The following is a 144,179-nucleotide window of genomic DNA, read 5'->3' as shown; positions in this document are numbered from 1 at the left end:
ATGAATGAAAATAACAAACATTATTACTGTTGTGACTCTCAATGAGCAGCATGGCTTCTGATTTGTCTTTATCCTTGCCAATCATAGCAGGTTTTGTGTGTGGTATATATACCAGCGGCGAATCACACAGTTGGTGATTGTTATTTAATGCTGTCAATGTGTTGATGTACATGGTGGGTGCTAGTTGCTGACCAATCGACATAAGGAGCGGTGATATATGCAACTAGACAGCAGAATGTGGATAGGAACCTTCACTTCATAGGATCAGACTTTTTGAAGGGATAGCTGACTGATCAGTATGAAATTCGTTTACAAACATAGATAATTATAACTGTATGAAATCAGAGCTTTATGTATACACTAAGACAGACTTTTTGCAGAAATGTGTAGGGCGCAAGCCAGATATGAAAACAATATTTGCTAGAAACACAAAGTTTAGAGCAAAAAACAACTAGATTTTTGCTAGTATGGTACCCGAGAAGGAAGCAAAGTATCTACGTAAGTAAGGGTACATACCAGTAATCAAGAAGCCTTTACAGAGTCTGTAACCAAGTGTCAACAATGTCCCATATACGCCTTTGAATATGAGTCATAACCTGCAACATATATGCCACATTTAAAGAGACAAGATAGTGAAGAAAATTGACATATTATGATCATTAACAGACAGTTAGCCATGGTGAACTGATACTGGAACACGAATGGTGTTGATATCGAGTACATGCATTACAACCCAGGGGAAAAATTATTAGGGTTTGACATTGACATTACATTATTGTTGAATATTACATCACATAAATCAATAAGTAACGTAATAATAGCAACACAGTAATTGTTATTGTCTTACTCCATACTTGATAAGATTATAATTGTAATGTATGAACAATAAATACGTTATGTCAGCAATTTTTAATAATGTACAATTATGGTAAACAAATTAAATGTGGCAATAGAGAACAAAATGAAATGAAGAAGCAGGACCAAAGTCAAAAACCAAATAGACCGAAGACAGAATAGAAAAAAATAAGGATCAATGTGTGAAAAAATCAAAACATACCTTATGACAAGAATGTATTAAGAAGTTCTATGATTAATCGATATAACATACTGGGAAATGATTGTATAGTTTGATTGTCCATGTGTTAGTTATTTCAACATTTATTAATTATTTTAATCTCGAAGCCCAAACGTTGAATTGATATTTGCCACGCCGAATCATGGAGTGTATGTATCTAGTTGGTGAAAAAGCAAATGAAAATATTTAATTCGCACCAAGATGATCTTCTACATGTCTTTGAAACCTCTTCAAGTGGTGTACGACTTTGGGGGAACCTTGGTTAAGATATATTTATATTCAAATATATAAATATATATTTAAATATATTTAAACGTCGTCAGAAAAAATGGCTGCGACCTCACAATTTTACAAAATGTAACAAATTATTAGAAATGATAATAATCTAAAAATAATAATCTAATCTATAATTTTTCACAATGCTGTGTTTTTGTGTAAGCAGACTAACAGTATAAAATGCTTCTGCCGTTTCATGTGACCCTGAAATAAACACATTCTACGCACAAAATATTCATAAATCATGTCTTCCTTTTATTGTTCAATCTCGATGGAAAAATCATTAGCAATAAACAAGTGATACCAGTAGTTGTTTATTGAAATACAATAATAGTGAATGAGAGATGGACTAAACAAGTTGTAAAAGGGAATGGCGTGTCCAAAAACCAAAATAGAACACTTTATTAAAACTACAATGGGACCCAAGCTATTATACATCTTTTCTATAATAAATTAATTTAGTTTAAATCATCAGTACCATGGGATCAAAATGCAGTCGGTTCTTCTTTAGAAATGCAACTTATCAAATGTGTTCATAATAGCTGAGATTACATATAACAGTTCTTGACATAATACAGTCATACATATTGATGAGGTCAGATGACCCTAATCCCATGGGTTTTGAACCACCTGACCTACCGATACTGTATTCCAAAGAAAAATATATAAATAGAGTGAATTACACTTCCAGATAAATCGCATTAAAACATATAATTACAAACTCAAAAAAGGCGAACACACCACGTTAGTGATCAAAACTAATTAATTTGTTTAAGTATTTTCCCATAAGGTGCTATGGCCATACATGTTATATGCACAATATCAAGTTGATTGATTTAAGGGTCCATGAGAAACAAATGCGCAAAGAAACATTTTTATTTGTTTTATAAAAAGCTATGACTACATATTTTATATGCAAATTGGCAAGTTGATTGATTGGAGCATTCAAACAACAAATGATCATACTTTTAGGAATCTTTGTCAATAATCACAAATGACGAACAAACCACATGATCGTTCAATTTAATATATTTTTCCCTTTAAAAATTGTGACCAAACATGCTATATACAAAATATAAAGTTGAAAAATGAATTGTCATGATCTTTTTGCGTTTGGGAGGACTTCATAGCGGCCGCTAAAGATAATAATGAGAATTGTTTTAGAACTTGATATGTTACTTATGTCAAACAGTAGTGGTTCAAAATTGACACTACCGGCTTTGGGTAAATTCAAAATGGCGGCTAAAATTGTTGATTATTCCGAATGCTGGGGTAGATTTCTGAAGGTTGCATTACTGTTCCAGAGCTCACCTATTTTCAGACTTCTAACAATAATACCCACAATGCAGCACAATTGGATTCTATAATCGACTTCTTCACAATGTCTGCTGAAGAAAATGAGTTAAAATTTGCATATTACATCACATGTGTAACTAGTACTTTGAATCAAAACTGTCCGAGTGAGAATAAATACACATTTTCAAAACAAGATAACTGCCAAATCATTTGACCGAACGCCATTTTGAAGTCAATTGCACCAGTTCCCGTTGGGGTTCCACATCATCACATTAAGTTCAGGCTATTAGCTTCAGCCATATTATCAAACGCCTCGATAAAAACAAATTATGGAGGAAGAAAGAAGGATAAATGAAAAAACAAACAATAATAAGGTGTAGCTCTACAGGTTTGGGTCCCTAGTAAGAAACTGTGGAATCAATGCGTGAAATAATGAGAACATATTTAGATTAAGTCTGTAAACATTATTCCAATGTGGCTAATTTACAAGCAAAGCTTGTACTCTTATGTTGTCTTTTTACTTCTTTTTAAGTACAGGTCTTTTGGATCCGACTGTTTTGTATATTTCTTCTTCTTCCAATGTGAAGACGTGTGTAAAAACTGTTCTTTAAACTTTGACTATTTCCCCATATTCTCTCAACTTAGTGGTCTTGTTTTTGTTATACAGTTTATTGGTAAGTACCTTCGCTTCGTTTTCATTTGTTGCATTTGGTTTATTGTACGATTTTTTTTTCGGTCGTCTTTGTTTTTGTTTTTTTGAGGTTTGGTTCTGTGACGGACACTGCCAAGATGGCGACCAGAACTGCCCAACCTTCAGCCACACTCACGCAGAAGCATGCAGTGAGATGTGATAGTTATGAAGGTATTTCAGTTGAGGACTATGTAATTGTCGTTTGGAAACTTGCTGGTGATGAGCAAATGCTTGCTGCCTCTAGAATGATTCATTATATTCCTTGCAAATGTAGAATGTGTTGATATTGTTGTCAATGTCGGCATTATAATCAATGATGTAATGATACAGGCAGAACCTATGGTATATATATATCTTTATTTAGTACTATAGGCCATGGGCCTTATATGTACAATATTAAATATTCTTGAAGTTAAATAAACCCTTCTACAGTTTTCGGCGTTTCTATAATGAAAAAAAAGCTTGCCTAGATTTACTAATGTATTTGAATTACTTGAATAAATTAACAAAATAAATTTCCATTCCAGTGTGGAATAAATCTTAGCCTAAGATTAGCACATTGTGGGCAAATTAGAAGCATGTGATGTTCATCTTCGATTTGGGTAGAGGGGGGGGGGGGGTTCATGGTGAAACCAGCAGCACGTGTAATTGTTTCTAATGTTCCATCCTTTATTTCAAATTCATTAATCCGCAGATGTATCGTTAGCAATTTCAGCACCATCCCTCTTGGATGCAAGTCGGAAAGTCTATAGCATGTTCAGTCTTTTATGAGACAAACCTATATGTTGTTGAATAATACGCAAATTAATGGTTTGATACATGTATTTTTTGAAGGCCGTATGCAGTATACGTGTCCATGGACGACCTTCGTTGTTTTAAATGTAAACAAACTGGTCACATACAGAAGAATTGTCCGAATCAAGCAAGTCAAAATGGAGGTATTTTGAATGGTACAAATACAAATGTTGATAGCCATACGAACTCTGAAAATGTTGGTAAAAGCACAGACAATGGTAAGCACACTGACAAACTACAGAAAAATCAGAATGATCAAACAATTAAAGACATGAACACAACAGGTGACATAGAAGCCGAAAGCTCTCCATTGCAACGACGAAACGGTCACTACTAGCAACGAACACACTGAAGAAGCTAAGTCGGTGACAGACAATGAAGCAGATAATGAAGTTTGTGACGAAAGTATTAAAAATGGACACACAACCAACAAATAAAGTGAACTCAACAAGGACAATGAAAACACACTTGTTATACCTGGTACGGAAAGCACGTTGCATAGTGATTAGGCATGCAATTAAACTGTCAGCGTTAATAATAATGTGTCTATTGATCACTTTGATCAAACTGTAAATATTGGTGAGGAAGTCGTATTATTATCCCCTACTTCAACCAGCAGCGGATGTACACGACGAAATAGATTATATCCTACGAAATATCCGATGATTATCCCGACATTCAAGACACAAAACTAATATCCTTTGAGAAACGACGTTATTCGACGGGATAAATGGTGCAAAGAAATTCTAGAATGCTGCTTAGACTTTTGGTCTAATGCAGCATTACTATGTAGGTCTCTTAAAAAACCTCCTCAGGCGAGGTCCTGTGACTTTGCAGGAAAAGGCCCGCATCAATAATATTGAAATACAATTGGTACAATACAGAGTTAGCAGGACCAGTGCAATATAAACCTGACCTTGATAATGGGGTTGTGTTTTCCAGAGTGTTCAAATAATAGAAGCTGACATTTTTTGACTGACGTTATGCAATTCAAACACAAGACAAAATTATTAGATGGATTATAGGAGGCTATAGTTAATATGGGCAAATGATTTGCTGGAGCCATTGGTAAATTTATGGAATTGATTTTGCTGTGACAATGTATACCTGTATGAACAATTATGTGAATATGGTGTTGTGTGTTACAGGAAGTAAGTGTTGTCTTAATCTGAAAGAATGATTATATTTGTTCTTTTACTGTAACCCACCCACCACTCGATTGTAATATGGCCAGTTGTTATTAGACATCACTAGCATGACTAGTTGGAAGACAACCATGTAAAGATGATGTGGATAGAATAAACGACTGTAATGAACAAGGAAATAATACAGTTTTTATTTTTATCTTAACCAACAATAAACAACAAATTTACAAAAAACAACAACATTCGAGTAAGAATAAAGTAACAATAATTGTCAAGTTTAATCAGTAAGAGATACATGTGATGGTTGAATTATCTTGCCTGTGAGAAAATAAAACAAACAAGTAGGTGGTAAGAATTATATAAATGTAATGAATGATTCGAGTAAGGTGTTGAGTAGAGGAATGTTCAATAGGAAGAACATTGTTGAAATAATGCTATGGAAATGATTGGACTTTCCATTATTATGTCTTGAGGCACATTGTATATAACTGGCGAGCGGATGCTGAAAGGTAAATCAGTGTTGCAAACAGAGTGTTATGTTTAAATCTGGTATGATGCGCGAGAAACGACTCGTGGTGCAAAAGCGCAAAAGTGTTGATGGTATAGGTATCACCACCGACAACCAATTTGGTAGTAGTCATATTGCCGAAAATACTATATCTTGTTGTTTTCAATAAGTATTTGTGCAGCAACAATAAACTGTACAAAACCACTAGTTACAACATTGTACAAGACAACATTGTATGGACCCATATCATGCAAAGTTACAGGGTGTCGTACAAATATACCTTCTTACTTTTAGGCTATTGTATGTTCATCCTACTGTCCATTCAGAATGAATAGGAAAGAAAGCAGGTGCAAAGAGTCTATATGAAATTTGTATTCATAGGAATATAACTACCTTATATTAATGATATCAATCCCATCAGTCTGATAGAACCCGTAAAAGTCATGAATTTGGTGGCGCTACTCAAATCTAATAATCGCGTCCAATAACGGTCAAAACGATTGGTTGCGTTCCGGCTGAGTTAGGCAGGGATTTATTTTTTTCCCAACATGTTCAGTCTACATCAAATACAATCATTTTAAACAATTGTTTTTTGACATGATGATTTTAATATCAACTTTTTTTCATTTTAGAAAAAGGTAACTCATTTCCTTAAAAATAAGATTTGGCCTCAATAACAAATGGCAACACATGTCATTGTTTCAGGTTGAGGAGAGTGACAAGAACCGGTAGGTTTGGTAATTGTTATTAGTCGCACCGTGCATGTGCACATTACACAAATCATACGAGTTCACAGGATATATGGTCTAGTAAATCGCTGTCATCATTTACGTATGCAATGTTTGGCGATGACATGCTGCTGTGGTCGCAATGAGACCACAAAGCACTGAATAATTATAGCATGGTGTGCATAGTTTAATTGTTAAGAATATATTTAAATTTATGGAAAAGGGCAAGGGCTCTTGCCTATAGTACAATGTATGTACGGCGTTCTCGGCTGGCTTGCAAAATAATCTACATCATCGAAAAGTGTGTGTACGTGTACTGTACTGACAATTTCCATGACGCTGCATTGCATGCGTGGAATCGACGTCACGATTTTTGCGTGTCAATTTATCTCCGCCTTTTTACAACAAATAATTCACTTTTTTCTCCCGGGAAAACGTCATCAATTTTATTTTATTAACCTGAACTTGCAAGCGCAAATCACACCTAAATAAGCGTCTTTAGTTGATTTCTGGTACCAAAAATTGATTCTCGATTCAGTCCTAATTACGCATGAACAAATACTGCCGTCTACGGCGGGTCCCTGGATCATTGCGTCCAGTATGTTGAATGTCACTTTAAAACAATCAAACTAATATGTATTACGCTTGTCTCTTTGTACTGCTTTTAATGGTGAATAGTTCTGTTACGTCATGAAATGTCAATGGTTGTCGGTATGCGTCATGGTGTTTTAACTATTTGAAATTTAATCACAATGCCGACTTGCACTTTTTACAAGAAACCCACTCCGTCAAATCCGACAAAGCCAGATGGCAAGTTGTATGGCGTGGGACGATTCTCTTTACTCATGGGACGCCCACATCTTGTGGTATTTTTATCCTTGTGTCGTCCAAAAAATGACATTTCAATAAAATCTACACGTAGTCATGTTGATTGTCGTTTACTTTATCTTACTGATAAAATCAACCAAGTCTCTTATCATTTTCTTAATGTGTACGCACCAACCAATGGCCTTGAGCGGGTCATTTTCTTTAATACACTGAAACAAACAATTCAAGATCTCGATGAAAATGACGTGCTGGTGATTTTAATCGCCCTTTGAACACCAGCTTAGACGGCAATAACGTATTTGAACCCCATATGCCATCAGTTCACGTGCTCAACTCCATTGTTTCTTTGTTTCAAACTTACTGACGAATAGCGGCGTTTCAATGTTGACAATAAACAATATACTTGGAAGAGGGGCACTGGTTTTTCCAGGCTAGACATATTTTATAAGTAAATCTAAAATTCCAAATGCTGTCATCGACTCATCATCTTCTTTTTCCGATCACAAGCCTATTAAAATTGTTATATCACAAAAAATAATCAACAATCGCTCCTCTTTGTGGGGCTTAAACACCAGTCTGTTGAAGGATAAACTATATCTTCTGTTCAACCCTCATCTCAGGTTGTATGAAAATAAAAAAGAGCACATTAAAGGAATTAACAAAAATGAAACTCGTGGGGCTATTATACGAGCTCGACATGAATTACTGATGAATGTAATAACCTTTCTTTTTTGAACTTGAAAAACGCAACGGTTCTAAACGAACCCCTACTCATCTGCGCAATAGTAACAATCAAGCGAAATGTGCCACCTTATAAGAAAATTTGATTCCAACCTATTCTCACCGGAACCTATTAACACAGATGCCCAAACATATTTTTTTTCAAACTTACCCAAGCTTGATGATAGCCCTGTGTTACTGTATGATAGCCCTTTGACCTTTAATGAACTCTCTGTTGCTGTGAAAAAACATAGACGGCGGGGGCCGCACTCCAGGAATTGATGGCATCCCCGGCGAGTCCTTCTGGCCAGTTATAGGTCATGACCCCCATGAGGTATTTTTAACTTCTAATTCTACTGGTATACCGCCCTTGTCTTGTCGGAGGGCTGTTGTGGCACTTCTGTCTAAACTGGAGGCCAGTTAGCCTTTCACGCGCTGACTACAAGATGTTTACGAAAAGTTTATCACTGGTTATTGGTTATTGGTAAAATCATACAATAGACCAAAGCTACACTATTCCAAACAGACAAATCTACAAAAATATACACCTTGTAGGAGAAAGGCATAATATCTCTGGATCAAACCAAGGCATTCGATCGTGTAAATCACGATTATCAATTTAATGCATTACAATCGTTTGGAATTGGTCCACAGTTTATCAGTTACATCAAATTAATTTACACAGAAAGCGTATTCATAGTCAAAAGTTCATTTACAGCATCCATATCATTCTAACGCGGTATTCGCCAGGGGTGCGCCATCTCTGGTCAGTTGTATACTGAACCACCACTACACAAAGTCATATCTGAGAAAGGTATTTACATCCCGACAAGCAACAAACGGAAGTGTAAATTAACTGAAACTCTTTTTATCAAATTCTTCTGGCAATGTCGCCATTGAAAGCTAGCTTAACTTGTGCACACCACATTAAAGTTTGGTGGCCATGGGCTTGCTTACATAACCAGTCGTATTAAAGCATATAGGATGCAATACATACAAAGATATCCATACTCTAATACTGGCCATTCTTGCTTCACCTTCACAGACCGCTTGTTTCATCAGATATATAAACTTGGGTATACGAAACCGCTATTTGTAATAAATATGCCATCCATCCCGTCTACTGGAAGCATTTATTTATTACATACTTCCTTCAGTTTTCAGAAGTAGCCACTGAGAATAAATGGTATTCTGAACAAGCTTTGTTGATTATTGCTGGCAATATTCCAATATGAATTGGAAGCAAACTGTGACACCAAATCTACTCGTTCTATTGTCATGCTTCTAAAATAAATTTTCAAATGTCTTGAAACAGATTCAAACATAAGGATATGGATTGTAAAATATTAAGTTTATATAGTGTTCAACACAGTAATTTGTAAATAGTAAATTTATTTTAAAGAATTCAGTGATAATATTATGAAATAAAAAAATTAAATAGAAATATTATGTGTATTTTTTTATGTGGAAACTTGGCTGGCCTACTCAGAAATATAAAAAAGTGGATATGCAGTTCTTTATTTTTTATTTTTTACAGACTGCAAACAATAAAACACTCACAGTGCAAGGCTAGTACACCAACATGTCTATTATTTTGCTTGAGTGTCAAACTACATGGTTTTAGTGACTACCTCTTATGTTTTTAAATTTTAGAATTTCTTTTATTTGGGGAGGTTCTTCTATAAAAATAGAACAGATATATCTATCTATCTACGCATGTGCGGACGTCTCTCCACATCGCTCCGTGTGATACGGTAAAAAAACTGCCTTTTTGTGCACGGCTTTCTCAAGTACTGTTCATAAACGTTTTGGTAAATACTTAGTGCTGCATTTTGAAGGTTTTTTGGATCGTTTTGGCATAAATCTGCCCTGTAATTTAGTTAATTACTTTCTGTACTCGGTGCTGTGGTCTGCCACGCCGGCATCCAAGATGGCTGCCTGCATGCCGGCCACGCCTTCTCTGAGTTAAACAAGGAAACACGGTTTGAAATGTGAATCAGTTTATGGTGTATTACAAAACAACAAAGTTCACTGATTGCGAAAAGGTTAAAAGTCGCGTGACATCCATGTCGTCGCATGTTTGACATACTGATAGTTCATCAGCACGTTTCTCAGACTAGTGAATTAAACACTGGACAGTATGGTGAAAAATAAATACGTCACAGACGGCTGCGTATTATCGGCGATACATGTGTAGGAATCGGAACTTTGAACACATATTTGTATTCAGAGTGTGAATCACGACTGTTGAACAGACTGATAGAGAGGAGTCATGTTTTCTTCGAACAAAAAATGAAGGATTGAAACAGATATTACCTAAACTCAATTAACTAAGCATCGACATCGAATTAGTTTCCTGGTACATCTCATTAATTTCTCAGTCACTCCAACACACAATTTGTTAAAATAAAATAAAATAAAGGGCGGCAGTTGTCGCGCTGCGCATGTGCGACATTGTGTGACATAAACATTGATTTCCCCACAATCCAACGCGCTCTTCTCATGGAAATCAGAAATATGAGGTTTGACCTGGGCGCGACTTGCACTGATTACCGCCGGTGTATCCTTCGATACCTTCCAATCATCTAAAAATACCTAATTAAAACTTGTGCGGTATGTGCGGAATTTAAGCTCAGTAAATTCATATGATATGGAACAACAAAATGAACTCTTCACTCATAGTGGCATACCATGAGTCGGCTCTATATGCCGTCGCACCTGTTCCCGTTTTGTGCGCGTGCGCAGTAACTGGTTGGCAAAATAAAACGACGTTGTTCATGTAGTTGCCGCTGCTAATAAAACAACTTATGGAATTGTTATTACAGTAGATCGCAAGCCAATGTTGTTCAGTGAATGCTATTTTTTTTTCACACATTCGCATATTGGTTGGCAAAAAATATAAACATATGACATCACTGTTAGACGCTCTAGATGCAAAGGTGCAGGAAAACATTACCAAAATAAATGGTACACAAGCATGCACAGAAGAAATAATAATATGTTTATTGCACCACAGATCGGTTATCAATTGGTCAAATTACTTAGGTTTACATTATCTTTTTTTTATTTTTAAAAACAAACATGGACTCATTTGGCAGTACGAAAATATACAATATACTAACTTGAATTTATGAATTTATGAATTTCTGTTTTGGTATTATTTGAGTCAAATTATTAAATATTCGGTGACATCTGTTTTCTAGAATGTGAATATGAAGTAGTTTTTAGAAGCTTGATTATTGACGAGTAATTCGAAAAGCTTGTTGAACATTTTCAATATTTGTTTAGCAGGCGGTCGGTAAGACCTCCTTGCTATATCATACTAGATAAACAGAGCGAGCTACTGGTAAATGTGTCTATTTCACCAGCACTATCACAAAATCTGCAGACACGCATAATATGGAGTCTACGAATTTGACACATTTTTTCTCGGATTATCACATTATACTGCTCTTGAAAAAAACACCATTTATTGCAGAGAAATTGTTTTTTTTTTATTTTTTTATTTCATTTTTACGTTAATATATACATACATACAATTATCAAATCAAAAGAGTACAATTTCTGCACAACAACCATAAAGAGCTACTGTGAAATATTATTGTTCACTTGCTGAATGCGCGTCAAAGATTAATTATAATATGCAAATGACAACATATTTATCTATTCCCTTTGAAGATGCCCGTGATACAATTTCCCTGTTGCGCCATATGCTCAATTTGAAGTAAGAATAATTTCCATCTATATATATATATATATATCATTCAAACGTGCCGCCCAGATTGCCAACTTTCATTGCTCTCACAAATGTTGTGATGAATTCCAATATTTTAGTCTATTGCGATTTTTTAAAAATGTTTTTTGTTTTCAGTGAAATACTAGTATTGTCTTTTTGAATTACTACACGAATATGACACATTAAAGCGGAAACTAAGAATAACTAGATTTAACGTACCGCGCGCGATTCAAACTCTGCATTATGTCCCGCCTTTGCAGGCATACGTGTTTACACTAGAATTTAGAAAAGCATACACGTTCTAGCGACGACGTGCTTTGTGACGTCAATCGGTCTAAACCGCTCCGTCCACATTGCTCGTATTGTTTTAATCTACGGCCAATATAAATACTATATTTGTTTTACTCTAAATAACTAATAAAATAAACGTCTTCACAATATAGCAGACATTGCGTCAACCATCTACGTCATTCTGACGTCACAGAAGATTTTCGTCGCTAGATGGCGTTCTATTTGGTGTCTCGTTTCATAATTCTGTGTGACAATTCATCGGAATGCGAAACATATGTATTCAAAGAAAAAATCACATACATAAGTACGTGATCGATACAAGCCAGGCCGCCTAACAGTATTGCTGTCTTAGTTTGACTCTATTCCACACACAATTAATTTTTCAGTTTATGCATGCCATGAAAAGATTTTCCATAAAAAATACATGAACAAAACCGTTTCAATATGCCCCTTTTAGTACTTTGTCTGCGTGCGCTGAGAGAGTATAGTGGCGCGTAACTAACACAGACATTGCACGTAAATTATATCGCTTGTGCGTTGTAAATACATAATAGGAAACATATATACCTTTTATCCCAAATTTGAGTTTTAACAGAACATTTTTTTGTATTTCTCACTGATCAGCTGACATTAAGTCAAAGGTCATTTAGAATTATCGAAAATATACCGCCTATAAATCTTCTTTGGGGGCTTATAAAACAGGTGGTGTTTCGGATTCAAAACTGTAATATCACAATATTATATTTATTCACACTCGCCGTGTAAAATAAGGGAAATATACACGTCTCCTACATATTGAGTATACCATTTGAGGGAGTCTGAAGAAATGCGCGCGCGCGGATGATCACTGTTTTGTCGTTTTTTCGTACGTGATAGAAGCAGCACAATTGTCTAGTTTCTCTTTCTTATATGAAGAATAAAAAAAAACATTTCATAAAATATTCCAATGACTGTTAATTTTATTTTATAATTTGTGTTGAGACATAGAATCATATAAACCAACCAGTGTGTAGAACAATGTCTGGGATACCCTTTGATAAAACGTATATCTCGAAAACAATTATGGACCTGTTTTACTTCAGACTAATTAGCCGACAAGGTAAATTGACAGTGTGATTGTAGATGATTATGCCGAAGGATATATTTATGATTATAAAAACTAATGTGACAATAAATAAAACGTTGAAGGTGGTTTCTCAGATTAGGAACTGTGAAATCATGATACGATTCACCGTATGAATGAAGTAGAATATTCACGTCACTACATAATGAGTAAACCATTTATCCCAGAGAAATGCGCAATGTTGATAACAATAAAATACGTTTCATCTAGCCCGTCTGTCCGATACTGTGCCTCTATCGGATTGCGTGTGATTATTTAATTCTGAGTAGTACTCGATGGCTCAGGACATTCATATAAGTATTCCCTGAACGTATTGAAAACACACGGTTCCCGGGAATCGGCATAAATCCGTATTTATATATTCAAAGTGTTGAATCACGATAGTCAGTGGAACTGCTAAAATTGTCATTGATTTGTTTTTCGGGAATTGTAAAACTTATCGAAATATGTGGAAATCACATTTTAAGCATACAATTAAATGTAGAGATTTGTGTACACATGTATTAAATTAATGTTTTCGAAATTTACACGTTACCGGACTTGTCCCAGTTATGTTCGTACACACTGGCTCTCTAATAATTATCAAGTCCTAATTTAACCTCTCATCGTTGGTCTTTGGGTTGGCTCCTACTATGGCTGAGTGTAGCGCAGATTCAATGCCTACATCACTATACCTTTGGGGAATGTGCCACATGATTACAGGGAGGCCATAGCCACTGTTCCACAGACTCATTGGAGAGGCTGGTTTAACGTTTTCATAATTCAAATTTCTTCCTCGTCCGAAACTGCTACAAAAGTGAAAATTTCAAATAGTATTAATTACACTCTCTTTTATTTTAAGATTTTACATTTTAATTGTGCGTTGATTAAAGTAATGAGTTAAATTTCCGAAAGCTTTAAACACAATAAGGCACAATCCACAAATATAATCTCTAATCTTATCGGCACTTTCAAATATTACTAACTGCATAGGATTTAGCATAGTATACTAGAGATCAAAAGATGTAATTCACCAACCCACTTTAGAATAAAAAATAGCAAGAAGATTTTGTATTATGAAAAGTAGATATATTTTTTAAATTCTTTGTTTTATGTCTAGGAACTCGGCATTTACCATTAGATCATTGAAAAAATTACGAGGGGCGTTCAATAAGTAATGCCACTGACCCACTTCCAGTTGTCTGATCTAGATGAAATTTTGCATGTGTAATGATTTACATCTCTAAGGGTTATGTTGCAAAAACAGCTCTGAACTAATTGTGGTTTCTGATTTACAGGTGTTTGAACTGAGTCAGGTGTGGAATGAAGCCAGTTGAGTGTCGCGTAGTGATCCGGTTTTTGTATTTGTCAGGACGCACACCAAAGGAGACTTTTGATGAAATGAAAGAAACAGCTCCCAGAAACAGTTCCCAGACCTGATTGTCTCTCTTATGCCATTGATGAGGCATCTGTCCATCAAGTTGAAGCAGCCATTTTGGAAGATCGACGCACTACTCTTTGCCAAATAGCCCAAGCGGTCAAGATTAGTACAGGGTCTGTAGAAACTATCATTCATGACCATTTGTATATGCATAAGGTGTCTGCCAGATGGATTCCCAGGTTGCTCACACCTTTCCAGAACGCAAGAACGCGTCAAGTGCTTGAGGATGTGCCAAGAAGATGGGTCAAAGTATTTCAAAAGACTGATTACACAGGATGAAACTTAGGTCCACCACTATGATCCGGAGACCAAATCCCAGTCAATGCAGGGGAAGCACTTGGTCGCACCACCTTCAAAGAAGGCAAGGGTGTAACCCTCCACTGGCAAGGTCATGCTCACATTCATCTGGGCCCAGGACGGAGTAGTGATGACAGATTTCCTGGCAAAGGGTACCACAATTACAGCCCGGCCCCCCACTCCCTATATTTAGGGGGGGCCTATGCTTGTTCCCTCATTTTTTTGACCCCCCCCCCTATCTAGGGAAAAGAAGAAAATTTAACCCCCCTTTCACGGGCTTTTCCGATGAATTTCACCCCCTATCTAGGGAACTTTTCAGTCTAGAACTCCTTTTAAACCCCCCTTTTTGGTATATCTCGGGAAGTGTTTTGAAATACACCCCCTATTTTGAGAATCTCGGGAAAACAAGCAAAAAATACCCCCTTTTCTACGATTTTCTCGGGAAAATGTTCCCGAGACAGATCGTCAAAAAGTACCCTCTTTCCCGAGAAAATGGGAACGCGCATGCGGCCCCCTATGGATCCTGAGTGGGGGGGGGGGGAATTACAGGAGCCTATTACGCTTCACTTTTGATGAAATTAAGAGAAGCTATCAAAATCAAGAGGTGGGGCAAGATCAGCAAAGGCATCCTCCGTCTGCAGGACAACGCTCTGGTCCACAACTTGCATGTCGCCAGACCAGAAGCACGGACGTGTAGCTACTGCTACTGCTTTTGCATTATTTAGGATATTAGTCTTATTTTTGTCATATATATATTTTTGTAAAAATAAAATCAAGAAGTTCGATCATTGTAACATTCGTTTGACACTATCGCATCTCTTTCGATCAAGACCCCCGACCAAAATACATACGTCTGTTGTCATACGATGATAACCCGATGCATTGTTCTGTATCTGATTTCAACATGGGACTGTACTTAACGTAGAGGGCGCTGCATTATGCACAGCTTCATTCCAAAGTATGGTACTCGGCGATTTTCATTGGTCCCACACACAATAGTATAATGGCTGATATCATCTTCTGTCAAGACAAAATTATGCATAATGTAAAGTTTTTTGTTTCCATTAGTTGTAAACATTAAATATCATATGAGTTATATAGCAAGCGTAAGTTCATACAGAATGCAATACTATAATTAAATAACCAATTGAAATATTTTATATACAAAGTTTTGTAATTTTGCATTTCTTCCCCGAAGTCAACATTATCTAGTTGGCATTTATAATACTCACATTAAAATAATTTTAAAATACAAAATTACAACTGAATATTAACATGTGATATACATAACATATTAAAAGACTTGATATGGGTAAACTAATCGAACTAAAATTCAGATAAATAATTTAATTGTATATCCTCAAATATAAATCGGGGGAAAAGAATATTTTATTCAGAATTATTCCGATCAAAAGTAGTGCCTGATAATACAAACCTTGTGAAATTGTTGTACCCTACGACGCCTCCCCAATTAAAAGAATCCGACAAAAATCTTTGTTAGGGCCCAGTAACTTTGAACAAAACTTACGAGGCTCTGCAAAAAATCCAAATAATAAAACACCGGTGAATGATGGTCTTAGTGCTGAATTTTACAACACATTTTGGGCTTTGGCGGGACCCTGTGTGGTGAAAGCATTGAATTATGCGTATGGGGTTGGTAAATTATCAATTACACAAAGACAGGCAGTGATATCATTACTCCCTGAAGAAGGAAAGGACCTGAGATATATTAAAAATTGGCGCCCCATTTCGCTCTTAAATTTGGCTTATAATATTGCGGCTAAATGTGTTGCTTTGAGAGTGAAGGCAGTATTGTCTTCCCTTATTTCTGAACTCCAGTCTGCCTTTGTTAAATATAGATATAAAGGTAACTGTGCACGTCTGATTTTGCATTGATTTTGAAAGGCATTTGACTCATTGCAATGACAATATATTTTTTGCTGTTGAATGTATATTTATTGCAAAGCAAAAGGCCATTGGCCCAAAGAGCAAATACAGTTTCACTTAACAATTGTAACAATACAGAAAACAAAAATCATTCAAGTTCTGCTTTTCTTGGCAAAATAAACATAACTGGTTTAAAATTACATCGTTTCTAGAACTCATGACCGAGATAAATGTGTTGTAAGTGGGGTTGTTGCAAAACCATACAGGCAAAAAATCTACTCTAATACGTTGATAATGATGACAAATAGCTATAAAATGATATTCGTTTTCAACAAAAGTTGATTTCGTTCAACACAGTATTCACACAATCTATTATCGAGGAGGACATTTTCATGTCTTCCCTTTTCAATACGTAAATTGTGAGAAGAACAACGTAACCTTGACAATGCAGCTCTGAATTTGAAAACATGGATGCAAGACAAATATTTTTCCTTGCTCAAGTGACGACTTAAAATCGAGATAGGAACGGAGTTTGGGGGAAGAAGCAGTGTCGTTGTGCCATACTTGTTGCGCACAGTCTTTAGTTCTCTAATGAACTGTGAAAGAAACACACTTTTCGAGCCCACACATTGGTTCAGTCATACATGACCGAACCCAAAGCGAAATAGCAAAATTTTTACATTAAAAGCCCAATTTACCGATGTTATAACACGTTGGTCGGATAATTGTTTTAACATTAAATAACATTTAACGTCCATTTGTAATAGTCTCAGCCAGTAGCTAATGCATCTTTTAAAGTAAATAACATAGAGAGGAAAACTACCACATTTGCCAACAGCTGATAAATCGCTTGAGTTATTACTTACACCAAGTAGAAATTTACAAAATTGATTCTGAACTTGTTCAATTTGAGGAGCGTTCTCATAACACCAAATTTCACTACCATAATATAAGATTGGCACAATGATGGAATCAACTAATTTGAATGAATCAGATGTGGTCATACCACCAAGTTTTCAAATCAATACTTTAAGTTGAAACATTGCTTTTTTTACCCTGTGCTGATTGGTTTAATTTGGTCGGATTCCAAATTAATCTGGAGGAAAATAATACATCAAGATACTTGTACTGAGGGACGATTTTAATTTTATGATCGCGATAGAACCATTTTCACCTTGTTTTAGATAACCACCCCTGCGAAAAACAATTATCTGTGTTTTGTTTAGGTTTATAGTTAGACCCCAGTGAGAACAAAATTGGTGTACTTTATTTATTTGTCGTTGAGTATGTATTGGCATATCAGAACCCACGGCTACGTCATCCGCGTACATCAAGATATTTAGGTTGTGGAGATCGTTGTCAATGCAAACACCCTCACATCCCACACTTGAAACCCTCACATGAAACGAGATCATTGATAAAAATAGTAAATAATATAGGGCTAAGCATACAACCTTGACGTGTCCCGATAGTGCATTTAAAATATTCAGTGAGACCACCAGATGAAATAACACAAGATTGCAACTTACTGTACATTGAGTGGACAACCGACAAGAATTATCCATGAATCCCATAATTGATTAGTTTTGACCACAGAAAATCATGTTGAATCGAGTCAAACAGTCAACAAAAATACAATAAAAGCGCCCTTTTTCTTCGTTAAATAGTTTGCTGCCATGGTTTGGAGTGTAAAAATATTGTCACTTGTACTGTGGCCTCGCCGAAAACCACATTGCGCGTCAGATAATATACAATTCTTACGACACCAGTGGTCCAGACGTGAATTTAGAATTTTTGTTAGAATCTTGCTTGTTACTGATATAAGGGAGATACCCCTGTAATTGTTGACATCAGAACGATCACCTTTTTTATGTAGTGGCGAGATAATGGCTTTACACCAGGTTAATGGAAAGTTGCAGCTCGAGAGTATGTTATTGAATAGAAGCAATAAGACAGGACCAATGTGTGTCCAGCTATGTTTGTGGTTCTATTACAAGGCCATTGTGACCCGGAGCCTTGTTATTTGCCAAACTTTTAATCGCTTTCTCAATTTCTAACATAGTTATATTTGCATTTAAGGTAGCGAGACTATTATTTGTGTTGAAAATTACGATTTTCACATTTATTTATTAATTGATGAAATGCACCATACACTTTCATATGATAAAGTCAATATAACATAGAATGTCATGTAAGTTGGTTAAAATATAGATTTTCTGAAGGGAAGCAAGGCAGCCTTAGTAGTGTTTTCCAAAATTAACAACACAGGTTTAATCTTTGTGCCTATAAGTTTCAAAGATAAACTCAAGACAAAGCAATGTTAGGATGTGTTATCAGTAGCTATCTGACACACAATTAGTGTTTCCAAACATTTGAGTGGTTTGTCTCCGCCCCTGTTTGTTTCACAGATTAGTCATTTGCATATGAATGTGTCAGACACAAGGTCACACAGCCACTGAAAAAAAAAATCATTGATTTTGGTGTTTTCATATGCCGAATTTATCCAATTATAGCTATCCCATTCCTTTATTTTTTTGGTTTCCAATAGCCTTACACATTTGGATGTCCCTACACATGGTAAAACAGACCTTGATGGGAAAACAAATTGATTGTGCCGATAAACAAGCTTGAAAATCTTTGCTGTTAATTCATGGACGTTTTCTAAGAGTTTATGTTTTTCAAAATACAAGGTCTTTAACAAAAAATAACGTATACTTATTGTCGTCGGATTAACACCAAATTTTCACAGCTTTAAGGTGACAATGAGAGGAACTTGAATGTGTCCAGACAAACTATTTCATCGATTATTTACCAACGAGTTGTGGTTTGAGTTGGGGGCAATGCGACTAAAACAGTAATTGAAATTCAGGACACTATTTTTTAAAACGCGTTGCTTGAATAAAACTAACCAGACACATTCAATTTACCAGACTATTGAACAACTAGGAAAAGTGAAAAAAAATACTTCTTATCGCCAGCATAAATGCGTAATTATTTTTTTTACAGAAAAAGTAATTTTTCACCTTTGACTGAGTAACGCGTCGTAGATTGCAGATACGGGCATGTAAAATACACTTGTGAAAAGCTTGAAGTCTGGCGATTCTAAAAATATATACTTTCCCGGGTCTATTTGTAGTCATTTAGTCACAATTTGAAGATGAAAACAAGTATGCAATTAATAGTCCCGCTACCTTAAATCAAGTGGCACATTATCATCACACTGGTCACAGTGCTCATCGTGTAGTTCTAGGTTCCTAATTACAGCTTTCTTGAATTCATTTGCAGGTGAGATTGGTTTGTTTAACAGGCCATGAAAATACTTGTACCAACAGTCCGCTTTAATTTCATTGGTTAGGGGCGCATTACATTTAATATTTCGCAAGATAGCCCAGAATTTCACAGAATATTGTTTTGCTTCTAAAAGTTTGTATTTTTGTTTGTTTATAGATAACCGTTTCTTATTTCTACATATTGCTTTGAAATTATTTTTAGCAACTCTATAAGTGGTCAAGTCACTATTGATATTTGAGAGTCTGAATTTGTTTAGGGCTTTATATTTTTCTATTTTAGCTGCGCTGCATTCTTTATCCCACCACACTGGTTGGGATTTATTCCGGATACGAGATTTATTAGTCGATTTCATTTCCGATGCAGCGTGATCAAATATTTCACCCAGTACATGTATTGCTTGGTCGTGATTATTCAGTGTGATATATTCAGAGGCTTGTGCAAACTGTTGAACTCATCATTCATACGACTAATGAATAATTCAAGTCCCGCAATTTTCCAGTTGAAACGGCACCTGGATGTAGTTTTCATTACACTTCCCGGTTTATTTTGGGGCGAGTTAGTATGAGTGAGTTTGAATTTAAGACAGATTGGAAGATGATCAGATGCATCCAAAGTAATAGTAAACATGTCGTCAACAATATGAAACAGCTTAGAAGATGCAATGCCATAGTCAACAACACTGACGCCATTGTTAGCGTAACACGTGAAATCACCGCTTTTATCCCCAGGAAAACGACCGTTCGCAATATGTAAATCTAATTTCTTACTTAAACAACATAAACAGTTGTTTTCCATATGAATTAACACATTTGTCTTTTGAATTTCTATGCCAATCAAAAACATCAGTTTGATAACCAGGCTGTAGAAAAGAATCACCATCCGGTACAATAAAATCAGGCAATAATTAAATTAAATTCATCAAGACTAGAATATGCATCAATTAAAATAATTCTAATTGTTAAATACTATTAAGAGAGTTAAACGCGTGCGTCTGGGAGTTTTCTGGCGGTATATACAAAGCTGCTAAAAGAATATCTATGTCTGAACCAAATACAATTTAGTCTAGAATAATTGAAACTACATTTTTGGATTTCTCGAAGACTTGCTTTACATGGGGAGCTATATAGTCGGCAACAAATATTTATACTCCGACAGAGTTTCGACCAAAACGACTGCGTTTAACATTAAATGTTGAAAAACATTTGTACATGGGAATAGCATATTAAAAACTCGCTCTCCGATTTTGCCCATGTTTCGTTTAAACATACCATCGGATAAGTGTTGATTAACGACATGATATCAATGTTGCCGAGCTGTTTCGTTAATCCTTGACAATTCCAAGAAAATATTGACAGTGGCTTGTCACTCTGTCGGGGCCGGCCGTTCCCCTAGGTTTGCGGTTGATTAATGCTTATTAACTCTTTGACGACGTTTAACTCGTCGTCATAGATATAAACGCGTTTACCCAACTCCAAATTTACAATAAGCTCATCAAACCTGAGTCTAACTTTGGCGGTGCTATCACAAGCTAGAATTTGACGTCTCCCTGCTGGTAATTTACTGCGAATTCATCTCATTCTTGGAGAGAAGTCTTCATCAATGGGAATTTCGGATCCCTTCAAATTAAAGGCATTACGTAGGACATGTTCTTTGTCTTTGAACAAAAAAATCTTGCAATGATTGGACGCCCAGCACGAGAGAACGTGGTTCCGGCTGTGCACACTTTCAAATATATCTTCCTTGACTATGCCAAGTTATTCCTAATCAAATCCTTGATTACATTCTCAGTCGTATCCCAATCTTCAGACGAATTCCTTTGTTCTATTTATTACACCTACGGTCCCTATTATCTTTGTCATCATTTTGTTTCCGCATAGTTATCACTTCGCCCCTCAATTTAGACAATTCTTTCTTACATAGTTTCAATTCATTTTTATATTCTTCTATCCCTGCTTGAAATTCGTCGATTCTCTTTGCGCTTGAGATAGTAGTTTCTTGAATTTCATGCAGGGTGTCTTCAATATTGACCATTCGGTTCTCAATAGCAGTAAATCGTGTTCTCAAATCTTTGGAGTCTTTTGCTATGTCGGCTAAAGAACTCAGTATCGCGTCGATATCTTTTCTTGTGATTGGCAATTCTTGGGAACGGGTGTTAGGACTAGGGCCTGGGTTGGATTCGACGTTTCCGCTCATAAATAACAACATTAGAATTATGTGAATACACTTGAATAGTATGCGCTGTTCGTTGGAAAGGACTCCATGATGTTTTTTGACTCACACCAGAGAAACAACCGATTCTGGATCTGTAAGCTTCTAACGTAATTCCCATTGTTTCATATAACCGACAGATAGCTAAAAAGATTACTTACAAATAACCATACAATGTTTTAGGTGATTGGAAAGTATCGAAGAAACACCGGCGATAATTAGTGCATATGCACCAGGTCAAAACTCGTACCCGTGATTTCATTAGAAAGCGCATTGGATTCTGAAGGAATATAATTTCTGGGAGTCATTCATTGTTTCTACTCAATATTTCAAGTTGTGTAATAAACAAAAGCTTTTCATTTGGATATTTTAACATGAATCGGGGTGTAAGACAAGGTGACCCTTTATCTCCTGCATTGTTTGTTTTTTGTAACCTTTGCTAAATGCTACATCTGAAAGTAATAAAATAAATGGTATTCAGATTGGTCCAAGTCTGGCGAAATACACTGCTTATGCAGATGATCTCACGACATTTGTTCGAGACTTGGCCTCTGCTACGGAACATTTAGCAACTTGGACTGTTTAGTACTGTATCTGGGCTGAACGTAAATGCGGATAAAACGGAGTGTTACAATTGTTGGCATTTGTCAGATAACAATGATTATGCGACTTCAATGAATAGACCATTTTCCGTACACTGCGAGAATCACGAATTATGCGTGAAATCGAACGTAAAAACAGGACAAACAAAGGTCATAGCGTCGTAGTGGCGTCAAACATCGCGTGGGATTCGACAAACGCGAAAGTATTTCGGGGACATTTCCATGCTTAATAATGTGCTGTTCACATTTGATGATAGGCAATTTTGATGAAGTAAGGGTGTTCGGAAGCAATATTCCTCTGTCGAAGATCGGCCGGTCAATGTAAGCTGCGAAATAAAGAAATTCTAGTTCAAAATCAAATCGTTCGATTTTTGCGGCAGACGTTCGACGCGCGTCTTTCATGCATCTCGCGAGATCTCGCAATTGTTCGGAAAATCACCTATTATGAAACAATATCTTTTGTCAGTTGGAAAGCTTTTAAATTCACTCGGTAAAATATAAGTTATTATATCCTTGGGTAATTCGAAACCCATGTATACTTTTAACCTTATCCCTTTGCTTAAATCAGTATTAGTTACACTTAACTCGATGTTTTATAATTTTCTCTGGAACGGTCCGAATACGATCACCAGAAACACTATAACTGGTAATACGTAAAGGGGGGGGGGTGTCTATGCCGGATTTACTGAGTATGTATGTTGGAGCAAAGACAAATTGGCTTAAACAGTTTTTGGATAAAAGTTACCATCCATGGAAACAAGTTTTTGATTGGTATCTTAAGTCGGTAGGTGGAGCAAATTTGTTGTTCCAGTGCAATTTTAATAGGGGAATGTTACCTATACACTTGCTACCCTTTCACGAGTCTGTTCTTAATGCATGTTCTTCAGTAAATCTACATAAACCCACCAAAAATCTTCAAGAAATTGCAAGTGAAATTATTTGGAACAATCAAAATAATATTATTCAAGGAAAATCTTTTTTTTTTGAGAATTATATGACATAGGTATAGTTTATATTACAGATTTATATGATAAAAATGGTAACATTTTGTCCTGGGATCTATTGGCTAATCGTTTGGAGGGTAATGTTTTAAAATGGTTTGGACTTGTGGAGGCAATTCCGAAAACTTGGCATATTAAATGTTCTTATGTTGTTAGACCCACTATCTCAGTAAGTGTTTCTAGTGATGGTAAAATTATAGTTATTAGCAAAATGTCTACTAGAATATTTACTTAGATACTAGATATAAGGACATTTTCCCCTAGAAAAGCGAAATATACTATCGATGTTTGTTTCCTACTATAATCTTGGACTGGAAAAAATGTTTGCTCTTCCTCACAAGGTTACCAAAGAAACCAAGTCACGTGCGTTTTATTGTACAGTTTTGAGAATTATTCTATATATTAATTTTATTTTATTTAAAATGTTCCCAACTTATGCATCATCTACCCTGTGTACGTTTTGCAAAAATAGATGAAACTTAATACATTTATTTGTAGACTGCAAATGTTCAAAAAGCTCCGGGGTAAAGTATTTCATAAGTAGGGCAAAAGTTTAAATCTAGACCGTCGTTCAGAAAAACATCAATTACTACATGGGGATGGTAATGTTAGTACTATTACAAATCAGGCTCTGTTAGATGTTACGATATCTTACCCAGTTTCATAGTAATAAAACACTCAGTGTTCAATATTTATTAAATTTATTTATTAAATTTTCAACTCGTAAAAATATTAGGGAGCATCATATAAATAAATGGGGTGATTAAGTAAAAATGTTATGATCTTTATAATATTCTGGGCGAAAATGACCTTACTCTGATAATTTGTTGTATTTGTGATTGTGTTGTAGTTATTTGTTCTGTTTCTTTTTCTTGATTTGTTAATTGAACAAAACAAAAATTAAAAATAAAATAATATAATAATAATAATAATAATAATAATAAAAATAATAATAATAATAAAAACAAGCTGAAAAATCAGATTGGAAAGACAGTATCCTTATCGAATGATATAAGTTCAGTAGAAAGTCACGAAAATTGTATGGAAAGAAAAAGCAAATTATGCTGTAAAGAAGAAGAAATGTAATTCGTAAATGGACTGTCGAAATATTTGATTGGATTGTAACAAACGTTATCCAAAATAATTGGAAAATCGTATATGTTTGATAGAGAATCGTGAAAGTTTGTCAGAGTGTTGAAAAACGAAAGTCGAAATAGTTAGTTGAAAAGTCGCAAACGACTGAAATGTCATGAAAGTTGCTTGAATTGTCAAAAAGTTGGCTGGGAAATGTTGGAAAATGCCAACATTTAGTTCTAATTTTAATATTATTTTAATGTAGAGAGTATTAGAAATGCAAAAAAAGATAATAGTGAATTAGAGGATAGAGATATATAAATTCTCAAAACTACTGAGAAAAACAAATTTGGTTCTTTTATTTTCGTTTAATTATTTCAAACAATCCAGCATATTTATAGATGCGCATATTTTCTATAATTCAAAATGACCTTTGATTTAATTATCTTCAACGATACTCTCCATTTGTGTTTGTCAGCTGATCAGTCAAAAGTAAAACCGTCTGTGTATTCAAATAATGTTTTAGAAATCTACACATTCACAAGGAATGTCTCGGATATTTTCCTGTACACTGGCTGATAATTTGTTTGCCATCAAGTCCTAATATAACCTCCTATTGGTATGGCTGTTGTTGTTGCACCTGTGGTTGGCCCGTACTCTGGTTGTATGTCGCAGAAGCTCAAATGGAGTGTCACTATACCCAGGGAGGAAGAGTGTGTTATAAGACCAATAAAGAGGCAAACCCACTACTCCTTGGTAAATATGCCACAAGCTTAATGTGAAAGCCAAAGGCACTGTACCCTGGGTTAATGTGCCCTAGGCTAATGGCGGGGTGTGGGTGGGTTCGTGTTGGGTGGGGGCTCAAAGCCACTGTAACTTGGGTGAATGTGCCAAAGACTATTGGAGATGCTAAAGCTCCTGCATACTATATATATATATATATATGGGGGGAGGGTGACTAACGCTCTCGTAACATAGCTGGGTGTCCAAAAGACATGGACAAAATATTATTCATTTTCTTGTACACTGGCTGGTTTAGCGTTTCCATAATTCATTCCTCCTTCTAACCTTTTCCTAAACTGATAATTTGAAATAGTATATTATTCGCAGTCAATATTTCAACTGTGCATTGATTATAGTTAAAAAATAATTAAATTATTGACAGTTTTAAGTGCAATAAGGCAGAATCCACAAATCTAGGCTTATCGGCACTTTGAAGTATTACTGTATAGTACCCAACATAGCTCTTCCCGTATGCTATTATACTAGATTCCAAATGATAACACATGGCATCGACGAGAAATTTCATCATCGGCAATTTCAAAGGGCAACCATAAGTCATCTGTATGCATCTCTTGTCAATAGTTTTTGCTGTGACAGTTGCACATTTCTGAATGAAATTCACCAAAACACTTATAAATAAAGAATTGAGAGAAATTATTGTTTCATGAAAAGTAGACGTTTATTTTGTAGTTTTTATAAGCCTTAACAACTTCTTCTAACAGCATTTTAGGAATTGCGCGTTTTCCAATAGATTTGAATTAAGAAATTAATTACTTTTACCTTGTTAATGACATAAAGCAACATTTTGTAATTTTGTTATAGAAGGGAACCATTTATTTTTTCTGCCAACTATTGGAACAACATTCCCACAATTCGATTAGATGAACATAAATCAGATTAAAAGTGACGTCATGGGGTGTCCGATTCAGTCAACGTAATTGTGCCAATAGCTTTATATCAAAAACATCGGTTGTCGTGAAAAAAAATAGGAGAGCGCCCCCTGTTATGTATTTTAGCATAAAAGTGATGCCAAACCAGCATTCACAGCAAATTGCAGCAGCAATATGAGTCTCGGTAAGTACTAACAGTTTTTCGCCACAAATTCTCACTCATTCTTTCATAACCAACCGATTGTTTATATGTTTTGTTCATTTAGCATAGTATTACTGGCGTATCGTGCTATTGTTCACATATTGAATGAAAACAGCGTGTCACATATTATATCATGACTTGTCAATGTCCTATTTCCAATGTTTGACTATTAATATCCTCATAGGTTTTGATCACTGAATTGAAATTAGTTTCTACAACGAATAGTTACTGCGATTTACCGTGTTTTCGAATTACAGATTCACGCTTCAAGATGATGCTGTCTATTGTATCTCTCGTTATTATTGGATTATCATGGGTAATCACACCTGTTGGTAAGTTTGGTATCTTCCTCTTCCATGTTTACTATTACATGCAATAGACGTAGGATACATTAACGGGGAAATCAAGATGTGTGTATGTTTCTCTTATATTTCGCTAGCATAGTAACATCAAAAAGTGAGAAAATCTGACTAAGTATTGTTAACAGTGTAACACATGAAACGGTATATTACCGTGATGTTCATCAATATATGTATTTCAGAAATGAATGAAGTTACACCAGACGGGACGTACACAAGCTGCAAATGTCTGAAGTACGACATATTCTGCCAGAATGACAAATCTACATGGGAATGGGCAAAAAACTATTGCGAGAATGCCGGTGGTTGGCTAGCAACTATTGATAAGCAGTCCACCCACCAAGCTATTCGGCAGATCATCTATGCTGATTTAGATAATAAAACTTGCCATAATTATGGGTTCTGGATCGGCTATTATGATCCACGCCCGTTACCAAAACCGACGCGTCACAAGGCAAACCCCGATCTCTTCACATGGGTAAAAGTTGATGAGCCGTGTACGCAGTTTGTAAAATGGGAAACAGACGAACCAAACGACAATATCACTGAGCATCCCGACGGACAGAACTGCGTTCAATTATGGTAAGAACTGTAATAATTTGATTTCTACATAACATGTCTTATTGTTAAATCAGGATTAGTTCAAAAAATGGCGAGCTAGTTTTTGCATTGGGTTAATTTCCGATAAAACCACAAATCAATTTATGAACTAGATAAACTGTTTTAAACAATTTGAATTACAGGTATAGACCGACAAAACGTGGTAATTTTGATGATGAGTATTGCTATGAGAAGAAAGGATATGTGTGTATGTTTGAAGTCGGTAAGTAAATTAACTCGATCACTAGATTTAGGTGAATTACTGACGTTTATAATTAGTAATTATTCTCGGAATTGGCATCAATGCGTTCAGTGTTACAAATACCATGGTTACAAATACCATGTGGTCAATGCAGTGATGACGGAAGATAATGGAACACTATTTCAGAAGTAACAACACGTTTGCACCTGAGGTCAATTATTAAACACGGAATGTTGAATAAAATTATTAGGGATCGATACGTCAATTTCCACAAATATTCTATTATTGATGACTGCGTTTGACACAATGATGGCCGTTATCATTAGGTACACATGCATCATAACAAAGAAAAATGTTTTCGCACACACATATGTGTACATTGTTATTTTGAGTAGTAGTGAATATGGTTTGAATAATACATTACTTTCATCTCTTGCAGATTGCCCATGTGCCAACCCATAAACCAAATATTCTGTAAGTGTAAGAAACGCATGATGCCGAATTCGTTAAATATTTGAACACGACTATGGACAGTACTCGGTTCTTTTTTTTCTGTATTAGCATTAATGCAGTGAGAAAGTTTAGATCAGCAATAAACCATATATCATGAATAACCTTGATTGTATTTTTATTTATACCTGTTGCCACTTCAGTGAATTGTTTTTTGTTAAAATAATATTGTTGTTGCCAATGTTTCGTTGAATTATTATTGTTGATGTTGTTACGATAATATACACCTTATACAAGACAGGCATAGTATCTCTGGATCAAACCAAGGTATTCGATAAATCACGATTATCCATTTAATGCATTAAAATCGTTTGGATTTTACACAAGCGCAGAAAGCATATTCAGAGTCAACAGTTCACTTACAGCACCCATATCATTCTTGCGCAGTATTCGCCAGAGGCACGCCCTCTCTGGGCAGTTGTATACTATAGCGATTGAACCACAACTACATAAAGTCAGATCTGAAAAAAAGCATTGAAGGTATTTACATCTCGACAAGCAACAAACGGAAGTGTAAATTAACTGCATATGCAGATGATATAACTTTCTTCGTAAATAAAAAATGTTGACTTCCTAAAACTATCATACTGGATAACAACATATGAAAGTGCAACAAATGAAAAGGTAAATAAAAGCAAGTCGAAAGGGTTATGGGTTGGGGCCTGGAGACAGAAAAGACTCCCCATGGGGATTACATGGAACAACGTTGGTATGAAATTCCTTGAGTTATATATTGGTAACACTGTGGTATTTATAAACAAAAACTGGGAAGAGGCAGTTCCAGAAATTATGTCAAAACTGGACTCGTGGGGGCGGTATGTTTCTTGTATCTCATATCGTGGTCGTGTCATTATTGTGAATCAACTAGCACAACAAAATTATTCCACTCTATTGACTGTTTCACACCCCTGCTCCAGTTATATTAAGGAAATAGAAACTCTGTTTATCAACGTCTTCTGGCAAGGTCGCCATTGAAAGCCAGCTTAACTTGTGTACACCACATTAAAGTTTGGTGGCCATGGGCTTGCTTACATAACCAGTCGTATTAAAGCATATAGGATGCAATACATACAAAGATATCCAAACTCTAATACTGGCCATTCTTGCTTCACCTTCACAGACCGCTTTTTTCATCAGATATATAAACCTGGGTATACGAAACCTCTATTTGTAATAAATATGCCATCCATCCCGTCTACTGGAAGCATTTATTTATTACATACTTCCTTGAGTTTTCAGAACTAGCCACTGAGAATAAATGGTATTCTGAACAAGCTTTGTTGATTATTGCTGGCAATATTCCAATATGAATTGGAAGCAAACTGTGACACCAAATCTACTCGTTCTATTGTCATGCTTCTAAAATAAATTTTCAAATGTCTTGAAACAGATTCAAACATAAGGATATGGATTGTAAAATATTAAGTTTATATAGTGTTCAACACATTAATTTGTAAATAGTAAATTTATTTTATAGAATTCAGTGATAATATTATGAAATAAAAAAATTAAATAGAAATATTATGTGTATTTTTTTATGTGGAAACTTGGCTGGCCTACTCAGAAATATAAAAAAAGTGGATATGCAGTTCTTTATTTTTTATTTTTTACAGACTGCAAACAATAAAACACTCACAGTGCAAGGCTAGTACACCAACATGTCTATTCTTTTGCTTGAGTGTCAAACTACATGGTTTTAGTGACTAACTCTTATGTTTTTAAATTTTAGAATTTCTTTTATTTGGGGAGGTTCTTCTATAAAAATAGAACAGATATATCTATCTATCTACGCATGTGCGGACGTCTCTCCACATCGCTCCGTGTGATACGGTAAAAAACTGCCTTTTTGTGCACGGCTTTCTCAAGTACTGTTCATACACGTTTTGGTAAATACTTAGTGCTGCATTTTGAAGGTTTTTTGGATCGTTTTGGCATAAATCTGCCCTGTCTTTTACTTAATTACTTTCTGTACTCGGTGCTGTGGTCTGCCACGCCGGCATCCAAGATGGCTGCCTGCATGCCGGCCACGCCTTCTCTGAGTTAAACAAGGAAACACGGTTTGAAATGTGAATCAGTTTATGGTGTATTACAAAACAACAAAGTTCACTGATTGCGAAAAGGTTAAAAGTCGCGTGACATCCATGTAACCGCACATGTCGTCGCATGTTTAACATACTGATAGTTCATCAGCACGTTTCTCAGACTAGTGAATTAAACACTGGACAGTATGGTGAAAAATAAATACGTCACAGACGGCTGCGTATTATCGGCGATACATGTGTAGGAATCGGAACTTTGAACACATATTTGTATTCAGAGTGTGAATCACGACTGTTGAACAGACTGATAGAGAGGAGTCATTTTTTCTTCGAACAAAAAATGAAGGATTGAAACAGATATTACCTAAACTCAATTAACTAAGCATCGACATCGAATTAGTTTCCTGGTACATCTCATTAATTTCTCAGTCACTCCAACACACAATTTGTTAAAATAAAATAAAATAAAGGGCGGCAGTCGTCGCGCTGCGCATGTGCGACATTGTGTGACATAAACATTGATTTCCCCACAATCCAACGCGCTCTTCTCATGGAAATCACAAATATGAGGTTTGACCTGGGCGCGACTTGCACTGATTACCGCCGGTGTATCCTTCGATACCTTCCAATCATCTAAAAATACCTAATTAAAACTTGTGCGGTATGTGCGGAATTTACGCTCAGTAAATTCATACGATATGGAACAACAAAATGAACTCTTCACTCATAGTGGCATACTATGAGTCGGCTCTATATGCCGTCGCACCTGTTCCCGTTTTGTGCGCGTGCGCAGTAACTGGTTGGCAAAATAAAACGACGTTGTTCATGTAGTTGCCGCTGCTAATAAAACAACTTATGGAATTGTTATTACAGTAGATCGCAAGCCAATGTTGTTCAGTGAATGTTATTTGTTTTCACACCTTCGCATATTGGTTGGCAAAAAATATAAACATATGACATCACTGTTAGACGCTCTAGATGCAAAGGTGCAGGAAAACATTACTAAAATAAATGGTACACAAGCATGCACAGAAGAAATAATAATATGTTTATTGCACCACAGATCGGTTATCAATTGGTCAAATTACTTAGGTTTACATTATCTTTTTTTTATTTTTAAAAACAAACATGGACTCATTTGGCAGTACGAAAATATACAATATACTAACTTGTCGATTTAACACTATACACTACAGAGCTGGTCGTCTTGCGTTACGCTCTACATTTAGACTTTTGATTGGTTACGAGTTGCATATTTATGAATTTCTGTTTTGGTATTATTTGAGTCAAAATTATTAAATATTCGGTGACATCTGTTTTCTAGAATGTGAATATGAAGTAGTTTTTAGAAGCTTGATTATTGACGAGTAATTCGAAAAGCTTGTTGAACATTTTCAATATTTGTTTAGCAGGCGGTCGGTAAGACCTCCTTGCTATATCATACTAGATAAACAGAGCGAGCTACTGGTAAGTGTGTCAATTTCACCAGCACTATCACCAAATCTGCAGACACGCATAATATGGAGTCTACGAATTTGACACATTTTTTCTCGGATTATCACATTATACTGCTCTTGAAAAAAAAAAAAACATTTATTGCAGAGAAATTGTTTTTTTTAATTTTTTTATTTCATTTTTACGTTAATATATACATACATACAATTATCAAATCAAAAGAGTACAATTTCTGCACAACAACCATAAAGAATAATAGCATTCAAACGTGCCGCCCAGATTGCCAACTTTCATTGCTCTCACAAATGTTGTGATGAATTTCAATATTTTAGTCTATTTCGATTTTTTAAAAATGTTTTTTGTTTTCAGTGAAATACTAGTATTGTCTTTTTGAATTACTACACGAATATGACACATTAAAGCGGAAACTAAGAATAACTAGATTTAACGTACCGCGCGCGATTCAAACTCTGCATTATGTCCCGCCTTTGCAGGCATACGTGTTTACACTAGATCGGAATTGCATTGCAAATACTATGTAGAAAAGCATACACGTTCTAGCGACGACGTGCTTTGTGACGTCAATCGGTCTAAACCACTCCGTCCACATTGCTCGTATTGTTTTAATCTACGACCAATATAAATACTATATTTGTTTTACTCTAAATAACTAATAAAATAAACGTCTTCACAATATAGCAGACATTGCGTCAACCATCTACGTCATTCTGACGTCACAGAAGATTTTCGTCGCTAGATGGCGTTCTATTTGGTGTCTCGTTTCATAATTCTGTGTGACAATTCATCGGAATGCGAAACATATGTATTCAAAGAAAAAATCACATACATAAGTACGTGATCGATACAAGCCAGGCCGCCTAACAGTATTGCTGTCTTAGTTTGACTCTATTCCACACACAATTAATTTTTCAGTTTATGCATGCCATGAAAAGATTTTCCATAAAAAATACATGAACAAAACCGTTTCAATATGCCCCTTTTAGTACTTTGTCTGCGTGCGCTGAGAGAGTATAGTGGCGCGTAACTAACACAGACATTGCACGTAAATTATATCGCTTGTGCGTTGTAAATACATAATAGGAAACATATATACCTTTTATCCCAAATTTGAGTTTTAACAGAACATTTGTTGTATTTCTCACTGATCAGCTGACATTAAGTCAAAGGTCATTTAGAATTATCGAAAATATACCGCCTATAAATCTTCTTCAGGTGGTGTTTCGGATTCAAAACTGTAAAATCACAATATTATATTTATTCACACTCGCCGTGTAAAATAAGGGAAATATACACGTCTCCTACATATTGAGTATACCATTTGAGGGAGTCTGAAGAAATGCGCGCGGATGATCACTGTTTTGTCGTTTTTTCGTACGTGATAGAAGCAGCACAATTGTCTAGTTTCTCTTTCTTATATGAAGAATAAAAAAAAAACATTTCATAAAATATTCCAATGACCGTTAATTTTATTTTATAATTTGTGTTGAGACATAGAATCATATAAACCAACAAGTGTGTAGAACAATGTCTGGGATACCCTTTGATAAAACGTATATCTCGAAAACAATTATGGACCTGTTTTACTTCAGACTAATTAGCCGACAAGGTAAATTGACAGTGTGATTGTAGATGATTATGCCGAAGGATATATTTATGATTATAAAAACTAATGTGACAATAAATAAAACGTTGAAGGTGGTTTCTCAGATTGGGAACTGTGAAATCATGATACGATTCACCGTATGAATGAAGTAGAATGTTCACGTCACAACATAATGAGTAAACCATTTATCCCAGAGAAATGCGCAATGTTGATAACAATAAAATACGTTTCATCTAGCCCGTCTGTCCGATACTGTGCCTCTATCGGATTGCGTGTGATTATTTAATTCTGAGTAGTACTCGATGGCTCAGGACATTCATATAAGTATTCCCTGAACGTATTGAAAACACACGGTTCCCGGGAATCGGCATAAATCCGTATTTATATATTCAAAGTGTTGAATCACGATAGTCAGTGGAACTGCTAAAATTGTCATTGATTTGTTTTTCGGGAATTGTAAAACTTATCGAAATATGTGGAAATCACATTTTATGCATACAATTAAATGTAGAGGTTTGTGTACACATGTATTAAATTAATGTTTTCGAAATTTACACGTTACCAGACTTGTCCCAGTTATGTTCGTACACACTGGCTCTCTAATAATTATCAAGTCCTAATTTAACCTTTCATCGTTGGTCTTTGGGTTGGCTCCTACTATGGCTGAGTGTAGCGCAGATTCAATGCCTACATCACTATACCTTTGGTAAATGTGCCACATGATTACAGGGAGGCCATAGCCACTGTTCCACAGACTCATTGGAGAGGCTGGTTTAACGTTTTCATAATTCAAATTTCTTCCTCGTCCGAAACTGCTACAAAAGTGAAAATTTCAAATAGTATTAATTACACTCTTTTTTATTTTAAGATTTTACATTTTAATTGTGCGTTGATTAAAGTAATGAGTTAAATTTCCGAAAGCTTTAAACACAATAAGGCACAATCCACAAATATAATCTCTAATCTTATCGGCACTTTCAAATATTACTAACTGCATAGGATTTAGCATAGTATACTAGAGATCAAAAGATGTAATTCACCAACCCACTTTAGAATAAAAAATAGCAAGAAGATTTTGTATTATGAAAAGTAGATATATTTTTTAAATTCTTTGTTTTATGTCTAGGAACTCGGCATTTACCATTAGATCATTGAAAAAATTACGAGGGGCGTTCAATAAGTAATGCCACTGACCCACTTCCAGTTGTCTGATCTAGATGAAATTTTGCATGTGTAATGATTTACATCTCTAAGGGTTATGTTGCAAAAACAGCTCTGAACTAATTGTGGTTTCTGATTTACAGGTGTTTGAGTCAGGCGTGAAATGGAACCAGTTGAGTGTCGCGCAGTGATCCGGTTTTTGTATTTGTCAGGACGCACACTAAAGGAGACTTTTGATGAAATGAAAGAAACAGCTCCCAGAAACAGCTCCCAGACCTGATTGTCTCTCTTATGCCATTGATGAGGCATCTGTCCATCAAGTTGAAGCAGCCATTTTGGAAGATCGACGCACTACTCTTTGCCAAATAGCCCAAGCGGTCAAGATTAGTACAGGGTCTGTAGAAACTATCATTCATGACCATTTGTATATGCATAAGGTGTCTGCCAGATGGATTCCCAGGTTGCTCACACCTTTCCAGAACGCAAGAACGCGTCAAGTGCTTGAGGATGTGCCAAGAAGATGGGTCAAAGTATTTCAAAAGACTGATTACACAGGATGAAACTTAGGTCCACCACTATGATCCAGAGACCAAATCCCAGTCAATGCAGGGGAAGCACTTGGTCGCACCACCTTCAAAGAAGGCAAGGGTGTAACCCTCCACTGGCAAGGTCATGCTGACATTCATCTGGGCCCAGGACGGAGTAGTGATGACAGATTTCCTGGCAAAGGGTACCACAATTACAGCCCGCCCCCCCACTCCCTATATTTAGGGGGGGAGGGGGGCTATGCTTGTTCCCTCATTTTTTTGACCCCCCCCTATCTAGGGAAAAGAAGAAAATTTAACCCCCCCCCCTTTCACGGGCTTTTCCGATGAATTTCACCCCCTATCTAGGGAACTTTTCAGTCTAGAACTCCTTTTAAACCCCCCTTTTTTGTATATCTCGGGAAGTGTTTTGAAATACACCCCCTATTTTGAGAATCTCGGGAAAACAAGCAAACAATACCCCCTTTTCTACGATTTTCTCGGGAAAATGTTCCCGAGACAGATCGTCAAAAAGTACCCTCTTTCCCGAGAAAATGGGAACGCGCATGCGGCCCCCTATGGATCCTGAGTGGGGGGGGGAATTACAGGAGCCTATTACGCTTCACTTTTGATGAAATTAAGAGAAGCTATCAAAATCAAGAGGTGGGGCAAGATCAGCAAAGGCATCCTCCGTCTGCAGGACAACGCTCTGGTCCACAACTTGCATGTCGCCAGATCAGAAGCACGGACTTGTAGCTACTGCTACTGCTTTTTCATTATTTAGGATATTAGTCTTATTTTTGTCATATATATATTTTTGTAGAAATAAAATCAAGAAGTTCGATCATTGTAACATTCGTTTGACACTATCGCATCTCTTTCGATCAAGACCCCCGACCAAAATACATACGTCTGTTGTCATACGATGATAACCCAATGCATTGTTCTGTATCTGATTTCAACATGGGACTGTACTTAACGTAGATGGCGCTGTATTATGCACAGCTTCATTCCAAAGTATGGTACTCGGCGATTCTCATTGGTCCCACACACAATAGTATAATGGCTGATATCATCTTCTGTCAAGACAAAATTATGCATAATGTAAAGTTTTTTGTTTCCATTAGTTGTAAAAATTAAATATCATATGAGTTATATAGCAAGAGTAAGTTCATACAGAATGCAACACTATAATTAAATAACCAATTGAAATATTTTATATACAAAGTTTTGTAATTTTGCATTTCTTCCCCGAAGTCAACATTATCTAGTTGGCATTTATAATACTCACATTAAAATAATTTTAAAATACAAAATTACAACTGAATATTAACATGTGATATACATAACATATTAAAAGACTTGATATGGGTAAACTAATCGAACTAAAATTCAGATAAATAATTTAATTGTATATCCTCAAATATAAATCGGGGGAAAAAAATATTTTATTCAGAATTATTCCGATCAAAAGTAGTGCCTGATAATACAAACCTTGTGAAATTGTTGTACCCGACGACGCCTCCCCAATTAAAAGAATCCGTCAACAATCTTTGTTAGGGCCCAGTAACTTTGAACAAAACTTACGAGGCTCTGCAAAAAATCCAAATAATAAAACACCGGTGAATGATGGTCTTAGTGCTGAATTTTACAACACATTTTGGGCTTTGGCGGGACCCTGTGTGGTGAAAGCATTGAATTATGCGTATGGGGTTGGTAAATTATCAATTACACAAAGACAGGCAGTGATATCATTACTCCCTGAAGAAGGAAAGGACCTGAGATATATTAAAAATTGGCGCCCCATTTCGCTCTTAAATTTGGCTTATAATATTGCGGCTAAATGTGTTGCTTTGAGAGTGAAGGCAGTATTGTCTTCACTTATTTCTGAACTCCAGTCTGCCTTTGTTAAATATAGATATAAAGGTAACTGTGCACGTCTGATTTTGCATTGATTTTGAAAGGCATTTGACTCATTGCAATGACAATATATTTTTTGCTGTTGAATGTATATTTATTGCAAAGCAAAAGGCCATTGGCCCAAAGAGCAAATACAGTTTCACTTAACAATTGTAACAATACAGAAAACAAAAATCATTCAAGTTCTGCTTTTCATGGCAAAATAAACATAACTGGTTTAAAATTACATCGTTTCTAGAACTCATGAGCGAGATAAATGTGTTGTAAGTGGGGTTGTTGCAAAACCATACAGGCAAAAAATCTACTCTAATACGTTGATAATGATGGCAAATAGCTATAAAATGATATTCGTTTTCAACAAAAGTTGATTTCGTTCAACACAGTATTCACACAATCTATTATCGAGGAGGACATTTTCATGTCTTCCCTTTTCAATACGTAAATTGTGAGAAGAATAACGTAACCTTGACAATGCAGCTCTGAATTTGAAAACATGGATGCAAGACAAATATTTTTCCTTGCTCAAGTGACGACTTAAAATCGAGATAGGAACGGAGTTTGGGGGAAGAAGCAGTGTCGTCGTGCCATACTTGTTGCGCACAGTCTTTAGTTCTCCAATGAACTGTGAAAGAAACACACTTTTCGAGCCCACACATTGGTTCAGTCATACATGACCGAACCCAAAGCGAAATAGCAAAATTTTTACATTAAAAGCCCAATTTACCGATGTTATAACACGTTGGTCGGATAATTGTTTTAACATTAAATAACATTTAACGTCCATTTGTAATAGTCTCAGCCAGTAGCTAATGCATCTTTTAAAGTAAATAACATAGAGAGGAAAACGACCACATTTGCCAACAGCTGATAAATCGCTTGAGTTATTACTTACACCAAGTAGAAATTTACAAAATTGATTCTGAACTTGTTCAATTTGAGGAGCGTTCTCATAACCCCAGATTTCACTACCATATAATAAGATTGGCACAATGATGGAATCAAATAATTTGAATGAATCAGATGTGGTCATACCACCAAGTTTTCGAATCAATACTTTAAGTTGAAACATTGCTTTTTTTACCCTGTGCTGATTGGTTTAATTTGGTCGGATTCCAAATTAATCTGGAGGAAAATAATACATCAAGATACTTGTACTGAGGGACGATTTTAATTTTATGATCGCGATAGAACCATTTTCACCTTGTTTTAGATAACCACCCCTGCGAAAAACAATTATCTGTGTTTTGTTTAGGTTTATAGTTAGACCCCAGTGAGAACAAAATTGGTGTACTTTATTTATTTGTCGTTGAGTATGTATTGGCATATCAGAACCCACGGCTACGTCATCCGCGTACATCAAGATATTTAGGTTGTGGAGATCGTTGTCGATGCAAACACCCTCACATCCCACACTTGAAACCCTCACATGAAACGAGATCATTGATAAAAATAGTAAATAATATAGGGCTAAGCATACAACCTTGACGTGTCCCGATAGTGCATTTAAAATATTCAGTGAGACCACCAGATGAAATAACACAAGATTGCAACTTACTGTACATTGAGTGGACAACCGACAAGAATTATCCATGAATCCCATAATTGATTAGTTTTGACCACAGAAAATCATGTTGAATCGAGTCAAACAGTCAATAAAAATACAATAAAAGCGCCCTTTTTCTTCGTTAAATAGTTTGCTGCCATGGTTTGGAGTGTAAAAATATTGTCACTTGTACTGTGGCCTCGCCGAAAACCACATTGCGCTTCAGATAATATACAATTCTTACGACACCAGTGGTCCAGATGTGAATTTAGAATTTTTGTTAGAATCTTGCTTGTTACTGATATAAGGGAGATACCCCTGTAATTGTTGACATCAGAACGATCACCTTTTTTATGTAGTGGCGAGATAATGGCTTTACACCAGGTTAATGGAAAGTTGCAGCTCGAGAGTATGTTATTGAATAGAAGCAATAAGACAGGACCAATGTGTGTCCAGCTATGTTTGTGGTTCTATTACAAGGCCATTGTGACCCGGAGCCTTGTTATTTGCCAAACTTTTAATCGCTTTCTCAATTTCTAACATAGTTATATTTGCATTTAAGGTAGCGAGACTATTATTTGTGTTGAAAATTAAGATTTTCACATTTATTTATTAATTGATGAAATGCACCATACACTTTCATATGATAAAGTCAATATAACATAGAATGTCATGTAAGTTGGTTAAAATATAGATTTTCTGAAGGGAAGCAAGGCAGCCTCAGTAGTGTTTTCCAAAATTAACAACACAGGTTTAATCTGTGTGCCTATAAGTTTCAAAGATAAACTCAAGACAAAGCAATGTTAGGATGTGTTATCAGTAGCTATCTGACACACAATTAGTGTTTCCAAACATTTGAGTGGTTTGTCTCCGCCCCTGTTTGTTTCACAGATTAGTCATTTGCATATGAATGTGTCAGACACAAGGTCACACAGCCACTGAAAAAAAAATCATTGATTTTGGTGTTTTCATATGCCGAATTTATCCAATTATAGCTATCCCATTCCTTTATTTTTTTGGTTTCCAATAGCCTTACACATTTGGATGTCCCTACACATGGTAAAACAGACCTTGATGGGAAAACAAATTGATTGTGCCGATAAACAAGCTTGAAAATCTTTGCTGTTAATTCATGGACGTTTTCTAAGAGTTTATGTTTTTCAAAATACAAGGTCTTTAACAAAAAATAACGTATACTTATTGTCGTCGGATTAACACCAAATTTTCACAGCTTTAAGGTGACAATGAGAGGAACTTGAATGTGTCCAGACAAACTATTTCATCGATTATTTACCAACGAGTTGTGGTTTGAGTTGGGGGCAATGCGACTAAAACAGTAATTGAAATTCAGGACACTATTTTTTAAAACGCGTTGCTTGAATAAAACTAACCAGACACATTCAATTTACCAGACTATTGAACAACTAGGAAAAGTGAAAAAAATACTTCTTATCGCCAGCATAAATGCGTAATTATTTTTTTTACAGAAAAAGTAATTTTTCACCTTTGATTGAGTAACGCGTCGTAGATTGCAGATACGGGCATGTAAAATACACTTGTGAAAAGCTTGAAGTCTGGCGATTCTAAAAATATATACTTTCCCGGGTCTATTTGTAGTCATTTAGTCACAATTTGAAGATGAAAACAAGTATGCAATTAATAGTCTCGCTACCTTAAATCAAGTGGCACATTATCATCACACTGGTCACAGTGCTCATCGTGTAGTTCTAGGTTCCTAATTACAGCTTGTTTGAATTCATTTGCAGGTGAGATTGGTTTGTTTAACAGGCCACGAAAATACTTGTACCAACAGTCCGCTTTAATTTCATTGGTTAGGGGCGCATTACATTTAATATTTCGCAAGATAGCCCAGAATTTCACAGAATATTGTTTTGCTTCTAAAAGTTTGTATTTTTGTTTGTCTATAGATAACCGTTTCTTATTTCTACATATTGCTTTGAAATTATTTTTAGCAACTCTATAAGTGGTCAAGTCACTATTGATATTTGAGAGTCTGAATTTGTTTAGGGCTTTATATTTTTCTATTTTAGCTGCGCTGCATTCTTTATCCCACCACGCTGGTTGGGATTTGTTCCGGATACGAGATTTATTAGTCGATTTCATTTCCGATGCAGCGTGATCAAATATTTCACCCAGTACATGTATGGCTTGGTCGTGATTATTCAGTGTGATATATTCAGAGGCTTGTGCAAGCTGTTGTTGCGTGAACTCATCATTCATACGACTAATGAATAATTCAAGTCCCGCAATTTTCCAGTTGAAACGGCACCTGGATGTAGTTTTCATTACACTTCCCGGTTTATTTTGGAGCGAGTTAGTATGAGTGAGTTTGAATTTAAGACAGATTGGAAGATGATCAGATGCATCCAAAGTAATAGTAAACATGTCGTCAACAATATGAAACAGCTTAGAAGATGCAATGCCATAGTCAATAACACTGACGCCATTGTTAGCGTAACACGTGAAATCACCGCTTTTATCCCCAGGAAAACGACCGTTCGCAATATGTAAATCTAATTTCTTACTTAAACAACATAAACAGTTGTTTTCCATATGAATTAACACATTTGTCTTTTGAATTTCTATGCCAATCAAAAACATCAGTTTGATAACCAGGCTGTAGAAAAGAATCACCATCCGGTACAATAAAATCAGGCAATAAATAAATTAAATTCATCAAGACTAGATTATGCATCAATTAAAATAATTCTAATTGTTAAATACTATTAAGAGAGTTAAACGCGTGCGTCTGGGAGTTTTCTGGCGGTATATACAAAGCTGCTAAAAGAATATCTATGTCTGAACCAAATACAATTTAGTCTAGAATAATTGAAACTACATTTTTGGATTTCTCGAAGACTTGCTTTACATGGGGAGCTATATAGTCGGCAACAAATATGCATACTCCGACAGAGTTTCGACCAAAACGACTGCGTTTAACATTAAATGTTGAAAAACATTTGTACATGGGAATAGCATATTAAAAACTCGCTCTCCGATTTTGCCCATGTTTCGTTTAAACATACAATCGGATAAGTGTTGATTAACGACATGATATCAATGTTGCCGAGCTGTTTCGTTAATCCTTGACAATTCCATGAAAATATTGACAGTGGCTTGTCACTCTGTCGGGGCCGGCCGTTCCCCTAGCTTTGCGGTTGATTAATGCTTATTAACTCTTTGACGACGATTAACTCGTCGTCATAGATATAAACGCGTTTACCCAACTCCAAATTTACAATAAGCTCATCAAACCTGAGTCTAACTTTGGCGGTGCTATCACAAGCTAGAATTTGACGTCTCCCTGCTGGTAATTTACTGCGAATTCATCTCTTTCTTGGAGAGAAGTCTTCATCAATGAAAATTTCGGATCCCTTCAAATTAAAGGCATTACGTAGGACATGTTCTTTGTCTTTGAACAAAAAAATCTTGCAATGATTGGACGTTCAGCACGAGAGAACGTGGTTCCGGCTGTGCACACTTTCAAATATATCTTCCTTGACTATGCCAAGTTATTCCTAATCAAATCCTTGATTACATTCTCAGTCGTATCCCAATCTTCAGACGAATTCCTTTGTTCTATTTATTACACCTACGGTCCCTATTATCTTTGTCATCATTTTGTTTCCGCATAGTTATCACTTCGCCCCTCAATTTAGACAATTCTTTCTTACATAGTTTCAATTCATTTTTATATTCTTCTATCCCTGCTTGAAATTCGTCGATTCTCTTTGCGCTTGAGATAGTAGTTTCTTGAATTTCATGCAGGGTGTCTTCAATATTGACCATTCGGTTCTCAATAGCAGTAAATCGTGTTCTCCAATCTTTGGAGTCTTTTGCTATGTCGGCTAAGGAACTCAGTATCGCGTCGATATCTTTTCTTGTGATTGGCAATTCTTGGGAACGGGTGTTAGGACTAGGGCCTGGGTTGGATTCGACGTTTCCGCTCATAAATAACAACATTAGAATTATGTGAATACACTTGAATAGTATGCGCTGTTCGTTGGAAAGGACTCCATGATGTTTTTTGACTCACACCAGAAAAACAACCGATTCTGGATCTGTAAGCTTCTAACGTAATTCCCATTGTTTCATATAACCGACAGATAGCTAAAGAGATTACTTACAAATAACCATACAATGTTTTAGGTGATTGGAAAGTATCGAAGAAACACCGGCGATAATTAGTGCATATGCACCAGGTCAAAACTCGTACCCGTGATTTCATTAGAAAACGCATCGGATTCTGAAGGAATATAATTTCTGGGAGTCATTCATTGTTTCTACTCAATATTTCAAGTTGTGTAATAAACAAAAGCTTTTCATTTGGATATTTTAACATGAATCGGAGTGTAAGACAAGGTGACCCTTTATCTCCTGCATTGTTTGTTTTTTGTAACCTTTGCTAAATGCTACATCTGAAAGTAATAAAATAAATGGTATTCAGATTGGTCCAAGTCTGGCGAAATACACTGCTTATGCAGATGATCTCACGACATTTGTTCGAGACTTGGCCTCTGCTACGGAACATTTAGCAACTTGGACTGTTTAGTACTGTATCTGGGCTGAACGTAAATGCGGATAAAACGGAGTGTTACAATTGTTGGCATTTGTCAGATAACAATGATTATGCGACTTCAATGAATAGACCATTTTCCGTACACTGCGAGAATCACGAGTTATGCGTGAAATCGAACGTAAAAACAGGACAAACAAAGGTCATAGCGTCGTAGTGGCGTCAAACATCGCGTGGGATTTGACAAACGCGAAAGTATTTCGGGGACATTTCCATGCTTAATAATGTCCTGTTCACATTTGATGATAGGCAATTTTGATGAAGTAAGGGTGTTCGGAAGCAATATTCCTCTGTCGAAGATCGGCCGGTCAATGTAAGCTGCGAAATAAAGAAATTCTAGTTCAAAATCAAATCGTTCGATTTTTGCGGCAGACGTTCGACGCGCGTCTTTCATGCATCTCGCGAGATCTCGCAATTGTTCGGAAAATCACCTATTATGAAACAATATCTTTTGTCAGTTGGAAAGCTTTTAAATTCACTCGGTAAAATATAAGTTATTATATCCTTGGGTAATTCGAAACCCATGTATACTTTTAACCTTATCCCTTTGCTTAAATCAGTATTAGTTACACTTAACTCGATGTTTTATAATTTTCTCTGGAACGGTCCGAATACGATCACCAGAAACACTATAACTGGTAATACGTAAAGGGGGGGGGGTGTCTATGCCGGATTTACTGAGTATGTATGTTGGAGCAAAGACAAATTGGCTTAAACAGTTTTTGGATAAAAGTTACCATCCATGGAAACAAGTTTTTGATTGGTATCTTAAGTCGGTAAGTGGAGCAAATTTGTTGTTCCAGTGCAATTTTAATAGGGGAATGTTACCTATACACTTGCTACCCTTTCACGAGTCTGTTCTTAATGCATGTTCTTCAGTAAATCTACATAAACCCACCAAAAATCTTCAAGAAATTGCAAGTGAAATTATTTGGAACAATCAAAATAATATTATTCAAGGAAAATCTTTTTTTTTTGAGAATTATATGACATAGGTTAGTTTATATTACAGATTTATATGATAAAAATGGTAACATTTTGTCCTGGGATCTATTGGCTAATCGTTTGGAGGGTAATGTTTTAAAATGGTTTGGACTTGTGGAGGCAATTCCGAAAACTTGGCATATTAAATGTTCTTATGTTGTTAGACCCACTATCTCAGTAAGTGTTTCTAGTGATGGTAAAATTATAGTTATTAGCAAAATGTCTACTAGAATATTTACTTAGATACTAGATATAAGGACATTTTCCCCTAGAAAAGCGAAATATACTATCGATGTTTGTTTCCTACTATAATCTTGGACTGGAAAAAATGTTTGCTCTTCCTCACAAGGTTACCAAAGAAACCAAGTCACGTGCGTTTTATTGTACAGTTTTGAGAATTATTCTATATATTAATTTTATTTTATTTAAAATGTTCCCAACTTATGCATCATCTACCCTGTGTACGTTTTGCAAAAATAGATGAAACTTAATACATTTATTTGTAGACTGCAAATGTTCAAAACGCTCCGGGGTAAAGTATTTCATAAGTAGGGCAAAAGTTTAAATCTAGACCGTCGTTCAGAAAAACATCAATTACTACATGGGGATGGTAATGTTAGTACTATTACAAATCAGGCTCTGTTAGATGTTAAGATATCTTACCCAGTTTCATAGTAATAAAACACAGTGTTCAATATTTATTAAATTTATACATTTCAACTCGTAAAAATATTAGGGAGCATCATATAAATGAATGGGGTGATTAAGTAAAAATTTTATGATCTTTATAATATTCTGGGCGAAAATGACCTTACTCTGATAATTTGTTGTATTTGTGATTGTGTTGTAGTTATTTGTTCTGTTTCTTTTTCTTGATTTGTTAATTGAACAAAACAAAAATTAAAAATAAAATAATATAATAATAATAAAAACAAGTTGAAAAATCAGATTGAAAAGACAGTATCCTTATCGAATGATATAAGTTCATTAGAAAGTCACGAAAATTGTATGGAAAGAAAAAGCAAATGATGCTGTAAAGAAGAAGAAATGTAATTCGTAAATGGACTGTCGAAATATTTGATTGGATTGTAACAAACGTTATCCAAAATAATTGGAAAATCGTATATGTTTGATAGAGAATCGTGAAAGTTTGTCAGAGTGTTGAAAAACGAAAGTTGAAATAGTTAGTTGAAAAGTCGCAAACGACTGAAATGTCATGAAAGTTGCTTGAATTGTCAAAAAGTTGGCTGGGAAATGTTGGAAAATGCCAACATTTAGTTCTAATTTTAATATTATTTTAATGTAGAGAGTATTAGAAATGCAAAAAAAGATAATAGTGAATTAGAGGATAGAGATATATAAATTCTCAAAACTACTGAGAAAAACAAATTTGGTTCTTTTATTTTCGTTTAATTATTTCAAACAATCCAGCATATTTATATATGCGCATATTTTCTATAATTCAAAATGACCTTTGATTTAATTATCTTCAACGATACTCTCCATTTGTGTTTGTCAGCTGATCAGTCAAAAGTAAAACCGTCTGTGTATTCAAATAATGTTTTAGAAATCTACACATTCACAAGGAATGTCTCGGATATTTTCCTGTACACTGGCTGATAATTTGTTTGCCATCAAGTCCTAATATAACCTCCTATTGGTATGGCTGTTGTTGTTGCACCTGTGGTTGGCCCGTACTCTGGTTGTATGTCGCAGAAGCTCAAATGGAGTGTCACTATACCCAGGGAGGAAGAGTGTGTTATAAGACCAATAAAGAGGCAAACCCACTACTCCTGGGTAAATATGCCACAAGCTTAATGTGAAAGCCAAAGGCACTGTACCCTGGGTTAATGTGCCCTAGGCTAATGGCAGGGGTGTGGGTGGGTTCGTGTTGGGTGGGGGCTCAAAGCCACTGTAACTTGGGTGAATGTGCCAAAGACTATTGGAGATGCTAAAGCTCCTGCATACTATATATATATATATATATATATATATATATATATATATATATATATATATATATATATATATATATATATATATATATATATATATGGGGGGGGGGGGGTGACTAATGCTCTCGTAACATAGCTGGGTGTCCAAAAGACATGGACAAAATATTATTCATTTTCTTGTAGACTGGCTGGTTTAGCGTTTCCATAATTCTATTTCATTCCTCCTTCTAACCTTTTCCTAAACTGATAATTTCAAATAGTATATTATTCGCAGTCAATATTTCAACTGTGCATTGATTATAGTAAAAAAATAATTAAATTATTGACAGTTTTAAGCGCAATAAGGCAGAATCCACAAATCTAGGCTTATCGGCACTTTGAAGTATTACTGTATAGTACCCAGCATAGCTCTTCCCTTATGCTATTATACTAGATTCCAAATGATAACACATGGCATCGACGAGAAATTTCATCATCGGCAATTTCAAAGGGCAACCATAAGTCATCTGTATGCATCTCTTGTCAATAGTTTTTGCTGTGACAGTTGCACATTTCTGAATGAAATTCACCAAAACACTTATAAATAAAGAATTGAGAGAAATTATTGTTTCATGAAAAGTAGACGTTTATTTTGTAGTTTTTATAAGCCTTAACAACTTCTTCTAACAGCATTTTAGGAATTGCGCGTTTTCCAATAGATTTGAATTAAGAAATTAATTACTTTTACCTTGTTAATGACATAAAGCAACATTTTGTAATTTTGTTATAGAAAGGAACCATTTATTTTTTCTGCCAACTATTGGAACAACATTCCCACAATTCCAATAGATGAACATAAATCAGATTAAAAGTGACGTCATGGGGTGTCCGATTCAGTCAACGTAATTGTGCCAATAGCTTTATATCAAAAACATCGGTTGTCGTGAAAAAAAATAGGAGAGCGCCCCCTGTTATGTATTTTAGCATAAAAGTGATGCCAAGCCAGCATTCACAGCAACTTGCAGCAGCAATATGAGTCTCGGTAAGTACTAACAGTTTTTCGCCACAAATTCTCACTCATTCTTTCATAACCAACCGATTGTTTATATGTTTTGTTCATTTAGCATAGTATTACTGGCGTATCGTGCTATTGTTCACATATTGAATGAAAACAGCGTGTCACATATTATATCATGACTTGTCAATGTCCTATTTCCAATGTTTGACTATTATTATCTTCATAGGTTTTGATCACTGAATTGAAATTAGTTTCTACAACGAATAGTTACTGCGATTTACCGTGTTTTCGAATTACAGATTCACGCTTCAAGATGATGCTGTCTATTGTATCTCTCGTTATTATTGGATTATCATGGGTAATCACACCTGTTGGTAAGTTTGGTATCTTCCTCTTCCATGTTTACTATTACATGCAATAGACGTAGGATACATTAACGGGGAAATCAAGATGTGTGTATGTTTCTCTTATATTTCGCTAGCATAGTAACACCAAAAAGTGAGAAAATCTGACTAAGTATTGTTAACAGTTTAACACATGAAACGGTATATTACCGTGATGTTCATCAATATATGTATTTCAGAAATGAATGAAGTTACACCAGACGGGACGTACACAAGCTGCAAATGTCTGAAGTACGACATATTCTGCCAGAATGACAAATCTACATGGGAATGGGCAAAAAACCATTGCGAGAATGCCGGTGGTTGGCTAGCAACTATTGATAAGCAGTCCACTCACCAAGCTATTCGGCAGATCATCTATGCTGATTTAGATAATAAAACTTGCCATAATTATGGGTTCTGGATCGGCTATTATGATCCACGCCCGTTACCAAAACCGACGCGTCACAAGGCAAACCCCGATCTCTTCACATGGGTAAAAGTTGATGAGCCGTGTACGCAGTTTGTAAAATGGGAAACAGACGAACCAAACGACAATATCACTGAGCATCCCGACGGACAGAACTGCGTTCAATTATGGTAAGAACTGTAAGAAATTGATTTCTACATAACATGTCTTATTGTTAAATCAGGATTAGTTCAAAACATGGCGAGCTAGTTTTTACATTGGGTTAATTTCCGATAAAACCACAAATCAATTTATGAACTAGATAAACTGTTTTAAACAATTTGAATTACAGGTATAGACCGACAAAACGTGGTAATTTTGATGATGAGTATTGCTATGAGAAGAAAGGATATGTGTGTATGTTTGAAGTCGGTAAGTAAATTAACTCGATCACTAGATTTAGGTGAATTACTGACGTTTATAATTAGTAATTATTCTCGGAATTGGCATCAATGCGTTCAGTGTTACAAATACCATGGTTACAAATACCATGTGGTCAATGCAGTGATGACGGAAGATAATGGAACACTATTTCAGAAGTAACAACACGTTTGCACCTGAGGTCAATTATTAAACACGGAATGTTGAATAAAATTATTAGGGATCGATACGTCAATTTCCACAAATATTCTATTATTGATGACTGCGTTTGACACAATGATGGCCGTTATCATTAGGTACACATGCATCATAACAAAGAACAATGTTTTCGCACACACATATGTGTACATTGTTATTTTGAGTAGTAGTGAATATGGTTTGAATAATACATTACTTTCATCTCTTGCAGATTGCCCATGTGCCAACCCATAAACCAAATATTCTGTAAGTGTAAGAAACGCATGATGCCGAATTCGTTAAATATTTGAACACGACTATGGACAGTACTCGGTTCTTTTTTTTTCTGTATTAGCATTAATGCAGTGAGAAAGTTTAGATCAGCAATAAACCATATATCATAAATAACCTTGATTGTATTTTTATTTATACCTGTTGCCACTTCAGTGAATTGTTTTTTGTTAAAATATTATTGTTGTTGCCAATGTTTCGTTGAATTATTATTGTTGATGTTGTTGTTGTCATTTCGTTGAATTTGTATTGTTGTTGCTGGTGATGTTTTTGTTGTTGATGTTTAATTGAATTATGATTGTTGTTGTTAACTTGTATAGAATTCACAGTTTTTGTTTGTAGTGAAACTTTCACTAGAATTAAAACAACAGTCTCCGATATAGTGATGTCTCAAACTACATGACCGACTCAGGATACTGTCCTTTTTTTATATTTTAATTTATCATCAGTTTCAGTCATGGCATGCAATGCTAACAGTTTGGTTTTTGCAAATACTGGGTGCCCTCTAATGAAATTGTTTGCGGATCTCGGTCTTCCTTGATCTCACACACATATTATTATATACAGTTATGGGCTCATACCACTAATTTAATTTCCATAGACGACAATGTTAACATATGACAAGATTGCTATATGAAAATGATAAACAAAATTGAAAACATGGCTCAAAAATGGTAAATCAACATGCCAGTAATCAACCACATGAAAAAAGCTAACATGTTGTCCAGCTCAAACTCTTACAAATCTCAGGTAAACAAGACACACCTACTGTATTTGGATTGCACCTAGAGAAATCACTGGAAAAACGCCAAGATTAGAACATTCAAATACACACAGAATAAACACAGCCGCCCAGTAGTGAACAAAAGACCACACCTTTGACCCAGGTGATTACGCCCTCTAACAGCGACCACCTGAGAAAAAATATTTAAAGGATGTCATTGGTTCTTACAAGGCATTTAAATTGATTCGAGCCACCATTGGTTGATTAGTGACATGAGACCTTATGGGAGAGATGGTCCGAATGAACTCTTACCCTGGTAAGTTCACAGAACGAAGTTTAACACAAAACACAAGTATTTCGAAAACCATGTATGGTTTTGGTGTAGCAAACTCGATTAATCGACAATCAAAAAAGTATTGTCTCCACGGATGCCAATAAATAAATAAAATAAAATAAATGTGACTTACAACAATATTACAAGACACACAGGTTGGTAACGGGTCGGAAGATGACTATATGACATCCACGTTGAAAAATAATATAAATATTTCCTCAAAAAGTACTGTTGTCCTGGGACTATTTTGACAGGCTCTCACACGCAGAGCTGCGTCACTTTAACACGGCTATTCAAAAACTAACAAATTAAAATATTATATAACTTGCTGTCAAAATCATGAGGTTTAATCATGATTTTATTCAAAAAAAAGCAGGTTCTTTATATCAGAGATTATCGGCACTTTGAAATATTGGATATAGAAATAGTTCACGTCTTATTTAAACACTACAGATCAAAGGATAACATATGATATAGATGGGAAACATCATCATCGGTACTTTCAAAAGACTGCCATAAACCATCTTTATGTATCTCTTGTCACCAGTCTGTAGTTGTACAGTAACTAAATAAAATACAGTCAAATGTTGCCTAGACATGAACTCTCCCCGCCCCTGCTTCTTACCCTCGTTTGTTACCCCTCCTTTTTCCTCGCCCTCCCCGTGCTAATTCAGTTACTACATAATTAGGATTTGTCTTTTAATTGTAATTTGAAAAAAAGAAACATAATTAAATTCCAAAAGCATCACACATAATAAGGCAGGTTTCATAAATCAAAGCTTATCGGCACTTTTAAATATAATTACTAACTGCAATACGATCTAACATAGCTCTTGGCTTATGTCAGCCTACTAGACATCAAACAACAACACATGGCATACCCGATAAATGCCATCATCGATACTTTCAAAGAAACGCCGTAAGTCATTTGTATGTCAACAGTCCGTTTTAGTTGTGACAATCGTCCATTTGATAATAAAATTCACATTCCTTAGCACATAATTACAAATTAACAGGATATTAAGTAATGGCCAGAGATAAAAAAAAAGCTATTGTGTATTTCAGAGAGTATATATGTGATGTTATCCCGCAACATCTGACTACTATAATGGGTAGACCAATTATTGGTACAGCCAGCTAGGTATTTGTTTTTTTCTAACCAAAGATTGTCAGTAGATTTACAGAAAACTGTTTACTTTGACATGTTTTGATTGCATTTTGTATGAGTGAATCACAAATCATCATTTCGCCCGCAAAAGATTACTCCAAAATCACCTTGCAAATTGTGTTTCAAAAATATATAATAGAGGGCGTTCTATCAAAGCAACGTAAATGCCCAAGTACCTCTCTACCATAAACATTGCTACTCGTGACAAATAATAGGACAATACCCCCCCCCCCCCGTTATGCACTTTAGTATAGAGTACCAAATCAGATTTTACAACAACTTCTAGGGACAAAGGAAATACCGGTGAGTACTAACAATTTTCACATTCTGTTCTCACACATCCCACTCCAATTAAAGTATATATTTCATGACAAAGGAAGTACATCTATTGATTGTTTATATGCATTGTTCTTTGAGCGTACCGTGCTATTGTTCACATATTGAATTAAAACATATTGCATATTATAACCACCATGGCTCGCCAATGCTTCGGCCATTCCCACTGTCCGATTATTATATTCTATCACCGAATTTATTTCTACGACGAACAGTTTCTGCATGTTCCGAATTACAGATTCGCGCTTCAAGATGATGCTGTATATTGTATCTCTCGTTATTATTAGATTATCACGGGTAATCACACCTGTTGGTAAGTTTGGATCTTTCCTTTTCATGTTTACTATTACATGCAACAGACGTAGGATACATTTACGGGAAATCGAGATGTGTGATAAGCAGACAACCCACCAAGCTATTCGGCAGATCATCTATGCTGATTTAGATTACGTAGCTTGCCTTAATTATGGATACTGGATCGGCTATTACGCAAATCACCCCGCAGAGATCCGCCACGGCCCGATCTCTTCACATGGTTGCATGTTGATGAGCCGTGTACGCAGTTCGTAAGATGGGAAACGAACGAACCTAACGACAATATCAAAGAGGATTCCGACGGACAGAACTGCGTTCAATTATGGTAAGAAATGTAACACATTGATATCTACATAGCGTGTCTCATTGTCAATCCAAGTTTATTTCAAACAACACGTGATGGCAGCTTTTATATAGCGTTGATTTCGGAATGAAATCATACTTAAATTAATTTGTCGACTAGATAAACTATTGGATACAATTTCACTTACAGGTATAGACCAAGGAAACGTGGTAATTCTGATGATGAGTATTGCTCTGAGAAGAAAGGATACGTGTGTATGTTAGAAGCCGGTAAAAACATTAAATTGATCACTAGTTTTAGGCGAAGTACTGATCGTTTAAGGTCAACTGTGCTTGGGTATATTGTATAATGTATTGTTATTCGTACATGATTAGTAATTATTCTCGGAATTGCCATCATTGCATCCACTGTGTCAAATAACATGGTTACATAGATGGTGTCTCACTTTCTCTCATCGAGATCTCGAAGGCAATTTGCATACAAGGCGAATTGTTAATTTACATATCATGTTTAAACGACTCACAATAATCAATTTGCACAAATATTCTATGATTGGTGGTGCGTTTGGTGCAGTAGTCGTGAATATAATTTGAATAATACATTATATTCATCTTTTGCAGATTTCCCATGTTCTGACGAATAAACACAACACTGTACGCAGACATCAGAGCATGCTGTATTAATTACATATTTGACAGATGTCTACAGCTAGTATTTGGTTCTTTCATTTCTTCGTCAGCATTAATGCAGTGGAAACGCTCATCTGCAATAAACCTATATTATTTCATGAATAGCCTTGTTTGCCATTTTATTTCTAATGGTTTAAAATTTTGGTGAATCGTCTTCTTGTTGAATTTCTATTATTGTTTGCAAATTTTGTTTCGTTGAAATAGTATTCTTTCTGATGTACAACGCAAGAAGCTGATCAGCTTGCATTCGCGCCAATCGCTGGTAACATCATGACAACACACGAAGTTATATCTATCAATGCACCCAAACACTATATGAGATCGTGTTTGCTACTATCAAAAGAAGTTGCAAAGGTGTTTGGTACCTGGGCTGTACTATTTGGCTAACACGGCAAAAAGCAATGTCAATATCAGTTAGTGACCACAAATAAATTAACGTTAATTAACGCGATTAATTGTGAAATGAATTGATTATATCTACAAGGTAAATATATATAATGACAAGAAGTCAATCCGATAATATATCAAACAGGTATGTGACCGAAACTTCCGTGGCCGAAACCTTCGGGGTAGCAAATAGTGGCCGAAGCTTCCTAACTTTCTGCATTCAATTTACTCATTCAGTTATGGCTATATTTGGTGAAACAGAGGCAAGAGTGAGTATCATTTAAATATTTAATAAATGATGAAAAATAAGCTGAACTCACAGCAATATAATCATATAAGTCATTGGTTACTTTTCTTTAAAGAGAACACTGACGCTTTTTGACTTGTTGCAAGTTTTTATTTCACTGATATCAACAGAATATGTCAACAGTATGTCCCTATTTTCAATGTTGCAGTGAGTCATCTTTTATAATTACATGCTGCATATGAATAATTCTTTGACCTAGATGTTACTTGAACTTAACATTTCCAGTATTACATATTGTTCAGAACATAAGTATTAGTGACTGCATAAATATGACATTAAGATAATATCACCTTATCAGGTTTCACCTGGTTTAGCTGTCGAAGACAGTTAATAGATAACTTCGCACGCATTTGAATTGTTTTGTAATAACAATAATTGGTTTAACCTAGCAACACGACTTTGCTGCCCATTATTGCTAGTATCACACATTATCGCAACTACGTTAGATGCACTCAAAAAGACCGAAGAAAGTATATAATTTGAATACCGTTTTAACGCGACAATGTTGTCAGCGGGGTCGGAAGATGACATCCAAAACATTCTGTTATTAAACATTATTAATAATATCTCCTTATACAATACTGTTGTTCCGGTACCGTTGTACAAGACCACTGTAGGTCGCCCGATTGACCACATACACTCGAATCGCCATACGAATGTGACAAGTAAACAGCCAAATTCGAAATGACTAGACAATTATATTTGAAAAATTATTTCTTTGCATTTGATTTGTCTTTATATAGGCATCAGTTGTAGTTAATAATTACTTATTGTTTCGAAATACTGATACTGTGTTCTTAAGTGCTTTTCTGTCATTTATTCAAACGTCCACTGTGTGGATTGATATATTTTTTTTACTTGACACTAGAAGGCCAACCAGAACATGATATTTCTTGAATATAATGTTGTTTAGTTTCAGCCTTATATAATATATAGTTTTCTTTATCCTGTAATACTGTGTTTGTAAATATTGTGATGGATTTTTATGAATCCACACTATAACGGCTAAATTCAGTATTTTCAAGATCAAAACAACCCCACTTTGGATTTTAGTTCCAGCGTAAGGCAATGTATCTAAAACTGGCTGAAACCAGTTTAGACTGCTGCTACTTTACACCCATTTTTCACATCTCTGTTTGTTTAAAAATGAAAAACCATAATAACACCTAAATAATATCGTAAGAGCGACTATCCGTTTAAAACCACACTGGTAGGGGCAATATTTGAGAGGATAATCCAGCTAAAAACGTCTCCCACAATTACATGGCCTCGTTGTCGTCAAGCATGGCATCACCGCAAAATGTGTCAAAATAAAAATTACATTTACGAACGCCAATCCCGCGGTGTACTTAGTTTTGTATGGTCTATGCTGCGTATATAACCGTACTGGTGTCAAACACTCTCAAACAACCACACTCAAGTGTTTTAGTATGTCGCATACGACCTATTTACCACTTCCGTGTCACTGAGAATGTTCTAGAACCGTACTGTGTCTGGGTGGAATATTCTAGATTTTTTTTAGAGAATGGTTGAATCGGTAATAGAACACCGTAGGAGGCAATAGAAGGTAATGGAACCTTCTAGAAATTGGTAGTAAGTTCCAGACTCATTATTTATGCTGATGTAATGGTCTATTTATAGACAGTGGGGGTATATATAGGGGAGTTGTTCAGCACTGAGTTCAGATCGGAGATCTCGTTGAATTGTATTGGAGTTTAAGTATCTAGTTATTGGAGTAGTGGAGTTTTACCGCGTTATTGTACTTGATGTTTGCAGAGTATAATAATACCAATACCAGTTGAAACCTCATCTGTTGGCTCCGTGTTCGTATTTTATCATCGCCGCCAGGGAAGTCTTTCTGTTACTGTTGCCATTTTGGTATTTGAACCATCACACCTGTACTATACCAATTACGGTAATATTACGTTGCGTGTGGCATCTGGGGGCTCGTCCGGGAACAGTGGAGACATAGAAGACAACATGGCCGGCGGGATAATAGATATGTCGAAACAAGAGTTGATGGAATGGGCGGATGAACTGGGAATGACTGGAGAAGACAAAAGGAAATTTATTTTGGAGCAACTAAGTTCTCAGCGGGCTAACAGACTTTAGAGATTGCTCGAGAGGAATTACAAAAGGCACAGAACCGATACAAGTGTTACTATGATCGTAAAACGAAGAAGCGAGTGCTTAAGGAAGAAGATAAGGTGTTAATTTTGCTGCCAACTGACAACAACAAGCTATTGATGCAGTGGAAGGGTCCTTATGTGGTGGAGCAGGTAATAGGCGAAAACGATTATCGAGTGAGGGTAGGTGACAAAGTGAAGACGTATCATGTAAATATGTTAAAGTTGTATGTTGAGTGGGAGACGTCACCTCAACCAGATGGAAGTGAGACAAGTTACTCACCAAATACGGCCATAGACTTGATGAATGCTGTGCGCGCAGCTACAGCGGGGTGCAACGAGTCAGATGAAGAGAATGCTGTAGACGAAGATGATCTTCTAGAGTTAGGAACTTGTAAACCCAAGGAGTCAGGTAAAGATGTTCAAATTGGTACAGACCTGACAGAACACCAGAGAAAAGAACTGGTGGATTTAGTCAATACTTATGATAAGGTGTTTACTGACTTGCCAGGAAAGATCAAGACAATCAGTCATAAGATTGACCTGACAAATCATACACCAATACGATCTAAGCCATACTCACTACCATATGCAATAAGGGAGAACCTTAGGCAAGATATTGAAGATATGTTAAAAATGGGAGTAATCAGGAAGTCTACATCACCCTATGCGTCACCGGTGGTGATTATAAAGAAGAAGGATGGATCGAATCGCATATGTGTAGACTATAGGAAATTAAATAAGGTCACTGTAACCGACCCTGAGCCAATGGTAACAACAGGGGATATATTTCAGAGGCTACATAATAGTAAGATCCTGTCAAAAATTGATTTAAGTAAGGGTTATTGGCAGATACCAGTAGCTGAAGAAGATATACCAAAGACAGCATTTGTTACTCCCGATGGAACTTATGAATTTTTAAGGATGCCATTTGGAATGAAGAATTCGGGAGCTACTCTGGTGCGGGAAATCAGGAAATTATTGTCAGGTATGGAGGGGGTTGGAAGCTATATAGATGACCTGATAGTTTATTCAAGCTGCTGGGATGAGCATGTTCATGTATTATCTGAGTTGTTACAAAGACTAAGGGCAGCGGACATAACAGCTAGACCATCCAAGTGTGTTCTGGGTGCATCATCAGTAGAATTCCTGGGTCATGAAATTGGACACAATTGGGTGAGTCCGAGTCACGACAACATGGAAAAAATTCGAGAAGCGCAAAGACCAGCGACCAAGAAAGGTGTCCGATCATTCTTTGGGCTGGTCAATTACTACAGAGACCACATCCCCTTATTCGCAACTATTGCAGCACCCCTGAGTGATCTACTAAGGAAAGGACAACCCAACAAAGTTGTATGGAGAGAGGCCCAGGAGAAAGCATATAACACTTTGCGGGAATACTTATTAGGCAAACCAATTTTGAAGTTGCCAGACCCACAGAAACCATTTGTGTTGCGGACGGACGCGTCTCAGGTAGGAATTGGAGCAGTACTTATGCAGAATCATGGTGAGAAGCTTCATCCAGTTGCGTATGCAAGTAAGAAGTTATCCGATGCAGAAAAGAAATATTCAACTGTAGAAAGAGAATGTTTATCCATTGTATGGGGCGTGAATAAATTTCGCCTATATTTAGCCGGTGTGGAGTTCATTTTGCAGACGGATCATAAACCATTGTCTTACCTGGATAAAGCCAAGTTTGCAAATGACCGAGTGATGAGATGGGCGATGACTCTGCAAGGATATAATTATCGTGTTGAGGATATTCCTGGACGGGACAATGTGGTAGCGGACTACCTGAGTAGATTGATGGACTGAGGAACTTTTGAACAGTATAGTAGAATGTTATTCGTTTATGATTATATTTCATATTTTATTATATTCTACTGTATGTGATTTTCGAATTTATGTACTCAGAGCTTTATTCAGCTCGATTTGATATATTGTATTGTTGTTTTATTTGAAATTGTTATCATATTCGTATTATTGACGTCGTTGCTAGTCATGAAATATTATATGTTATAATATTCTTGAGAGGGGAGGCATGTCGCATACGACTTATTTACCACTTCCGTGTCACTGAGAATGTTCTAGAACCGTACTGTGTCTGGGTGGAATATTCTAGATTTTTTTTAGAGAATGGTTGAATAGGTAATAGAACACTGTAGGAGGCAATAGAAGGTAATGGAACATTCTAGAAATTGGTAGTAAGTTCCAGACTCATTATGTATGCTGATGTAATGGTCTATTTATAGACAGTGGTGGTATATATAGGGGAGTTGTTCAGCACTGAGTTCAGATCCGAGATCTCGTTGAATTGTATTGGAGTTTAAGTATCTAGTTATTGGAGTAGTGGAGTGTTACCGCGTTATTGTACTTGATGTTTGCAGAGTATAATAATACCAATACCAGTTGAAACCTCATCTGTTGGCTCCGTGTTCGTATTTTATCATCGCCGCCAGGGAAGTCTTTCTGTTACTGTTGCCATTTTGGTATTTGAACCATCACACCTGTACTATACCAATTACGGTAATATTACGTTGCGTGTGACATAGTATAGGTCTTGTTTATTCAAACAACTAAAACAAAATAACTGAGGGCGCTATAAAAACTCTGGAAAAACTAGCATACAGCCACAGTCCCTCTATCCCCGGCCTAGTCATTGTATTAGGTGTGAATTGGCTTCCTTCCCTAGCAAAGGCGTGTTGCGGGAATGCGCAAAGCATTGTCACGTGATCAGTACACAGTCGGTCACTCTTTTTGACATCATTGCTATGTGTTTTTCTACAACTTAGATGTGTATTCCAGAATTCGAGCTTTTTCACATAATTTTTTAATCAGGATATCTCTATAAGGTCAAATTTTAGCTGGCGAGTAGTTCTTTAATTTATTCATTTTTCCAGCAGCGACACATATTCGCAAAACATTTTCATACCTTTACCCAAACATTTTTCGTGTTTGACGTTTGGGGTGATTGAAATGGACGCTATTTTATTTACCCTTCTTCTCGGCGCAAAACCAATATTTGTCTTCGATTTTTACATTTTATGATCGAAACATATAATAAAAAATTGGTGGGCTGATTTGTTATTTGTCACACCGCATTTTATTAATGTTAAATTGGGCGATTTTTATGGATGCTCTTTTCGATCGTAAATACAAATGACGACGTTTTCAAATGAGAATGTACGCTATTCAGAGCTGAAAAAAATCATTTATATACAAAAATTGAAGCATTGTTTCATAATGGTGTGTCGAATAATGTCATTAGTTGTTGTATAGTTGACTTGAATTGTTATGATCCCAACGAATCAGAAATATGACAAGTTTTACGATTGACCACGTTATCATAAACGACGCCATTTTTCATCCATTTTTACGAGATTTGTTTAGCGATGTCAGCATGTTGGTACGCGCCGTTGTTTTCCCTATTACAACTAAAAGATGAAAACAATTCCCGATATTAATCTTTACATGACAATATCTGGATGTTTATGAGTTGGTAGGCTGGTTTTGATACCTATCAGGGTTCAAAAACGCAAAATTTAATAGCGCTAGTTTTGTTTACATGTTTTGTTTACGTTGTAGTTGCCTGTAATTTGAGGTCAAAGTGAAGTCATACAATGAGGTATCGCTTTGCATGACGGTAAATTTGGCGATTTGAATGAATATTCTGACGGTTTCGTAATCTGTCTGACTTCCTGACACCCTCGGCCCGGGTGTGAATGGATTGTTTACCTTGCAATGCGGTTCAAGACAAAAGAACGCTAGCCGTGCTCAGACCGGGGATATAGGGACTGTGGTACAGCACACTTGATAACAAAACAGCAGTGGCATGGGGGACACAACTTTGAATTTATGTTAAGCCAAATTGTCAACTTGAAGGTAAGAAATAAGACACCACTGTAAACAAAATTGTCAAAAAAAAACAACGTGTGGATCTTCCAAGCAGTTTGGAAACCTGATCTAAAAGTTATGTTATTTATACAATGGGCCCTATATTAATCAGACATCCCATAATTGGCAATTGAAAAGTACGACAAAAGATCATTATATAATCGGCATAGAAGACAGTGGTTCGATAATTATAAATAGTAAATTCAATACATATTACGTTCAGTTATCTGCAATCTTGTTATTCACAAATAACCCATCAAATTTGTTTAAGCTTATCGGCGCAAAAGCTCAAGGAATGTACCATGGCACTGACGAAACAAATACGATCAAAAAAAAAAATAAAAAAATAAAAAAAATACGGCCGGCGTCAAATTAGATGAGAACAAAGATACGTCAGCGACACTAGGTTTATGTCATATATCGTAATGTATCAGTTTGACCCTAAAACGCTAACGTGAAGTTTACCTATAACGGCAGGCGATGCTTTTATGGATTATGGTGTTCTGAGAAAGGCCTCAGCATACGAATAACACATCGTTATGTTTGTATACGATGCAGTTCACCGAGAACCACAGTTAATTACAAAATATTATGTTTTTTGTTCGGATGCAGATGTTCGTGGTTTACAGTTTTTGCGTCGAAATGACCATTGAACAAGATATGTTTAACATGTTTTCAGGAATGTAATACCCAAAAGTATCTGTCATATCTGCTGCCCCTTCAAACTTTAGTAGTGTAACATATGAACAGCTATCGAATAACAAATATAAGGTTATTCAATAAATTATTATTAATATTTTATTACAGTATTGTAGGCAGTTGGCCTCATATACAACGAAATGGTGGTTTATGTAAGAGAACGACCTCCCCGTCAAAGTTTTGGTGATTTACTAGTACATATATTTTAAAGTAGGGACTTGGTCCGAGTCGCATAGGAGATCCAGTTAGAATGGCACTGCCTTAAAAAATATACCAATTTTATTGAGATATATTACTGTAAATGGTTTCGGTGCGACATTTTTTGTTACGTACTCGTACTTCTAAATGTCTCAGCTTGTTTATTTTTGTTCAAAATTGATATCCAACACATATTCTTGGGGTTTATCCTACACCTGTGCACGTAGTGGTAGCATGTGGGTATCAACTTGTTGTTATTGAACCATAGTTTTTGAAACGTACAAGTTGATGACTGGTCATCTTTCTTTCTACGTGAATTCGTACTTGACCTTTAAAAAATCCTTCTATAGTCCTATGGCACAGCGGTTAACGTGTTCGCCACGCATTGATTTATTCCCGGATGCGGCTCTGTTTACTCGTCATTTAAATACTGCACGTGGATCTAACTTTTTTCTTCTCGCCTTCTTCCTCTGACCGATTGGCCCAGTGCGGGCATTATCTATACAATGTTATGTCCGACCGCCATTAAGATTAAAGTTACGCCATTTGGATCCAAAGTTAACACTAATGACCGTGTTCCAGGAGACAATTCCAGAGGCAACTGGAATACCTCGCACGTTGCTCGATGAATTACCTCTCGTAACACGGCCTTCATGTTTATAGAAAATACCAAATTTTTATGTTATATTACATCGAAAGCAGGGGAAGGGGTACTTGGCTGGTATAGGTAAAACATACGAGTACTCTTCAAACTAAAAGAACGACCCCTTGCCACTGGCAACACAAATATACCCCGTTTTTAATAAAATGCGCACTTCTAGAAACACCAAAACACTCTTAATTTAGGAACAGGCAGATACGCTGTATTTTCGTTCAGTTCGAACGTATTTGTGCATTAGTCTTCCAGTGTCAAACACTTTCCTATTGTCTTGCTCTCCTGCTTGATCTAAGAGTTGTTGTCACTCTTTTATCGCAGCAATTCGAATTTCGAAATGTTTACTTCTTCTCCACGAAATTCAGAGCGCGCATACGTACGTATTCTTCGGCCAGCCACTGGAAACTAGACGCGACGACATTAATTGGGTTCGAACTCGCATTGTGGACAACTTATCTTTTGATTTCCAGTAATTCGATGTCAGTGGTCAATCTTCCATCTATATGAAGTTTGAAGCTTAACGACTGAACTCCTCTGGGGAAGAAATTGTGTGTTTATGGTGATAATTATATTCTAGGTATGTTGGTGCAGCGACTAGATACAATATACTTCCTCTTTGAACCCTGTTTTCGGTGGTAATGCAGCAAGTAAGGACTATGAGAATATTATTAGTGGTATAGGACCTATATAACACGTGGAGCGACTATGTGCATTAAATAAACGCTGAAATAGGATTATTGATAACAAAGCGACATCATTCGATAGTATGACAATAAGCTGACAGCTGACACACATACTTACATCGCATCACATTGTATTTTTATTTGCTGGTTGTGCTAGTACTTCACTAGTTACTGGCAGTTACATAATCTGTTTATGGTTAATTTTGAAAATCGTTATAATATCAACGAATTTCTCATAGCTTCCCATGAACAAAATCAACTAATACGAATTTAATTGAATTCTATGTTCTAGATTCTTCGTAAATTCAATAATATTTTAACGTCAATTACAGAGGCTCGATATGACAACTATTTACCTCCCTTTATTTCCAGCCCAAGTCGAGCTGTGATCACTCAGCGGCACATTGACAATCTAGAAGAAAAATAAAATGATTCGTATATCAAATATACAAAATTTAGTATGGGATATCGATTATAGAATATCTGTGTCACGGTTACATACCCCAAACATCACCATATATCCACTCGCAACAACCTAATTATATATTGCAATTTTTCTAAACGATGACACATATTCGTGTCAGTTAGTATACCCATATAATTTCCACTCAAAAAAAATAAACAGGAATCAAATAAAAATAAACAAAACAGAACGAATCGAGGGACACAACACACCTGTCCCAAATTGACACACGTATCCTTTCTTCTCGTAGCAATACTCGTCGTCGTAGTTTCCGATATGACCTGTTCTATACCTACAAACGACAAAAAACACCCACACTTTAGTCAGTTTGCCGACCCAGAAAAGCGTAAAAGTGCGTATGACTTAGGTTTTTCGCTGAAATGTGCTCTACAGTATGTTTACTTCAAGATTCTGATGGGTGCCCAGTTGGCATCCTTGAGCATTTTTTCTAATTTGCATAAATCTAAAATGGCTGCCAATGAGGATCAATCATGCTATTGTGGTCATATCTCCGCTGTATATTATGAAAATTGAGCGTTGAGGTCCCCAAAATAAATATTAAGCCGCATGTTTGTTAAATTCACAATTTCCATAAATACTTCATTTGCATAAATCCAAAATGGCCGCAAATGAGGATCAAACAGGCTACTAGGGCGATATATTCATGACTATATTCAATGAGTTTTTGCTGAAGTAAGGTATTTTTGTGTTCTCAGTACATTAGTTTTCCAATATTGAGGTAATACACTTTTACATTTGTTTAAAGTGGCACGATTTTGCTCTGTTTCTGTATGATAAACAACTATGATGGGGTTCCTATGACGCCCCCCCAAAGTTCCAGTTCCTCGGCGCGGACAACGATCGGTTGACCCTCAGTCACCTCTAATGGGTTAACCATTTTTACTATATTGACCTCGTTATTTGTATTATTCCTTTATAAGTGTGTAATAGTAATTATGTATTGAGCATGTGCCATGAAGGGACTTTAGCAGAACAAATTTAGCAGAATTCCAAGATGGCAATTCACATGTACACAGAAAAAAATACCTTCTTATTTGTATTCATCAATAAATTTCCATAAAATATTATTAATTACTTCCAGGACAAAGAAATTAGTATTTCAACATTACTCAAGTTTGATAACATTGTTTCTTCAACTGTGAAAGATCAGAACCACTTATAATTGGCGGAGAGATAAAAATAAAAAAAAAAAAAAAAATATTGAATCAAGTCAATTTGACGGACATTCCATTTTTTAAACTAACGAAGCACACTGTTTAGCACTCATATTTTTTTCATTTGCCGATTTCTATTCAGAAAAATTCGACCGCTCGAAAATGCACCTTAATTTTGCACTCTTAAAACATGTCAGATTTCCAGCACTAATTATTTAAAACCGGTCGAAATTTTAAAACTTTTACGTTAGGAGCTGGAGCTCTCTTCTTGCAGGCGACCGTCGCCGGTAGTACAACAGCATGTTTTGTACGTACATCCGTGCGCTGATTGTCTGCAACTGTCTTAGAAAATCCCTGAATAAGGCGTTGCCAAAATCGGAAAAAATAAAAAAAATGCCTCCTTAAAAAACGAACAGAATTCAAATATTTCTTTTAACAAATATGTTGCAGTGGCAAAAATGGGATTGGAAACGATGAACAAAACTTCTGTGCCTCGTGTTTCGATTCTAGGATTACGCGATTATTCATTATTGTGCGTTCGCTTCCTGGAGTTGGTTCTCAATACTACATAAAAATCATCAAGGATAAATAATTTAATATCCCATAGCCATGATGTTTTGATCGTGATAAAAGGTCACCTTCATAGGACCGCCCCTGTTTAATAATTCATGAGATGACGTCATATTTACTGGGCATTGCCACGAGTTTTTACCGACCCCATCAAAACACTGGTATGAATGACGTGTTTCTGATTTATAAATTCAAGAGCAGTTGTTCTGGTCCAACGAGTTTACATAAAATGTCTATGTCTATACGTTAACTTTCAATTTCAATAGTCTAGAAAGTATGACAAAGTATGACAAAGCAGTAATTCCCGGTTTAATGCGCAAATATGCAAATTAGCCTTTTTCTCGTCTTCCATTTTTGGTGAATTCTTGGGTTTTAAATTAAAATAGCTGATAGACGCTTTGGCCATTTGCCTCGAAATTTTCACACATTATTGACAAGGTGTTTCCCCTTCAAAATGCGTCCGGACAGTTTATTACGGCGAGTGGAACAAAAATAACAAGTCCGCAATTAACATGGATATATAAATTATGCAAAAATAGAAAAGAGTGAACTTTGAGGTCATGCTGTGCGACTTTGAAAGCCGTTAGAGAGATGAGTGGACGCACTTGAATTAGTAGTATACCAAGGTATCCAGTGATGTAATTTTACCCTCAAACGGACTTGAAGTTTTTAAGCTAATTTTTTTTAAACCACTTTTGTTCAAAAAAGCATATTTTTGACCCAAAATCAAAAACGCATTCTGGATATTTAAAATAAAGACAAGTTTTACAAAGTTTGTATAATAAGCTTTCAGAAAATATTAACATGTTGGATATATAATACCATCTTCATTGTCTAATTACTCAATTAAAAAGCAAGCCAAATAAACTGCATCTCTACCTTAAGAATTCAGAACAAAAAGAAACTGACTCGCATGCCTTTAACAGCTTCACCTTTCAGAACGCACAGGAAAACACAAGTGCAACGCTTGTACGTCTTGTGAGTGGTCTGATTTCAAATGGAACTGTCACAAAAGTATCTTCAGTCTTTGATATCAAAAACATGTAATCAAACTACACTAGGACTTGAAGTAAAACTCCACCATCGATTTGGATCCAAAGAACTAATTGACATTCTTCATAAAAGTGGGTACATAAGTTCGTATGATGAAATCTTATGATTCAGAAAATCTGCAGCAATGTATGCAGGTCAAGGTCAAAACTGCTACAAGGATTTTTTTCATACTGGTGGCCTCATGAGTGCATGGTTTGACAACTTTGTATGCTCCGAATGGAAACCATGAAACCCACTCAATGGCTAATGAATTCACTCAATATTCAAATGGTAACTATGTTTATAAATACAGACATAATGTATGAGATAAATATTTTGTTTTATTCATTCGTTTTCTTGTTTTATCAATTTATTTAAATGCATGTTAACATACATATACAATATAATCAATATTACATTATTGGATAGTGAAAATCTCAGGATGTTTTAATGTCATGATAATAAGAAGTACATCAGAGACACAACACATGGCAACCAAGGCATTCAAGTAAATGTATGTATGAATATTTTCTGTAATCATTGGTCTTATTTGATTTTTTTATAGATAAAGTAATTTAAAACTTATGAGGTAATATATTTTATTACAGATTCCCTAGAATATAATCATGGCCATACAGTACCGAGAATCACAAAAGAGGAGATGCATACTTTTAAACTCAAAGAACTGTCACCTAAGCATTCAGCATTTCATTGGTTCGACAAAACTGGTACCTCGTACAGTTCAGGTTAAAGAAGGTCTACCATTCCACCTGCTGACACAGCTTCATAGGACTATAAATACTTCTCTAGAATCTGACATAACATGGTTGTCTGCAGTTATTGCTAACACTCGTGGTAACACTCCAGTACCTGAATGGTCTGGTTACATGGCTGGTATTACTAGGACAATGGTTCCTGAGCCAGGACATTCAACAAGATTTGCATTCGGCCCCTTCATAGTTTCACCACCTTCCCATCCTGATACTGTGTTGACAACACTCTTGTTTATTGAATATTTCATGAAACAGAATGATGTATCGTACACTCATGTATCTGCCAATATGCAGCTGTAAAAGGTAGTGATGCAGATTCAATAGTCTTTCCCTGACAAATGGATTAATCTCGTAGTGCGTCCTGGTGGTATGCACACACTGATGTCCTGTATTGGTTGCATTCATTGGTACTCTGATGAATAATAGTGGCCTGGAGGCAATCCTTGGTGTGGCATTCAAGGGTGTTGCTCACATGCTCAATGGAAAGGCATGTCCTAAGGCACCAAGGATTGAGGGTGGTCACAGCAGCACAACTTGAACCATTGATTCTCGCAGGAAAGTCTACTTTGGAAGACATGGAAGATGAGTTTGATAGTGTTCACAGTTCTTTACGTACAGGTCGCATTTGGATAGACTGTCGGATTGCACATGTTTATTGTCTGAAGTGTATGTTGCCATATTTCTTTGCAGCAGGCCACTGGAATTATGCACGATATATTTTGTGGCACATTTGTGACATGTCTACTTCATTACCAGAAGTCGTACAAGCTGCTTTCCTGAGAGGTAAACATGTTTGTCGACACGGTCGTAGAGTTTGGATTCATATTTCCTGGATCAATTTGGTAAACAAACCTACATACGGTATGGAAAGGCACAGGAGGGTTAGTGGAAAAGACCCTTTCCGAAGAACGAGTTGCTGGTTGGATACTTTCCCACCCACCCACTATGCAATGGTCTATCTCTTGCTTATGAAAAAATGTATGGTGATCATGGTATGGAAATAAATTCTCACAAAAAAGATGGAAAAAGAAGAAAAGAACTAGACACCTCCGATAGGAATTCGATTATTGCAGAACTAAAGAAGTATGGTAGTCCTTTCACCACAGAATCTGGCGATGCACTCATCAATATTGTTAGTGGCCGTGTTGCTCCAGGTACTGTGAATGCAGATAACACACTTGTCATTGGTCAGCAAATGGTCCCCTAATTCTCAGCAAAATTGCTGGAAGGATTTCATACTCCACTGAAAAAGAAAGTAATAACCATGGAGACTATGAAGAAAATCATTAAAATAGGAGATACTAATGTCTATGACATGGAAAAGTTGTATGCACACCTGCTTGTTATCTTCCAGAATAGAGACGTCCACTTGCCTGATCATTTTCAGTACGAGTTCTCACCAGTACCTTCTTGAATCTTTGATGAATTTGGAGACATGCAGAAAGAAGTGAAATCAGTTCGCGTGACAAAGTTGGCCGTGTTTGCTTCTACACATCTTCCACCTGTAGACATGGAAATAGTGGATGGAAATGAAGCTCTCTATCATACACTTTGGCCAAAATTGGTAACTGTAGAACAGTTGTCAGAAAGCTTTTGCCAGCGTTTTAATAGACCATATGACATTTATGTAATTTGTGATAAATACATACCAAGCTCCACAAAGTCACATGAAAGAATGCGATGCATGGGAGGAACTTTGCCTCAGGAGCATAACCTCACGCTAACTGCACAATATGTTATCATGAAAAGTGATTACAACAAAACCCAATTAATCAAATGGATTTGCAATACAGACTTCGAGTCACCAACTCTTCATCTCATTGGTGAGGAGCAGTGCTTGTTTGACCATAAAGAGGCAGATATAAATATCATCAGTTATTAACTCATGCTTCATGTATGAAAGAACAGCATTTCAACTCAAGTTTCCATGAAAAAACAGGATGGAAGGGAAATTGACATTAACGCAACTGTATTAAATTTGGGAAACAAATACGGCGACATTGTGCCTTTACATGCTGTGTCTGGGTGTGACACTGTATCATATCCCTTTGGAAAAGGCAAGATAACATGTGTTAACCTACTGCTCAAGAACAACCTAGGTCTTGGAGTTATGTGCGATGCAAATTCCACTGATGTTGAAATCCTGAATGTTGGCATCAATTTCCTTACTCTTCTTTGTGCGGGTACATCAACTTCAGATTTCAACAATATCAGATACCAAAACTTCAGTAAGATGAAGGATCCTCCAAAAATCAAGTTCCTACCTCGTGCAGCAGAAGTACAACGCATAACACGAGCTCATCTGCAGACACTCATTTGGTGTGCAGCAGCACAGAGATATTCACCATCAGTTGATATATCACGCTATGGCTGGAAACGTGATGGGAACGTACACCAAATCTACGAACCTACTAAACTTTCTCCAACTGCTTTGTTGAAGGTAGTTGCATGCAACTGCAAATCACAGAACAGCTGCTCAACAAATTGATACAGTTGGCAACTGACATCATATTGCAAATGTGAAGGCGAAAATAACGGCTGCAATGAGAACACTATTCCAACAACTATTGTTGAAAATTCAGATATGGACTAGAATTAAATTAGAGCAATTATGATTTCCCTATTGATATTATTGTACATGTGGAATACTTTACATCATTTTGAGGTGATTTTGTTATACAATATCATATTTTGTATAGGTGGCATAACTCTTCACCAGTTTCTCAGCTTTTATAATTATTTGATGCGGTGGGTAGTCTGTGCTTTGAAAAAAATTGCATTTATGTCGATACTAATCAGATTTTCAAGTTGATCTTTGGATTACAACTGCAGTGTCTCAATACAAATTTAAATTACTATCCATGTCTATAAAATTGTGCATATTAAGTCTACTTATGTTTTGTGGGAATGACTACCGCCATTAACACGATTGAGGTTACCAATTTTATGCTCAGGTGGTATAGACATATTGTTCATTATCACAATATAAAATAAGTGATTTAAATCATCGGGATTTTATTCGAATGAAAACATATATATATTGATGCAAATAAAGATTTTGAAGTCAAGAGAAATGGATAAGGTCAAATTGTATTCTCATGACCCAAATGTGCCATTTTTAGCGAGTTTCATCGTCTCTGGCATTTATTTAGGATTTATGAAAATGAGGCATTTCTGCAAATGATAAATTTAACAAATTTAAACATGCGGGTTAATATTTATTTCGGGGGCCTCAATACTCAATTTGCATATTATACAGCAGTTGAAATTTTCATCTTGATGCGGAGATATCATCATAATAGCATGCTTGATCATCATTGGCATCTATTTTGGATTTATGCAAATGAGGTATTTATGCAAATGATAAATTTAACAAACACGGGGATTAATATCTAGTTTGGGGGCCTCTATACTCAATTTGCATATTATACAGCAGTTGAAATTTTCATCTTGATGCGGAGATATCATCATAATAGCATGCTTGATCATCATTGGCATCTATTTTGGATTTATGCAAATGAGGTATTTATGCAAATGATAAATTTAACAAACACGGGGATTAATATTTAGTTTGGGGGCCTCTATACTCAATTTGCATATTATACAGCAGTTGAAATTTCCATCTTGATGAGGAGATATCATCATAATAGCATGCTTGATCGTCATTGTCAGCCATTTTGGATTTATGCAAATGAGGTATTTATGCAAATGATAAATTTAACAAACACGGGGATTAATATTTAGTTTGGGGGCCTCTATACTCAATTTGCATATTATACAGCAGTTGAAATTTCCATCTTGATAAGGAGATATCATCATAATAGCATGCTTGATCGTCATTGTCAGCCATTTTGGATTTATACAAATTAGAAAAAATGCTCAATAGTGCCAACTGGGCACCCATCAGAATCTTGAAGCAGACATACTGGAGAACACATTTCAGCCAAAAACGCTTTTCCCAAAAAACTGAGGCTGGTAACCTGACTACTTTGAAAAACTTGCGTGAGTCACAGAATTTACAAATATCAACTAAATGACTATATTATTAGTTTGCATTTTAGTAGAAATATGTTGATTCAATCTGGTTATGATATTTGAAGTGAAGTACAAATACAAATATATTTATAAGAAGAACTGTCATGGTATTTGTTTCGAATAAATATGTAAAATATGTACCTGTAAAATGTACAAGTTATGCATATGTAACGTGATGAAATATGTAAAACGCAAAACGTAGCGAAACATACAATCTTACCACAATTGAACGCAATTCTGTCCATCCGATGATTCAGAGATGTCATCGTTGGGTTGGTTTTCCTCCCACACTTCAAACTCCTCACACTGGTCGTGTACCCATGTAAACATTTCAGGATGGCTCTTGTGACTGCTTGGTTTAGGAAGAGGTCGCGGATCATATAATCCAATCCAGAAACCGTAGTTGTGACATTCCCTGGTGTCGGCGCCTTCGGTATTTCTGATTATGTTTCGTATTTGTTGGTGGGTCGTCTGCTTGTCGATAGTCGCCAACCAACCGCCCTGTCTCTCACACTCGTCTTTGGCCCAGTCCCAGTCTGAGTTGGATGTCATGCAGTAAATCTTGTATTCGTAGCAGGTGCAGCTTGTCGTGGAATTGAACGATGACTCGATGCCTGAAACAAGAGTCACGATAAAAGGGAATAAATGGAATAACATAAACATGTATTCGTACTTAACAGACCGAGCCTATCACTGATCTAAAGAGTAAATCTTATGTAACGCTTACCGAGAACAGCAACGAAAATATTTTTAATAGTTTACACCTTGTACTAATTCGAAGTAAGTTAGAACAAGATTGTTCCCAACAGCCTTTCATGCGCATTGATATATGATCGACCCGCTAAGATTTAGTCACAAAACGGTCAGAGAGGGGGATACATCGCATATATATATGTTATACCTATATTCACCGAGACACTTGAGACTGTCCATCGCCTAAAACAACAATTATGTAAAATATGTTCAAGATCTCTGTGTGTATAACATTATAATGCGTACAGAAACACATATATCTGGCAATATACCTTGTACTTGGCTCAGACACATCGAAGTCAATGCGAGAAATATAGTGAACATCACCATCATACTGTCCGTTTACCCGAATATTCTAGAAACAAACAATATTTTAATATCTAAGTAAAATTATTGACATTGGTTTGATATGTAGCTCCCCATCTAGATTTCAATAAATATGAATTATTCCTTACGTACACAGCTAAAACCGCAAGTATTCGGTGTGCAACAATTGGTATATTGCACAGGGACTGTTCGAATGGAGGTAACATACGCAGGTAACTTCCTCTACAACAAACAGCCATATGGAATATACATTTCTACTTACCAGATGAACAGTCTCGCAGGTAATATACCCCTTACAGTCCATTATCTACCTTTATAATAAATATATTTATGGGGGCGTCACACCTACACATCATGTCGAAATAAACCGTCACTCGTGGTCATACAAGTTGCCCCCGGATTGAATAAAACTGCTGGAATTAGTACAAAATTAATTTATTTTCACAGTAATATTTATTTACATTTATTTACGAATAATTCAGAATTCTTTGATAATGACTTTACGAACGTACTCCAGTGATGCTCTCTATCCGTGCTGCACAATATACGTGCTGCACTCGAATTTCTAAGTCACATTTGGTGGCCAAGAACGCCACAGTCGCTTCGCGTTGAATTTTCACCTAAACAAAAAGACACTGTAAATGTAACATAGAACGCGTTGTAACACTGTAAAGTTTGAACTTTATACACTGGCTCATTCACAATTCGTTCATCCCATTAAAATACAGAAATTGAAAACAAAAGCAGGACATGGCAACATGGGATTTTTATCATTTAAGAAATGAGCTTGATTTTTGAGTTAAAACAAATTAATCTTTTTATCTGACTTTTTTACTAACTGGTGTCATTTAACTAAATTTTTCGGGAAGATAACAAAGGGGAAATTAGCTTATATTGACAGTTGTTTTGGTGCCAAAAATCGAACATTCCGATGTTGAGCATCAATTACATTTTTAATTAAGATTTATATTTATTGATACTGACCTGTTTATGATATGAACTTTCCGTTGAATGGCCTGGAATTAACATATGGTAATTTACATAATGACCCTAGCTGAGTCAGACATGCCATTTTCTGTTTACAAATGGCTTACATTTTAAAATAATATTAAAAGTTGTACTCCGCCCGTGTTTGGGTGTTTCTCATTGCCATTTGGGAGTTAGAAAATTCACAGCATAATAACATCGATGTGTTCTCTTCAAAATTTGAAAGATCAAAAGGGGCAAACACAAAATTTACATCGACTGCTTACTCCCCAGCTGGCTGCTATGTGGAGTCATTGCGAAGCAAGATTGTGTCTGATTGGCTACCCGACCGACACTCAGACCAATCAGAGAGCAGCTTTGTTGTTGACTAGGTTTTTTTCACGTAAACAATTCGGTCTTGTATTATGCTTCAAATAAACTACCTATTTATAGATTACCAATCATTCCACAGATCACTGTACTGAATACCGTTAATTTTTATAGAAACTTAACATTTAACGTTTAAAAGCATACCTGTGACTGACCGAGAGAATATTTTATTCCAGTCCTGTTTCATATCACAAAGTGGGTATAATCGGAAGAGGATTTATTATACTTCTACAACTGGAGATAGTTTGCTCCGTGTTAAAATGTTATTGTGTATCAGTACTCGCATAACTGTCTATCACCATAGATTGCTGACATATGGTATCTGCATTCACTGTGTTGTTGTAATATCTGGACCCATGGGGCCCAGTCTTTTCCACGAAACGAAACGAAACCCTAATCTTAACTCGCATTTTTTTTTATTGGCCTAATAATATCTGAGAAAATGTCACACTGTGAAACACGAAATGATTGGCACCATAAGTTACAACTCGGTTAGTCTCGCTCAATTGGTTCGTAACCAGTCATGTGATTGGTTGTTGACAAATTCTGAACAGGCTACGCCTCCAAGCTGTGCCGTGCGTTCGGGCAAACCGTTAAGTATTCTTAAGTGGCGTCAATTTGTGTAGTTTTCTTGATTTATTCTACAGATATCGTTAATATATAGGTAAGGCTTTGGCGAAATTTGAAAGAGGAAACAATATTTTTCAAGCTGTTTTTTTTAGATTTTATTTTCCATTCATTTTGACCGTTTTTTCGAGTTTAAAAAATGTGAGCTGGCTGGAGCCTTCATCCCTTGCCTACTTCTTACACTAGATACTAGCCGATACCCCCCCCCCGATCATAGAGACTGCGTACAGTTTATTATAGTTTCTGGGCTCCCTGTGGTGAAAGCGAAAAATGGCGACTGCCTCCATCCTCGTACAGAGCGCGCACAACACGAAAAACTGCCGTGAGATAAATAAACGAGTGAAAGTACTAAAAGAATCAGGAACAAGTCTAAACAACAGAACTACAGTACCTGTAGTATGTTTCGGAAGAAGACGTTTTTACGTGTACATAGCGCACCCGACAAATGAACGAGGCTAAACAAAGCGCGGGAACGCAGCAAGATTAGGTTGCTCGGGCAACGGCAGCCAAAACGACTGAACAATAAATGCATTTTGTTTTCATCCATTTAAAGTGTTTGGGGAGGACATTGTGTGTTTATGATGATAATTATATTCTAGGCATGTTGGTGCAGCGACTCGATACAATATACTTCCTCTTTGAACCCTGTTTTCGGTGGTAATGCAGCAAGACGCTAACAGTATGGACTATGAGAATATTATTTGTGGTATAAGACCTATATACCACGTGGGGTGACTATGTGCATGAAATAAACGCTGAAATAGGATTATTGATAACAAAGCGACATCATTCGATAGTATGAAAATAAGCTGACAGCTGACACACATACTTACATCGCATCACATTGTATTTTTATTTGCTGGTTGTGCTAGTACTCCACTAGTTACTGGCAGTTACATAATCTGTTTATGGTTAATTTTGAAAATCCTTATAATATCAACGAATTTCTCATAGCTTCCCATGAACAAAATCAACTAATACGAATTTAATTGAATTCTATGTTCTAGATTCTTCGTAAATTCAATAATATTTTAACGTCAATTACAGAGGCTCGATATGACAACTATTTACCTCCCTTTATTTCCAGCCCAAGTCGAGCTGTGATCACTCAGCGGCACATTGACAATCTAGAAGAAAAATAAAATGAGTCCTATCAGTTCTATTAAATGTACAAATTTAGTATGGGATATCGATTATAGAATATCCGTGTCACGGTTACATACCCCAAACATCATCATATATCCACTCGCAACAATCTAATTATATATTGTGATTTGTCTAACCGATGACACATATTCGTGTCAATTAGTATACCTATATTTCCACTTAGAAAAAAAAGCGAATATCTAATCAGGAATCAAATAAAAACAAACACAACAGAGCAGAACGAATCGAGGGCCACAACACACCTGTCTCAAATTGGCACACGTATCCTTTCTTCTCGTAGCAATACTCGTCGTCGTAGTTTCCGATATGACCTGTTCTATACCTACAAACGACAAAAAACACCCACACTTCGAAAAAACTTGCGTGAGACACAGAATTTACAAATATTAACTAAATGACTATATTATTAGTTATCATTTTGGTAGAAATATGTTGATTCAATCTGGTTATGATATTTGAAGTGAAGCACAAATACAAATATATTTATAAGGAGAACTGTCGTGGTATTTATTTCGAATAAATATGTAAAATATGTACCTGTGGATTATACAAGTTATGCATATGTAACGTGATGAAATATGTAAAACGCAAAACGTGGCGAAACATACAATCTTACCACAATTGAACGCAATTCTGTCCATCCGAAGATTCAGAGATGTTATCGTTGGGTTGGTTTTCCTCCCACACTTCAAACTCCTCACACTGGTCGTGTACCCATGTAAACATTTCAGGATGGTTCTTGTGACTGCTTGGTTTAGGAAGAGGTCGCGGATCATATAATCCAATCCAGAAACCGTAGTCGTGACATGCCCTGGTTTCGGCGCCTTCCGTATTTCTGATTATGGTTCGTATTTGTTGGTGGGTCGTCTGCTTGTCGATAGTCGCCAACCAACCGCCCTGTCTCTCACACTCGTCTTTAGCCCAGTCCCAGTCTGAGTTTGATGTTCTGCAGTAAATCTTGTATTCGTAGCAGGTGCAGCTTGTCGTGGAACCGAACGGCGAATCGATGCCTGACGAGAGTCACGATAAAAGGGAATAAATGGAATAACACAAACATGTATTCGTACTTAACAGACGGAGCCTATCACTGATATAAAGAGTAAATCTTATGTAACGCTTACCGAGAACAGCAACGAAAATATTTGTAATAGTTTACACCTTGTACCAATCCGAAGTAAGTTAGAACAAGATTGTTCTCAACAGCGTTTCATGCCCATTGATATCTGATCGACCCGCTAAGATTTAGTCACAAAACGGTCAGAAAGGGGGATACATCGCGTATATATGTTATACCTATATTCACCGAGACGCTTGTGATTGCCCATCGCCTAACAACAACAATTATGTAAAATATGTACAAGATCCCTGCGTGTATAAAATGATAATGCGTACAGAAACACATATATCTGGTAATATACCTTGTACTGGGCTCAGACACATCAAAGTCAATGCGAGAAGTGTAATGAACATCATCTTCATACTGTCCGTTTACCCGAATTTTCTAGAAACAAACAATATTTTAATATGTAAGTAACATTATTGACATTGGTTTGAATTGTAGGACCCCCTTCTAGATTTCAATAAATATGAATTATTCCTCCTTACGTCCACAGCTAAAACCGGCGTTCGGTGTGCAACAATTACTTGGTTTAGCAACTTGGTTTGGTACAGGGACTGTTCGAATGGAGGCAACTTACGCAGGTAACTTTCTCTACAACAAACAACGATATGGAATATACATTTCTACTTACCAGATGAACAGTCTCAGGTAATGGTAATGTACCCCTTGTATCCATTGTCTACTTTTATAAAAAATATATTTACGGGGGTGTCACACCTTGTCAAAACAAAACGTCAGCCCCCGGATTGAATGAAACTGTCTGGAACTAGTACAAAGTTAATTTATTTTCACAGTAATGTTTATTTACCTGAATAATTCAGAATTATTTAATAATGACTTTACGATCGTACTTCAGTGATGCTCTCTAGCCGCGCTGCACTATACGTGCTGCACTCGAATTTCTAAGTCAAATTTCGTGGCCATGAACGCCACAGTCGCTGCGCGTTGAATTTTCAATTAAACAAAAACATAGAATGCGTTGTAACACTAAAGTTTGAACTTTATACACTGACTCACTCACAATTCGTTCATCCCATTAAAATACAGAAATTGAAAACAAAAGCAGGACATGGCAACTTATGGGATTTTTATCATTCAGAAAATGAGCTTGATTTTTGGGTTAAAAAAAATTAGTCTTTTACTCTAACTTTTTTACTAACATTTAAATATTTCTTTCGGGAAGATAGCAAAGGGGAGATTAGCTTATATTGACAATCGTTTGCTGCATAAAATATATTTTTAATTAAGATTTATATTTATTTATACTGATCTGTTTATGATATGAACTTTCTGTTGAATGGCCTGGAATTAACATATGGTAATTTACATAATGACCCAAGCTGAGTCAGACATGCCATTTTCCGTTTACACATGGCTTAACTTTAAAATAAAATTTGTATTCCGCCAGTGTTTGGGTGTTTCTCATTGCCATTTGGGAGTTAGAAAATTCACAGCATAATAACATCGATGTGTTCTCTTCGAAATTTTAAAGATAAAAAGGGGCAAACACAAAATATACATCGACTGATTACTCCCCAGCTGGCTGCTATGTGGAGTCATTGCGAAGCAAGATTGTGTCTGATTGGCTACCCGACCCTGACACTCAGACCAATCAGAGAGCAGCTTTTTTGTTGACTAGGTTTTTTTTCAAGTAACAAATTCTGTCTTGTATTATGCTTCAAATAAACTACCTATTTATAGATTACCAATCATTCCACAGATCACTGTACTGAATACCGTTAATTTTTATAGAAACTTAACATTTAACGTTTAAAAGCATATAGCTGACCGAACGCAATGCAATGCAACGGCGATAGATCAAACCATTCATATCTCATTATTATAATATTTGACACTAATGTTTGAAATATCAGCTTAAAAATACGCGTGTCAAAAGTGAGAAGGATGTATGCACTGATATGCATACACAGATGACAAAAGACACACCAGATGTTGATAAAATGCAATTAATTGCGCAGACGCTCTAATGCCGCAGTGGAATTCCAGAACGTACCGTCTTAGTTGCCTGGTAAGTTGTCATGTTACAGAACAAAACAAAAATATTAATATATTATAATAAAATAATAAAATATTGTAATAACAATAAATATGCATTTATATTGTTTTATTATTTAAAACACCATAATTTGGATGCATGGTAAATACAACCCCGTAAATTACACATTTTGAGTAGATTCAGCTTGTTTATATTTCAGCTTGTTGAATATTTTATTCCAGACCTGTGTAATATCACACAATGGGGCTAATCGGAAGTGGAATTATTATAATTCTGCAACTGGTGATAATTTGATAATTTGCATAACTGTCTATCATCATAGATTTCTGACATATAGTACCTGCTTTCACTGTGTTGTTGTAATATCTGTATCCATGGTAACATATTTACCCCTGTCACCTTTCACAATGTTGGAATTCCTGAATTGTTACGTAATGAGCGTTGTTTTTAGTGAAACGTCGCGCATTATCGGTTATATGTAACCAACCTAAAGTGCAACAACTACATGAATATGGCGGATAGATGTTAGGTTACTGTTGTTCTCACCAGGCGATGTTAATAATTGAATGCTTGTGACGTTAAAGTTTCTTCCAGATATTTAGCCATCCTTTATTGAGATAGTCGTCCTAAAATGAAACGGCTGCTAAAATGATATATTTTTTTTATAAATACAGACAAAAAAACATTATTACTATTATTAGAAGGTTTGATACAACTTGATAATTATATGGTTTTTCATGTCATTTTGCATCTTTTAAGATGGTGGCCAAAAATGTGACCAACGTATGCGTGCAATGCAATGACAGTATTTTGTTCGTTCGCAATGATTCACATTGTAAAAGAGAAAATACTAGCGATACTGAATGCTATAATGACAGTGGTTATTCCGAAGTCACCAGCGAGGCGGTGGTTTCCACTGATCCTGTCACTCCTAGTAGCGAGGCCATTACTAATCACCACGCCATTACTAATCCGATCACGGGATACTCCTCGAGATTTCTGCCCTGTTTCTATTACACGTCCGGAGGCTTTTCAGCATTTGGCAACTAAGGAAGGATTTTCTAGCTGAGTGTCTGACAAAAACTGGATTTTATAGCTGAGTGTCTGACAAAAACTGCAGATCCCATCGCGATATTATGCCCGCTTCAACAAGACGGATTGTGCGGTTGTAATTGTGAGTGACAGGCGGATCCTTTGATGCTTTTTTTATTGACATATTTGTTTTACACCCACTGCAATTTGACGCAATTGATATATTTAACCTCTACCTTCTCACAGATGATTGGTAGTGAGGACAAGGCGTTATTGATGATTTTTCCAGTCAGAGCTCTGTGCAGGTATTATTTCAGACCACAAAAGATCAGGGGGAAACATTATGTCCTATATGTAGTGGGAGACATCCCTTACGATCATTAGCACGTGGATGAAGCACACTATCTCTCAAAGATACAAGTTATGCCACGTTCATCAAGTCAGGGGATTGGCTAGACTGTTTCCAGAGAGACTTAATTTTGTTTTAGAATTTCTCAACTGAAAATCTTAGTTGCGTTAAGACCCAGCTAGCGGCATTAGTGTTGGACAACGCTGCTCACCGGAGTATTAAGTTAAGTGTTACAATACTGATTCTATATTTTAGTTAGCACACAATTTAATTTTGCCTCACTCGACCTCCAATCACTGGAACAAGAGGCGTCAAGACCATGTGTTGATCATGTAATGCATATTTATCTTTCACCACCTACTTTGATAATTTAGAACCGACACTTGAATTTCAGCAGGTCACCCACCTACTCAGTTTACTCTTGTACTATCAATTGGATAACTCAGTATGGGATGCATGTAAGGTAGGTATGGCTGAGCATTGTAAAATACACATAATTCTCCAAAATAATGTTGACATTTTAGTTCTGATCACTGGTACCCGTATACTGCTGGTTTTCCAGTACACTAACATGCCTGTTTTGTTAAACTAAAAGCTCTTGTATAGTAAAAGAAACTACTATGCACAATGTTCGTGCTTGTCGTGCATCAATAAAATACCGTAATAAGCAATCAAGGGCAGTTTTGGATACACGTAATCAAAGGAACTGAATTATGTAACAGCGATTTGTAAATATAACCCAACATGGTAAAGCAATGATGGTATATACACTAATGATTCGAATGAATTTCTCGACTTTGAAAAGACATAATTTGAGATTAAAATAATAACGTTTTTAAAACTTAACCTCTGTCTTATTAGTCATGTGTCCTACTCCTACTGGCTCCTATATCTTTTCCCATCTGTGTTTACAGCTAGTACTCTGGGCGCGAGAAACATGCATCACATTTGAAGATTCTCTGCTGCTCTTTTTTCTTGTTGCAACTACACATTTTGAGCATTGACCGTAAGAGGTGAGTCTTGGATGAAGAGTATACACACTGCAAAGAGCTTCAAACCTGTTTCTGTTTTAACTTCTTCTATATGAAAACAAAGCCTTTGAGTCAAAGCGTCTTTTTCAGTGTCTTTGGTAGTATAACTTTGCTCAACTTCTCCTTCATTTGCACCTGCATCGTCACCACAGTTGATACGATGGTTCCTGTGTCCGCCATTTTAGCTGTAAAATTTGATGTGACTACTGGTCCATGGTATTCAATACAACAATTGTTTATCATGCATCTAATGTAGCACACCTAACATCCCTGCTTTAAATAGCACGGTTAAGTCACAGTCAAAAGAATAAATGCAATATCTACACCCAAACCTATTGATAAAATAATGAGTGTTGATAATAACTGTAAGAAGGTTCTTCACGCCAGTGGTGAACTTTGTAGTTAACTACCGTGTGGTAACAATGCCTCGAAATTCTGGATGTAGTGGAATTGTATTCAGGGACGACCACCGATATAAAGAAGGTACACGTCCTTATGCACAGATAAGTGTATTTGAAGGTTGTGGTTCTATCAGAGTTTCATTTAATGCAGGGAATAACGATATTTCCTGAAAAGGCTACCCACTCATGGAAGATTAAATATTTGTACTCGCGCAAGGAATAACAACGATATTCCCACAAAGACAACACAATACAAGGAAGTTAATGTCTTTATTAATGTACGTATAATTATGGAGGTTCCACAATTAGATAGTGAATATACCACAAGGAATTCTAGATGTTTTAAAATGCGTTGACGAGAGCGTTTGTGTTCGGACAGGCAAAGGGTGATTGACATTTCCTTACTTCCTATACCTGAATATGCCCACAAGAGGATCCACTCAATAGGACAGGTGGTAGGTAAATTTTGAAATGATTTGGTCATATCGGGTTGTGGAAGTTAGCCTCTGGTAGGGAAACAGTGTAGTTATAGGGTGTGGAACACAGGTCAAAGCCCGACATTCACCTGTAACACGGATAGTACTCCAAATACAACTAAAAGTCTCATAGCGGCCCAACAAAAGGATTATGGATTGAAAAAATCGCTCACTGGTGAGCATAGTAAAAAAAAGAACGCAGTTGGAAATCCCTGACTCAGAGGTTAAATGTATCTATGACAATGTGAAAGATTTGATACATCGTTAAGAGAATACATGAGATATGGCACAGAAAATACTGGCCAAACATAAAGACATATACAATAAGCATTTTGATAAGAAGGCTAGACCCAAAACACTAAAATCGGGTGACCAGTTACTAATATTACTCGCCACTGCTAATAATTAATTGAAAATGCACAAGTCATATGAAGTTATGGAACGGGTTGGTTCAGTCGATTATAGAATTGAAACGGGTGGTAACAATTTGTGCAATCTATGGGAGTTTTAACATAGGAGTTTTCTTCATCATATGCTACCATCACTAAGGGAATGTGAACATGAAATTATAAGACTACTGTATACTTTTTGTGTTGTTGGATGTGAACTGATTAATCATTATTGTAATAGGTTTCATCTTAGCAGAGAGTTATGTTATGAAGTGTTTTAGTATACTTGACATAGACCTCACGATGAGCAGTCAATCAAAAACTATAGTTTGAAACTGGGAATTCTAGGTAGACAGACAGACAAACAAACAAAACATATATCGCATTCATCCCTCAAACCTACTGTATCAAGTAAATGCTAGAGAAACCTGACACAATGAAAGCATTGAGAGATCCCCTGTATCTGCGTATGAGGTACTATTTATAACAACCTCTCGTAACACTCATGCAGACAATGTCAGCCATTCATGAATGTACTGAAGTCATGTTAAGTGCTTGGTTATGTGGTAACCAAAACCCACAAAAGAGTACATGTTTGCGTCTTTATATTTACGAACCCCTTAACATATACACATACATAAGTCGTTCAGTAATTGACAAAGCAGCTGTCCTTTGTTATAGTGGCGCATATGTGGGAATCAATCGCCGTGTAGCGCGCCTTCGACATGAAGAGTCTCTCATTAGTGTTCTCGCCGACGTTCTAGTAACGTCTACCTCTCCCAAACTTCTCAAATATTAAAGTGCATGGAGATAGAAATCTGCGTAATTTTATTGCTATTAATTTATATAAATGTTGCATGAATAATTGTCGTTGCTGCTTTTTTTCAGTCCATCTCTCTTTGAAAATACAATAGTAAGAATGGGGCTTTGATATTTTGTTTTATTGTTTTTACCATGGAAGGCACTAACGCGTACCTTCCATGTTTTTACTGAATCATGGGTTTTTGTTGTAATTTGTGCCATCGTATTTTTTTCGAGGTTGACAATTGGAAATATCAATAATTTCTGAGGCAAAGATGAATATAGTTAACTAATTCCCCTAAGAGGAATTAACAAAGCTTTACATATTTTACACCACCCCCAGTTTACGAGGCTATTCACCCCATCCAGTGTGGCGTGTGCATTAAAATCGCATTGTCAGGTTGCACGCTCTAATTGCGAAATAAGTTTTTACCCGTTTTTACGCATAATTTTACTGGAATATCCGGTGGTCGAATGGAAGCCATACCGGGGCATGCAGACGAAGCGATCTGGTGCCGTAGTCGTATTTTCTTCCTGTAGCATCACATATTTTATTTAATTCTAATACAACAATTTATGTATTTTGTACGCTGTGTGTACGTCACTTAGTATCCATGTCAAACTCTAGATATAGGAAAGGTCATGACTTTTAACTTTTGGTATAGTTTAAATAATTGATTCCAGTATATATAGATCTGTAAATGGAATGACTTTCGTAAATATTATCATGTTTCAACTTTGCATGCATTTGAGCCTTCAGTCAGAAACTTCGAGATTGTTTTGATAGCCTTCGCACGGAGTCAGAAGTTAAACATAATTATTCCACTTACTTTGACATGACGTGACGTGACGTGACGTAGGCAATTCGGGGAGCCGTGTATGTGCATATGACATCCGCGACCCTTGGATGTACGATGGGGACAACAGAGCACGACCCCGGGCAGCTTATATTCGGTAGTGTCATTATTAAGGAACAGTTTTAACAGAAGCTTACTTGGCTGTGACTTTTTCCCTTAATATACCTACATACCCAAGATAGACTGTGTGTAGTAGTGTCGTTTACACAGCATGACATTTGGCTGTTGACGTGCATAATTGTTATACGCGTTGTTGATACATTGACGCACAACAAGAGGTCTTATATTGTTATGCAAATACTCGTACGTTAGTATTTGACCTTCATTTACCACTCTTGAAAGCCGTATTCGAGTGTACACAGTTGATCACGTGTTCAATTCCTAGTAAGACGACGGACCATATGTTTACAGTAGTGTGGTTTCGTGGAACAACGGAAAAAACAGTATCAATTGTGTCAGACCGGAAATCGACATGTATATAAGAGCTTATCAGATGTTATCTAAAGTCAGACCACGAGGAGTACACAGTATTATTACAGTCCAAAGCTCACTCACAGTGTTACTGCGCGCAGGTTAACAATATGACGTTTTTTGTACCAGTGATCTTAACTATAGGTGAGTAGAGGGACCTGTCGACATATTTATACCACGGTCGATACGCCAAGCACCTAGGTAGATAGCAGACGTGTTTTGGAATTATCGATGTGTAAATTTTGAAACTTTATAAGTTTCCAGTAGTTCGTCTGGTGTTGCCAAGTCGTGCAGAAGTATGTTATTTGGGGGGGGGGCGAAAAATTCGAACAAGTCATGACACAATTGGAGATCCGTATCAGGCGACCTAACGAATACGTCCACAACTGGATTGAATTTCATTTATATGTTATGCCCGGCCTTTGGCATTTCGAAGAATTGTCGTATGCAGTATAGCCATTATATTAGTTTCCACTCATGCTGTCAGATATGGTTACCGTTTTCGCTGACATGCTAGATCAAACAAACTGATACCACCGTTTTGGGTCGATACCACTATTTATTTAGGGGTGTTGCGAATGTGTTTGTTTCAGTGGATGGGGCAAGTGTGTTGTGTTTTGTACGGAGAATTACAGCTGATACCACGTGAGCTGATACCGACAGTCGCAAAAAAAACACGTGTTATGTAGGGCGCCACCTAATGTTATTAGCCACCTATCATACCTATACACAAAATGACGAAATGCACATTTTAATTATTTAATTTAATTATTTATAGTGTCATGTCTGGCAGCGACAATCCAGGGTCAAGGACGATGTGTTCCGTGCAGATTAAGATCGCCTGATTATTCCAGTTGCACGTGTTTGCGTGAGTATAGTACCGCCACACGCCTGTATAGCGCCCTCAATGCACTTGTCAAATGTCATGTCCAGCCAGCACGAGGATGAGAGTGGAATAATGCATTTTTAATATTGTTTTTCAACATCGCACGTTGTAGGAAACATTGGAATATCATTTGCTGTAAACTGAAATCTTTGTTTTTGCAGCATACAGTATCAGTTTAGGTAAAAAATAGAAAAAACTAATACGCAGCGCACATGCGTAATTCCATCATCGTTTGATCGGACGGGTACTAAGTTGTGTGCTGTAAACCGGTTGTTATTTCATGACGAATAATGATTCAACGTGTTAAAAACATTTAGTATCAAACAACAATAGTACAAATGACACGGGCTCATCTACATTTTAACATACGTGATAATTAAAGCTTGAGTTGCCTCTTCTAGAAATGTTTACATTGTATATGCAATGTATATTTCAGCTAACGTACATGGATGCGAAATCGAACTGAATTCTGGGAATCAGATTGCCACACCAAAGTTTTCGGGACAGGAGCAAGGATCAGTCTACAGCTGCGTGCCAAAAGTCGAGAATCCAAACTACGAAGTGCACGTCATAGCCAATTATGAGGGCGATGGTCACACGGGATTCCGACAACACAATACGGGATACACGACATTGAACATACATGGACGAGGGAGCAGTAAGCCACTTATCCTTGTCTTATCAACATACGAACCTGTCCACTGGACTCTGAACTTCAGTAATCCCGACACGGTCATTGACACGGTTGTCTTGGTGAGTTCACGTGTTTATTTCTGATGAATTTACATAAATTACAATAGTTATATATTTTGTAAGAGCATGGAAGATACTAACGGAGTACCTTCCATGGTAAGAGCAAATTAGCGGTCTGTTTAGGAAGGGAACAAGATTCCCGTTGAAAAGGTGTTTGCACGGCAGTTTTAATCTCTGTTTTTCAGACTCGGCCTATTCTGTTCACCCCCTTTTTTAATAATTCCGGCCACTTCAGCAAAATATTGGTCATTTCTTGTGAGCGAAAACATACAAGAAACGAACCTAACGTTAATTTATTTTGTTTGTTCATTTCCCAAGGGGACGCGGAGGACTATCTAAATAAGGACCATCTAAATAAGTAACTTCCCGGGGTATACTATTTTCCTCATGTATTTTTTTTAGAAATGGATTAACAAATAAAGGCAACAATGTCTCCGCGCATGTCGTGTTTGACTCTGCCGCGTATGGTATGAAAGTTACGCATCACCATCTTACTCGCCACCAGCAGGCGAAACAAAGTGTACATGTTGTGCTCATTCCAGTTCCTGTTAATTAGTGTGCACATGCCGATTTTATTTCCCATACATTATATGGTTATTTAATTACATTTCATCGACAGTTTGCATATCACCTCACGAGAAGTGGAATCACTCATCAAGATGGCCGCGTGGGGTCCATTGAAAAGAGCAACGATATAGCATGTGCCTATGGCAGCGATACCGGTGGATGCTACACTGTAGACCTATTAAAATTCATAGAAAATAATTATGGCAGTGTGACTTCATTTAGTGGTACTTACAAAGCCAATGAATGGAATCTAGTTTTGCAAGAAGGTAGGAAAGATTCACAATGTTTTTTTTGGTTACTGTGCGCGAAACCATAGACCATCGTCTTTTAGATGGTCTATGGTGAAACTCAGTGCTTTAGAAACCGTTACGTCCTCTATGCGTAGCTAATCTGAAAAAAAACAATCACGCATTTCTTTCTGTTCAAGTTTTGATGGCGCTTTTCAAATAAAATGAATAGTGAACAGTGTATTTTTAACGGTGTATTAATATGTTTTTAACAGACAGTCCAACACATTCCGTGTCTTGCGGTTTTGAGGATGATGGAATCTGTGGATACACGCAAGCTGTGGACGATGACTTTGATTGGGAACGCAGAACTGGATACAGTGGTTTATTTGGGCCTAGTTCTTCAAACATGTATCGCCATGGTAGGTATTAGCGATATTATTTTTTAAGTTTACTTATCTTAAAGGGTCGTGGTTGTCGCGCCTCTTTCTTTATTCAATATGGGGCTCATAGCGACCTTACAACCCGGGGGGGGGGGGATACATATAACTTCCTAATTGGGACGTGCCCCTGAAATGGGTCTCGTTTTTTTTGGATTTTAGGTACAAGTATCGGTCTTATTTCTGGTCAAGATAGATATAATTATCGATAATATTTTTCCGATTTGGTCCGTATTTGAGCGAATATCTCCACCTCAGATCCCGGCCTCAGATCCATATATACATGAACCCGGACATTAAACAAGGCAATCAACATTTAAACGGAGATTTATCACGTAATTGATGAGGGTGCACAATTCTCAGTGAAACTTATTTGGAATAAACAGTGTTGACAAAAATGGTACTTTGGAATAAATATGGGTATAGATTTTGCCACTATCCAGGGATAAAAATGGTCACACTTTGAGCACTCGGGGACACCTTTCTACCCAGCTATGTATCAACTACCCCCACGGGGCGTTTGTTTAAATGAATGATTGCCAAATTGCGTTTAGCTCACTGCACTGCATTTAGTCTGGGTGGAGCTGCAGACACGTATAATAAATATACTGTATTTTTTATCTAGAAAATAGCTTGCAGATACTAGAAGTTATTTTTAATTGACAAGAAAAATAAATTTAAAGATGATTTTGCTTGTACAACCTATCTAAAGCTGTTTACAGCTGTATACAGCTGTTTTTAAAAAAAAGTTTGTTTTATGCCCACGTGACCTATTTCCTGCTTAACTTCCTGCATCATTTACATTAATGGCAGGTTTTTACATGAGGGCAAGTGCTGGCGCTGGCTCAATCCCTGGAAGACCATACTCTCCAGCTGAAGGTGAAAGTGATAAAGCGAGACTAATCTCACCAAGCTATCAAACCACATCGGCTAATCAATGCCTGAAGTTCCATTATTACTGCGCCACCAACGGCAGGGGACAGCATAGATCTCGATTAAACGTATACACTATGACCGACAGTGGGTTAGGATATCCTATTTGGGCCCGCCCACGGTGTAACGAACAGGCGTGGCACACAAAGGAAATAACCATTAACGGTGTGGATAGCAGTTCATATAGGGTAAGGTATTGAACGTTTTTCAAAAAAAAAAACGAACAAGATTCTTGCCAAAACAAGCGTAAATACGAATATATATGCCGTGTGTTAACTGTCATTCGGGCATGCGACCAACCTCTGAGTATTTGCACCCATCCTGCGTCTTCTATTCACTTGCAGGTTGTATTTGAAACAGTTCATTCAGGATGGCCTTATACCAATATGGCCATTGATGACGTCACACTTGTGGAAGGTCGGTGCGGCGATACATCACCTGGAAACCAAAACCAGTGTGAGTACTCTCACGTGTTATTTTCAGTAAATTGCATTATTTTCTTTATCTCCTTATGTATGGAAAAGGTCCGTTTTTTAGTCTCACTTGTGATTTGACCTTCGTATATCACAGAGCTCACAGTTGCTAAGAGGACAAATGTGAAAGCTTCATTGTGTAATATATTCCCCGAAAAAAACAAACTATTCAATAGCCGGGATATTATCGGTATAATTTCTCCTGATGGTCAATACTCTAAATACGCCTTTCTAATAAGTTGTGCCCTCTAGCGACGAAACGCTTCCATAACATCATAATAAATTACATAGGTGTTTGCAGTAAGTCGCTGAAACAGACAACTCTGCTAGTGACGTATTCTTTCGCCATCTAAGAATTTATATAACAGATCTCTAAAAATAGTATTTTTATTCAAGGATGATCACAGCTGAAAATAAATTCCTTATCTAGTTTCTCAAACGTTTTTAAGTCACAGAAGCAGTTCATCGCTAGAGGGCGCAACATATACGTTGTGCATCTATAGTCTGATTCCCTATGTTCACGTATTTTAACATATTTATTAGGATATAGTATTGCAGTTACTTACACACTGTTGTTAACTGTTATAGTGCGTTGTTATTGTGACGAGTGTAATTCACGTAACAACACATGCGTCACTGATGGAAGCTGTTACGGTGAAAAAGTCGTCATTGGACGAAGAGAGCAGTATTCCTTCCGCTGTCTCGATAAGGTAGTATTGGAAGCAGCTCCGTACCTCTGTATGCCGTCCGCAGGCCGTGCATTGCTGCAGACGGTTACTGTGTGTTGCCACGACGCGGACATGTGTAATCTGAGAATTATTGAAGGTATACCACAACGAACACCTGCACCACCATCAACAACAATAACAACAACTACAGAATCTCCATGTAAGTATCGTGTTAATTTTTGCTCCAATTTTAAGAAGGTAACAAGGCGTGTTAACATCATTATACTATTCACATTAGTCGCGCATTCTATAGCAAAAATGTGTTTTCATTGACGGTCTTCGATTTATCTATCAACAGTTGCCGACAAACCAGGACAATGTCCGGATTTAAGCCAAGAATATGATAGCTTCTGTGAATGGCAATGTAATCATGATCCCGAGTGTGCAGGCGATGAGAAGTGTTGTTTTACTGGATGTGGTACAACTTGCACAATGCCTGCCAATACGGGTAAGATGAAAGCGACATTTCTCTGAATCATATGTTCCACTCTCTTTCAGCTGTCAGTATGTTAGTATGGCAATCCTAATCACATCAACCGCCTTATCTCTGAATTTTACATTATCCAATTGCATCATTATATGTCAATTTTTTTTTCAATGAAAAAAACTCTCTAGTGGAAATTCAATTCAATTAAATAGAAAATATTATGTTGCTAACCAGACGATAATTTTTCATAATATGTAAATTATTCCACATTCACAGTGCATGCTGGTAGTTGTCCAGTGATTACCCTGGGTATCTTCCGGTCGTGTACAGGCCGCCCTGACTCGTGTAATTCTGACGACGACTGTCGCTTAAATGAGAAATGCTGTTCTACTGGATCGCGGTGTGGGAGGGCCTGTGTCCCATCCATCATCCATGATGTTCAGAAACCCGGCACGTGTCCATTTTTCCCATATGGTCTACGTGGGGCACATTGCGGCGATCAGTGCATCACAGACAGCGATTGTCCAAGCAATGAGAAATGTTGTTCTACTCACTGTGGTCATATTTGCTCAACACCAATTGAAGGTAAAGTTAATTGCTAATTGCCATTTACGGGTGCTAATATTTAGTAGAAAGCCCCTCCTATTGTAGCCAATTTAAAATATTGCGTACTATCAGTACACGTATTCAATTTTGAACGAGGATGCAAAGTCCATTGATTGATTCCTAGGCATTGCGACGCTTTTTTAAAAAAAATTGTATCTGATTGGCTATCCAAACCTGCAACATAACAATCTAACCAATCAGAAGGCATCTTATTGTTTGTTTGTTTGTGTTTGACGTATAACAGTCTGTCTTGTATATATGCATTGACACAACTGTGATTCTTTGCTATATAATTATTTCGATTAATGTGTTTTTGAAACCTATCAGTTTCCAGCAAGGTATTTATCTGTCAATGTTCAATTTTCTTCTATGTTAAAAGCTTTCAAGCCCGGCACATGTCCTGCCATTACGGGCATAGGCACTTGCCAAGAAGAATGCTCTGGGGACGCTGACTGTAACGGGGATAACAAATGCTGTTCCAATGGATGTGGTCACGTATGTGCTCAACCCGTACCGAAAGTTCCCTCAGGTAATATGCAAATTAATTATATGATGTATTAGATGAAAATTGCATTCGACTCAATTGTTTAAGTCGAACTTAGGCAGTCATATTGTCAATTGGTCTGAGGTATTCAACATATCTTGAAGTTTTGAAATATTGAAGTAACCAACAAAATGTGTTTGAGTTGCCGTTCTTATTCACGATAAACTACAAAGACAAACAAGTAAAAAGGTTACCGCAACGAAATTAAAATCTATTGTTAAAATAGAATTCGAACTATTGTAAGGCTGGTTTTGTTATGACTGAAAGACTGGCATGGCGCTACAAGCATGAGAAAACAATAAGTTAAATTATATTGTACCTTGTCGTCACATGGTCGAATGCACTATTGCTATTAGCTAAAATGACCGATGATGCAGATGTTTACCATAGTCACAAAAGTCAACGACAGATTTTTTTCTGAATAATCTGCATGAAAAAAAAGAAATTTGAGGCATGTTCAAACAAACCTGAAGACACGTTGTTGTAAACACTGATACAAATTATCTTTGTCGCCGCGAATGTTTATTAATTTATTCTGACGAGAAGGCACACAATACCCATCTATATGATGCTCAGCTTACCGTGGATTTCATAGAAATGGCGTTCAACTATAATAATTATAATAAATAATACACTGGATTGAGTGTTACAAAAATATTTTTATTTTCATATTAGAACCTGAGTACGAGATGTGCTGGACGGGATCAGTGTGCGGTGGCTGTAATCCAGATTACGTTGGAAGTGTTAATGGACTTCAGGTTTGCTGCCCTCATTGTCGTGAACAAGGACTTCGAATAATCGGCAGAAATTGTACATGCGTTAAAGAAATTGCTGGCAATAATAATAATGATGATGAAAAGGAAGAGGGCAATGATGACGATGAAGGTAAAATTCACAAAATGATAGAAACATGACATTTACGTGAACTAATGCACAACTTAATGGACTGAGTAGAGTGTGCTGTCGACAATTCTTGACTCATGTGCAAGATTTAATTGGAATTTGAATGGGTTACATGATTCATTGCTTAAATGTACTGTGTTGATACGCATGCCACTTTTGCGCTCAACCCGAAAATGCAAGTTTGATTTTTATTCAACAAAAAGCATTCATTTGCATATTTTGTATTCACTGATACATTGCTTTATTTTCCTCAGCCGTTTCGGAAGAGCAGTGGACACGACGAAACTTCATGTATGATGATAGCTACACCACTTGTACTGGAGACCAGTATGTGAAACTAAGCGGCTATAACGTGGGTAGATATGTTGGCGTTAATTTATGTTCACCAACGCGCTATAAAATCTATCTGAGCGATGACTTGAATGAGGTTTTTTTGAACGTTGCCGATTCCAGTGGACACGGACAAGACCACTGTGAGTTTATTGGTGGTTCCAATGAAGCCGCGTCAATTGACAATGATTTCTGGGAATCTCCGTCAGCTATAGGTATGGTTAACGTTATTATTCTAGACAATGTTGAATGGAAATGTTGAGAATTTATCAGTATATGCTTCTATCCGAGATGCCAATGGTATACACTACTAGAGTGTCTATTGAATTTGTACACAGCACTCTTAAATAATTGATATCTAACTGCAATGTATTATTGTGTTACAGGATATTATCGTTCACGGTGGGGACAGGAGCCTGCACTAGGAAACATCGGTGGGGGTACTGGCGATTCATGGACTGGCAAATTTTATGTGCGGTGGATTGAGTGTGGTTTATCGATACCATGAGATACAAATGTATTAGCATATTCTTTGTCATCTGATCTGAATATAACCATTTACATCGACTGCGAAGATTTTGTTGGGGAAAAGGGAATATCGCTTGTAAATATGCTTACAGCCAGTGTTTTGCTCACAAGTGCTGATTTACCGAATTGTGTAGTTAAACAATTGGAACATATCGAATATGTATATTGGAAAATTGACGTCTACCATCCAGATTAGAGGTGCTGTTAACACTAGTCGTTGACAAATGGTGCTATTTATGATTTTTTTAACAAATACAAATATTGTTCATATAAAAACATTACGTGATAATGTTACCAGTCATGAACACTGTTGAACGTTTATTTGATATATAAATTGACAAATATTAAGTAAATACTCACAACCTCTCCACTTAAACACATCGCAATTCAATATAGACTTAATTCTTTCTGATGTTTTGAAGTGTTATTTTTATGTAATTTCAAACTATGTCCAGCTTTCGTGATATGACTTCATCGAGGGAACGTGAATTAAAACCTTTTCACTAATGACATATTATTGTTGACACGTGGGCATGATTCTTTATACTGGAAAAAAAATCGTGTATATGTATTGTAAAGGCTGATTTTTTTTTAAGAATACATTATGGGAAGTAAAGTTTAACTTTTGGATTATTGTATTGTTTTACTTTATGGTTGATATGATATGATATGATTTGATATGCCATGATAAATTGGTACGTGTCGGTATGTGATATGATTTGTTTACAAGAAATACTAACTATAATTCATATTAAAACCCATCTGGCGCTTCTCGGCCAATCAAAAACTTCTATTGCAGGACGTTGCCGGGTTCTGAGTCTCATTCGTTTTTGTTGTCATAAATTGTCACAGGACTTTTGTACGTTACATAAAATATTAAACATTGGAGTTTTACTGTGCTATAAAGGAGCAACAACAGAAGCTGAGTTTGAAATCTGAGGGTAAACAACTGTCTAAATGACAGACGATTAAATTGAATTGAAACGTAGAAATTCGTTTTAATTAAGTAAATAGTAGTTGAATATCCCATGACTTAACATAGAAATATTTGCGAAGCTTAGGTTTATCAAATGTGGTAGGTATGGTACAATTGTAATATAAATAGAACCATATCTTTCCCCTTTAGTAATCATAGGCTATGCAAACTTGACTTAAAATTTAATTCGATTAAATATTTATGTGAATTATGAAAATAGTGAGGGTCGTCACAATGTAGGTCTTGTCGTCACAAGTCATGGCATAGTTAAATTGATGTCGTCACAACATTGGTACCACATACACACACATGTAAGCACGCATTAAGTTTGTTGCGGCGAAAGAATAATTGTTACATCCCCTATATCTATTTTAAAAGATACTCTTAATTCTGTAACCCGATCTGCTCATGCCCGCTTGTGGAGGCGATATATACCAGCTGATTTTGCAACCAGTGTACCAGAAATATTTATTAATCACCAGAAGAACGCGAGGTACACAAAAGAGATAAGTGACTTCTAAGATAGGGAGCAAGTTAGGGGTACCGAATGAACAGTATGTAGAATGCTTGCGACGTTTTAAATATTTGTAGGTGGTTCGAATAAAACGGTTTCTAAGCGTTTCTATATATTAGTATATATAAGTATTTGATTAGGGAACGTTTCAGCGTAGAAACTGTGAATTTTATAGAGATATGACCACACATAAATGTATTCATTGTTGACTATGAACATATTTTATTGACAAGTTTAGGCGAGCTAGGGGTTCCAGAAGAACATACTGCTCACAATTGAAATGCTGCTTAACCTTAACCACAGTTTAGTATTCTAATTTATTTCTCATACTGCATATTAAGCAAGTAAGTATTGCAAAGTATTTAATCGTGAGCTAAGATTATGATGTCGATGCAGATCACATGCTGAGACTCGTGACCGAGTCTGTACGTGCCGAAACGTATGTGTGAACGGTCAGAGCTGAGTCGGCATGTGTCGAAACGAAACTTCTTCTCGGTCCCGATAAATGTTCGGAATGCTGGGATTTGGAACGCTTTGCATCAATTAATAAATAAATGTGACAATTGTAATTTTCAACACAAATAATAGTCTCGCTACCTTAACTCACTTGTGCTATTACATATTCAAAGTAAACTTTAAAGCTGTATTATGTTTTATATTTAGTTGAAAGCCCTCTGTAAATAGGGCTTACGGTTTGGAACCAGTTGTCAAAAATAACATTTTTTACCAAAAATGAGGCAAAAGTTCACTAAAAATCCAAATTTGCATATTTTGACACCAGTTTAACAAATCTGACCACCCCACGTATCATTGCTGGAAATATAAAAGCATTTGGACTTACGGTTTCAGACTAGTTTTTTACCAAAAAAGACAAAAATATTCACTTAAAATCCAAATTTCCATATTTCCGAATTTAACAAAGGACCACTCGCAAGTACCTTTTGTACAAATATAAATATAACTGGTCTAGTAGTTTTGAAGAAGATGTCGTTTAAAGGAAAAGTTCACACGGGACATGGAACGCCGGAGAGACCCCCATACCAACAGCTTCGCTGGGTCATCTGCGATGACAGCAGAGCTAAAAAATTAGAAAAACTGCCCAAAATGGCAATGCTGTGCAAATTTTGCATTCAGTGATGGGATTCTATATCTATTACGTGCTGATAGCACTTATGTGTCTGACGTGAACAAAAGAAAGTGTTTGACTACGACATAAACACGACACAATTTCCAAATGAGGAAGACATTTGACTGCATTTGTATGTCGTGGGTAATTTCTATTGTTTTTGGTGTTAGATGTATACTAATGTATATTGTTGTCACCACTGAATGTTTATTAATTTTAAGCAATCCAATTTTATAATGGAACCATTTAATATCGGGGGGTACCTTGATAGCCAATTTTATATATATATGATTTTAAATGGTGGAATTGTAACGATAAGGTGGAACTACATGGGAGAATTATATCAGAATTGTCAGGCATTAATTTTTCTTGAACTTCTAGAAAACTAACAATTGCTATGAAATCTTCAATTTTAATTAGTTCAAATTATTTTGTATCTTTCTCCAGGCAACCCCTAGATGGCGCTGTGTAATTAAAAAACATTCACTGGTTTGAATTCCAGTGGATACTAAATAGAAATATTCATTAGGTTAAAAAATCACTTGTTTGTGAAAGGAAACTATATATTCTACTGTTAAATCATAGACTTTTTTATTAGGTTCATACTGTCTATCAACCATCCAAATCAGCTACTGGTAATAATTTAATCTGATTTATGTACATGCAGCGGTAAATTTGATAAGAATCATTTGCCACATTTTATTTATTATAAGTAATAGAGATGACATATATTAGTAAAATAATTTGATTTTCAATAAACACAAATTAGAAACATACATTAATCATCATTGATAAAAAAAATTGTAGCACCTGATGGTTACCAAAAAAAAGTTGTTGTAAAATACATTGCAGTAATTAGCCTGTACTAAGCACACCAATCACTCTCTTTCTTTTATTTTAAGGGACTATTCAACATCATCTGTTGTCTGTGTATTTTGCAGGGCTAGAGTGAATGGGATTGAATGTTTTGATCACTGAAGCAATATACGACCAGACAATGCTGAAACAAAAACATGTTATGTTCAAATATATCAAATTTATACTGCTCCTTATACCAGGGTATAAACCACTACTATACCAAGATGATAATGTTTAAAAATTACAGAGGTATGAAGTGTTGTTTTAACGACAACAATAATACACAGTCACCTGAGTTAGCCAGTGAAATTTGTTTGCGTCTAATGTAGAAAGAATATTACCCAGTTCTTTAATGCTATGTTACCCAATCTTAGAAAAAAAAAATTACCCAAAAACACTCAGGTCTAGAACAAGTAATATCAGGATAACCTTACATTTATTGAAACATGTCAAATTCCTGGAGAGGAATTAAAATGGTTGTATACAATTGTACTAGTCAAATGCTACAAGCTAACATACTAGATGTTAGCTGTACATAGTACATTAGGACAGTATATGATTCAATGACCCCTGACATCACTTCTTCAAACAAGGATTAGCTGAATTAAAAAATAAATTAATTTGTCAAATAATTTATTTATTCAACACTAAAACGAACTACAGTGAGTTGTTCTATGGTCATATAACAATAAAATAAAGATAAAATAAAATAAAATAAACTACACTAAGATACAGTAAAGTTAATCAACTACACAGAATGCTAAATAAGCTAAATAATATTACAAACACGCAAAACATCATAATGAACTTATACAGTACAATACAATACACTAGCTAATATTATTAAGAGGTAAAAAAATCACATTAAAATCACATTAGAATCATAATTATGGTGCAAAGAATATTTTTAATTTTGGTGGAGTTGCTCACATCTCATTTGCATACATTTTTGTATGTATTGTGCAGTTCTTATTCCTGAACACTATTTCATGATCGCATTGATTTTTTCTAGTTCATTTAACTTCCTAAAATTTAGTATAATTTCCTTACAGTACTAATTCAATAATTCAATTCTGTGTGTATTGTACAGACTGCAGTTCATAAGTTAGTGTATTTCATCTTCAATCTGCTTTGACAGTATTTACAGACCCTTTCATTCCTTGGAGTTCTGCAATGCCTGCCAGTTTCAATATGAAGTTTGTGATCAGAGATTCTGAACTGGCATAGGGCGTGTCTCAGTTTAATATTACTTATTGTTATTAAACATTTTTCCATTTTAAACTGTGTTTTGAATGTTCTATAATTTTCCAATTTGTTTGTTCCACCATTTACTCTGTTGTCATCAAATAGAGCTTCTTTCCATTTTATCATATAATTCTCTTTCAGTAAAGCAGAGATAGTCTTGGTTTGGAGTGGTTTCTTCTTTTTTATTTGTTGTTTTATTGCATTATTAAGATTGTTGTCACTGATTATTATGTCGACATTTTTTATCCACCTAGTTTTTATTGTATTGACCTCATTAAAGGTGCTTTTTATTAACTTGGGTGTCTATGGGAGTTTTGATCTGAGCCAGAATTTAATTATTTGTGTGTTAATTTTAATGGCAAGAGGGTCAATTCCCCCCAAGATTGCAAGCTTAGTAGCATTCTTTTTTTAACCCCCAGGAGTAATCTGTTTCAATAATATCGCTATTTTTAGTGACTTCCTCTCCCCATACTTCACACCTATGGCTAATGATGGGTGCTATCAATTTATCAAATAGGTTTAGAGCTATGCTTATTTTGAGGTTTGATACAGAATCGAGTGTTTGTTTTAGTACGAACTTGTACTAGTGTACGTTTGTTTTAGTGTTGAATAAATAAATAATTTGTCAAATAAGCCCCATTCCCTATACCCCCTCTAGGGCCAAACTTTTATTATCCCTTGTTTCGCGAACCCGCCGAATGAACAGGAGCCGAAAATAAAATAAAAATATTATTTTATTTCAGCGTAATTTCTCGCGCCCGCCGACTTGTAAGCGCAAACAAATGCTGAAAAAATATTATTTTTATCTTCATTTTTTACCACCCGCCATATAACAAATCCAAGTTGCATTTTCGTGGGAGTATCATGATCAAAGTATCGAAGTCTCACGCAGATGAGAAACAAGGTTATACATGGAATAATATTTTATTTTATTTCTTTCCTCCGATCAATGATCTCACTTACAATTCTTTGAGAATCACACAAATCAAATGGAAAAAAAGAATTAATTTTATTTTTGTCCGCTCTCCTCAAAAAAATTGCCTTATAAAAACTCGCAAAACAAGGAATAAAAAAAGTCTGGCCTAGATAACTATAGGTGTCCTTAGAAGGATCATACGCAATTAAATTGGGTAATGCTAGAGGATAGGGATAGGGTTGGAGTTAGGGCTATGAGTGGTATGGGGTGGTGGACCCCCCCCTGTGTTGGAGCACAGGAACTATGATCAAATTTCAAACAGCAACCAATATTCTTCAAGCTGGTATTTTTTTTTAGATTTTATTTTTCATTCCGTGTGACTGTTTTTTTCGAGTTTAATAAATATGAGCTGGAGCCTTCATCCCTTGTTTATTTCCTACACTAGATACCAGCCGATACCCCCTCATAGTAATTGCGTACAGTTGATTATAGTTCCTGGGCTCCGAGTGGTTGGAGGGTTACAAGTGTTCATAGCAAAAATGTCTGGAGAGCATTTATAAAATAAAAACGATTAAATAATGTTGGGCTTAAGTTACAGCTCTGTTTTACTCCTGGAGAGTATAAAAATCTATTTGTTAGTCCTCCGTTTAACAAGCTGTCGAAGATTCGGGTCAACGCAACGAGTCCGATGCCAATAAATATTCCAATAAATGTCAATAAATCCTACGATCATAAACATGAATAAACATGCAAACTGAATCGCTATCTCACGAGGCGATATTGGTTCACATACTGCGTCAGGAAAACGTACGATTACTGGTAAACGCAAAACATCGAGTACACACTGCAAAGAAACCGAAAAAAACTAACAACTAACCTACCAGCCATTTTGTATAATGCAATATGGGTAATATGTAAAGTAGGTCGTATTCGTGAGCTCCTAATTGAGAGCTCACAGATAGAACCCAATGTGGCGTGCGCATAACCCGTCTCGAACAGGCCAGCTAATCAGATCGCGTTACAAACTATACTTCATGGCGTAAGCGTGCGCAAATTTTATCTCAGCGGAAAAATTAATGTAACACCGCTTTCATGTACGTATCGTCAACTATAAAGTATAAGTGCCAGCAACTGAGTTGACTCATTTATAAGAGTGTCACTGAAATAAGAGCGACAATATATAAATGAAATGCCGCATCAAACAATCAATTCCACGAACATACCACTGTAAACTTTGTCCATGAATGTAAAATTTCGTTAACTACAGTCCGATTTCAAGTAAACACTGCCAGAAAACCAACTTGGCTTGTGACGAACTTACGCCTACATTCGTCGATCTGTTATTTGATCCACGCATGTGAAACGATACGCATATGATGATAATAATAATTGCTATATTGAAATTATATCCTTTTGCTGTTATAGTAATTATTACGAGTCACCATGCACTTGAAAGACATAGAAGATTCGAAAAACAGTCGATGTCGATGTAGCATTGCAAGAAATAACACATAAATATGAGTCGTTGACGACGATTTGCATTCATCTCTTTCTTTACTACAGCATCGGACCATATCTAGCTGCATTTCCCTACATCGTCATGTCGTACTAGTATGAATCGGTATATGTGCTCTTAAATTGGTTTGTGCAAAGCGTTCCAAATCCCAGCATTCCGAACATTTATCGGGACCGAGAAGAAGTTTCGTTTCGACACATGCCGACTCAGCCCCTCCGTTCACACATACGTTTCGGCACGTACAGACTCGGTCACGAGTCTCAGCATGTGATCTGCATCGACATCATAATCTTAGCTCACCATTAATTATTTTGGAATACTTACTTGCTTAATATGCAGTATGAGAAATAAATTAGAATACTAAACTGTGGTTAAGGTTAAGCAGCATTTCAATTGTGAGCAGTATGTTCTTCTGGAACCCCTAGCTCGCCTAAACTTGTCAATAAAATATGTTCACAGTCAACAATGAATACATTTATGTGTGGTCATATCTCTATAAAATTCACAGTTTCTACGCTGAAACGTTCTCTAATCAAATACTTATATATACTAATATATAGAAACGCTTAGAAACCGTTTTATTCGAACCACCTACAAATATTTAAAACGTCGCAAGCATTCTACATACTGTTCATTCGGTACCCCTAACTTGTTCCCTATCTTAGAAGTCGCTTATCTCTTTTGTTGCCCTCGCGTTCTTCTGGTGATTAATAAATATTTCTGGTACACTGGTTGCAAATCAGCTGGTATATATCGCCTCCACAAGAGGGCATGATCAGATCGGGTTACAGAATTAAGAGTATCTTTTAAAATAGATATAGGGGATGTAACAATTATTCTTTCGCCGCAACAAACTTAATGCGTGCTTACATGTGTGTGTATGTGGTACCAATGTTGTGACGACATCAATTTAACTATGCCATGACTTGTGACGACAAGACCTACATTGTGACGACCCTCACTATTTTCATAATTCACATAAATATTTAATCGAATTACATTTTAAGTCAAGTTTGCGTAGCTTATGATTACTAAAGGAGAAAGGTATGGTTCTATTTATATTACAATTGTACCATACCTACCACATTTGATAAACCTAAGCTTCGCAAATATTTCTATGTTAAGTCATGGGATATTCAACTACTATTTACTTAATTACAACGAATTTCTACGTTTCAATTCAATTTAATCGTCTGTCATTTAGACAGTTTTTTACCCTCAGATTTCAAACTCAGCTTCTGTTGTTGCTCCTTTATAGCACAGTAAAACTCCAGTGTTTAATATTTTATGTAACGTACAAAAGTCCTGTGACAATTTATGACAACAAAAACGAATGAGACTCAGAACCCGGCAACGTCCTGCAATAGAAGTTTTTGATTGGCCGAGAAGCGCCAGATGGGTTTTAATATGAATTATAGTTAGTATTTCTTGTAAACAAGTCATATCACATACCGACACGTACCAATTGATCATGGCATATCAAATCATATCAACCATAAAGTAAAACAATACAATAATCCAAAAGTTAAACTTTACTTCCCATAATGTATTCTTAAAAAAAAATCAGCCTTTACAATACATATACACGATTTTTTTCCCAGTATAAAGAATCATGCCCACGTGTCAACAATAATATGTTATTAGTGAAAAGGTTTTAATTCACGTTCCCTCGATGAAGTCATATCACGAAAGCTGGACATAGTTTGAAATTACATAAAAATAACACTTCAAAACATCAGAAAGAATTACGTCTATATTGAATTGCGATGTGTTTAAGTGGAGAGGTTGTGAGTATTTACTTAATATTTGTCAATTTATATATCAAATAAACGTTCAACAGTGTTCATGATTGGTAACATTATCACGTAATGTTTTTATATGAACAATATTTGTATTTGTTAAAAAAAATCATAAATAGCACCATTTGTCAACGACTAGTGTTAACAGCACCTCTAATCTGGATGGTAGACGTCAATTTTCCAATATACATATTCGATATGTTCCAATTGTTTAACTACACAATTCGGTAAATCAGCACTTGTGAGCAAAACACTGGCTGTAAGCATATTTACAAGCGATATTCCCTTTTCCCCAACAAAATCTTCGCAGTAGATGTAAATGGTTATATTCAGATCAGATGACAAAGAATATGCTAATACATTTGTATCTCATGGTATCGATAAACCACACTCAATCCACCGCACATAAAATCTGCCAGTCCATGAATCGCCAGTACCCCCACCGATGTTTCCCAGTGTAGGCTCCTGTCCCCACCGTGAACGATAATATCCTGTAACACAATAATACATTGCAGTTAGATATCAATTATTTAAGAGTGCTGTGTACACATTCAATATTAGTGTATACCATTGGCATCTCGGATAGAAGCATATACTGATATATTCTCAACACTTCCATTCAATAATAATAACGTTAACCATACCTATAGCTGATGGAGATTCCCAGAAATCATTGTCAATTGACGCGGCTTCATCGGAACCACCAATAAACTCACAGTGGTCTTGTCCGTGTCCACTGGAATCGGTAACGTTCAAAAAAACTTCATTCAAGTCATCGCTCAGATAGATTTTATAGCGCGTTGGTGAACATAAATTAACGCCAACATATCTACCCACGTGATAGCCGCTTAGTTTCACATACTGATCTCCAGTACAAGTGGTGTAGCTATCATCGTACATGAAGTTTCGTCGTGTCCACTGCTCTTCCGAAACGGCTGAGGAAAATAAAGCAATGTATCAGTAAATACAAAATATGCAAATGAATGCTTGTAGGAGCACTCCTGGTGTCACTGCCAATGTTACCTAAACTACTAATTCAACCTCCTTTTTGTTGAATAAAAATCAAACTTGCATTTTCGGGTTGAACGCAAAAGTGGCATGTGTACTTAAACAATGAATCATGTAACCCATTCAAATTCCAATGAAATCTTGCACACAAGTCAAGAAATGTCGACAGCTACTCTACTCAGTCCACAAGTTGTGCATTAGTTCACGTAAATGTCATGTATCTATCATTTTGTGAATTTTACCTTCATCGTCATCATTGCCCTCTTCCTTTTCATCATCATTATTATTATTGCCAGCAATTTCTTTAACGCATGTACAATTTCTGCCGATTATTCGAAGTCCTTGTTCACGACACTGAGGGCAGCAAACCTGAAGTCCATTAACACTTCCAACGTAATCGGGATTGCAACCACCGCACACTGATCCCGTCCAGCACATCTCGTACTCAGGTTCTAATATGAAAATAAAAATATTTTTGTAACACTCAATCCAGTGTATTATTTATTATAATTATTATAGTTGAACGCCATTACTATGAAATCCACGGTACGCTCAGCATCATATAGATGGGTATTGTGTGCCTTCTCGTCAGAATAAATTAATAAACATTCGCTGCGACAAAGATAATTTGTATCAGTGTTCACAACAACGTGTCTTCAGGTTTGTTTCAACATGCCTCAAATTTCTTTTTTCATGCAGATTATTCAGAAAAAAAACTTTTGCCTTTTGTGACTATGGTAAACATCTGCATCTTCGGTCATTTTAGCTAATAGCAACAGTGCATTCGACCATTTGACGACAAGGTACAATAGAATTTAACTCATTGTTTTCTCATGCTTGTAGCGCCATGCCAGTCTTTCAGTCATAACAAAACCAGCCTTACATTAGTTCGAATTCTATTTTAACAGTAGATTTTAATTTCGTTGCGGTAACCTTTTTACTTGTTTGTCTTTGTAGTTTATCGTGAATAAGAACGGCAACTCAAACACATTTTGTTGGTTACTTCAATATTTCAAAAATTCAAGATATGTTGAATAGCTCAGACCAATTGACAATATGACTGCCTAAGTTCGACTTAAACAATTGAGTTGCACTTTCGCAATGCAATTTTAATCTACCTGGGGGAATCCCGGTACGGGTTTGGCACACACGTGACCACATCCATTGGAACAGCATTTGTTATCCCCGGGACAGTCAGCATCCCCAGAGCATTCTTCTTGGCAAGTGCCTATGCCCGTAATGGCAGGACATGTACCGGGCTTGAAAGCTTTTAACATAGAAGAAAATTGAACATTGACAGATAAATACCTTGCTGGAAACTGATAGGTTTCAAAAACACATTAAGCGAAATAATTATATAGCAAAGAATCACAGTTGTGTCAATGCATATATACAAGACAGAATGTTATACGTCAAACATAAACAAACAAAAAATAAGATGCCTTCTGATTGGTTGGATTGTTATGTTGCAGGTTTGGATAGCTAATCAGATACAATCTTTTAAGAAGCGTCGCAATGCGGAGGAATCAATCAATGGACTTTGCATCCTCGTTCAAAATTGAATACGTGTACTGATGTACGCAATATTTTAAATTGGCTACAATAGGAGGGGTTTTTCACTAAATATTATAACCCGTAAATGGCAATTAGCAATTAACTTTACCTTCGATTGGTGTTGATCAAATATGACCACAGTGAGTAGAACAACATTTCTCATTGCTTGGACAATCGCTGTCTGTGATGCACTGATCGCCGCAATGTGCCCCACGTAGACCATATGGGAAAAATGGACATGTGCCAGGTTTCTGAACATCATCGCTGATGGATGGGACACAGGCCCTCCCACACCGTGATCCAGCAGAACAGCATTTCTCATGTAAGCGACAGTCGTCGTCAGAATTACACAAGTCACGGCGGCCTGTACACGACCGGAAGATACCCAGGGTAATCACTGGACAACTACCAGCATGCACTGTGAATGTGGAATAATTTACATAATATGAAAAATCATCGTCTGGTTAGCAACATAATATTTTCAGATTACACATGTCCGCGTCGTGGCAACACACAGTAACCGTCTGCAGCAATGCACGGCCTGCGGACGGCATACAGAGGTACGGAGCTGCTTCCAATACTACCTCATCGAGACAGCGGAAGGAATACTGCTCTCTTCGTCCAATGACGACTTTTTCATCGTAACTGCTCCCATCAGTGACGCACGTGTTGTTACGTGAATTACACTCGTCACAATAACAACGCACTATAACAGTTAATAAAAGTACTATTTTTAGAGATTCGTTATATTAATTCTTAGATGGCGAAAGACGACGTCACTAGCAGAGTTGTCTATTTCAACGACTTACTGCATACAGCTATCTAATTTATTTTGTCTTCACGGAAGCATTTCGTCGCGAGAGGAAAGGCGCATTTATTGTATTGACCATCTGTAGAAATTATACCGATAATATCTCGGCTATTGAATAGTTATTTTTTTCGGGGAATATACATGTATTGCACACTGAAGCTTTCACATGTGTTCTCTTATCGATTGTGAGCTCTAGGATAAACGAAGGTTGAATCACAGGTGAAACTAAAAAAACGATCTTTTCCATATATTTTGAAAAAAAAATAGTGCAATTTATAGAAAATAAACCAGTGAGTATACTCACACTGGTTTTGGTTTCCAGGTGATGTATCTCCGCACCGACCTTCCACAAGCGTGACGTCATCAATGGCCATATTGGTGTAAGGCCATCCCGAATGAACTGTTTGAAACACAACCTGCAAGTGAATAGAAGACGCAGGATGGGTGCAAATATTCAGAGGTTGGTCGCATGCCCGAATGACAGTTAACACACGGCATATCGATTCGTAATTACGTAATTTCTGGCCAGAATCTTGTTCATCGAATTTTTCTCACTATTTTGCCAAAAGGATTAAACTCATTTGGATTTTCCGTTGAACAATGAACACAGAAATGTCAAAACATAATGAGAACACTGGAGCAAACGATCGTTGGCAGCGAACAATGGTTATGAAACCAGTTGAGAAGACGTTTCTCGATCCGAGATCTTGCAGTTTGAGAGAATTTCTTTATTTGGCGCAAACTTGAAAAAAAATAATTAAGGCTTTCTGGTTTAATAAATATGAAAAAACATGCAGAGTTATTTTGTAAAACGTTCAATACCTATACATCTATATACCTTACCCTATAAGAACCACTATCCACACCGTTAATGGTTATTTCCTTTGTGTGCCACGCCTGTTCGTTACACCGTGGGCGGGCCCAAATAGGATATCCTAACCCACTGTCGATCATTGTGTATACGTTTAATCGAGATCTATGCTGTCCCTTGCCGTTGGCAGTAATAATGGAACTTCAGTCATTGATTAGCCGATGTGGTTTGATAGCTTGGTGAGATTAGTCTCGCTTTATCACTTTCACCTTCAGCTGGAGAGTATGGCCTTCCAGGGATTGAGCCAGCGACAGCACTTGCCCTCATGTAAAAACCTGCCATTAATGTAAATGATGCAGGAAGTTTAGCAGGAAATAGGTCACGTGGGCATAAATCAAGCTTAAAACAGCAGTATATCACAGCCGCATTCACTACAACCTTTAGATAGGTCGTACAAGCAAAATCATCTTCAAATTTATTTTTCTTGTCAATTGAAAATAACTTCTAGTATCTGCAAGCTATTTTCTAGATGAAAAATACAGTATATTTATTATACGTGTCTGCAGCTCCACCCAGACCAAATGCAGTTCAGTGAGCTAAACGCAATGTGGCAATCATTCATTTAAATAAACAATGTATTTTACACGCGTTGTTTGCCCCGTGGGGTAGTTGATACATAGCTGGGTAGAAAGGTGCCCCGAGTGCTCAAAGTATGACCATTTTTATCCCTGGATAGTGGCAAAATCTATACCCATATTTATTACAAAGTACCATATTTGTCATCACAGTTTATTCCAAATAAGTTTCACTGAGAATTGTGCGCCCTCTTCAATTACATGTTAAATCTCCGTTTAAATGTTGATTGCCTTGTTTAATTTCCGGGTTGATGTATATATGGATCTGAGGTTGGGATCTGAGGTGGAAATATTCGCTCATATACGGACCAAATCGGAAAATTATTATCGATATTTATATCTATCTTGACCAGAAATAAGACCGATACTTATACATAAAATCCAAAAAAACAGACCCATTTCAGGGGCACGTCCCAATTAGGCAAGTTATATGTATTGCCCCCCCCCCAGGTTGTAAGGTCGCTATGAGTCCCATAATGAAAGAAAGAGGCGCGACGACCACAACCCTTCAAGATAAGTGAACTTAAAAAATAATATCACTAATACCTACTATGAGGGGGGTATTCTTCTCCTCTAGGGTTCTCCACACGTGTCAGGGGGAATCTCGTCTGGTCGGGAACGGGAACGGGAAAGTCACTTAAGGTAGCAGAATAGTTTTTTGGGCACTTTTCACATTTTTTTTTGAAAATCACACGAATAGCTCCCTAAGGCATGCTACATACATTAGTGTTTTTATTTTATTGAAAAAAAATATCTTGTACAAGTAAACTGATTTTTTTCTTGTGTGCAAACAAATGGCCAAGTTTTTGTTTATCCAGTGTACACCAAACTAGTGCATCTCATTAATATGCATGGTTTACAAACATAACTGAACTGAGGGTAAATAGTTTTAAGTTGGGCCACTTTCTTTACTGTAAAATGACTAATTTTCACTGGGTTTAAATTTCACTGATTTACCATTTCAGGCATATTCAGTGGGTTTTAAATTCACGGTTTCGTCATTTAGATAATGTGTTCTATGCTAAATTTTACATATTCACTGTGTTTTAATTTAGCGCATTTTTCCAGTCAGCGAAATAAGCTAAATTAAAACCCAGTGAATAATTACCCCCTTTACAGTATTTGCTATTTACAAACAACTGATAAGATATATGTTTGTAGTTTACACACAGCTGATAAGACATGTGCACTGCTGCCTTTCTAGACAGGAAGTACAGCAAAGACAAAACAATCGCTTTTGAAACAACAAATTTTGAATAAACAAAAAAGTACATGAATGTACCACTTCAATGTAATTATATGTTAACAGAATAAAAACTAACAATAAATTTCTGTAATATTTATTCTTGGCTTTGTCATTGAAAGGTGTCTGACCATAGGGTTAGTTTCTTAGTCCAGAAGTAATGCAGTTACATTGGAAGGGGGCTCCCTTTTACAAAATATGGTTGCAAACAATAAAATACGGCCATCTGTGGTGGCTATGCATTGCATGAAAATTCTGATAACAGGCCACAAACTACATGTAAAGGTTGATCAATGATAATAATATGCTTGGACCTGGTTTATATAATCCATTTTCAGAGTTTTCACCAAGTAGGCATACTTGCATGCTTAGGTTTTTCTAAATTCGTAAATTATGTTACATGTAATAAATCTGTCTGATAAATACTTGGTTGTTTTATCTAATGTGCTCATGCGAACAAAACGCACGGCAACGAAATAGTAGCGTTTCCCCCCCCCCCCCGGGCCGACGTCTTGACATCGGATAGTGGGCCAGTGTTTCACGCAAGGCAAGGGTTGACTTTTTCGTACGACAGGAAATGCTACATGCCGGCATACATCACTGGGTCACATTTTACAATTATTCTATTCACACCAATTAAAAAACAGGGCAGCTTCCTTCATTAATGTGCAAAATATGCAAAGAAGGAGAGGGTTATCAGTAATTCTTTAGTTTAGTTGTCATTCACTAATTATGGACGAGATAGTAAGCACGCGAAAATTTTCAAGAAAAAGAAAGCGAGGAAGAAAGAAGAAAAACGTCAAAAGATGATCACTCTTGTCAAAAAAGATGTTGAAAGAGACGATGCTGGGTTCGTACAGAACGGATTTCCCCGTCGAAACCAGTGTTAGCCATGAAGTGGGCGAAGAAAGTGTTACCGTGACACTGAGAGTCCGATGAATCAGACTTCGATATAGTGGGTGATAGTCCTGTTCAAAACGTTCGAGAGATGTCTGTATCTCGCAGGAAAATATTGTTACCTTCCGACGTAGAAGAAGAAAGTGAGAGTGAATGTCACGGCCGATCGTTTGAAAACGGCGAGATTCGACTCGTTGACATGTCACTGTTGAATGGCGCCCTAGAAAAAGAGATTTGTCAATTTTGCAAAGTAGGCAATATCTCAGTAGTGGAGCACAGGCGTCACGGTCTAGGCAGTCAGTTTGAATTTCTTTGCACGCAAGGAGATTGATTGTATTCGATCAAAACTGAGCCAGCCTAGCTTCCCGTCATCCCGAAAAAAGGGAGCAGTTTTCGAAATAAATAGAAAAGCTGCCATTGGAATGCGAGCGATTGGAAAGAGACGGCGCGCTCTGGTGAAACTGTCAAGCTATTAGGGGTTACCTCGGGGGTTACCTCAACCAGTAACGGGTACACCCTATCGCCAGTATGTACGAGCTGCCTCCAGGAGACTCCGAAACTCGTGGCATGCTTGAACTAATAAGTTTACAAACACAACGGCCCAAAAATAAATACACTGTATTTGCAAACACTTCAACTGCCAAGTGTAGTGTCTGTATTGTTTGTTACTCGCAAATAGAACCGCCCACTTTGCATAATCCAAGCTTTAATGAATGACGTCACCGTTCGTTATCAGCACAGACCGTCACAAAACTCCATAGCGTGAAAGAAAACGGCCAAAAAACAAAGTTTTTCACAGATATAAATGTCGGTTCATGATTTTTCTCGAAAACAACTTTCAAAGCATTTCATTTACAATTAGCCCATGTAAATTTTGCTGCTAAAACGGGAGTTAACGTTGATTGAAGTTTGAAATCATAAAAGTGCCGATTTCCCGGTGTTCGGTTTTTGCCAATTACCGTTGACCTAAATTTAAATGGCGTTTCAGTGAATAGCGCTACGATGTCCCCGTTTAGCTTTTCTTACTCTTGGATATGTTGGCTTCATATCCGTATTTACATATTTGCAAAATTCTATTGCGTTTTTTCACAAACCTCGCGCAAACCACCGGTATACTCTAACTTTAACACCAAAAAACGTGCTTGAAATTTGTGATTTTCGTAAAGAAAAAAAAAACTTAATGCAAAAAATAGAAATACGGATTTAAACTTCATGACCTTTGCTTCAAAACAGTGTAAAGTTTTTGATCGCATGAATGACTGTAGAGATGACAATTACAATTTAATTCACGTTAGTTAAATTATCAGCCCCGCTGATTTTCAGAATCACGCGACGCTAAAACAAACACAATGTTCACAAAATATTAATAATAGGAAAATACAAGTCAAGAGCTTTCCAAACATATATAGATTGTATGGTTTCGTGTAAAATTTATTCGGATTATAGGTGTTTACATTTTTCATGCAAAAAAACTATCCTGCTACCTTAAGCTTTACAGTCAAATAAGACATACACAACGAAATACGTTTCAACTCTCGTCTTAGTCGGTCATTCGAGCACTCTATAAGACACAGCGCCCTGGGAAAAAGTCCCCAAGACTAACGCAAGGCTGACCCAAGGCTCTCTCTAGATTGCGTCAAGACTCGCCCCAAGACTCTCCAGGACTGGACTGCGTCGTGGTGTACTCGCAACCAACTAAAACTCTCTTTATTCATTATCAAAACATTAACCAATTACAAAGCAGTAAAAAGACTCTAGGGCGTAACCTTCAATCATAAAGACAATCACACTAAGTACTGAACACGTCATATCTTTTGATTAATCGTTCACTACATTAATAATTGCTAATACTAACTGTCAGAAATAGTAGTCCGAATAGCGACGGTTATCTCGTAATTAGTTCAAATCACTGAGTCGAGTTCCGTCCAAAACTTCACATGGCCTTAACGATGCCAGACATAACACAGCAATTCGCTAGTAATCAACTAAATAAGTCAGTCAACAGATACGCAAAGAACAAATTCATCATACTACCATGGCGATACATATTTGAAGAACTAAGCCCAAATAAACCACTGTATCCAGTTATGCGTTCCCAATCAAAGTCATCGTCCACAGCTTGCGTGTATCCACAGATTCCATCATCCTCGAAACCGCAAGACACGGAATGTGTTGGACTGTCTGTTAAAAACATATTAATACACCGTTAAAAATACACTGTTCACTATTCATTTTATTTGAACAGCGCTATCAAAACTTGAACAGAGAGAAATGCGTGATTTTTTTTTCAGATTAGGTACGCATAGAGGACGTAACGGTTTCTAAAGCACTGAGTTTCACCATAGACCATCTAAAAGACGATGGTCTATGGTTTCGCGCACAGTAACCCCCCCCCCCCAAAAAAAAACATTGTGAATCTTTCCTACCTTCTTGCAAAACTAGATTCCATTCATTGGCTTTGTAAGTACCACTAAATGACGTCACACTGCCATAATTATTTTCTATGAATTTTAATAGGTCTACAGTGTAGCATCCACCAGTATCGCTTCCATAGGCACATGCTATGTCGTTGCTCTTTTCAATGGACCCCACGCGGCCATCTTGATGAGTGATTTCACTTCTCGTGAGGTGATATGCAAACTGTCGATGAAATGTAATTAAATAACCATATAATGTATGGGAAATAAAATCGGCATATGCACACAAATTAACAGGAACTGGAATGAGCATAACATGTACACTTTGTTTCGCCTGCTGGTGGCGAGTAAGATGGTGATAGGAAGATGCGTAAATTTCATACCATACACGGCAGGGTCTAACACGGAAATGCACGGAGGCATTGTTTCCTTTATTTCTTATTCCGTTTCTAAAGAAAATACATGAGGGAAATAGTATACCCCGGGAAGTTACTTATATAGATGGTCCTTATTTAGATAGACCTCCGCGTCCCCTTGGGAAATGAACAAACAACATAAATTGACGTTAAGTTCGTTTCTTGTATGTTTTCGCTCACAAGAAATGACCAATATTTTGCTGAAGTGGCCGGAATTATTAAAAAAGGGGGTGAACAGAATAGGCCGAGTCTGAAAAACAGAGATTAAAACTGCCGTGCAAACACCTTTTCAACGGGAATCTTGTTCCCTTCCTAAACAGACAGCTTATTTGCTCTTACCATGGAAGGTATTCCGTTAGTATCTTCCATGCTCTTACAAAATATATAACTATGGTAATTTATGTAAATTCATCAGAAATAAACACGTGAACTCACCAAGACAACCGTGTCAATGACCGTGTCCGGATTATTGAAGTTCAAAGTCCAGTGGACAGGTTCGTATGTTGATAAGACAAGGATAAGTGGCTTACTGCTCCCTCGTCCATGTATGTTCAATGTCGTGTTTCCCGTATTGTGTTGTCGGAATCCCGTGTGACCATCGCCCTCATAATTGGCTATGACGTGCACTTCATAGTTTGGGTTCTCGACTTCCGGCACGCAGCTGTAGACTGATCGTTGCTCCTGTCCCGAAAACTTTGGTGTGGCAATCTGATTCCCAGAATTCAGTTCGATTTTGCATCCATGTACGTTAGCTGAAATATACATTGCATATACAATGTAAACATTTCTAGAAGAGGCAACTCAAGCTTTAATTATCACGTATGTTAAAATGTAGATGAGCCCGTGTCATTTGTACTATTGTTGTTTCATACTGAATGTTTTTAACACGTTGAATCATTATTCGTCATGAAATAACAACCGGTTTACAGCACACAACTTAGTACCCGTCGAATCAAACGATGGAATTACGCATGTGTGCTGCGTATTAGTTTTTTTCTATTTTTTTCCCTAAACTGATACTGTGTGCTGCAAAAACAAAGATTTCAGTTTACAACAAATGATATTCCAATGTTTTCTACAACGTGCGATGTTGAAAAACCATATTAAAAATGCATTATTTCACTCTCATCCTCGTGCTGGCGAGACATGACATTTGACAAGTGCATTGAGGGAGCTATACATGCGTATGGCGGTACTATACTCACGCAAACACGTGCAACTGGAATAATCAGGCGATCTTAATCTGCACGGAACACATCTTCCTTGACCCTGGATTGTCGCTGCCAGACCTGACACTATAAATAATTAAAATAAAATAGTTAAAATGTGTATTTCGTCATTGTGTGTATCGGTATGATATGTGGTTAATAACATTAGGTGGTGCCCTACATAACACGTGTTTTTTCGAGACTGTCGGTATCAGCTCACGTGGTATCAGCTGTAATTCTCCGTACAAACACAACAGACTTGTCCCATTCACTCAAACAAACACATTCTCAACACCCCTCAATTAATAGTGGTATCGACCCAAAACGTTGGTATCGGTTTGTTTGATCTAGCATGTCAGCGAAAACGGTAACCATATCTGACAGGAGGTATGTATGTATCTGCGACGCGATTGTGCGACTCGCCGAATGTCGATTATTGAACTCTGCGACAGGATCGCAATATCACTCTGCGAAGAGCACGATTCCCATTGGTTGGTGGGTCGAAAAGCGTGAATCTCAATGGTCGATCGATGTGAGGGTACACAGCATGCCTTATGGAAATGTTTAGTTTTAAATGGTTATTTCGCCCACTGCTCGCGAACTACGGTAAACAAGTATTTAACGCCGACATTCCGCACGGTTCGGTAATCAGAAAGTATTTAACATTGATTTATTAACATATATATCATCCTCCGGAGGGGATGAAAGGGGTTACAAAACACATGCACGTTGGTGTTGGCTGCCTTATTATGGTGTAACATCAGGGAGCTGGTAACATTAACGCCATCTTGAAGTTGTTCGGCTTCGTCCGCAACAATGCTCATTAGCATAGGCGGCAGCTTTAAAGCAAGTAGAGCGCGAAGTACGTTTCACACGATGTTAAGTTATTTTTTTTTTCATTAGCAAGTATAATTTATTATGACTATATTCATCACTTTAAATTCCAAAATAAAGCGTGTAGCGGGTCAAACTGTTTCTAGGCAATCAATATCGTTTTATTAAGAATATTAAGAGAACAAAAATGTAAAGCTATGTGATTGTGAATGGATTGGAACTACTGCTGAAGATAGAAAACTAAAACAGCAGTGTCACGCTCTCTGCATAAACGGAACGATGCCTTTGTTTATTTGGCCGATGTCGACGAGCAACAGATTTCCTGTACTCACTTCCTCGTCTGATCACCGACCCTCAACGGTCTCACGTATCGGTGTCGTCATCGGTTAAGTAGCTGAAAGTCTTTCGCGTTGATGCGAATACTTCAGCCTAGTCGTCTCTTTCGAACCACTCGCGAGGTTGGTCATAATAAACGAGGGGTGAACGCGAAAGTCCTGTAATTTTATATCGGAATCACGACAGGCTGTAGGCAAGTCTAAATTAGTAAATATGACCCTTAGTTGTAGATTTTTTATTTGCGTCGTCTTGTCATTGGCGTCTTTGCTTTTTTACATCGTCATTGCTTTAGTAAGATGGTGTTATTAAAATAGAATATAGACTTAGAAAATAAAACGATTTCTCAGACGAAGTCTTGACTGATAATAATGCTGACAATGGACGTTAGATAAATATGCATTGTTTGCGACAGGAAGCTTGTCACCCGTTCTATCAGAATCGTCAACAACAGAGTATTACCAGTAGTACAATGTATACATATACATGTCCATGTTAGAAACATTATGCAAATATTAACGAAACGTTAGTAGTGTTAGCGCTTGAGCGCTGGTCTTTCCGAAATTTCGAAAAGCTGGGATGATGAATCAAGGTACAAATTTTCAAATATTGAAAAATCAAGATAACAACCCCCCCCCCCCCGCCACATTAAGATCAATATGGACCACCGAAATTTGGCGTTCATTTAAAAAAAATAAATCATAATTTTCAGTAATACTGACTTCGAAAATTATGATACAAAAATAATTCCATTCATACCACAAACCAACGGCGTTTTTGTTTACTTTTCACGACTGTTACAAAGTATTTCATTTCTGGTTAAAATACCAGCTAGTCGATCGTAGACCACAAGTTTGGAGTCCGTTTATGATCTAAACGAAGGCAGACGATTGCAAACAACTGCTGTCATGGCAAAACGTTGCACATCGTGAATGATTTTTTTTCACTGCATGCAAATTATTTTCCCTGATGCACTCAAGAAAGTCAAAGCTGACGTACAACATTCGTTGCAGAACGCGTGAAAAATACTTCGCGTTCCACTCGCTTTGGAGCTGCCGCCTATGCTAATGAGCATAGTCGTCAGGACGAAGCCTTACAACTCCAAGATGGCGATAACGTTACACCGTAAATAGGCAGTCAAAACCAACGTGCACGTTACACTATTTAATTTTTCTAGCCAGCGGTGTGATGTGTGTAATCACCGTAAACCATGTGTTATTTGTTTGGTCCCACAATTTGTCTTCCATGTGCTTGCCGATCACCGAACAGCATGTCGCCGGTACATAGTGTTTAGACACTTTTTTTACCGTACCATTTGTACCATTTAAAACTTAATTTTTTATAAGTCATGCAGTGAACATCGACCATTGTAATTTGCGCTGTTCGACCCACCAACCAATAGAAATCGTGCTCTTCGTAGAGTGACACTGCGATCCTGTCACAGAGTGCAATAATCGACATTCGGCGAGTCACACAATCGCGTCGCAGAGTTAGTTTTTAGACCGCAATACATACATGCTGACAGCATGAGTGGAAACTAATATAATGACTATACTGCATACGGAGACCATTCTTCGAAATGCCAAAGGCCGGGCACAACATATAAATGAATTTCAATCCAGTTGTGGACGTTTTCGTTAGGTCGCCTGATACGAATTTCCAATTGTGTCATGACTTGTTCGAATCCCCCCCCCCCCAATAACATACTTCTGCACGATAAACACCAGGCGAACTACTGGAAACTTATAAAGTTTCAAAATTTACACATCGATTATTCCAAAACACGTCTGCTATCTACCTAGGTGCTTGGCGTATCGACCGTGGTATAAATATGTGGACAAGTCCCTCTACTCACCTATAGTTAAGATCACTGGTACAGAAAACGTCATATTGTTAACCTGCGCACAGTAACACTGTGAGTGAGCTTTGGAATGTAATAACACTGTGTAACACGGTAAACGAACTACAGTAAACAAGTATTTATCGCCGAGATGCCGCACGGTTCGGTAATCAGCAAGCATTTAACATTGATTTATTAACATATATAACATCCCCCGGAGGGGATGCAAGGGGTTACAAAACACATGCACGTTGGTGCTGGCTGCCTTATTACGGTGTAACACCAGGGAGCTGGTAACATTAACGCCATCTTGAAGTTGTAAGGCTTCGTCCGCAACAATGCTCATTAGCATAGGCGGCAGCTTTTGTGGTTTGACTTTAGATAACATCAGATATGCTCTTATATAAATGTCGATTTCCGGTCTGACACAATTGATACTGTTTTTTCCGTTGTTCCACGAAACCACACTACTGTAAAAATATGGTCCGTCCTCTTACTAGGAATTGAACACGTGATCAACTGTGTACATTCAAATACGGCTTTCAAGAGTGGTAAATGAAGGTCAAATACTCAGGTACGAGGATTTGCATAACAATATAAGACTTCTTGTTGTGCGTTAATGTATCAGCAACGCGTATAACAATTATGCACGTCAACAACCAAATGTCATGCTGTGTAAACGACACTACTACACACAGTCTATCTTGGGTATGTAGGTATATTAAGGGAAAAAGTCACAGCCAAGTAAGCTTGTGTTAAAACTGTTCCTTAATAATGACACTACCGAATATAAGCTGCCCGGGGTCGTGCTCTGTTGTCCCCATCGTACATCCAAGGGTCGCGGATGTCATATACACATGCACGGCTCCCCGAATTGCCCACGTCACGTCACGTCAAAGTAAGTGAAATAATTATGTTAAACTTCTGACTCCGTGCGAAGTCTATCAAAACAATCTCGAAGTTTCTGACTGAAGGCTCAAATGCATGCAAAGTTGAAACATTATAATATTTACGAAAGTCATTCCATTTACAGATCTATATATACTGGAATCAATTATTTAAACTATACCAACAGTTAAAAGTCATGACCTTTTCTATATCTAGAGTTTGACACGGATACTAAGTGACGTACGTACACACAGCGTACAAAATACATCAATTGGTTGTATTAGAATTAAATAAAATATGTGATGCTACAGGAAGAAAATACGACCACGGCACCAAATCGCTTCGTCTGCATGCCCCGGTATGGCTTTGCGTAAAAACGGGTAAAAACTTATTTCGCAATTAGAGCGTGCAACCTGACAATGCGATTTTAATGCACACGCCACACTGGATGGGGTGAATAGCCTCGTAAACCGGGGGTGGTGTAAAATATGTAAAGCTTTGTTAATTCCTCTTAGGGGGAATTAGTTAACTATATTCATCTTTGCCGCAGAAATTATTTATATTTCCAATTGTCAACCTCGTAAAAAGTACGATGGCACAAATTACAACAAAAACCCATGATTCAGTAAAAACATGGAAGGTACGCGTTAGTACCGTCCATGGTAAAATCAATAAAACAAAATATCAAAGCCCCATTCATTTGTATTTTCAGAAAGAGATGGACTGAAATAAGCAGCAACGACACTTTGAAGTATTCATACAACATTTATTTAAATTAATAGCAATACAATTATTACGCAGATTTCTATCTTCATACACTTTAATATTTGAGAAGTTTGAGAGAGGTAAAGTTACTAGAACGTCGGCGAGAACACTAATCAGGTGCAGTCAACGAAGCTGTTCGTGCAAAAAGGTGTTCGCGAACGTTTTTCTGTGGGCAGGCCAAATTTAATTTAATCAGTGGGAGGGCGAAAAATTTGACTTAATATTGTGGGGAGTGGGTGTGGGTAATGCATTTTTGGAAGTGGGCAGGCAGAATTGTTAACATATGGTGGGCAGAAAATTATAACTATCAGTGGGTAAAGGGGAACTTGTGGTTACAATATCGGGAGGGAGAATATAGAGATAATACCCGTAGAATACCGATGAATCGTCAGGTTGCCAGATTGGGTCAAGCAAAGACTATAGAGAAGAGGGACAGGCAACTCGGTCTTTTCTTTGATGTAAGGTCTCTTGGAAAAAAGTTAATCCAATTTATTTTGACATAACTGTCCAACTTCCTGTCCGAAATAAACTAAAATAAACCACAGTCCCTCTATCCCCGGTCTGGAAACGACTAGCGTTCTTTTGTCTCGAACCGCAGTGCGGGTAAACAAACCGTTCACACGCGGGCCGAGGGAGTCAGGAAGTCAGACAGATTACAATCCCTTCAAAAGTTACCGTCATGCAAAGCGATACATCATTGTATGACTTCACTTTGACTTCAAATTCGGGCAACCACAACGTAAACAAACATGTAAACAAAATTATGACAATGAAATTTGGGTTTTTTGAACCCTGATACGCATCACCACCAGCCTACCAACTCATAAACATCCAGTTCCTGCAATTCAAAGATTAATATCGGGAATTATGTTAATGTTCTCGTTTTAATAGGGAAAAAACTTCGCGTGCCAACATGCTGACATCGCTAAAAAAAATCTTGTCAAAATGGCGTCGTTCATGTTAACGTAGTCATCGAAAAACCTGTGATATTTCTGATTCTTGGGGGGTTCATAACAGTTCAAGTCAACTATACAACAACTAATGACTTTATTCTATGTACAAGTATATAACAATGCTTCAATGTTTGTATATAAATGATTTTTTTAGCACAGAATTGAGTACATTGTCATTTCAAAACGTCGCCATTTGCATTTACGATCTAAAAAGCATCCATAAAAGTCGCTCAATTTAACATTAATAAAATGCGGTGTGACAAATAACAAATCAGCCCACCAATTTTTAATGATATGTTTCGATTATAAAATGTCAAAATCGAAATCAAATATTGGTTTCGCGCCGAGAAGTATGGTAAATAAAATTGAGTTAATTTCAATCACCCCAAAATCGAAAACGACAAATATCTGGGTAAAGGTATGAAAATTTGTTGCGAAAATGTGTCGTTGCTGGTAAAATAATGAATTAAAGAACTACTCGCCGGCTAAAATATGACCTTATACAGATATCCTGATTAAAAAATTATGTGAAAAAGTACGAATTCTGTAATAAACAACTAAGTTGTAAAAAAAAAATACATAACACGACGATGTCAAATCACGTACTGATCACGTGACAATGCTTTGCCCACACCCGCAATGCGCCTTTGCCAGGGAAGGAGACCAATTCACACCTAATACAATGACCGTTTCTAGACGGGGGATAGAGGGACTGTGAATAAACTAACGATAAATTGACGTTCGCTACCAAGCCACGCGATTCTCGGTATGTGAGTATGTAAATCACGCGAACCTCTCGTAAACTGCGTGCTTTTGTTGCGTGACTGTCGTGTGATTATGCTAATTGTTCACTTTCACAATGGCGACCATGGAGTCTACAGTTCGTGTTCTTGATAACAGTGACGAATTTGTGGAAGTGTTTGAATATTTTGAATGTTTTTCCGACTGTGATTGGACCACCTCGGAAGTATCGGGCAACGATAGCTGCAGCGAACATGCAGCAGATGAAGGCGCAGTAGTGAATGACGTGAAGCCGTTGAAGTTGCAAGACGCGATCTGAAATTTCTGGACAAATACATAGACGTCACCGATATGGCTCACGACCACCAGAGTACAAGCTGTTCAAGTGCTGGTAACTTGTTCAAATGCAACATATGTTGTAAACCCTTTAAAACAAAGCAAGGTTGTAAGACGCATCTTCTCAGTGGGCATAAAATAACAGGTAAATATTTGTATTTCATCTTCTCTTTGATCAAATGAAAATGTTTATCTTTGCCATAGCGTGTGCCAATGGCGACAGTTCAGGTCCCCTCGCCGCAAATTGTAATTGTAAAAAATAACATTTTACTGGACATGTATGTGCTCGAGACAAGTTTTATAAGGTTCACCAAATACAAGCAATTTTTGGGCGACTGATTTTTCTATGCATATTTATTTTTTTTTTCAGTATTACGAGTTTTCACATTACGGTCCTTTTTTATTTATAGATGATCATTTGGACACTGGAGACAAAAATACTTGTGAAGGTACGAGTCATGGTTCAAATGTAAATAAGACGAGCTCAACAAAACGAAAACTGGCTGGTAAGTTATAATTTTCTATAAATGTATTTCCATTGGTAATATTGCGATTTGTTAACATATTAACATTGCTACATGTTTTCAATATTATTTGCATTATGCAAAAAAGGGTTATTTAAAGTATGAAATTACAAAAAACAAATTTAATGCTATCTATATACCAGTATCTACTTAGGACTATGCTTATGTATTCAATATTTTGCAGTACATTGGCAATACATTTTCATCTTGTCTTAGCATAGACCCCCTAGGATTAAATTTTGTGAATTTTTTTTTAAAATAAATATTTTGCACCAGGCATCATTTGAAGTCACTGCTGACTCTTCTGGCATTTTTTGGTGCATTGCAAGTGTGTCATACAGTCTTTTGAACTTATAATTCCGCATGTTTGGAAGTCGGGCATACTGTACTGATTTATACTGCTGTGTGGATAGTCGGCTGTGGGATTTGAACCCACAACCTCCCTGATGGAGAGACGAACACACTAACCACGTTCAGGTCTACTTCTTGTATCTTTGTTTTTCAGCTATAATGTGTACCATGTATGTTTGTGCTATACGTTTTTCAGCATTGATAGTGTAACATCTTTGTTTAATTTACAGATCCAAAACCTGTTCCCAAATATAACCTTCACAATGCACTGATAGATGGGCAAAAGGTATTTCTTCAGGCAATGAGAAAATTAAAGTCAAACGACATTCTGCAGAGTACCAGTGTTCTCCCCAGGCTCAGAGGCAAGCATGGCGGTCTAATTTGCATACTAATTTGCATAATTTTCAGGATTCACTCTCACAAAAACAAACATACAAGACAGTATTAAAATGTATGAGAGACTTTATTTAAATTACATAATACTTTACATAATATACCATAATTTGACAAGATCGTCATTTAATGTGAACTGTTCCATAAAACTTAGTCTAAACTAATCCTTCTGACTTTGTTGGGCTCCAAACATTGGCTGCCTTACTGTAGTTAAACTCGTCATAGACGTGCTTTGAGCATTAACTACACAACATTCCTAGTGGGAAATGTGGTGTCGGGCCCAATAAACACGCAGACAACAGGTTCGGTATACAAGCAAGGTTTACTTGTGTGTAATAACTAACGAAACTCACAAAGATGGCAGCCCTGTCCCAGAATCCCATCTGTTGCTAAGCAACCCAACTGATGGCGGGAATATGGCCATGCAAAGTACGGTATATGTTTATACTATTAATGCTCAGACACAACATAATTCCCCCTCACGGAAAGGATGCATAATCCTAAGTATAAACATACAATGAATGAAAGAACGATATTAAAGTTCGATAAGAGTTCAAAATCTCAAACATGCAACAGTTGAAATCCTTTTAACTGCATTAACAAACAAATGTTCTATAGATACAGTTCTTATGCTTATGAAAGTACATAGTCTCTCAAATATGCTGGCATATGTGTTATTCGTACTGGACGACTTTCACGTGTTGGTAAGATATTAGCATTTGTAACTACTGGATGATGTTCTTGGTTTATCATTAAGTGTTCGTTAGGGAGTTCAGGTGGGGGTACAGATGAATCATGTCTATGCGAACGTACACATCTTCTGGCACTCCATGCTGTACCGTCGTCAAGTCTAAACGAAGACTTACCAAGCTTCTTAACAATGCGATGCGGCTCAGAAAATGTAGGGGAGAGCTTATGGCTGCGATTTGTACGTTTAACTCTCACCCAGTCTCCTACATTCAGATTGCTGGATCTAGCGTGCTGTCGTTGATCTGTGTAAGACTTGATTCTGGTTTGACGTTGTTCTATTTCTGACTTCATAGCTGGAATGTCTATTTGTGCATTACCGACGCTGGTAGTAGGTGGTTTTAGTTTATCAAGTGGTAGATGCATTTGACGATTGAGCATAAGTTGTGAAGGTGACTTTTGAGTAAGAGCATGTGGTGTAGCTCTATAGTTCTGTAGTATTGTACGAACTGAATCTGCGAATGTCTTTCCCTCCGACAAGTTCGTTTTCAAACCCTCTTTCAGGCATTTATTGAATCGTTCCACCCCACCGTTGCTTTGGGGGTTATATAATGATGTTAGATTATGTTTGATACCATGTGATTGTAGATAATTTTCAAACTCGTCTGAGGTAAACTGAGGTCCGTTGTCAGTAGTGATCACTTCTGGAAATCCCCATCGAGTGAAAAGTTCTTCAAGAATCTTAATAACTGCTGTAGATGTGACCGTTCCTGTTGTTGCCACTTCAGGCCATTTGGAATGTAGGTCGTGTACTACAACTAAGAAATGTTGACTATGTGATGCTATGGCTATCTCACCAAATATGTCCATTTGTATAGAGTTCCATGGTTCTGTCGGCCATGGCGTTGGTTGAAGTGGTGGTTGTTTTGGTCGAGCTGACTTGCCACTGATAGCGCAAGGCTCACAATTGCGGACGTAATCTTCGATCTGAGAGTCCATACCTGGCCACCATACTGTTTCACGACATCGCTGTTTCATACGAACTATACCTGGATGTCCGTCATGGGCCATTCGTAGGACTCGTTCCTGCAGGGCTTCAGGAATAACTGCACGTGAACTACGGGCAATAGAGTATTCATTCCATACTGTAAGCTCATCGCGGAGGTTGGCGAATACTTTGAGATTTGGTGGCACACTTTTTGGCCAACCATTTTGAACATATGTGGCAACTCGTTGAAGCAGCGGATCATCACGAGACTGTGTTTGGAGTTCGCTAGCTGTGACTAACCCATCTAAGTTAATTTCAAGAATGTCGTTTTCAGTTTCTGTGTTGTCCGTAGTGCGTACAAGACGACTTAGCATATCTGCGACAAAGTTCTTACTACTTTGCATGTGCTCGACATCAAAGTTGTACTGCAAAAGACGATCAGTCCATCTATAGATACGTAGTGGTTTATGACCGGAGCCTACTGTTGACAGAATTGATTTGAGCGCTTCATGGTCAGTGCGTAGTGTGTATTTCCTACCGTAGAGTACAATATGCCAATGTTCTGAAGCATACACACACGCTAAAGCTTCACGTTCGCTTGTTGAGTATTTACGCTCGGTTGGAGACAATGTCCGAGAAGTGAATGCAACTGGCTTCTCTTCATCATTAACTATTTGCGACAAAACTGCTCCGATTGCATATCCCGAAGCATCTGTAGTAACATATGTTTTAACATCAGGGTTGAAGTGTGCGAGAACTGGTGGTGACGAAATCTGGTTCTTGAGTTTGTCGAATGCGCACTGCTGATCCTTAGTCCACTCCTATGGCTCATCTTTTCGTAACAGTTTACGTAGGGGTTCAGCTATGTCTGCATAATATGGTACAAACTTTAAATAGAAGTTTGTCGTACCAAGAAATGATTGCATTTCCTTGACATTGGCAGGCTCGGGGAGATCCATAATTGCTTTCGTATTGGACTGTAATGGTAACACACCAGACGCGGATACTCTGTAGCCAACAAAATCAATCTCATGTTTCGAAAACTCACACTTATCTCTATTGAGTGTTAAATTGTACTTTCTCAGTTTGTTTAGCACTGTGTTAAGACGCTGGTCATGTTCTGCTTGGTTTGCACCATGGATTGCAACATCGTCAATCAGGTGTACAGCTCCCTCACAGTCGCTAAGAACAGAAGCAAGTATCTTTTGGAAGGCGCTTGGTGCTGATGAAAGTCCATATGGCATGCGCTTATACTGGAAGACGCCCTCATGTGTTATGAATGCTGTGAGGTTCCGACTGTCTTCCGCAAGTGGTACTTGTAGGTATCTGCGACGCAAATCCAATTTCGTGAACACTCTGGATCCATGAAATTCGGAGGTGAGTTCACCAAGGTCAGGTAGGGGATACTTATCAGGTATAATTGCTTTGTTTACATCTCGCAAGTCTACACAAAGTCTAATATCGCCTGTCTTTCTTCGTGCAACGACTAAATTTGAAATCCACGGAGAATTATCAATGCGTTCAATAATGTCCAAATTCTCAAGACGACTCAATTCCTTTGAAACTTCCTCGCGTACTGTTAGCGGTAATCGTCGAAGTTTCTGTGACACTGGGGAAATGCTTGGATCAACCCGTGGTCGGTGCGCAAAAGTAGTAATTTTCCCAAATCCAGAAAATAATTCAGGAAAGTTGTCAACAGCATCCACTGAGTTGACAATTGTACCATGTCTACTTATCTGAAATCCAAATTGGTTGAATAAATCAATTCCCATGAGATTACTACCATTTTTTGTGACATAAAACTTAAAGTTCTGCACAGTCTGTTCATCATACTGCACTGGAAGACGTACTACACCAATAACCGGAATGTTACCTCCATTGTAGCTGGTTTACATTTGTCTAGTTGGTAGCAGTGGTATAGCTTTGAAGTGTTGTTTGTACAATTCCTCATTCAAGATGGAAACCTTAGCACCAAGGTCTAGTACTAGGTTGAGTCTAATCCCATTTATTGTCACAGCACAAGTTTTGAAACTATTGTCAATTGCGTTAACTTCAGAAACAGTATATATTAACACTTGTTCAATGTCTGAGTCCTTATTGGGTGTATCCACTTGTTTAACCTTTGTAGTTGCAGAGCTTCTACACATTCGTGCAAAGTGACCAATTTTATGACAGTTTCTGCACTCTTGTCTGTTGGCTGGGCAGTCTGAGTGACGTGTATCATGGTTATTGGAACCACAGTTGCGACAACCTGAAAGTTTATTTTGTGTGGCCCGATTTCTATTACGGTAGTTTTGAGTACGATTTCTGTTGTACTGTCTCTTGTTGATACCTTGTATTTTGGGTTTTTCTTCCAGTTTTACTTTTACTGGGTTTGGTTCGAGTGACATCGTGTCAGACGCAATCACATGTGAATCAGATAAAGCATTTTCAATTTGTTCAGCTAAAGTTGTGGCTTTATGCAAAGTTAACGTGTCTGGCTCCATTAGTAATCTTTCTCTAATACGTGGAGTATGCGTTTTCTCAATCAGCTGATCTCTGATCATTTCATCTGTGAGTGTACCAAAATTACATTTGGCAGCATGTTCGTTCAAAGTAGCAACATAACTCGATATTGACTCACCAGGACGCTGTCCGCGCTGACGAAATCGATGCCTTTACAGGATAACGGATTTTCGAGGACCAAAGTGCGACTCGAGTTTATCCACAACATCCTTATACGTAGGGCAATCACCAAGAGACTGGAAGATTCGCTGTCCCTCGATCCCTAAACAATGTAGTAGTACTGCACGTTTTCTGCCGTCAGCAATGTCATCACTGTCTAGATTGGTGGCAGTCATATAAGTTTTAAACCTGGAATACCACCTCAGCCATGAAATCGCTGGCTCACCTGGACTAGCTAAGAAAGGTGTTGGTGGTGGGAGATGAAATTCAGCCATCCTCGTCGCCAAAATGTGGTGTCGGGCCCAATAAACACGCAGACAACAGGTTCGGTATACAAGCAAGGTTTACTTGTGTGTAATAACTAACGGAACTCACAAAGATGGCAGCCCTGTCCCAGAATCCCATCTGTTGCTAAGCAACCCAACTGATGGCGGGAATATGGCCATGCAAAGTACGGTATATGTTTATACTATTAATGCTCAGACACAACAGGAAAAAATGAAAAATAATAAAAAAAACAACAATGAGGATTGAGGTTCAAATAAATGTAAACATAACGATTGAATTGTGCCACGATCGGGAACCCAGTGCCGTATGGATAGCATTTCGTCTGCAAAACATGTTGTTTACATGTTGGTTTTGTCAGGTCAACGACAAGGAGACTCGGGAATTTCGAGGAAAAAAAACATGAGGTCACTATTCAATTAAAATTAAAACGTAACGATAGAATTATGTATACAAATCGGGATTCCATCGATCATAGCGCGTGATGATAGCAGCTGTCGTACGCAAGACGTTGACAGGCCGCCATCTTGGAAATACCTACACAGGTCAACATGTGACCGGAAGATTACAAAATTCGATTTTTTTTTGCTTGGACAAATTATAACATACGCGTACCCATTAATCTATGAAGATATCCATAAATAATCTAAAAAAAGTTGACAGTAACGAGTGATGTTTTTTTTTTCATGTCGTGTCTATACCAGCCTTGTGTCTAAGATGTTAATTGAAATCGGTGTAGGCCTACCATGTTCGGTGTTCTTACGATCGGCAAAATATACACACACTGGCATTTTATTTCTAAAATTACGAAATCTTACCTGAACAATTGACCTTAACCAGGGAAATGTCTTTTTTCCATGATTCATCAAAACCAGCCTCACGCCGTTTCCGTGTTTCTACACGCTTCCGTTTCTGTGCTGTGCTAGCGGTGATTGTAGGTTTTAGCCGGGCGGCATCACCTATTTTACCTTTACATGTTTAGTCGTATAGATCTCGGTGTTTGCAACTTGAGTGACAATTTGTTCCCCATTGACAGCGTCTGTACTTCACACGTGTTTAACAATGGGACTGTTCAATTCGTCTCGGCAAGTTCAAACCGCCGTGGCGTAGACGGCGATAATTTATGCAGTGCTACGTGTGAGCGGGTCAAAAGGATGTAAACAATGCATCCTATTAGCATGGCGGTGAAGTTGTAAGCATGGCGGTCCGAGCCCAAGCGTGGCGGCCGGGTCGCCATGCTTTGTTTTATGTGGGGAGAACACTGAGAGTACAATATTGTCAGGTGTTGGGAAAACCATGAAAGCTGTCACATTATGCCTAGAAAGGGTCAACGACATGGATGAAGAAATTAAAAAAAGTCATCAACACCTTATGGCCAGCAGTATCAGCAGGGGATGAGAAGCGTTTACATAACAGTCGCAGAGAGGCAGTTTTCAGCACTTTTCATCAAGTCAAGTTATCACCAGATTTAAAATCTTCAGTGAAAACATTACTTCAAAAAGCAACTGCCCCAGTCTCACCAGTTATTATTATGTCTGTCACCAGGGTATTTTTTGAAGAGCTCGTTATTACCCGTGAACAATTTGAGCTGCAATCTGAAGATGACCAAACTGAGAAGATGACAAAAATTGAAGAAAATGTGGGTATATTCCTATGACTTTGTCAAGAAAACTTGAGCGTCGTGGCCCAACATTTCGGTCAATGGTACAAACTTTATCAAATATGAAGACGACTGGAACACTATCCCCAACATTTCTGTCCTATACAACTGAATGGGTGGAAAAAGAAAATCGAAGTGGACTGTTTCCTATTAATGACAAGACGTACCTTTTTTTTCGCCGTGTTGAACATTTCATACGACAACATACGTGTACTATGCAAGGACAGAACAAAAGTATTCACGATTCTGTGGTAGAATCTATGTTGGCTGATCGTATTGCTTTGACTTACTGGTCAGAATTGTCTCCGAAACTGAATGATAGTGCTGAATTGCAACTAATGTGCATGTGTATCAAGTTATTGATAAATATTAGAGGCCACTCCACAGCCCGCAAAATGATAGAAGAATATAAAATGAGAGAAGCAAAGTCAAGTAGAGACAGTAAGGGCATCCGCAAAGAGCTAAAAGAACGCAAACAACTAAAAGAACAGATTTCATAGATTGTCATCTGATTGAAAATCTGTCACCTGTTTCTCAGACCGAACCCTAATTTGACCTCAGAGATGGCAGGAAAGAGTTGGAGTTTCTTACAAGACTGTCAAGTTGTGAATAAGTTTGTTTAAATAAAAAAAAAATGTTAAATAGCATGTCATGTGTAATTTGTATGGTCGGATCAAGTTTAACCCCCCCCCACATTGTACACTTTAGTACTGATTTTATGCTAACCAGGCAAAATAGAGCAAATGCGGAAGTCTTACGGAACAAATCTGAACACTCCCGACCAGCCAATCATTCAGTGAATTTCCTGGCTGATTAAGAATATTTACAAATCATCACCTTTCATTCAGAAACTGGATTCATGATGCATCATTTACTGTTCACACTGTCTTTATTTACAATTACGAAGTATAATTACTTGCATGTGTTCAGCAATAAAAAAAAATATTAAACTATGGTTTCACTGACACTGCAACATCAAGTGGTTTTGTGATGGCGATGAGGTAAAGGTGTGTTGTCAATCTGTACATTTGCTTGGATTTTTACATTTGATCCACTGACCCTCAGCAAATTTGATGACTTCAGTTGCAGCGCATTTGCATTGCAACAAAATTGCTGAACATTCGGTGCTTCGTTGCCTCCCTTCATCTGGCGATGATTACCAAAGTTTGCTTCTAAAGGATCTTGGTTAAACTTTTCTGAGAAGATGCACTCAATCCCAGGCTGGCCCAGCAGATACTTTGTCACTGCCACAAATGATGCAACTATTCAAAAAAAAAAAATGCATTGTGTTTAATAAATTCAGATTTCAAAGCCACCACCTCCTTTCCATTTTTCTCATTTATTAATCATTATGTTTTGATCTACCTAATAATATAAGAATCAAATGCACTTTGTATGATTTAGGCCAGACTTATTTTATTCCTTGTTTCTCAGGTTTTTATAAGGCAATTTTTTTGAGGAGGGCGGGGAAAAAAATAAAAACAAATTTTCCCCCATTAGATTTGTGTGATTCTCAAAGAATTGTAAGTGAGATCATTGATCAGGAGAAGAAATGAAATAAAATTTTATTCCATGTATAACCTTGTTTCTCAAATTTGACCCACATTTGCACAAAATGGCGGCCATTTTACATAACACTATTGGACAAGTTTTAAAACTCCTAATTTTCTCATTAAAAATGAATATAGTTTATAAATAAACAATACCTGTTAATCTGATACCCTCCAGTGTCTCTCGGCTTAGTTTCATGCGATTACGATCCCGCCTTGACAATTCATGTCTGCCATCAACTGCCCGATCCCAATCATCAAGATACTGAAGAAAATCATTGTTTAGCCACTGAAAAATTTAAAAATACAGTATTTTGTCTATTCGAAGCACATACACTTTCATTTCTACCATGTTGAATAATGTAGAATACATAGTTATATAGTACATGTATCACTGTTTGTTGCAATTATGACTAAATTTGATCCGAATAGCTTTTTGAAATTTGATGTTCTCAATAAAACGGTTGCTTTACTATTTATATGGAATAAAATTTTATGATCACCACTAAAAAGGTATTAACAATTTTCAGATGAACTGCAAATAAGACAAACCTTTAATCTTTAATCTTCATCAGATCTGTATGGCAACAAATTTGGCTTCTTCTTGCGTTTCCCTTCCTCCATACTTCTTACATTAAGGCATTCAAAGAATTTATCAAAATTTCTAATGAATGCAACTGTAGCCTGATGACCATTTCCATAGAATGCTTCAACTGCATTCGCAACACGTGTGCTCAGGACCTGCGTGATGTATAAATAACAGAACAAAAATGATGTAGCTTCAATTTGTCCTTTTTAGTTACGTACAAATAAGTAGCAAAGTCTATAATTTCAGGTGGAATTCTGGCGACTTCTCATTGCCACCCAGTAACTCTTTTAGCTGACGATGATTAATTTTAAATTAACTTACCTGAACAGCATACTTTACTTTCATTCTTGAGAATGATGACAGGTATACATGCTCGTACTTCAGTTTGTTGCAAAGAAAAAGACCATTTCTTTCTAAGTCAGCTCTATGTAAATTGACTATAGTGGACAACAGGATATGCTCACCATTCTGGAAAAAAATATCCGCATATTTAGTATCCTAAGCCATGACTGGGAATACATTATTTTTACATATGTTACACATTATTTTTACATATTGCTGTAAAAATTAAATGGAAAACTTTGTGTGCACGGGTTTTAACTATCACAAATAAATTGAGTTCTAATTATATCAAAATGGGGTCATTCATTAACAATGTCCATGAATGTCATAACAGGTGTGCTTTATATTTATGGATGAACACTAGCACTTAAAAAAATATTTAATTAGAAAATATACAACAAAATAAACTTGCCCATAACATTCTCTTCTTGTTATTAAATCCTGAATTGGACCAACAATTTCTAGTTGTCTTTATCAGGTGTGGCACATCAGAAAAGAAATATAACATTCTATCTTCTTCAGCATATTGATTTGGCGTACAGTGTACAAGCTGACCAGTTTGATCCTGATGCATGCGTATGAAGCGGCGATTGGGTGAAGCACCATCGGATGTAGAGGCAATCACCTTGAAACCAATCATCTCAAGCCATTCTACTGCTTCCCACACCAATGGATACAGGAAATCTGATGTAATACCATTTGTTGGGAAATGAACAAGAGGGTATTCTAACCTTATTGTTATCCCACGAACCATGAAAGCCAATATGTATCGGGCGATATGCTTACTTGGTACATTGTGCATTACTTGGTTTTCATACTCCATGAGGCAGTTTCCAAAATTCCCGATGTTGACAAAACCAACAAGACGACCTGTGTGCTTGTCAAAAACTAAGTCTTACTTAATTCTGAGTTCATCATGTAGGAGAACTAAATACTTCTGATGATCTTCCAGTTGGTTATAGTTACTCTCTCTGTACAACTGCTCAAAGGTAGCAGCAGTAAAACCAGTGATTGGTTTTGTCCATTGAGTATAGTCTCTTAATGTTCTTTCATTTGGCAACTCAATTACTCCAGATTCACGAAGAGTTTTGTAGGCAGAAGCTGACCTCAGCTTTAAATTAAGGCACCACTTAATAAACATCGGATGCCATCTATGTCCTCTCTTGTCACTGCACTGTATATTTGCCTTCTGTTGCTGCCAAAATAGATAGCGAAATGATCCGTGGTCACACTCTTTTCCAATGATGTCGTCAAACTCACTTATAGTGGACTGAATGCTGTCTGAAGTCTCTTCGTCTACTGATATTCCATCTTTCTTTATACTTTCTTTCAGCTTGTGTCTGAGTCTACCTTCTGCAGCTTCAGCTCTTCTCTTGGCCTTAATGATGTTTTGTGTTCTTAAATACAGTTCGTTATTACTTAATGACGACAGAGGAATAGTGCTACTGTGATCAAGCCTTTCAGTCGTAGACCTCTTCTTTTTATCATTTGCAAACATTTTATTTCTGAACAGAATACAGGAATTACACCTTTCCTTTCCTTCAATTGCAACTAGCTGACAGTCTACAGTTCTCACACTGTGACAGTAGTGCTTTCCCTTACTGTCTATCACATTGACGTTGTGGCATTTTGCAACAGGAGGGGCTTCTTTTCCATGCCCTGGAAATACTCCGTCTCTGGATGATGTTATATCTTGAAATTTTTCGTCGGGATTGCCAATACATATTTCAGAGTAGTCGAGAACATTGACAATATCAAGCAGTGTTGATAGGCGCTCAATAACTGCAGGAAACTTTTCCAAAATACTAAAATTTCTAACACTAGACTGCATAATACTGGCATTCCAAGTACAGTCATCACGTTTAACACTAACAGACTTGGTGATCCATGGTTCCATGCCACTGCATGACTGTAGGTGTAGCAAGTGCAGATCACATGCTGTTGATTGGTATACCCATCCTTCTGGTAATGAACAGGACTGCAGAAGAGATATAATGTGATCTAAAGGCATAGACACAGGCAGCAGCGGGGTTGGCATTTGCAATCTTTGAATTGATGGCATATATGCATCAGGCTGAACATTTACTACACACTCAAAATCTTGTTCTTCATCATAACATGCTGATGGCATGTCATAATCTGATGTAATATTGTGTTCTACCAGAGGGGAATCCACGACATCATCATCTGAGATGTGCTCTATTATTGAATGAGACAATTCACACAGTGAATCTGCTGCCAGCATATCTTCAGCAGAATGGGATAAATTATTGGGAAGAACTTGCCCAATAGTTTCATGTTGTTGTTGACTAACACACACATCTTCTACAGGAGAATCAATGATTTTGTCTGAACTTGCAGCACTTGTTCCTTTACGTGTGGTAATTTTCTTTTTTGTGAAATAGCCTTTCATTCGTCGGCCAATTCCATATTTTCGGGGCATAGCTGTAAGGGAAAAAAAGACAATTTAGCAAATTATTAATTAAATGCCATTGACTGCTATTAATTCTTATTCAATAGAGTAGGAAGTATATAACAGGGACAACAACAAAAATAGAGGGTCCATAATTAATAAGGAACTCTCAAGACCAAAAAGTTAGACAAGATTTTGGCAAGATTACCAGTACCTTTTGGGCTCTTGCTTTGCCAAATAAATCTTTCACATACAAGATTTAGGTTGATAATAATGTTATTAATATTTCAGGCATTTTTTTTGTTAATTTTAAAACGACAAACAAAATAGGCAACTTCTAACAGCCATCTTTTTTGATCCAGTAATTTTCACTGTCCAGAAAATACTTACCTCAAATTACCACAATTCATTGAATCTTGTTTTTAAAACAGGTCAAAGCCAAAGTTTATGACTATTATTATCTTAGGGTGTATACATTATGCATATAAAATAAATCACGTTTTCGAAAGAGGGAGATTAAAAACACTGAAATTTTGAGACAAGGCTGCCATCTTGTTTTTATCAATGTCTTTGTGTACAAAACATTTTGTCGAGAAAATGCTCAAAACGACCAAAAATTCCTCGACTTTAGCTCTCAAAACGGGCCAAAGCCAAAGTTTATGAATATTATTACCTTAGGGTGTATACATTCGGCATATAAAATGAATAACGATTTTGAAAGAGGGAGATTAAAAACACAAATATTTCGAGACAAGGCTGCCATCTTGTTTTTACCAATGTCTTTGTGTACAAAACATTCGGTCGAGAAATGCTCAAAACGACCAAAAATTCCTCGAATTTAGCTCTCAAAACGGGCCAAAGCCAAAGTGTATGACTATTATCACCTTAGGATGTATACATTTTACATACAAAATGAATCACGTTTTCGGAAGAGGGAGATTAAAAACACTGAAATTTTGAGACACGACTGCCATCTTGTTTTTGTCAATGTCTTTGTGTACAAAACATTCGGTCGAGAAAATGCTCAAAACGACCAAAAATTCCTCAAATCGAGCTCTCAAAACGGGCCAAAGCCAAAGTTTATGACTATTATTACCTTAGGGTGTATACATTCGGCATATAAAATGAATCACGTTTTCGGAAGAGGGAGATTAAAAACACAAAAATTTTGAGACAAGCCCGCAGTCTTGTTTTTATCGATGTCTTTGTAAACAGAACATTAGTGCACGAAGTTCAAATGTAACTAAACAGAATACGTATCACTCACCTGCCAATAAACGTTCGGAAATAGTTCTCGGAAACTGGAACAATAGATATAGTATATTTTTACACGGATTTCGAACAGCAAAAGACGGACGACTTCTCACTCCAAAGCGAACAGCTAAAACTAAATCTTTTGCACATTTCAAAATGGCAACTGCTGGGGGCGCTGTCAGTATTTGCATAACTGTTGTCCTCTTGTTACGTTTCCAAGGGACATTGCACGGCGGCTATTCGACTTCCTTTGAAGTTTGCCGGCAGTTGCCTGTCCCTTTTCTCTATAGTCTTTGGGTCAAGCGAGGTCAGTTGTGTCTTTGATATGATGAACACCACCAACGGCGAAGAGTTCAATGCGACGAAGCAGCCGACAGGATAACATTCGTCCATCAGTGATCAATCGAGTTTTATGTTTGTTGATATTAGTTTCTTTTGTTGATAAATCAACGTCTGCCCTTATATGGGAAACATGTGGGTGTTAGCACGCCAATTTGACAACATTATGATTAGATGTTGACAAAAAGTAAATAAATTCAAAATAATAATTAGCCAAAAAAATATACTGACATAAAATGAATTTATAGCAATACTGTTCTTTCACATGTTCATACTATCTTCCTTTCCACTCAGCAAGTACTCGAAGGCGTCACAGTGGTGAACGCGCAAATATTTTGTGTGACGTCACCAGCGAATCCGCACATGCGCACACAGTTTTTACAAACGGGCGCCAGGAGCAAAGTTGTTACACGTTCTGCCATTTTGAGATCATACGTGAATGTGTCCTTTTCTTCGACGTTTCTCCGTTTGTGTCAAAGAGATATCCGGCCAGCCATCAACTCGAAGGTGAGTTCATACTATTACTTGTTTTGTTATACTTGTTCGATACTTCAGTAAATTCGCTTCTCCCCGGCCCCATCGACATGCTATCCACTGACTGGACGACTTGAGCCTCATTGGAACGACAGTATAGTACCAGTGCAGGCTACTACTGATGTTACCGATTACTTCCTCGATTAGAATTGTTCAATTATGTGTATTGCAAGTTTCATTCATTGATCAATGAACGAACTGTCGCATTTTTGTTGATATGTATGTAAATGTCATCAGAATCAGCACGCTCGCCATTTCCTAATTTTAGTGATGGATCCCGTGTGGGCCTCTAATGCGCTCGACACCTTTTTGAGATAATAATTTTAAACGATATATATATGATAGCCAGATCTGGGCGCCAAATACACATTCACAGGTACACACAGAGAAAATCCCCGAGTGAACCTGTGAACATTTATCGGACGATCATCGATTATATATCGATCGTTTGAATGATCTCAGAGAGGTACTGATCGCCTCGGGCATAGCGTGGCCCCATGAGGAAGGCGGTTAAGTTCGCGCCCCCAAAAAACCGCTGTTCCTCCGTAAAATAATCCTTTACGTGACTTGGGCTTTTGTGTTCAGGTTAAGTTTTGGTATAGATAATATAATTTTCATAAATTGAGCCACGAAGCATAGTTATGCGTCAATTTAATTTCAGAGCTGAGATACATTTTTAGAAAACACTTTTACCTGAAACAGGGTGTTAGCCAGTCCACCTCACCAATTCGACAGGCAACTATGATTTTGGACTAGCAACTTTTCTCCTTTTTTCTGTTTTTTCCTGTTGTTCTTTGATAATATTACCAATTATAATGTTCAAAACCATCCAAATTGGATATTTGTTATTAAGTTGATTTGTTTTGAACAGGCATTTTCAAATTCTTGCCTTGAAGGTTACACAATTTTATGGCCATCACATCGTGGGTGGGCCATTGCAATGACTTGTGTAAAAAAAAATTCACCTGATTTTAAAGACAAGGGAGATGCCATGATTATCATAAGGATCTGTTATGTAATTTTCTTTCATAATGTTTCTTTTAATCCAACAGTAGTGTTTTAAAGGTTTCATCTTCTCTATGTTTTTCGTGCACATGTATATTTCATTATATTTTATACTGATGTTAAAAAATCTCATACATTTATGGTTATCAGCTATTTTATTTCCATACATATGACCCATAGTACCATTAGTTTCTAGAATGCTTCCTACATATTGAGGCCACTTTATACAAGCCAGTTTAACTTTGTTTTTTATACTGTGCTTTCATTTCTGCGATAACTTCAGTAATTTTAACTGGACCTTTCTCAAAGTTGAATCTCGTATCAATCACCATATAATCTAGACACTGGTGCATATTGAAGAAAAAATATTTTGCTCTCAAAATGACTGAAAAAAATCACCATATACTTAAATATAAGGATAAGTGTGTTTATATATACAACTTATAATCAATTAAGAATATTTCATTAAAGGACATAATAACAAGACATTCTAAAATTAATGTACTCTTATTATCCCCCGGCACAAAGTGTAGGCGGGAGATATAGTGGTTACCAGCGTCCGTCCGTACGGATTGGTAACTTGAAAACTTACAGGCTGATTCTCTTCAAACTTGCTGTGAGTCCTCCTCTTACACTTCTAGTGCAAACTGCCAGCTCACATACACCAGTCTGTCCATCTGTCCATGTGGCTGTCCACATGTGTATAGAGTCATAACTTGAGATCTCACAGGCCAATTCTTTTGAAACTTGCTGTGAGTCATCCTCTTATACTTCTGGTGCAATCTACTAGCTTACATACACCAGTCTGTCCATCCGTCCGTCTGTCTGTGTGACTGTCAACATGAGTGTATAGAGTCATAACTTGAGAACTCATAGGCTAATTCTTTTGAAACTTGCTGTGAGTCATGCTCTTATACTTCTAGTGCCAACTACCAGCTTATATATACCAGTCTGTCCGTCCATGTGGCTGTCCACATGTGTATAGAGTCATAACTTGAGATCTCACAGGCCAATTCTTTTGAAACTTGCTGTGAGTCATCCTCTTATACTTCTAGTGCAAACTACCAGCTTACATACACCAGTCTGTCCATCCATCCGTCTGTCCGTGTGGCTGTCCACATGTGTATAGAGTCATAACTTGAGATCTCACAGGCCAATTCTTTTGAAACTTGCCGTGAGTCATCCTCTTATACTTCTAGTTCAAACTACCAGCTTACATACACCAGTCTGTCCATCCATCCGTCTGTCCGTGTGGCTGTCCACATGTGTATATAGAGTCATAACTTGAGAACTCATAGGCCAATTCATTTGAAACTTGCTATGAGTCATCCTATTACACTTCTTGTGCAATCTACCAGCTTACATGCACCAGTCTGTCCATCTGTCCGTGTGGCTGTCTACTTGTGTCTATAGAGTCATAACCTGAGAACTCGCAGGCCAATTCACAAACAATGCCGGGGCATTTGCCATCTCTGATGGGTTTCTTGTTTTTACTCCAAATAGTATTTATTCTATCCTCAACTTTGTTGTTCTTAAGCCTCGCATTTGGAAAAGTGCCTTTTGTAAACCCCTCTAATGGTGTATTTACATTTATACTTCTGCTTGAAGCTTAGCTAACCGAATCATTCAACATGCCCAGTATATTCATCACCTCTCCTCCTATAGTAAAATCTCTTTAAATAACATTGTGTTGTTAAAACACAAACTCCAATAATATTGTGCTTAAATCAGGACTACTAATTATAAGTGTACACATCCAGGGCAAGGTAATCATGAGTTTAACTATGTTTTTAATTTCATTGTAAAAATCAAACGAAAACATCCATCACTCTGTGACGGATAGTCTTTAACTCTGGCATCTGATCACCATGACAAGATAGTTTTCCTAATTTTATTGTAAAAATCTAATGAAAACATCTATCACTCTGTGACGGATAGTCGGTCACTCTGGCATCTGATCACCGTGACAAGATAGTTTTCCTAATTTTATTGAAAAAAATTAAGCGGTAATATCTGTCACAAAGTGAAATCTGTTACTCTAACTCTATGATTTTGAATTACATTTGCTTGTACAGTGCTAATGTTCTTGAAATTGTTACTGGTCTTCCATGTCAATGTCAAGCTATAAGCGTGGTAAAAATGGTGACGTTGACAGGACACTATTCTGCGGGATATGAGTAGTAACAGTAGGAAAAAGTTGAAGAGTTGTTTAAATACAGTTTCATGAATACTTTTTTCAAATTGACCAGGTTATATTATTATATTTATTAATTTAACTTTCTTGTTTCCTGTAATTTATGATTAGCTCACACAGTTGAAGTAGGGAGTTCAGAATCCAATATGGCGGCCGTACGAATTCACGCACGCTGTAACTTTTCCCAAGAATTTTAAACTTTTATTTTACAAATTCTAGATGTTGCACATCAATAAAATAACGCTAATTATTGAAACAGGTTAGTCGTGTGTCTATTTCGCGCGTAAAAAGCTTGGTACGATGTGTGACCGGAAAAATCGACCATTAGCGATAAAATTGCGCTGTAAATAAACATGGCCCTCGATATTTTGCAGGGTGCGTGATATAAAACAGAAAAGCCAAAGGTGAGCCAATCAACACAGATCTTTCAAACACAGATAAAAATATGGCCAATAGAATTCGCTGTACTAGTTAGATGGTACTAGTTTAATTTATGCAGCTATGACTCATGCGAAAGAAAATTGAGGTCAAAGTTTTGTCCGTTCGTTTTCTTATGTAAATACGGTATGTAATTTTTTTTAACTGAAAGTTTCACCATGTTTACTATTTTAACTGTCGTTTAAAACTATTATTGTAATTATTCATTGACCAGCTCCACTGAGAAAACTCCGGTACAAAATCGAGGTCATTGGAAGACAGGTCAAAAGTTGAGATCGAACGTAAAAATGGCGACGAGCCAATTTTTGAGTCGACCAGAACTTTTCCTTGGAGGTCTACACTTCACGGGACGCCAATTTCTGGGTAGTAACATTGATTTCCAAAGAAACTAATTCTCGTACGATTATTTTATGACCGAATTTACAAGGTCCTTTGTTATTTTACAATAATTTCGGCACATAATCGGCAATGAAGTGGTTGAATGCAAATTTTCTACGGGTTTAGTTGCCGAGTTCAAAAAATACGGCAATAATTCGCAAAGCTTCAAAAGCGCGATATTATCGTTATTACGCCGGCATTACCATTAATTATTTGTGAATTGTACTTTGCACGATTATTTGGTATACTATTAGGGAAATTCTGTGTTGTTTACGTGCATTTTGAAACCATATGCCGACGCCATGCACTATAAATCTGAGTACTGGTAGCTCATTCAAAGTTCAACATCGACTTTACTTCTTTCGTGGCTTTGATTTTGAAGATTTTGAAAATCACATTATTATTACCTTATGGAATGAAAGAATTAAATCATCTCAATTATTTGTTTGTTTGGATTTTTTTTTCAATTATTTTTGCCTGTTTAATTTGTGTTCACTTTATTATTATTCAACAGTTGTTTATGTTGTAAATAAAATACACTTTTTAGTCACAATTGTTTGTTTTCTGTGTTTTTTCCTAGTTTTAACATATAAGTAATTAATTTCTAAACTCGTTAATATACTCTTGTTAGACATTAAAAACAGATAATAAATATTGTTTTTTTTTATATTTAGATATTCCAATATGGATGTGTCAATTAGAATCAGGGACAACGTAGAAAGTTTATTGTCACGGCAGAAGAAGTTAGTTGATATTAGCTGCAATGTTCCACTAAGTTATGGTCTGTATTTAAATTTACATGATGATCTGCAGAAAATGGGAATTAATATACAACAAACCATGCCAGATATATTTATGCTTTTTGACCCAGATATTGTTTTACCAGTGAAAATTAGCAACTTAACAAAAGGAGTACGGAGAAATGTAGAGAAAGCTAGAAAAGATGGAAAGGAAGTTCAAGTCTTGAGTACAGTCATAGCAACACAGTATACAAAATGTTTATCAGCAGTGTTTGCGGAAAAGAGTGTCACACCACAAGTTTTGATATCATGTAGTTTCACAGCCAGTCAGGATAACAGTATCAACCCAGAAATTAAGCATGTGTTAGAACGTCGTAATTTTCTTATTAGAAACAATCTTCCCTGGGCTAATGCTTCAAATTGGTTAAATGTATTTATGCGACCTAGTGCTGAAACAAAACTAAATGTCACTGGAATTAGACGCCAGTGGACTCAGCTACATGATGCATATTTAAAACTGAAACGCAGCAAACGTCAGCATGAGTTAGATGACTTCCTAAGCAAGTCATACAAAGTTCCAAAGACAAATCCTAATGAAGTCAGTGAAACTGTGAGTGAAACAAGTAGAAGTAATCAAGATCTGGAAAACATTCTAGAAAGTTTGAGTAGGAATCTTGCTGACAGTTACCAAGAAATTAGCGAAATTACTCAAAGTATGGAAGAGCTTTCACGAGAGAAATTAACTGCACTAGATAAAATTAGTGAAATGAGCAAGAAGCAAGACAAGTATAGGCAGAAATTGATTCAAATAAATGATTTAAAAGCAAAACTTGCAGCATTAACTCCCAGATATTTCAACAAAAAAATTATAAGGCGAGTTGAGAAAATAAAGAAGATGACACATCAGATTGAAGAACAAAATAAAGTGATGAAAGAATATATACATGACATAAAAAAATCAACAAGAGATAATGAAATACTACAAGAGAAATTAGATCAGATCTTAATGGAAAAAAAAACCTTCAGAAAAGCAAAAGTCACTGAAAAACAAAAGCCCAGTCAGCAAGTGAACACCATTCTCAGAAAGTGAAGAGTAATCTGGAACACGTGAAACATTTAGAAAATGACAATATGAAGCTACGTGAACAAATAGAAGATTTGATGGATGCAGACGAAATTAAAACCTTTGAAAATGGAAAGTATACAGATAGTATAAGACAGGTTTATTATGATCTTTTGACACACAATGTTTCGGTACAAAACTGCACAACAGTTGTAAAGTCAGTGCTCAAGAACATCCTGAATGTTGATGTTGATAGGTTGCCAAGTAAGTCCCTGACATCCATGATGCAGGTCGAAGCCCTGGTATTGGCTCAAGCCCAAGCTGCCACTGCAATACTTGAGCAACAGGATCCAAACACACTTCACAGTGATGGCACTCGAAAAAAGTTTATTGACTATGCTGGCCTTCAGGTTTCATTGCCAGACAGGTCATCATTGTCTCTTGGTTTCCAAGAATTGCTTAGTGGGTCAGCTGATGACTACATGAATGCTACCATAGAAACATTTGAAGAACTAGCTCAGTCAATAGCTGTAAACGATGAAGAAAAAAAAACATATATACGCACAACTAATTCTTCGAAGCAAAAATATGAGTGACAGACATGTTGTGAACAAAAAATATAAAAGCAAGATGGAAGAAATGCGTGAATCGTTAATGCCTATTGTTGAACAAAACTGGGACTCATTTGATGAAAATGAAAAGACGAAAATGAAAACTGTGAACCATCTTCTATGCGGAATGCATGTACTGGTAAATATGGCTGCAGCAGCCAGTTCAGCATGCATTGAATTTGAAAAGGAAAAACAAGATCAAATTAACACTGAAAAACTTGCTTGGTATAAATCCAATCAGTCATTTTGTTTTAATTTGTTATATCAAGTGAGTAAAGGTTTTACTGATGAGGGTTGTCAAAAATCTGGTGTGTACACTGATTTTGGGCCATATTTAGAACATGAGCTGAAAGAGAAAATTAGATTGATAAAGTTTGAACACAATAGATTCAACGTTGCATTTTACCAGGGAGCTGCATTGTACTATCACAAACAGCACATTTGAGATTTTCTGTCATCAGGACGATGTAATTCTACAAATAAACTCCTAAGCCAGGTCCAGGCTGTTTTGGATGAACAGGTTATAATTGCAGAGTGCAGAGCCCATGGAATTATTTCTAAGCTGGTAACTGGACCTTTGATGCGACTTCTGGAAAAAGATATGAATTATTATGATATGAACATACACTGGTTAGAATTAAAAACAACACCACTGTTGAAAGAAACAAAGTGCATTACCAACAGTTTAATAAACAAGGATGAAATATATGCTGCACTATTAAACGAATGTAGTCCAGAACTAAACACATTAACATTAGAAAGTGCACAGTGTATCTGCACAGCTATTTTGGTCATCGTAGAGAGACAGGTTGGTAATCAATTACCTGGTGGTTTTGAAAACCAGCCCTCTGAGTCATTGCGACAAGAAGTTGCAAGTGCACCTTTAACTAATGTAAGATCAGAGTCGGATTTCTCTGATCTTGATCGCAACATTCACAGGGCACCACAGAAAAGTCGGGTTTCAAAAGCTGGTTGTATCTGTTTCAACAAAAACAAAACCTTATTATATCTCTATAATTTGGGAACAGACATCAAAAGAAAATATTTATCAATCGCACGAAAACAAGCCTCTAAAAGAAGAAAGAAGGAATTTGTTCACAGCAGAAACATTAAAAAAAAAGACTTTTGCTGCAGACTGAAAGACTGGAAAAAAACCCGTAAACTGCTAGAACGCAAAAGACAAATAAAAGTACAATTAGAATTACGAATAAAAAATAAGTGGGGAATTTGGGAAACAGAGAGCGAAGTTGACATGATGCTGACACAGATGAATAGAGTGCAACAAATGATAAGCCTAATGCCTAATGCAAATAATTCCATTGAAAACGATATTACTGAAAACAATATAGACCCCGACACTGAGGTCATCGAAGCTGTTAAAAATATTATAGGTGAACCCTGGAAAAATCCGATTGACGTGGACACATTTGCTAATGACACTCAAAACAAATCAATAATTCAAGATATTAATAATGATGTTGAAAATAATGAAACTAATAACGTGAGCATTGTGAATAAAAAACACAAGTCTGTTGTACATGCAAACAATAACGAGAATGACTTTCCTGATTCTAATAATCAACTAAAACATAGTATGGATACGACCGACGTAGTAACTGATGATTTGTCAATCAGTATGGATGGCATAAATACCATTGAGGAGTCGGTACTAACCCGGCCTTGTCCGTCACTCAGTCTGCTGACGAGGTTTCTTTTGCAACTTCAGGTTCTCCTTCCTTTGCCTCTGTGGTGGCCTCAACCTCTGGTCCAGTCTCACAATTTATTGATGTCTTTGACAGCACGTTTGACGACAGGTTTAACAATCACGAACCCCACCAACTATCATCTGCCTTGCTTCTCACTATCACTAAACGGTTTAAACTCACTGACTCATGGCGTCACTTTAATCCAACAGCTAAGCAGTTTTCATGGTCACGCAATCAGTCGAAATCTCAACTCGATACTTTTTATATTTCAAAGTCTATGATCACGAGGATAAAGCATGTGTATATAAAACAACACTTTGACTTCTCAGACCACGCCCCCGTTATTATAAACTTGTCATTCACAAAAATATGTAATCGAAATCCCGTCTGGATATTTAACACAAGTCTGTTACACGATGATGAATATTGTGAAATTTTATCCGAGTACTGGCTCCAATGGCGGAAGCAGAAACCACGTTTCACTCATATTCAAACATGGTGGGACATGGGGAAAACTAATATAAAAGAACTAACAAAACAATACACCGCCAAGCTGTGCAACAACTATAGAAATATCAAAAATGAACTTTGTCGGGAAATAACTGAATTGGAAAATGATATCAACAATAATCCATCTCTTCAGGAAAAACTCACTACAAAACAGGCACTATTAAATGAATTTATTAAAACTGAATCTAAGGGTGCTGCAATTAGGGCCAGACATAAAGTGCTTAATGAGAATGATGCGCCTACATATTTCTTTTTCAATGTTGAAAAACATAAAGGCAGCAAAAAAATCATGACACAACTGGAAAGACCAGATGGGTCAATCACAGAGTCGCCTGTTGTTATGAGGAGCATTGTTAAAGATTTTTATTCTAACTTATTTAAACCGGATCCTATCTCTCTTGATGCACAAAACACCATACTTGAAGATCTCCCCCAACTATCGGCCAACTCAAAAGAAAGTTGTGATGCCCCGTTAACTTTTGACGAACTGTCAAAAGGCGTCAAACTTTTAGCAACCGGCAAGTCGCCTGGTATTGACGGGCTTCCGTGCGACTTCTATAAACACTTTTGGACCATTTTGGGTCAGGATCTTTTTGAGGTATTTTCAGCCTCAATCGACGATGGACTACTTCCGTTATCGTGCCGCAGGGCGATTATAACACTACTTCCTAAGAAGGGCAATAATAATCTTCTAAAAAATTGGCGGCCAGTCAGTCTTTTGTGTTCGGATTACAAAATCCTGACTAAAACGATTTCACTCAGACTAAAACATGCACTTCCCGAAATAATACATATAGACCAATCTTACTGCGTATCCGGTAGACAAATTTTTGACAATATTAATCTTGTGCGTGATGTAATTTCATACTCAAATCTCACCAACACACCACTTGCAGTCGTCGCCTTGGATCAACAAAAGGCCTTTGATCGGGTTCACCATGATTATTTATTCAAATCTCTGCAGTCATTCGGCTTTGGTGGTAATTTTATTAAATACATTCGTCTAATTTACTCTGCTACACAAAGTCTGGTACGGGTGAATGACGCCCTCACAAATCATGTTAGTTTTCTCCGAGGTATTCGTCAAGGATGCTCTTTGTCTGGTCAACTGTACACCATTGTCATAGAACCACTCCTACATAAAATAAGAACAAGTCAAATTCAAGGTATTAAGATACAAAATTCCGGTGACAAGCGAATCCATCTTTCAGCATACGCTGATGACATTAGCTTTTTATAACAAACAACAGTGATTTTCATAAACTGAGTCACTGGTTAAGAGTATATGAAATTGCAAGCAATGCTTGCATTAACTATACCAAATCCCAGGGTCTATGGGTTGGTAGCTGGAAATCACGCACTGATACACCACTCAACATTAGCTGGAATAATGAAGGTTTAAAGGTTCTCGGCGTGTATATTGGAAATAATTCTGCGTTCTTTGATAAAAACTGGATAGAAGTGGTCAATAATACCAGAGCCAAACTTGAGTGGTGGGAAAAATTTGCACCCTTGATGTCTTATAGAGGGCGCACTCTAGTTGTCAACCAGATCGTTGAGTGTAAACTGATTCATAAATTTGTTTCCTTATGTCCGCCTAACAAGATCATTGATGAGCTTCAAGAGCTGTTTCTAAACTTTTTTTGGAATGGTGGACACTGGATTCGTAAAGAAATTGTTTATCTCCCAGTCAGGGATGGTGGCCAAGGATCGATTGACCTCCATACTCGCATATCTTGTTACCGCCTAAATTACATTCAACGATATTTATACTCTGGTTTTAATCACCCGTGCTTCACTCTCACAAATTATTACATGCATCAGATACAACAACTTAATTATGACAAACAAATACATTTGTATTTGTAATCATCCCTCCAGAAACTACCACTAATACCCCAATGTTTTATCGCGACTTGTTGCGCATATGGCATTCAGTACCAATAGTCCGAAAATGTAGGCCAGACACTTTTGAAAAGATCTGCCAAGAACCCATCTTTCAAAACCCGCTAATTTTGCATCACCTACAAAAAACACCGTTAAAACTGGTGCATTTCAAAGAAGCCGGAATTACTAAGATTGGAGACTTGATGGATGACAGTGGCTGGTTAGAGCCCGGATACATTCACGGCCTTGTACCCATTTATTCAAGGCGAATTTTAGATATCGCTCTTGATGTGGTAAAAAGGGCAATTCCGTTAGAATGGAAACATACTCTTAATGGCGGACCTAAGCCGGACGACCCGAAATTGCTGAATACATATCATTGTGAGATTATATATAGAGCTGATGACCAGGCAGTGCTTTTAAATTATCCTCTATATAAACTTGAAAAGGGTTCGCTCTATAAATTTCTAGTATCCCTAGAAAATATAACAACTAATGACGATATTATGTCCCTTCCACCAGATATAAAACCAAATTTTATAGATACGTATGTAACACCAATCCTTAAAAAGGACGGAGACCTACAGTGGCGATTATTATACGGAGCCTATCCAACAGGGTGGCTTTCTATGAAAATCCTACATTCGTAATTCAGATAAATGTCCATACTGCAATGATAAAGATGATTTGTTGATAGTGCCCTAGGCTGTTACCTTTGTTTAAAGCACTCAATGATGTAATATCAGTATTGCTTGAAATAGATCATATTCCTATTCACTGGTACTGCCTTGGCCCACCCAGAGAAAAACGTACTTCATCTATACATCAACTACTATGCTACCTGCTAAATACCGCTAAAGTAGCCACCCACATCACACGGTATAACAAGTTAAAAGAAATAGAGCCAACCGATGTACTAGAGTGCTTCAAAACAAGAGTAAGAACAAGAATAGTGCCCGAATTCAAGTTTCACCAACTGCATAACTCCATTGAAACGTTCAAGATTAAGT

General features: G+C 36.8%; 8 protein-coding genes across 11 annotated transcripts; 4 read left to right on the top strand and 4 right to left on the bottom strand.

The window, feature by feature from the left end:
- The first annotated feature begins 26,813 nt into the window (after positions 1 to 26,813).
- Positions 26,814 to 28,642, top strand: LOC146735507 (C-type lectin domain family 19 member A-like). Its single transcript, XM_085506408.1, has 5 exons — positions 26,814 to 26,849; positions 27,125 to 27,199; positions 27,409 to 27,808; positions 27,970 to 28,049; positions 28,468 to 28,642. The coding sequence occupies exons 1-5, from the start codon at positions 26,840 to 26,842 to the stop codon at positions 28,488 to 28,490; spliced, it is 588 nt and encodes a 195-aa protein (XP_085362534.1). The 5' UTR covers positions 26,814 to 26,839; the 3' UTR covers positions 28,491 to 28,642.
- An 18,690-nt stretch (positions 28,643 to 47,332) lies between these two features.
- On the top strand, positions 47,333 to 49,155 carry LOC102808954 (C-type lectin domain family 19 member A-like). Its single transcript, XM_006815347.3, has 5 exons — positions 47,333 to 47,361; positions 47,637 to 47,711; positions 47,921 to 48,320; positions 48,482 to 48,561; positions 48,980 to 49,155. Exons 1-5 carry the CDS (start codon positions 47,352 to 47,354, stop codon positions 49,000 to 49,002), a joined length of 588 nt encoding a protein of 195 aa, XP_006815410.1. The 5' UTR covers positions 47,333 to 47,351; the 3' UTR covers positions 49,003 to 49,155.
- A 12,816-nt stretch (positions 49,156 to 61,971) lies between these two features.
- Positions 61,972 to 73,697, bottom strand: LOC144350114 (layilin-like). Of its 3 annotated transcripts, XR_014931221.1 has the most exons (6): positions 71,248 to 73,697; positions 70,931 to 71,013; positions 70,126 to 70,519; positions 67,207 to 67,372; positions 66,918 to 67,113; positions 65,443 to 66,722 (listed from the first exon to the last, which is right to left on the bottom strand). XR_014931221.1 is itself a non-coding variant. In XM_078008470.2 (5 exons), exons 2-5 carry the CDS (start codon positions 70,989 to 70,991, stop codon positions 62,247 to 62,249), a joined length of 558 nt encoding a protein of 185 aa, XP_077864596.1. In that variant the 5' UTR covers positions 70,992 to 71,013; positions 71,248 to 72,648; the 3' UTR covers positions 61,972 to 62,246. The 3 variants fall into 3 exon arrangements, 1 of the variants encoding a protein (XP_077864596.1); XM_078008470.2 differs by lacking the exons at positions 65,443 to 66,722; positions 66,918 to 67,113; positions 67,207 to 67,372 and adding exons at positions 61,972 to 62,269; positions 62,533 to 62,612 and having other exon boundaries at positions 71,248 to 72,648; XR_014931220.1 differs by having other exon boundaries at positions 65,443 to 67,113.
- Positions 73,698 to 73,797: 100 nt separating this feature from the next.
- On the bottom strand, positions 73,798 to 78,357 carry LOC144350113 (layilin-like). 2 transcript variants are annotated; one of them, XM_078008469.2, is made up of 5 exons: positions 75,887 to 78,357; positions 75,554 to 75,636; positions 74,752 to 75,145; positions 74,378 to 74,457; positions 73,798 to 74,095 (listed from the first exon to the last, which is right to left on the bottom strand). In XM_078008469.2, the coding sequence occupies exons 2-5, from the start codon at positions 75,612 to 75,614 to the stop codon at positions 74,073 to 74,075; spliced, it is 558 nt and encodes a 185-aa protein (XP_077864595.1). In that variant the 5' UTR covers positions 75,615 to 75,636; positions 75,887 to 78,357; the 3' UTR covers positions 73,798 to 74,072. The 2 variants fall into 2 exon arrangements, with proteins under 2 accessions (XP_077864595.1, XP_085362533.1); XM_085506407.1 differs by having other exon boundaries at positions 75,554 to 78,356.
- Positions 78,358 to 83,099: 4,742 nt separating this feature from the next.
- Positions 83,100 to 92,057, top strand: LOC102809083 (uncharacterized). The gene is made up of 14 exons (XM_085506406.1): positions 83,100 to 83,223; positions 83,858 to 83,947; positions 84,402 to 84,718; positions 85,338 to 85,551; positions 85,788 to 85,934; positions 86,766 to 87,073; positions 87,230 to 87,341; positions 87,947 to 88,246; positions 88,385 to 88,534; positions 88,790 to 89,098; positions 89,499 to 89,648; positions 90,339 to 90,548; positions 90,821 to 91,111; positions 91,283 to 92,057. The coding sequence occupies exons 1-14, from the start codon at positions 83,190 to 83,192 to the stop codon at positions 91,402 to 91,404; spliced, it is 2,754 nt and encodes a 917-aa protein (XP_085362532.1). The 5' UTR covers positions 83,100 to 83,189; the 3' UTR covers positions 91,405 to 92,057.
- Positions 92,058 to 100,089: 8,032 nt separating this feature from the next.
- LOC100373092 (target of Nesh-SH3-like) lies at positions 100,090 to 104,297 on the bottom strand. Its single transcript, XM_085506405.1, has 6 exons — positions 104,052 to 104,297; positions 103,046 to 103,354; positions 102,501 to 102,649; positions 101,625 to 101,834; positions 101,019 to 101,309; positions 100,090 to 100,865 (listed from the first exon to the last, which is right to left on the bottom strand). Exons 3-6 carry the CDS (start codon positions 102,556 to 102,558, stop codon positions 100,744 to 100,746), a joined length of 681 nt encoding a protein of 226 aa, XP_085362531.1. The 5' UTR covers positions 102,559 to 102,649; positions 103,046 to 103,354; positions 104,052 to 104,297; the 3' UTR covers positions 100,090 to 100,743.
- Positions 104,298 to 109,162: 4,865 nt separating this feature from the next.
- On the bottom strand, positions 109,163 to 114,534 carry LOC146735506 (uncharacterized). The gene is made up of 5 exons (XM_085506121.1): positions 114,397 to 114,534; positions 111,372 to 111,461; positions 110,602 to 110,918; positions 109,760 to 109,973; positions 109,163 to 109,514 (listed from the first exon to the last, which is right to left on the bottom strand). Exons 1-5 carry the CDS (start codon positions 114,428 to 114,430, stop codon positions 109,315 to 109,317), a joined length of 855 nt encoding a protein of 284 aa, XP_085362247.1. The 5' UTR covers positions 114,431 to 114,534; the 3' UTR covers positions 109,163 to 109,314.
- Positions 114,535 to 117,888: 3,354 nt separating this feature from the next.
- Positions 117,889 to 119,441, top strand: LOC144356794 (uncharacterized). The gene is made up of 3 exons (XM_078011511.1): positions 117,889 to 118,209; positions 118,475 to 118,570; positions 119,170 to 119,441. The coding sequence occupies exons 1-3, from the start codon at positions 118,080 to 118,082 to the stop codon at positions 119,385 to 119,387; spliced, it is 444 nt and encodes a 147-aa protein (XP_077867637.1). The 5' UTR covers positions 117,889 to 118,079; the 3' UTR covers positions 119,388 to 119,441.
- The last annotated feature ends 24,738 nt before the right edge of the window (positions 119,442 to 144,179 follow it).

The sequence above is a fragment of the Saccoglossus kowalevskii genome, chromosome 12 (assembly GCF_978046115.1).
Source record: "Saccoglossus kowalevskii chromosome 12, keSacKowa6.1, whole genome shotgun sequence".
NCBI lineage: Eukaryota > Metazoa > Hemichordata > Enteropneusta > Harrimaniidae > Saccoglossus > Saccoglossus kowalevskii.
Note: the sequence above shows the minus strand (reverse complement) of the source record. Positions and strands in the feature narration are given on the sequence as shown.

Coding starts and splice junctions, on each gene's coding strand:
- LOC146735507 (XM_085506408.1), top strand. Junction 27,200..27,408: donor ATGGGTAATCACACCTGTTG/GTAAGTTTGGTA, acceptor TATGTATTTCAG/AAATGAATGAAGTTACACCA. Junction 28,050..28,467: donor TGTGTGTATGTTTGAAGTCG/GTAAGTAAATTA, acceptor CATCTCTTGCAG/ATTGCCCATGTGCCAACCCA.
- LOC102808954 (XM_006815347.3), top strand. Junction 47,712..47,920: donor ATGGGTAATCACACCTGTTG/GTAAGTTTGGTA, acceptor TATGTATTTCAG/AAATGAATGAAGTTACACCA. Junction 48,562..48,979: donor TGTGTGTATGTTTGAAGTCG/GTAAGTAAATTA, acceptor CATCTCTTGCAG/ATTGCCCATGTGCCAACCCA.
- LOC144350114 (XM_078008470.2), bottom strand. CDS start 70,991: ATGATGGTGATGTTCACTATATTTCTCGCATTGACTTCGATGTGTCTG. Junction 62,613..70,125: donor CAGAATTGCGTTCAATTGTG/GTAAGATTGTAT, acceptor TGTCGTTTGTAG/GTATAGAACAGGTCATATCG. Junction 62,270..62,532: donor CGTGTGTCAATTTGGGACAG/GTGTGTTGTGTC, acceptor TTTTTCTTCTAG/ATTGTCAATGTGCCGCTGAG.
- LOC144350113 (XM_078008469.2), bottom strand. CDS start 75,614: ATGAAGATGATGTTCATTACACTTCTCGCATTGACTTTGATGTGTCTG. Junction 75,146..75,553: donor GTGTCTGAGCCCAGTACAAG/GTATATTACCAG, acceptor GACTCTCGTCAG/GCATCGATTCGCCGTTCGGT. Junction 74,458..74,751: donor CAGAATTGCGTTCAATTGTG/GTAAGATTGTAT, acceptor TGTCGTTTGTAG/GTATAGAACAGGTCATATCG.
- LOC102809083 (XM_085506406.1), top strand. CDS start 83,190: ATGACGTTTTTTGTACCAGTGATCTTAACTATAG. Junction 83,948..84,401: donor TTCCAGTTGCACGTGTTTGC/GTGAGTATAGTA, acceptor TGTATATTTCAG/CTAACGTACATGGATGCGAA. Junction 84,719..85,337: donor TCATTGACACGGTTGTCTTG/GTGAGTTCACGT, acceptor TTTCATCGACAG/TTTGCATATCACCTCACGAG.
- LOC100373092 (XM_085506405.1), bottom strand. CDS start 102,558: ATGCTGTTCCAATGGATGTGGTCACGTGTGTGCCAAACCCGTACCGGG. Junction 101,310..101,624: donor GGGCAATGATGACGATGAAG/GTAAAATTCACA, acceptor TATTTTCCTCAG/CCGTTTCGGAAGAGCAGTGG. Junction 100,866..101,018: donor GGAATCTCCATCAGCTATAG/GTATGGTTAACG, acceptor ATTGTGTTACAG/GATATTATCGTTCACGGTGG.
- LOC146735506 (XM_085506121.1), bottom strand. CDS start 114,430: ATGACGTTTTCTGTACCAGTGATCTTAACTATAG. Junction 111,462..114,396: donor ACCAGTGATCTTAACTATAG/GTGAGTAGAGGG, acceptor AATTATTTATAG/TGTCAGGTCTGGCAGCGACA. Junction 110,919..111,371: donor TTCCAGTTGCACGTGTTTGC/GTGAGTATAGTA, acceptor TGTATATTTCAG/CTAACGTACATGGATGCAAA.
- LOC144356794 (XM_078011511.1), top strand. CDS start 118,080: ATGGCTCACGACCACCAGAGTACAAGCTGTTCAAGTGCTGGTAACTTG. Junction 118,210..118,474: donor CAGTGGGCATAAAATAACAG/GTAAATATTTGT, acceptor TTTTATTTATAG/ATGATCATTTGGACACTGGA. Junction 118,571..119,169: donor AACAAAACGAAAACTGGCTG/GTAAGTTATAAT, acceptor TTTAATTTACAG/ATCCAAAACCTGTTCCCAAA.